Source organism: Typopeltis vanoorti, chromosome 9 (assembly GCF_054136105.1).
Source record: "Typopeltis vanoorti isolate ZY-2024b chromosome 9, IOZ_Tvanoo_1.0, whole genome shotgun sequence".
NCBI lineage: Eukaryota > Metazoa > Arthropoda > Arachnida > Uropygi > Thelyphonidae > Typopeltis > Typopeltis vanoorti.
This window is the reverse complement of record NC_143557.1, coordinates 125529243-125673421: the sequence shown is the minus strand read 5'-3', so window position 1 is coordinate 125673421 and position 144179 is coordinate 125529243. Positions and strand designations below refer to the sequence as shown.

Sequence of the window (144179 nt, the reverse complement as noted above, 5' to 3'; positions counted from 1 at the left end):
TACAATTTGTAAATATTTTACTCAAATAAATGTGTAAATTTAAATGAACAAATAGGTGTCATTGATGTGTTATGCAATTTAAGTAAGACAATATATATATATATATATATATGTATGGGCTTACTTAAATTTTTTTCTTGTGAAATTTCTTGCTACACACTAACCAGACTTTTTTTTTTTTTTGAAAATCAACTTAGTGAATTAAAAGTCTTATTTTTTCATGAAAGCCCTCAATATTTCACGAAACTGTGTCAACTTTTCCAATCAAAAGGAATCGGGTATTAAATTAATAGCCAGAATTTTTAAATGAGAAGATTTCAGCTGAAAAGTGACTATTTTGTTAGATTATCAGTAGATAACTCCACCACACTAGAAAAAAACAGTCGTACCAAATTCTAACAACATGACTGTTAGAATTTGATTATTTTACAGATATATTATCCCCTCACGTTACTTAAAATCTTAAAAAGATTTCTGTAGAAAATAAAAAGGTATCGTAGTGTGCAGATAACAAGTGAATCAACATGCAAATATCAACTATTGCTTGCCATAGGAAGAGAAAAATCAAAAGCATTATGTCCTTAACAGTCAGACCCATTCTTCATTTAAATGATACCAAATGATTAAAACAATATGGCTATGAATTTCAAAACTTTGAAAAGCTGACAATTACTAGCTTGCTGTGATCATAAATATTTATTTGAAGGCAAACCTTTTATTTTTCTTTCCTATTTTTCTTTATTTTTTTATTTTTTTTTCATGGTTGACATTGTTGCATATTGTTTTCAAGAAATATGTTCCGTGCGGTTAGCCTAGTGGCTTTGCGCTTTGCAACCATATGCATGGGGAAGGAGTGTCCTAGGTTCAATTCCCGTCGGAGACATGAGGAGCTGAAGGATCTTCCTCAGCCATCGCCAAGTTAGCCGGGCGTGGGCAGTAGGGTTTTTCCGCAAGTTTATCTGGTGTTTTTCATCCCGAAAGCAGGCAAACCGGCCCCGTGAACACACAGTGATACAGCCAAGAATACCTTGAGGCATAGGAGTGACCATTCTATCCAAGCATGCTTTGAAGGTGGCGGGCGTTAAAGGCCTGTTAAAGCCATTGGGATAGGTACTTACAGACAAAATATATATATATAGATTTCCCTACTGTGGAATAAATGTCGGGCTGAGACGACAACAGTCAATTAATACTAACGGATATGAGTCAAACATGGAATTGATGGTAAATTGTTGCCTCTCCTGTAAAAAAACCATAGTTCAACTTGTTTGTAAATGTCACATGGAGAAAAATGGGAACTTTAGACACATACTGTCTAAAGTTCCCATAGTCTGAAAGAGGACTGACAAAAACTAAGCAAGCGGAATTTAATGAATAATCTTCAAGAAACACTAATGAAAAAATCTGCAAAAAAAAAATTCACACACATTTATTTATTTATTGTTCAGGTATTCTTTAAAAATCAGTTAACTACATATTCTAGAAAATGTAGTTAACTGATTTTTAAAGTAAAATAGAGAAAAAAAAATTATGAGTACTAATACCAAACTACCAGAATTCCAAAAATAGGAAGTCGCACGTAGCTTCAACACTATGATGTCATTGGGGGACAGATAGCTTGGGAAAACATAGCATGAGCACCGTGCAAAGGAATTAACAAAGACTACCAAATGGACGGAAATCTAAAGGATGTAGTCAACTAGATTTTCTGGTTATTTACAGAAATATCGTTCTTTCAACTCATATGTTTTGTGTGTGTGTTGTGCTGTGGATATCAAATTCAACTATTTTGGAATATCTATTTGCATTAAGAATACCCATTCTGGAAAGATTGCAAGTAATTTAAATTATCATTAGAATTTATAGACTACATACCAAAGTTGTTGTAATCCATTTAAGTCTCTATTTATTTGAATTAATTTTTTTAAATGCCGTTTGCTTTTTCTCTTGACTGTAAACAAAAAAATACCAGTAGCCAAACATTTTGTAAAAAAAGATAACCTTAATTAGGAAAATTACTTATTGTGCTGCTACTATACTCTAAGAATTCCCATAGTCTTTAACAGGAAAGAAATACCCCAAACTATATTGGAAAATTAGTATGGCCATCTATAGACAACCAAATACAAAACTTGATGACAATCATGGATGTTTGTCACCCTGGATAATTCCAAGATATCTTACTCCAAACATCTTCCAAAATTCCATAGGCAAACGAAAACACCACATCATGTCACAGAGACATATGCTCCCCGAAATGTCCAAAGTCACAATTCCTTATCTTTAAACACACCCACACTGCCCTAATGTGAACCAAACACACCACGTGATGTCCCTGACAGAAGGGACACCAAGTGAAATTCCAAACTTTATCTTATCACCATCCACCACAATTCCATATGCAAACCATTTACTTACCTACATCTCATAACACACACACGACACTGACGTTGCTTCTCCCATTCACCCTACCTGTATTTGGTTTAAAGTATCCCATCAATCATGGTAAGAATCCATATCCACTAATATATCTTCCTATTCCATTCAAATCAATAACATCATTTATTTATAGCTAACAAATTACGTCACTTATCATCACCTGATAACAACACACATCCATGACACGGATTTCACTTCCCCATGCACCCTACTCCTATTATGTTCATAGTGTCCCATGAATCCTTATCAACTAATATATCTTCCTTTTCCACTCACAACAATAACGTCACTTATTTACAACTAACAAATTGTCACTTATCTACATCTGATAACAACACACATCCGCGACACTGATGTTGCTTCTCCCATTCACCCCACCAATCACTACACGATTCCTTATCTCCAAACATCACCCACAATTCCATACGCAAACAACGTGATATCACCCACAATGTTCCCCAGAAAAATCCTAAACATTCCAAACTCATGATGTCAAACACACAATGACGTCATCGGCTGAACAACCAATCACGTCACGATTCCTTATCTTATCTTGATCTTGATCTGGTTAGAAGTGACCGGTATACTGCTATCATAATTGTGTTACAAGAAAATCTAAGGAAGCTTCCATTGCTTAGGATCTTCACGAAGTGTAACAAAATGCAAGGCATAAGCAAAATAGTGCTCCATGCCAGAAAGATCTTAGCATGATATTGTAAGTTGATATGACTTAGCGATTCCCTGGGAAGCTTCTGGTATTAACACCACATTTTAAGTTTTTAACAGAGTATAGTTTATTTTCATTAAAAATTTAACTGCCATGGACCTAGGATACGACATGCACGCGTGATGTCACATAACATGACAGCAACGGCTTGCAGTGTTCTACAACGAATGGTGTAATGTATTTAACGTTTTCATTCTGGTTACCTATTTCTATTTATCAACTGTTAAGTTCTGATAACATCTACTATGTGTAATTAATTGTTTCTAGTCCTTTGCTGTGTATACTTTTTAATAGTACCACTGACGATGTAAGTCTGGCGAAATACACAACTCGTAAGGTTTAATTGATTATTATTATTATTATTTTATCAAAGTCGTTATTTAACTTAAAATGTAGTCTCAATACCAGAAACTTCCCAGAGAATTGCTAAGCCATAGAACTTATAATTTTAAGCTAAGCTCTTTCTGGCATGGTGCACTATCTTGCTGGAAGTATCCATTTCACAATAGGTACATGGTAGCCATGAATAAGTGAACTGATCGGCAAGCATGTTAAAATAGGATGAGGCATTCACGCGATGTTCTACTGGTACAGCGAACCCAATCTCTGTCAAAAAACACTTGCCCACTATTACACCCTCGTTACCAGCCTGGGCGGGAAGGCTACATGGCCTAAACGTTTTAAGATAAATATTGAAAATAAAACTGCATAAACAGCATGAGTGGGTATACACCGCTTATTTTTAGCAACAAAACTAACAGTAAAGTATGATGCCAAAGGAATAAAGCATTTGAAATCCTCTTCTGAGGCTTATCAACAAACCGTGTTTCCGTAGGAAAGGTTAAATTCCGGGAAAAAAAACCGCTTAGTGCAAATAACTAAATCGCACAAGATGCAAAGAGAAGAGAAATTGTTACGTGAGACTCGAAAAATGTATTTAACACGTTTATGGCTTAATCTCGGTGCGAACCAAATCTGACGAGCTGCTATTCGTCTTGTTTCCCAAATGACATATCAATAAGTTGTAGATTACATAATCCTAATGTAATAACTATCGGTACTCAACTTTCCTGGAGTTACACAAATTAATATTTTTATATTATTTTCATTCCATCTTTCTTCTACCACTCTAAGTAGGCAAACATATAACGCTTTGAGATGACTTCATCAGATTCTACAGCCTCCATCACGGGCTGATTTCATATTCTTTTCGTTGTACCTTTCTTATATTGCAAAACAATTGACGGTGAATCTATCATAATATGCAACTGCTGTCAGAGGTGCGTGGACAAGAAACTACAGTTTGCGAAATATATGCAATCGTAAGATGCAATAACAGTAGTCTATAGGTTTGTGTTAATGATAAAAACTGAATCGTTCAACAACAAATATAGGTGACATTATCTGCCGATGGGCATACGAGTGCACAAAAAGAATGCGGAAAATAATCAAACGAGGATGTGGGTTGAGAGAAGTTCAAGTTTCACAGACTGAGTTTCTATGGAAGGACAGATCTGCATATATATACCAGTTATATCGTAATCATTTATACCTTCAGTGTACGTGTGAAAAATAAATGAACAAGGATACGGATTCAGTATGTAAAGTGTTGAACTGCGTGCTTGAGCATGCACACCAATAAAGAAATGTTTCGTTGCCACTTTCAATGACTGGTTATCACAATAATAATATAATAATACAAACAAGATAACATCGTACTACTTTTCAGAAAAAACTATGTTAACTATCAAGAGGGATCAAAAATTAATTAAAATAAATAAATTAATAAATAAATTCAGAACTTAAATTAAATTTTGCCTAATGCGCTAAAACTACTCGTCGGATTGCTAATGACAAGAGTGAATTCTTACTTTCGCGGCAGTTTGGAATGATATTCATCGTCATGGATGAATTTCAGAGTGTAATTTTATTTACTGAATATTGATCGAATAGGTGAAATGGTGGAATTATATACATTTTTTTTTCAATTATAAACGTAAATCACATCTAAATTATATAAAAGACATTCGGTGAGTTAGCATAACAGCGGTTTATCTGAAATATTTACATAATGAAACAATGAATCAATTCAAACACACAAACACATTTTAAGTGCATTAAAAACTTAAAATTTTCTTAGTTAATGATTTGAATGTGTTTGCAATCTGTCGCTTTGTGTTACATTCTTTTACATTCGTCAAGTTACATAATTCTTTCTTCAGTTTGATATTTCATATATTTTCCTTGATGGCTTATAATTATGGTTTTGTTTCTGGAATTTATTTGAATTTTGTACTTTGTGTAAGGAAATATACTGATTATCAACGATATTAACGATAATTGGGAAATACCATAGATCGCGTAGTTTGTAGAAAAATAGAAAATAATGCAGACGAATCCAACTAGAATATCGAATAAAACCAGAGGAATAAGCAATGGGATACATTGACATAATAGAGGTCTGGTCGGACGAGAAGTTAGTTAATTCTCTCTCAGAAACACATGCCGCCATATACATGGCTTGAATCGTACGAACATCAAGATATTCGTATGACTCGTTGTATGTTTAGATTGGAGATAATTTAATTTCCAGGTTTATGACCAACGCACAGCTATTAAATAAATGAATTGGCTTCAAAGTTTATGTGTTGTGTGATCTCTCAAGTACCATTACCGATCATTTAATAAAACAATAAAAATATAAAAAGTTCTAATATTTGACTTTCAGAAATTCCATACTTATTTATATCTTCATTTGGCAGAGTTCAATAAAGTGACATATTATATCTTCATTCAAGAAAACTGTTACAGTGTTCAAATAGAACTGAAATATTTCATAATTTTCAACTAAACAAGAATACATTTCTTTATTGCGTAATTCATTAAACCTCTAGAGAAAAACTGGTTCCTTCAAATATTATTAATAATGATGACACACCCTTTTTCATCGCATTCTCGGAAGATATGTACGATTTATTCAATGAGAAATAATCAACGAGTCGTGATTTGGAGTATCACGAATTGATTAATCTGTTCCCAACCTATAAAAGATGAGGATATCTTCTATGCTGTATCGGTTTTACTGATTTTTATTATTCTAACACCATAAAAATACGTTTGTAACAGAAGTTAGAAAACTAATTCTTATATTATGCAATTTTCATATTTAACTGTTTTTCATAACAAAATGAAAGAATATAATAGTTAGTTACATCTTCCCTAGACCGTGTTTGTTTTATACTAGCACTGAATACCAGGAATTTCTGAAAGAGGTAGGCTCAATGCGTTCCTAGTGTAAGTTAGTTGGGTTCTTGTGTTTTAAAGTGTTTAGATTAGTGTTGGTAACTTCACTGTCTTAGATAGCACGTCTTTTATTGCAAATTGTTACACATGTCCTCGTTTACTATGGATTTGTTAGGGCTCGTATATTTGCTTTTGCGAAGGACCATAATCTGCTTTCAGATAATTCGACGTTTTTAAGAGAGAGCGTATTCTGCAACTCCTACCTTCTCGGGAAGTAAGGAATTGCATGTAATGAACTGGGACCTTAACTATTTCTTAAAAGGATAATGCTGTTAATTTAGATTTATATGATCATTTCTCAGTATTTGGTAGCATATGCTGTGTACTGATATCTTATCCTATTTTAAAATCCTCAAGATCCCTTTATGCCACAGTATATACACTTAACTGTAAATATAAATATATTAGCTTATGATATATTTATCATAAGCTAATATATTCTGATAAGTATATGATAAAATATACTTATCAGTATATTTCTTTCTAATGTTGAATATGCACATTGAAGGATAAATTAAATCGCTATGATCGACACCTGCAGAAATAGAGGATGTAAGTTTGTTAATAATAGATTACACATATTAAAGTTAGCGAACATTTACTCTTATTACAGGTAGACGCTGGAGACAAGACGCATTGCAGGCGAACCACATTTTCTGACATTCACACAACTACCAAATTTTGCATTTTCTTAATTTATTGTCAAGGCACTCGCAATTGTCTATCGCAATCCTGTCATTTATTACTCTCCAGAAGCAAAAATTCTTACACAGCTTCAGAGGTAAAACTAAATTCTTTATCGATATCGCCTTTTTCCCTACTAATAACCACCCTATTCAAATCAGCTTGACCGTATCTTCATAGGGGGACAGACGAGAAACTTGTCACCAGATTAGTCACTTGTCCTCAGATCCGCTTTACCACTTTCCAATCTCGAACAGCAGATGATTAAAATATGAGCTCAGTCAAGGTGTTCGGCTAAATCGGAGTCGAATTTGCATTACATTCTATTAGTAATTTTATATGGAGTCCAAAGATATTGCAGTATTCACTTTCTTCTACACTACAATCTTCTCTCAGTTTGTAGTTTTTTCAACATTAGTAATACCGTCAAGAATACGGCAAAAATACAATTCATGTAATTATAAATTTAGAAATTACTGAAATAGTTTTCATGTTGAAAATTCAGTACTACACACTTTTCCAAGTGTATCTACTTGATAACACATATTTAATTTATCAGTTAGCTTAATGCACTGAGATGTTTTAATTTCTATAAAATACCTTAAAGAAATTCCTAAAATATAAATAGTAGACGTCCATTGAAAAATGTTACTTGACTAAATTGATTAAATCAAATATTTAAAATATCCATATATGAAACAGAGCCAAAGGAAGAGAAACATTTACAAATTTTATCTTTAATCCAAACAAAAACCGTTCATAGAACATTACAGAATATTTCACAGAACATCAAGATGTACGGATGTACTTTTCTATTTCGCTGAGGGATACCTCAACGAAAAGATCTTTCCTCAGTATGGGCTATAAGTGCTGGTCTGCAATGATATCAAATATTTTTCATAAACTTTACAACTAAAAATATGATTTCGACTATAAATCCTTAAATGTGAAGGAAGTAATTACAGGAAAGGTTTCTTTGCAGGGTCATTCTTTTGACGAAACTGCTGATTGTGAATCACGAAACATACAAAGAAAAAATACAAGCATACACAGATGTAAATCTCCAACATTTCGCCTAAATTTTTTCTTAGAATACGTTCACTTCTTTTCTTAAATTTTACGAGAAGTGAATGCTAAGCGTACATTTACAGCAAAATGTCCGAATTAGTTCGATATAAAATTCTTTGGTGGGATTTAAGATCCACATTATATTTTAAAATATATCATTTTTAAGATGTGACAAGTGAAGACCCTTCACACGTGCGAATCCTTATGTGCCTCATAAGATTACAATTTCTAAAATTTTTCACAGACTTCCCAATGAGAACCGCTTCACACATATATGAAACTTCAAGTGCTTTTTGAGATTGCATCTTGTTGGAACACTTAACGTAATAGTCTGGTTAATATTGTTAATAAAATCTGTTAACATCAGATCATGCTGTATTAAGGGTGTTCACATAAAACGTGATTACGGATAGAATTATCAGTTTAATAATTTATGGAAATGTTATATTTACATAAATATTTTTCATTTCAATTGAGTGCGTTGGGTGACAATCCTAGTGTAGATGATCAACGTGTCAAACATGTAGACAACATGTTCACATAGCAGCTATTTCACAATATAAAATCGATGTAGATAGTGATAAATTTTCGATGTCCGTGATTAAACGCGTAGACAGATGGCGTCCACTTTCAGCCGTACTATTTCAGATACTTAGTAAAACTCCTTTTATTATTGATTAAATTTTAGATGATATAGAACACATATGGGCAACCCGCGGGCCGGATCCGGTCCTCTACTTCTTTTGATCTGGCCCTAATCTATTTCAGCGAAGTTCGTCTGATTCATGGTGGGAGAAAACATGGTGTGTTCTACTAACTCACATTAAGCTGCGTCATATGACTTGTGCAAAACACACTATGTTTTCTCCAACCAAGGTCTCTTTCTCACTTTGATTAGCGGCGTGTGTGAACGTGTTACAACGTGTCAGTTCGGTACTTGCGTTGGTGTTGTGCTTCGTTCAGCGCTTGCATTGATGTTATGTTCTGTTCGGTGCCTGGTTGATGGTGTGTTCTGTTTAGTGCCTGCGGTGTAGAAGACAGTTTTGTTTGACATTTCTGAATATCGCTTATAAATTTGGGACAATGTCAGGGGTTATTGCAAAAAAAAAGAAAAGTAGATGCAGAGAATCGTCAATTTCAAGACAACTGGACGGAGGATTATTATTTTATTCTGAATAAAGGTTTGCCTGTATGTTTGCTGTGCAACGAATCCGTATCCGTCAACAAAGAATATAACTTGAAGAGACACTTTACTTCGAGACATGCGGATCACCCAAAAAGTGATGGACAACCACGAAAAGATGAAATATAGAAGTTGAAGAACTTGGATGCCCAGCAGCAAATGTTCAACAAGCAAAGAACGCAGCACCACAGCATTGTCAAAGCCAGCTTTGTGGTAAGCGAAAAAATCGCTAAGCATTCTACGTCATTTGGTGAAGGAGAATTTATCAAAGAATGTCTGCTGGATGTTGCAAGTATAATATGTCCTGGAAAGAAAAAAGACTTCGAGAATATTCGTTTGTCGAGACGCACTCTTGTCCGACGGATAGAAATTATGGCTGATGATATCAAAAAAAAGTTGAAAAGAGAAGATTGCTAGATTGGAAGCATTTTCAATTGCTTTGGATGACAGTACCGATGCCTCCGATACAGCACAACTAGTAATATTTATTCGAGGAGTTGATGCGGATTTCAACATCACAGAAGAATTATTGGTGCGTCGGTCGTTAAAAGGAACAACTACCGGTGAAGATATATTTGAAACAGTCAACACGGTCTTCAAGAGATTTGGACTTAAATGGAGTTCACTATCGGGCATATGCATCGATGGAGCCCTTGCAATTGATTGGTGCACAGAAGGGATTTACTGGAATAGTTCATGAAAGAGCAATAGAACTACTGATCCATCCTGAAAATTTAACATGTTTTCACTGCATTATCCACCAACAAAATCTGCGTGCAAAATCGATTAAATTCACAAACGTTATGGAAGTTGTAAGAGCAAGTATTAACTTTATTAAGTCACGTGCACTTAATCAACGCCAATTTAAGGAATGTTTGGCAGACCTATTTTCGGATTATGAAGATGTGTCTTATTATTGTGAAGTGATGTGGTTGAGTAAAGGTAAATGTTAAAACGATTTTATGATCTGAGACAAGGCATTGCAGATTTTATGGACATAAAAGGAAATATAATTAACCAAGTAAAAGATGATGACTGGGTGCGTGATTTAGCATTCCTTGTAGATGTCACCGGATACCTAAACGAACTGAATCTTAAATTGCAAAAACAAGGACAATTGGTTCATGAACTGCATGGACATGTCAAAGCTTTTTGAAATAAACTAAGATTGTTGGAAAGTCAGATAAGAGCTCAAAATTGTTATCATTTTCCTACTCTAGCAACTCAAAAATATCCCGTATAATTGTTATCGAGATGAACTGAAGGCACTGATAGAGCAATTTGATATAAGGTTTGCCGACTTCAAAAACAAAGACTGCGCATTCGCTATATTTGCTCGTCCGATGGATGCTGATGTAAATAATGCGCCAGAAAACTTACAGATGGAACGTATTCAGCTTCAGGCGGATGTAGTGCTAAAATCACAATTTAACAACATTGCTTTGACGGATTTTTATAAATTTTATTTGGTGGAAGAAAAATATACAAATTTATGCGCCTTTTCAAGAAAAATCATTTGTCTTTTCGGCAGCACATATATGTGTGAACAGTTTTTTTCGAGGATGAAATACAATAAATCAAAAATTCAGACAAGAATAACGGACGAAAATCTCGAATATTCTATGCGATTATCCTTAAGTAATATTAACGTCAATATTGATAGTCTCGTAGTTGAAGTGCGAGGCCAATCTTCACATTAAATTTTTATGTCGTTCATTATATTATAAAATTTATGTAGAGCTTTATACCAAAGCATTATATTATAAATAAACGAAATATGAAGTAACAACTTGTTTTAATTCATTTAATATTATTTATTTTATTTAATAATTTGGTCCGGCCCTTGACTTGGAGACAGAATGATAATTTGGCTCCCGAACTAGGAAAGGTTGCCTACGCCTGATTTAGAACATCGGTTCCCAACCAATCGTACGCGTTCACCCGGGGATAAGTGCTGGGCCGTTTAGGGGTACACGAAAACGAAACAGTAATGGCGGAAAAACAAGTAAAGTAAACAAAATGCAAAACGTTAGTTATGGAACAATAAATGTTAAGTTTGAATGACCGCTAATGGAAACACTTCAAAACTAGCTCACATTAGCGAATGATGATTGGTGAGGAAGTGGCTATGAACCCCTTCCCTAAACCACTCTTCTACCAATCATTACGCAAGTTCATGCGTCATTTTTGTCACATATCCTCTTTTACAGAACAATCGCGTGTTACAAAAAAATGACCTTTGCGATAACGAACCTTCCACTGACTTCCATTTGCGACGTTTCTGGAACTTCTCCAAAAACATAAATACATCAGTAGCCAGACTGTTTAATCAGTTCAGTTCTTGAATGAATATAAGTGCGTTGTCTTTAATTGTGATTCTTTTCAAGTATTTTTTTATTTAATGTTTAACGTATTTTCAGTTGTTATTGTCAGTGATTTTTAAGCGTGTGAGTTATGGATCAGTGATTGAAAACGGGAACGGTTAAAAACCTAAATCTTGATGTGGATTATAATCCTTCGCCAAGTACTTCTCACCATGTGTCCGAAGCTACGACGAGTACACCCACACTAGGAGAGAGTAAAAATGCGCGTGGCTGAGATACTACACAGAAGAAAAGGAAATACCGTGAAGAGTATATTAAATATGGGTTTTCATTTGTAGGGGATAATGACTGTTGTGGGGGGGGGGGGGGGTGGGGGGGGGGGGGGGTGGGGGGGGGGGGGGGTGGGGGGGGGGGGGGGTGGGGGGGGGGGGGGGTGGGGGGGGGGGGGGGTGGGGGGGGGGGGGGGTGGGGGGGGGGGGGGGTGGGGGGGGGGGGGGGTGGGGGGGGGGGGGGGTGGGGGGGGGGGGGGGTGGGGGGGGGGGGGGGTGGGGGGGGGGGGGGGTGGGGGGGGGGGGGGGTGGGGGGGGGGGGGGGTGGGGGGGGGGGGGGGTGGGGGGGGGGGGGGGTGGGGGGGGGGGGGGGTGGGGGGGGGGGGGGGTGGGGGGGGGGGGGGGTGGGGGGGGGGGGGGGTGGGGGGGGGGGGGGGTGGGGGGGGGGGGGGGTGGGGGGGGGGGGGGGTGGGGGGGGGGGGGGGTGGGGGGGGGGGGGGGTGGGGGGGGGGGGGGGTGGGGGGGGGGGGGGGTGGGGGGGGGGGGGGGTGGGGGGGGGGGGGGGTGGGGGGGGGGGGGGGTGAATCATACTTTGCTATGAACTCATTCACAGTGATGACACCCACAACAGACTCTGGCAACCCATTCTACTCATTCACCACTCACAAGCAAAAACTCTAGTCCTAACATCCCTGTTAACTACACTCATGGCTAGTTTCCATAAATGGCTACTCTGCTCCTCTTCTGAAAAATTTCCTTTGTATTAATCTTGTAAAACTCCTTTAGTAATTTGTATCTCTCAGTCATATCACACACCTTTAATTTAATAAGGTAATGAGCAACACGCTCCTGCCCCTGCACTGCACTCTCAAAAATAAACCTAGTCTTTGCCAAATTGTAATTTTACATCATCTGTATTAACTAATGCTTTACCCAATTTTGCATCATTGGCAAACAATTGAATACTTCCTCTTAAATCCTTTCCAGTATCATTAATGTAAAAATTAAATAGTAGCGGCCCAAGTGCATTTTAATTTGTTTTCCTCAGTCATTAGTCACAGGCCATCTCCTGGATTCTACTTCTAAATAAATTACTTTCTGATATCTCTTCACTAACCAACCTCTTATCCATTTCACTAACTTTACATTAATCCCCATGTGTTGCAATTTATTGATTAGAATTCCAATGGTGGATTACCCAATAGGCACACTAGGCCCGCGACTAAGGCCTCGTCGTCTCTAGGGGCCTGAAAAATTACACAGCAAAAGAAAATATGCCTCTAAAAAATGAGTGAACGTTTATATTTCTTATTTATTTATTTTATAATATATTTTTAGATAGCTAATATTTATTTTCTATATTTTTCGGTCTTAAAAAGAATAAAAATTATTTAAGAAATAATAATAGGCCTTATAACAAAATTGCGCCTAGGGCCTCAAAGGAACATAATCCGCTCCTGAATTCCATGCGGTATCTTCTCAGAAGGTTTTGTAAAGTCCAGCAATATCACCGTAAGCCAATAACCTTATCCAACGCAGCTCTTGCAGTATTATAAAACGTGAGGAAATTACCGAGTGAAGGGAGTTTTGTGAAGCGAGTGAAGCAAGTTTTGTGAAGAGTAGGCCTTCACAAAACCATGTTGCCGTCCATACAGTATCCCATTTCTGTCTATCCATTGCAGTACTGGGGCTTTGACCAACCTATGCAGTACCAAGGCAATGACTTCTAATATGTTGATTCGGCAGGTATTTGCTACATCAGTCTTTTAAGCATTCTTTATGCAATGTACCAATTTTCTCTTCTTTCAAGCCCTCTCCCTCACCTTGGGACTAACACAGAGCTGACACTTGGATTAAATGACAAGATTAAGGCAATGCCAATTCCCTAGCGCTTTCTCGTAAAGCTGGTATACTATCTAATTTCATAAGTTAATTTACATCAAGTTTCTGTAATAGGTTATGCACCTCCAGATTTATCTCATTTTCCATATAAGTCTTTACCTCTCTCGTTATTGCAATATTTCCACCTGGATAATATTCTCTTGCGAAGTGTTCCCTTTGTAAATCAACTATTTCAACTGAATCAGTTATTTCAATAAATGCCGATGGTAATTCCCATACTTACCATCGGCATTCATTAAAATCATTCTGCTATAAGCTTTCTTCTTTTAACTTGAAACATACCGACAGAACTCTTTACGATTATCTTTGGCCTGCACTTTTGAAAGGAAATTAGCAGTGCATGCTAATTTCCTTTCAAACTCTGCTTTTGCCGTTCTTACCACACTCTTTACACTTCTGGCCTGTGCTGTCATCTTTCTCCTTAAATTTACTAAACAAAGTTATCTTCTTTGTTTTTTTTTTTTTTGTTTTTTTGTAGCTCCAGCTTAATGATATTTATTCATTTAACTCCCACTTCATTCATTTTTCTGAGTCTACTAAGTATGCAATTTGCTTACTTCCCTTAAACACTCCTTAACCGCTTCCCACGCAATATCAACATCCAACCCCCTTCAGTATCATATGCAACGGCTCTTATCTAACAATCTCAGCTTGTCATGCTTACCAGCCCTGTAATTACACATATACATAATTCCACAACATCCAACCCCCACCCCCTCTTAACTGAAAATTCCATACATTTAGCCACCTCTCAGGTCGAGACCATATTATCACTCACCAACTGGTGGCAATGTGGTCATACTGTACTGGTTATAGTTAAATTCTTTGGCGCAATTACTAGATGCAGCACTCTCAAATCCCCCATCCCCAGTACATTCCACTGCATGCTGTCTCAGGTAATTATTCTTTAGTAACTGCATAAATTGCATTTCCTTCCTTCTTCCCATCTATGTTCCCATAATACAAATGCCCTATAATAAAGTTTACCTGCGCTGTGAATTTCTTCCAATACTAATTTAATACATACTGTGGACGAAAACTAGAATACTTGACCACATTTCCCACGAAGTGCAGATCACAAGCGTAATGACAACTTAGCTGAAATGCAAATATCAACATATGGTATTCTGATTTATTTCTTCTGATCAACGTGTTTTATTTTGAAATGATAACTTGAGCTTAATCTAGACAATTAGCTGCATAATTTGTTCCTTGGAGGTGTCACGTAATAATAACAATCTTTTTTTTTTCAAAGTTTAAAAAAATGCGATCATACAGAGTATGTACCTGAGTTCGGACCTGCCTGGGAGAGACAGAAAGTTTTCCAGTGATAGTTGGCTTGCATCAAGGGTCAGCATTAAGTCCGTTCCTGTTTAATATTGTGATGGAGGTAGTGACGGAGGAGGTGAGAGAAGACGCGCCTTGGACTATGTTGTATGCAGATGACATCGTGCTGTGTGCAGAATCAAGAGAAGAAGTGGCAGCTAAATTGAAAAGTTCTGGAAGAGAGGTATGAGACTGAGCAGAAGTAAGATAGAGTATATGTGTTGCAAAGTGGATGGCAGCCAGGAAACAGATTTGGAGCTGGAATGATATGTCATCAGGAAGGTCAGTGTCTTTAGATACTTAGGTTCAACAATGAAAGAGGATAGTGAGGCTGAGAAGGAAGTGGGATGCAGGATACAAGCAAGATGGAGGAACTGGAGAGATATGGCTGGAGTGCTGTGCAATAAGAGGGTGCCGATCAATCTAAAAGGTAAAATCTACAGGACAGTAGTGAAATTAGCTATGATGTATGCTATGGAAACTGTGGCCCTGAGGAAAAATAACATCAGCAGGATGGAGGTAGAGGAGATGAGAATGCTTAGGTGGATGTGCGGTGTGACCAGAAAGGACCATCTGAGAAATGACTATGTAAGGGGAACGGTGAAAACTAAGAATTTAGGAGCAAAGATACAGGAGGCAAGGTTGAGATGGTTTGGTCATGTGATGAGGAGGGAGGAAGAGTATGTGGGAAGAAAGGTCATGCAGATGGATGTGCAGGGGAGGAGGAAGCACGGGCAGTCAAAGAAGAGATGGCGGAGGAAGACTTGGATGTGGCTACAGCCCAAGACAGGAGGTTGTGGAAGAGATTCACTACAAACAGTGACCCTACTTAAGTGGGGTCACTGTTTGTAGTGAATTTGTAGACTGTTTGTAGACAAGCTGTAGAAGAAGAAGATACAAAGTATGTACAATTAACACACCGTATTTTCTGTTTAGTACAAACATATAGAATATAAAAAAAAAAAAAATCAGCTAACGCCTTTTTATTCCCGTATATACGGGAGTAGGCGAGGCCATTTAGCCCTATCTAACTTTTGGAGACTGAGTGGGCAGTTCAATCTCCACTGGTACCCAATCAGAGACAGATGGCCCAGGGCTATCACTAATTAAGCGGTACGCAGTGAAGAGAGACGGCTCAAATGTGCCGCCATCTCGTGGTCTCTAACCCTAACACAATATATTTAATGTCTGAAATAATGTAGGTTCTACGGTCGATTTTCTTGAGTTTACAGGACGAAAAACCCGAGTTTCCGGGAGGAAAAACCTGCTTGCCCGTGCCAGAGATCGACTAACTCGGGAACCGGTCGAAAAAAGGCTTAGAAAAATAATTGTTTTTAATATTTTTAAATATTTATTTATAACACAAATAATTGCATATGAGCATAACTGAGTTGAATTCCAACATCTTTTTTTAATCTGTAACGAAGTGCTGCACATATTTTCTATTTTCAACAATGATTGTAATTTTTCATTCACATAATTATATTGTTTTCTTATTTATTTTTATTTATTTAATTAAGTAAATAATTTTATTAATAATCAAGGAACATTATTCACGTTATCATAAGATAATTTCGTAAGAGAATTTAAAGATAATTAAAAAACGAAGAAAAAACTTGTGTTATATTATTTTTAAAGTGTAAATGACAAGGTTTATATCAGAGATAATATTTACATATATACATGAAACACATTAGATTTTTTGTATACAGTAGAAAGATTCAGTTGAAAATGTAGAATACATTAATTTTTTTATAAGTATGAATATGAAAATTTTTAACTAGCTAAATATTTGTCCATAGTATTTAATTTAACATGGATAAACAGAAATGTGCATTCAATACAATATACCATACAGAAATACACAATAGTCCAATACACAATTCGATAATAATATTTATTTATTTTTATATATACACCTATATACATATACACAATTTATAATAATAATACTAAAATAATAAGTGTTTCCTCTGTTTCTTTGGGAGGTATTTCTGATTTCTTCCTTGAAGCTTTGCAGAGCTTATCTGAGGAAGATAATAGATGGCAGTGGTTCCATGGTTGTTTCTATACTGGTCATAAGCCAGGTGTTGATTTTACTGTTTGTTGGTACGTGCTTGGGATACTTCAACTGCTATTACACATTTTTACTTTTTTTTACAAATAGGGTTGGATTTAAACATGGTGTGTTTGTTTGTGTCCTTGTAGTGGTGTTTTTTGAGAGGGGTTTGTCATAGGTTGTGTGTCTGTGTGGTGAGGGAGAGAGAGAGAGAGAGAAAGAGGGTAACAGGGATTTCTCTAATTTTCATTCTCGCTATAATATTTATATAGCACTTGTTTCAGCTCTCTTTATGTCCCTATGTTTCTGTCGTCAAACAGCAGTTTGTTTATCATGTCAGGTACATAGAAATGTCGGGTGGCTGTCGTTGTGATTGTTGTATTTATATGTAGTTTGTTGACTGTGGTCTTTTTCTCGACTGCTTTTTCTCCACTTAAAAACCAAAACACCTACTTAGCATTAGTGGAGAAGACAAGAAAATTGGTGCGATTGCTAAGATTCCATTCACATTCAGATAACTTTTATTACAGCATGTTGTTATAATTATTCTATTTTATTATTAGTTATTGTTGTTAATCTCTTATTATGTCTAATTTATAAATTAAACTTTAAATTAAATCATAGCAAAAAACAGCATATATTGGGTTCGGTACTATCTGCAGAGTGTCTTGGAATGCATACCTGACGTATAATGGAGGGGGGGGGATTACTGTATAACCGAAGTGCTCATATATACACCTCGGTTGTTTTCCCTAGAAAATCGATTTTTTCATCTCGCGTACAGGAAATTCAGTCATGAGAACACATACAATTTACAGACAAAAACAAACAAAAAAAAACTGTTATTGTTGGTGGTGGACGGTAGATAGTGTTCATTGTAGTAGTGGTATTGTGTGTAGTTGGAGAATTAAGTAGGAGAGAAGATGGTGAGATGTGTGTAGCACAGTAAGTTGAGTTCCCTCCCACAACCAGTACTTAGACCCATTGCAGGTATCACCTAATAATAATCTCATTGTACAAGCGTGGTACAAAGACTGATGTATCTAATAATTGACATATCTGTATCTCTGAAGTGATGGAGAAAATTTTGAAAATGTTAAGAGATCATATACAGAAACAGGTTTAGAGAAAGATTTTCAGCTCTGCAATGAACGACATGGGTTTACTAAGGGAAGGTCAGGTTTGAGTAATTTTCTCACATTATATAACAATGGCATGGTTTGGTTAGACTAGGCAACTGGTTACACCATGAGAACTTTTGACTTTGCTCAAGTTTTGGATAGAATTAAACAGCTGCTGCAGAAGTGGACCATATGGAATTGGAATGCAAGCTACTATTTGGATTTGAATGAGGATGGCTGCGTGACTGATATCAAAAAGAGGTCTAAAGGAGGGATGCGAGTCTATAAGATTTTAGGTTACTAGCGTTGTCCCTGGGAGACAATGCTGGTAATGTAAAATCTTTGGTCTATTGTTAATCAGTCTTTCTATTAATAATATTTTTTCCTTAATATAAAAATGATATTCATTGTATTGACACAAATAAATTAATATATTTAAAAATTTATCATGGATTAGGCCTACTGGTTATACCATGTTAAAAAAAGTGCACCTGGTACTCTTCCTCTGAAGTAGTGTCGAAAAGAGTACACTTTTATCCTTTTTCTTTTCTAACAATTCCTCTTAAAATAACTATGTCAACATTCTTCAGATATTCTTTACTGGCTGCTTGTTTTATGCATAATCAAAATAGTTAACTATCAACCTTTGCTCCAATTAACAGCTAATAACCTTCTTTTACAAGTGGGTGGTTATACGTCAGGATTCCTATGATTTCTAAATAGTTGAAAAATTGTGGGAATATAACAAAGATCAGTGTTTAAGTTTTGAGACCTGCAAAAGGCATATGACAAGATGGCAAGAGAAAAGCTGTTCAAAACACTAGTTACATCAATAGGACATTATATCAAACAATACTTTGTCTTTATTTGAGTTGTAAGTTAGCAGTCAGAACTGAAGTAGAGGAAGATGGTTTGATGTCAAATCTGGTGTAAGAAAAGAATGTACATTATCCCCTCTGTTATTCATTATCTATATGGATCACATTATGAAGGAAAGTTAAACCTGATATCAAAATTGGAGATATTAATCTCAGCTCTTTACTTTATGCAGATGATGTTATACTTTTAAACAAATCCAGTACAGGTCTGCAAGATTCACTGACTAAATCGAATAACTGTTGTAATAAATTTGGTCTGAAAATTAGCAATAACAAGACAAAATCAAAAAAAAAAAAAAAAAAAATCAGCTAACGCCTTTTTGTTCCCGTAAAGGGAGTAGGCGAGGCCGTTTACCCTATCTAACACTTGGAGACTGAGTGGGCAGTTCAGTCTCCAATGGCAGCCAATCAGAGATAGCTGGCCCAAGGCTATCACTAATTAAGCGGCACGCAGTGTAGAGAGACGGCACAAGTGCCGCCATCTCGTGGTCCCTAACCCTAACGCAATATATTTAATGTCTGAAATAATGTGGGGTTTCTACGGTCGATTTTCTTGAGTTTACGGGACGAAAATAGGCAGAAACATTGTGTTCAACGTTTCTACCTATTTGTTATTAGTTGTTATGATGTATCCTGAATGGTGAACCTATAGAACAAGTTAAACATTTCAGAAACTTAGGAACAATTTTTAGCGAAGATAGTAAATTAAATATGGAAATAGACAACAGAATCAACAATGTCGGTTTGGTAGGAAGTCAACCGAATAAATGTACATGGAATAAAAGAGAAATTAGTCAAAACACTAAATTAGCTGTATACATGGCAGTGTTCAAACCAATTTTAATTTATGGATCTGAGAGATGGGGTAGAAATAAAAACTTGATCAAAGACTGGAGGCCTCTGATAGTGGAGTGAGCAGATGGTATCAATGGCAGTATCATATTCAAAATAATGATATTAGGAAAGAACTTTGCATTGTTAGCATCCAGAAATGTGTTAACAGAACTAATCTCAACTGGTATGGTCACTCAAATAAAATAGGAGAGGAAAGATTAGTAAAAGAATAGGTTTCTGCCAGGTTGGCAGGAAGACCAAGATATAGGTGAATTGATACAGTAAAAATTGTCTTACAAGACAGAAATATAAGATCTGATAATGTTGAAGTCTTGACAGAAAATCGATGATTTGGATAAAAATTTTAGAGAAGTTAGTGTTGATGCAAATTCTTCATGTAGTACTATCAATAATATCCTGTACACTGCTTGAAGGTACATGTCAGGAATTTGATGTTGATGGAAATAAAACTTCCAGTTCTGAAAAATCCTTAATTTAAAACTAGCGTTCCCTCTTAAAAAGTTATAAAATCACTTGAAATTTAAAAGTTGCCAGTTTTCTCTGTCATAACGTAAACCAATCAACTTCACCATCTTCTATCCTTTTATCCCCAAAATTTATGGTTCAGAACTTTATCTTTCTATATGAGACTAATAAAGAGTGGTCATTAAAAACCTAACCTGCAATATCTTCTTCCCCAACAGTTCTCCTATCATCAATATCATAAGATAATAATTGATAACTTTTAAGCATTTTTTCCCTTTCTATAATAATAACACTATAATAATATAATAAGAAAAGGGTCAAAGCTGTATAACTGAGAGACCTTCAAATAGCCTTTAACAGAATGTAGAGAACTGATCAGGGCTTCTGACCTGATGTCCAATCCTCACCTTCTCGTGGTGCACACTGTTGAGTATCTACCTGGATACTGAACGAACGAGGATGGGCTAGCAATTTGGGATTTAACTGACCAAATTGTAATTCTTATTGACTTAAACCAAATTACAAAACGATGGTATAACATGTCAAAATTTCATGAAGGCTAGGGCATCGCACGGTTAAACATTGCCCCCCGTTGTTTTCACCAAAAGAACCAGGGTGAACAGCAAAAGATCCGCTACTGGAACAAATCTGAAAAAACACCCCAACTCAACATCACCAGAGTTAAACATCGGTACTATCAACATAAGAAGCATGAATGGCAAAGAAATCAAGCTAGCTGAGGAATTAGATAAGTACCAGATCGACATAATAGGGTGACTGAAACAAAGACAAAAACTGGTGAGATCTTTCTGAGCAATAAATACAAAATGTTATATTCAGGCAATGACAATCAAGAAAAAGAAGGAGTAGCCATAGTATTCAACACAAAATACGAGGCTAATCTTCTTGAATGGCAGGCAGTCTCAAGTAGAGTAATGTGGGCAAATATGAGAATGGGGAACTGGACAATGAGACATATTTGTGCCTATGGTCCCACAGAAGGTTCTACTAAGATAGAAGTGGAGGAATTTTTTGATGCTTTAGAAAAAGCAAACTGATACAATGAAAAAGTAAAAGTTGGTCCTTGTTGGGATCTAATTAGCAGAGTAAGAAATGATTGTATGATAATGGTAAATACCTGTTGGATTTCTGCTCAGGACATGGACTGGTTATTACTAACACTATGTTCCAACATAAAAATGTGCACAAATTCACATGGAGAGAAGAGTCAAGGAATAAGAAAAGTATCATTGACTATGCTATTGTTGATAGTGATGTTTTCTCCCTGATGCTGTACACCAGTGTGATGAACAGATGACAATATATTAAAAACGAGGATATTAAGAAAGACCTTGAAATTGTCAGCATCCAGGAATGCATTAGCAGAGCTAATCTCAGGTGGTATGGTCACTTAAACAGAATGGGAGAGGAAGGATTAGCAAAACAAGTGTTCTCTGCCCAGTTGGCAGGAAAGAGACCCAGAGGAAGACCAAGATATAGGTGGATTGATACAGTAAAAAGTGCCTTAGAAGATAGAAATATAAAATCTGATAATGTTGGAGTCCTGACAGGTAAGACTGATTTGGAGGAAAATTGTAGATAGGAAGTTAGTAATGATATAAATTTTTAATGTAGTACTATCGGGGTGCTTAAGGGTCAAAGCTGTATAACTGAGAGGAGATCTCCACATAGCCTTTAAAGGAATGCGGAGAACCGACCAGGGCTTCTGACCTAATGTCCAATCCTCACCTTCTCGTGGTGCACCCTGTTGGGTATCTACTTTGATACTGAACGAATGAGGATGGGCTGGCAATTTGGGATTTAGCCGACCAAATTGTATTCTTATTGGTTAAACCAAAATAAAAAATGATGGTACAACATGACAAAATTTCATGCCGGCTGGGGCGTCGCCCGGTTAAACAAGGCCCCCGTTGTTTTCGCCAGGGAACCAGGGCGAACAGCGAAAAGTCAGCTACTGGAACAAATCTGAAAACAAACCCCAACTCAACATCACCAGAGTTAAAGATCGGTACTATCAACGTAAGAAGCCTGAATGGCAAAGAAATGGAGCTAGCTGAGGAATTAGATAAGTACCAGATCGACATAATAGGGATGACTGAAACAAAAAAGACCAAAACTGGTGAGATCTTTCTGAGCAATAAATACAAAATGTTATATTCAGGCAATGACAATCAAGGAAAAGAAGGAGTAGCCATAGTATTCAACACAAAATACGAGGCTAATCTTCTTGAATGGCAGTCAGTCTCAAGTAGAGTAATGTGGGCAAATATGAGAATGGGGAACTGGACAATGAGACTTATTTGTGCCTATGGTCCCACAGAAGGTTCTACTAAGGTAGAAGTGGAGGAATTTTTTGAGGCTTTAGAAAAAGCAACTGACACAATGAAAAAGGAAAAGTTGGTCCTTGTTGGGGATCTAAATAGTAGAGTAGGAAATGATTGTGAGACATACAAAAATATTTTGGGAAAATTTGGAGAAAAGAGCAAAGCTAATAATAATGGCAAATATCTGTTGGATTTCTGCTCAGGACATGGACTGGTTATTACTAACACCATGTTCCAACATAAAAATGTGCACAAATTCACAAGAAAAGTCTCATTGACTATGTTATTGTTGATAGTGATGTTTTCTCCCTGGTGCAGGACACCAGAGTGTACAGAGGATTTGAAATTGGAAGTGATCACTATTTAGTCTTGAGCAGGATAAAATTGAATTTCATATTGAAAAGAATAACATGTAAGAAAGTTTTAAAGCGAATAAAAGTTGAGCAGCTCTCAGATGTAAACTGTAGACAAAAATACAGAAATATTATTGAAAAGAAAATGAAAGAGTTTGAGAACAGGAATCAAACCTTGGAGATTCAGTGGCAAACTCTGAAGGAAACATTGATTGATTCTGCCAGAGAGGCATGTGGTGAGGTTGTGTGCAAAGATAAAAAAATCAGAACTCCCTGGTGGACACAGGAAGTTAAAGAGGCAGTGAAGGAAAAGAAGAAAGCATATAAAAAGTTCCTGTCAAATAAGTCAGCTTTTACTCTTACAGAATACAGAGACAAATGTAAGAAAACTAAATAGTGTGTAAAACTAGCTAAACAAAAGTCATGGGAGGACTTTGGCAAGAATATAGAAAATAAATATCAAGAAGGTGGCAAAATATTCTGGAGGTTGTTGAAGAAGCTTAGGAATGGAGGAAAGAGTGCTGTAAAAGGAATTAGAGATGATAAAGGTGAAATGAAAACAGGAGAAAAAGATATCCTTGAAGTATGGAGTAATTACTTTGAAAAACTGCTAAATGAAACAAGCAGTGATGACAGCACAGTGATAAAAAACACTGACCAGGCATGCAGTCAGGAATACATATCCATACTTGAAGTAGAAAAAGCCATCAAAGGCTTGAAATGTGGAAAGGCAGCAGGAGTAGATGATATTCGACCAGAAATGCTGAAGTATGGTGGTATAAGAGTCTTACAGTGGCTGCACTGCATAGTTCAGAAAGCCTGGACAGAGGGACAAATTCCCGATGATTGGAGTAGAGCTCTCATAGTACCCATATATAAAAAGGGAAATAAAACTGAATGTGAGAATTACAGAGGTATTTCCCTACTGAGTGTTCCTGGCAAGATCTATGCAAGTATACTTGAGAAACGGTTGAGAAGAATTGTGGAAGAAAAGCTTGGTGAAGAACAAGCTGGATTCAGGCCAAATAGAGGCTGTCAGGATCAGATCTTCACTTTACGACAAATAGTCGAGAAAGCATGGGAATATAACAAAGATCTGTATTTAAGTTTTGTCGATTTGGAAAAGGCATATGACAAGGTGCCAAGAGAGAAGCAATTCAATACGCTGCAGTTATATGGTGTCAATGGGGCATTATATCAAGCAATACTTAGTCTTTATTTGAGTTGTGAGTCAGCAGTTAGAATTGAGGAAGTACAGGAAGATGGTTTAATGTTAAATCTGGTGTGAGACAAGGATGTACATTATCCCCTCTGTTATTCATTATCTATATGGATCACATTATGAAGGAATGTGGTATTAAACCTGATATCAAAATTGGAGATGTTAATGTCAGCTCTTTGCTTTATGCGGATGATGTTATACTTCTAAATAAATCCGCTACAAGTCTGCAAGATTCTCTGACTAAATTGAATAGCTGTTGTAATAGATATGGTATGAAGGTCAGCAATAAAAAGACAAAGACAATGAAAATAGGCAGAATCATTGAAAATGTCAACTGTGTTGTGAATGGAGAACCTGTGGAACAAGTAAAACATTTCAGCTACTTAGGCACAATTTTTACTGAAGATGGTAAACTAAATATAGAAATAGACAACAGAATCAGCAAAGCTGGTATCGTGGGAAGTCAATTGAATAAATTCATATGGAATAAGAAAGAAATTAGTCGGAACACTAAATTAGCTGTATACAAGACTGTGTTCAAACCAATTTTAACTTATGGATCTGAGAGCTGGGTCAGAAGTAAAACACTTGACCAAAGACTAGAGTCCGCAGATATGAGAGTCCTGAGAAAGATTAGAGGCGTGAACAGATGGCATCAATGGCAATATCATATTAAAAATGAGGATATTAGGAAAGAACTTGACATTGTCAGCATCCAGGAATGCGTTAGCAGAGCTAATCTCAGATGGTATGGTGACTTAAATAGAATGGGAGAGGAAAGATTAGCAAAACAAGTGTTCTCTGCCAGGTTGGCAGGAAAACGACCCAGAGGAAGACCAAGATATAGGTGGATTGATATGGTACAAAGTGCCTTAGACGATAGAAATAAGATCTGATAATATTGGAGTCTTGAGAAGTAACAAACTGATTTGGAGGAAAATTGTAGATAGGAAGTTAGTAATGATGTAATTTTTTCATGTAGTACTGTCATATCCTGTACACCCCTTGAGGGTACATAGCAGGAATCTGATGATGATGATGATGTTGATACTATCATCTCCTGTACACTCCTTGAGGGTATTTATCAGGAAATTCATGATGACCATTTTTACAACAATTGGTGTGCTTAAGGGTCAAAGCTGTATAATTGAGAGGAGACGTCACATAGCCTTTAAAGGAATGCTGAGAACCGACCAGGGCTTCTGACCTAATGTCCAATCCTCACCTTCTCGTGGTGCACCCTGTTGGGTATCTACCTGGATATTGAACGAATGAGGATGGGTTGCCAATTTGGGATTTAGCCTCATATTTTGAGAAATTCTATTTTTATTGGCATAAACCAATATACAAATGATGGTACAACATGGCAAAATTTCATGCCGGCTGGGTCATAGCCTAGTTAAACAAGGGGCCCCTGTTGATTTCACCAAAAGAACTAGGGTGAACAGCAAAAAGTAAGCTACTGGAACAGATCTGAAAAAACACTCCAACTCAACATCACCAGAGTTAAACATCGGTACCGTCAACATAAGAAGCCTGAATGGCAAAGAAATGGAGCTAGCTGAAGAATTAGATAAGCACCAGATCGACATAATAGGGGTGACTGAAACAAAAAAGGCAAAAACTGGTGAGATATATCTGAGCAATAAATACAAGATGTTATATTCAGGCAATGACAATAACAGAAAAGGAGTAGCCATAGTATTCAACACAAAATATGAGGCTAATCTTCTTGAATGGCAGGCAGTCTCAAGTAGAGTGATGTGTGCTAATATCAGAATGGGAAATTGGACAATGAGATTTATTTGTGCCTATGGCCCAACAGAAGGTTCTACTAAGGTAGAAGTGGAGGAATTTTTTGATGCTTTAGAGAAAGCAACTGACACAATGCAAAAGGAAAGTTGGTCCTTGTTGGTGATCTAAATAGCAGAGTAGGAAATGATTGTCAGGCATACAAAAATATTTTGGGAAAATTTGGAGAAAAGAGCAAAGCTAATAATAATGGCAAATACCTGTTGGATTTCTGCTCAGGACATGGACTGGTTATTACTAACACCATGTTCCAACATAAAAATGTGCACAAATTCACATGGAGAGAAGAGGCAAGGAATAAGAAAAGTCTCATTGACTATGTTATTGTTGATAGTGATGTTTTCTCCCTGGTGCAGGACACCAGAGTGTACAGAGGATTTGAAATTGGAAGTGATCACTATTTAGTCTTGAGCAGGATAAAATTGAATTTCATATTGAAAAGAATAACATGTAAGAAAGTTTTAAAGCGAATAAAAGTTGAGCAGCTCTCAGATGTAAACTGTAGACAAAAATACAGAAATATTATTGAAAAGAAAATGAAAGAGTTTGAGAACAGGAATCAAACCTTGGAGATTCAGTGGCAAACTCTGAAGGAAACATTGATTGATTCTGCCAGAGAGGCATGTGGCGAGGTTGTGTGCAAAGATAAAAAAATCAGAACTCCCTGGTGGACACAGGAAGTTAAAGAGGCAGTGAAGGAAAAGAAGAAAGCATATCAAAAGTTCCTGTCAAATAAGTCAGCTTTTACTCTTACAGAATACAGAGACAAATGTAAGAAAGCTAAATAGTGTGTAAAACTAGCTAAACAAAAGTCATGGGAGGACTTTGGCAAGAATATAGAAAATAAATATCAAGAAGGTGGCAAAATATTCTGGAGGTTGTTGAAGAAGCTTAGGAATGGAGGAAAGAGTGCTGTAAAAGGAATTAGAGATGATAAAGGTGAAATGAAAACAGGAGAAAAAGATATCCTTGAAGTATGGAGTAATTACTTTGAAAAACTGCTAAATGAAACAAGCAGTGATGACAGCACAGTGATAAAAAACACTGACCAGGCATGCAGTCAGGAATACATATCCATACTTGAAGTAGAAAAAGCCATCAAAGGCTTGAAATGTGGAAAGGCAGCAGGAGTAGATGATATTCGACCAGAAATGCTGAAGTATGGTGGTATAAGAGTCTTACAGTGGCTGCACTGCATAGTTCAGAAAGCCTGGACAGAGGGACAAATTCCCGATGATTGGAGTAGAGCTCTCATAGTACCCATATATAAAAAGGGAAATAAAACTGAATGTGAGAATTACAGAGGTATTTCCCTACTGAGTGTTCCTGGCAAGATCTATGCAAGTATACTTGAGAAACGGTTGAGAAGAATTGTGGAAGAAAAGCTTGGTGAAGAACAAGCTGGATTCAGGCCAAATAGAGGCTGTCAGGATCAGATCTTCACTTTACGACAAATAGTCGAGAAAGCATGGGAATATAACAAAGATCTGTATTTAAGTTTTGTCGATTTGGAAAAGGCATATGACAAGGTGCCAAGAGAGAAGCAATTCAATACGCTGCAGTTATATGGTGTCAATGGGGCATTATATCAAGCAATACTTAGTCTTTATTTGAGTTGTGAGTCAGCAGTTAGAATTGAGGAAGTACAGGAAGATGGTTTAATGTTAAATCTGGTGTGAGACAAGGATGTACATTATCCCCTCTGTTATTCATTATCTATATGGATCACATTATGAAGGAATGTGGTATTAAACCTGATATCAAAATTGGAGATGTTAATGTCAGCTCTTTGCTTTATGCGGATGATGTTATACTTCTAAATAAATCCGCTACAAGTCTGCAAGATTCTCTGACTAAATTGAATAGCTGTTGTAATAGATATGGTATGAAGGTCAGCAATAAAAAGACAAAGACAATGAAAATAGGCAGAATCATTGAAAATGTCAACTGTGTTGTGAATGGAGAACCTGTGGAACAAGTAAAACATTTCAGCTACTTAGGCACAATTTTTACTGAAGATGGTAAACTAAATATAGAAATAGACAACAGAATCAGCAAAGCTGGTATCGTGGGAAGTCAATTGAATAAATTCATATGGAATAAGAAAGAAATTAGTCGGAACACTAAATTAGCTGTATACAAGACTGTGTTCAAACCAATTTTAACTTATGGATCTGAGAGCTGGGTCAGAAGTAAAACACTTGACCAAAGACTAGAGTCCGCAGATATGAGAGTCCTGAGAAAGATTAGAGGCGTGAACAGATGGCATCAATGGCAATATCATATTAAAAATGAGGATATTAGGAAAGAACTTGACATTGTCAGCATCCAGGAATGCGTTAGCAGAGCTAATCTCAGATGGTATGGTGACTTAAATAGAATGGGAGAGGAAAGATTAGCAAAACAAGTGTTCTCTGCCAGGTTGGCAGGAAAACGACCCAGAGGAAGACCAAGATATAGGTGGATTGATATGGTACAAAGTGCCTTAGACGATAGAAATAAGATCTGATAATATTGGAGTCTTGAGAAGTAACAGACTGATTTGGAGGAAAATTATAGATAGGAAGTTAGTAATGATGTAATTTTTTCATGTAGTACTGTCATATCCTGTACACCCCTTGAGGGTACATAGCAGGAATCTGATGATGATGATGATGTTGATACTATCATCTCCTGTACACTCCTTGAGGGTATTTATCAGGAAATTCATGATGACCATTTTTACAACAATTGGTGTGCTTAAGGGTCAAAGCTGTATAATTGAGAGGAGACGTCACATAGCCTTTAAAGGAATGCTGAGAACCGACCAGGGCTTCTGACCTAATGTCCAATCCTCACCTTCTCGTGGTGCACCCTGTTGGGTATCTACCTGGATATTGAACGAATGAGGATGGGTTGCCAATTTGGGATTTAGCCTCATATTTTGAGAAATTCTATTTTTATTGGCATAAACCAATATACAAATGATGGTACAACATGGCAAAATTTCATGCCGGCTGGGTCATAGCCTAGTTAAACAAGGGGCCCCTGTTGATTTCACCAAAAGAACTAGGGTGAACAGCAAAAAGTAAGCTACTGGAACAGATCTGAAAAAACACTCCAACTCAACATCACCAGAGTTAAACATCGGTACCGTCAACATAAGAAGCCTGAATGGCAAAGAAATGGAGCTAGCTGAAGAATTAGATAAGCACCAGATCGACATAATAGGGGTGACTGAAACAAAAAAGGCAGAAACTGGTGAGATATATCTGAGCAATAAATACAAGATGTTATATTCAGGCAATGACAATAACAGAAAAGGAGTAGCCATAGTATTCAACACAAAATATGAGGCTAATCTTCTTGAATGGCAGGCAGTCTCAAGTAGAGTGATGTGTGCTAATATCAGAATGGGAAATTGGACAATGAGATTTATTTGTGCCTATGGCCCAACAGAAGGTTCTACTAAGGTAGAAGTGGAGGAATTTTTTGATGCTTTAGAGAAAGCAACTGACACAATGCAAAAGGAAAGTTGGTCCTTGTTGGTGATCTAAATAGCAGAGTAGGAAATGATTGTCAGGCATACAAAAATATTTTGGGAAAATTTGGAGAAAAGAGCAAAGCTAATAATAATGGCAAATACCTGTTGGATTTCTGCTCAGGACATGGACTGGTTATTACTAACACCATGTTCCAACATAAAAATGTGCACAAATTCACATGGAGAGAAGAGGCAAGGAATAAGAAAAGTCTCATTGACTATGTTATTGTTTATAGTGATGTTTTTCCATTAATGCAGGACACCAGAATTTACAGAGGATTTGAAATTCGAAGTGATCACTATTTAGTCTTGAACAGGATAAAATTGAATTTCATATTGAAAAGAATACGGCTAAATGGCCTCGCCTACTCCCATATACGGGAATAAAAAGGCGTTAGCTGATATTTTTTTTTATATAAGAATAACATGTAAGAAAGTTTTAAAGCGAATAAAAGTTGAGCACCTCTCAGATGTGAACTGTAGACTAAAATACACAAAGATTATTGAAGAATAAATGAAAGAGTTTGAGAACAGGAACCAAACCTTGGAGATTCAGTGCCTTGAAGAAAACCCTGATTGATCAGACAGAGAGGCATGTGGTGAGGTTGTCTGCAAGGAGAGAAAAATCAGAACTCGATAGTGGACACAGGAACTTAAAGAGACAGTGAAAGAAAAGAAGAACGCATATCAAAAGTTCCTAGCAAATAAGTCAGTTTGTGCTCTTAGAGAATATAGAAACAAATGTAAGAAAGCAAAACACTGTTGTGAAACTAGCTAAACAAAAGTCATGGGAGAACTTTGGCAAGGACATAGAAAATAAATATCAAGAAGGTGGCAAAATATTCTGGAGGTTGTTCAAGAAGCTTAAAAATGGAGGAAAGTGCTGTAAATGGAATTAGAGATGATAAAGGTGACATGAAAGGAGAAAAGGATATCCTTGAAGTATGGAGTAATTACTTTGAAAAATTGCTAACCGAAACAAGCAGTGATAGCACAGTGCTAAAAAACACTCAACCTGCATACAGGCAGGAATAATATCCATACTTTTTGAAGTAGAAAAAGCCATCAAAGGCTTAAAATGTGGAAAGGCAGCAGGAGTAGATGATATTCGACCAAAAATGCTGAAGTATGGTGGTATAAAAGTCTTACAGTGGCTGCACTGTATAGTTTAGAAAGCCTGGACAAAGGGACGAATTCCCGATGATTGGAGTAGAGCTCTAATAGCACCCATATATAAAAAAGGAAATAAAACTGAATGTGAGAATTACAGAGGTGTTTCCCTACTGAGTGTTCCAGGCAAGATCTATGCATACTTGAGAAACGTTTGAGAAGAATTGTGGAAGAAAAGCTTGGTGAAGAACAAGCTGGATTCAGGCCAAATAGATGCTGTCAGGATCAGATCTTCACTTTACGACAAATAGTTGAGAAAGCATGGGAATATAACAAAGATCTGTATTTAAGTTTTGTCAATCTGGAAAAGGCATATGACAAGGTGTCAAGAGAGAAGCTATTCAATATGCTACAGTTATATGCTGTAAATGGGGCATTATATCAAGCAATTCTTAGTCTTCATTTGAGTTGTAAATCAGCAGTTAGAATTGAAGTACAGGAAGATGGTTTAATGTTAAATCTGGTGTGAGGCAAGGATGTACATTATCCCCTCTATTATTCATTATCTATATGGATCACATTATGAAGGAAAGTGGTATTAAACATATCAAAATTGGAGATGTTAATGTCAGCTCTTTGCTTTATGCGGATGATGTTATACTTCTAAATAAATCCACTACAAGTTTGCAAGATACCCTGACTAAATTGAATAACTGTTGTAATAAGTATGGTATGAAGGTCAGCAATAAAAAGACAAAGACAATGAAAATAGGTAGAATCGTTGAAAATGTGAACTGTGTTGTGAATGGAGAACCTGTGGAACAAGTAAAACATTTCAGCTACTTAGGCACGATTTTTAGTGAAGACGGTAAATTAAATATGGAAATAGACAACAGAATCAACAAAGCTGGCATGGCAGGAAGTCAACTGAATAAATTTATGTGGAATAAGCGAGAAATTAGTCGGAACACTAAATTAGCTGTATACAAGACAGTGTACAAACCAGTTTTAACTTATGGATCTGAAAGCTGGGTAAGAAGTAAAATACTTGACCAAAGACTAGAGACTGCAGATATGAGAGTCCTGAGAAAGATTAGAGGAGTGAACAGATGGCATCAATGGCAATATCATATTAAAAACGAGGATATTAGGAAAGAACTTGACATTGTCAGCATCCAGGAATGCTTTTACAGAGCTAAGTGGTATGGTCATTTAAACAGAATGGGCGATGAAAGATTAGCAAAACAAGTGTTCTCTGCCAGGTTAGCAGGAAAACGATCCAGAGGAAGACCAAGAAATAGGTGGATTGATATGGTACAAAGTGCCTTAGACGATAGAAATAAGATCTGATAATATTGGAGTCTTGAGAAGTAACAGACTGATTTGGAGGAAAATTGTAGATAGGAAGTTATTAATGATGTAAATTTTTCATGTAGTACTATCATATCCTGTACACCCCTTGAGGGTACAAATCAGGAATATGATGATGAATAAATACTGTAAATTCAATAATAACTACAATAATCTACTAAAAATACACCAATCAGTCTAAGAAAATCACAAAATCACCAATATTATAGGAGCTTGAGATTCCAGAAAATATTAGGTAATTGATTATGAGTTAGTTACACGAAGTCAATACAACTAAACATATAATATATTTCTGTGTGGATTTTTACATATTTGAGTTTTTATCTTACCTGCTACAGGAATTGTAACTTTTTTCTATTCACTAAATAATTCACTACGGTTCATTATGCAATGCTTCCTTATATTTAACTCACAAACAATTAAAAAAAAACAGTACAGATGATACTTTTTCACTGTGTTAAGAACTATTGAGTTAGGGACATTCAAATCTTGCAGCACTTGTTCAATGTGTGAGGCTAATGACCTCGCATTAATTGCCTTAGTATCACATAATACAAAGCACACATCCTTTTGGGTGTGTATAATGCTAACCATTATGGTAACTTTCAACAACTAGTTCTGATCCATTGTATTTTAATAATGTGTGCCACCTTTTCACTACTGGCATATGGGAAATATATGACTTCTACAACCTTGGTATCACTTCTTGGTCTGGCTCTACTGATGAGACCTTAATAAATGTGGAAACCAGCCTGGATAATTGCCCTTCCCATAATGCTTAGCATTATGTACACCTGAAAGGATATGTGCTTTGCATTATGGGATCCAAAGCAATTTATGTCATCATTAGCCTCTTTATACAAACAGCTTAGTTTGTGAAAATACTTCACGTGCAAACATGGTTTACACTTGGATAAAGGATAAACCAATAATATAATTTCTCAGAATTATTAGTTTAATTTATAACCAGGTGAAAAAACTTTCAACAAATTTTATCAAGTTTATTCCTTATTGATCAATGGAGAGTCTGTGTTGTATTGTTGCTATGTCATTTAAATTTGAAGTCGAGTATGCTCCTAGGTAATTAACATGTTCGCTGCCAACTACGAGTATACTCATAGTTGGTAAATGAGCATCATAAGCCAACTATGAATATACTTGTATGACGCTTACCACCGGCAACAAGATTACCCGTACTGACCTTGAAGAAGTGAAAATGCTTGGCATGCGGAGCTAGCAGCGAAAGTGTGTATACTTGTAGATGGTATATGAGCCTCACAAGCCAACTACGAATGTACTCGTATGAGACATACTGCCGGCAACGAGATTACCCGTATTGACCTTGAAGAAGTGAAAATGCTTGGCGTACAGTAACAAACTATGTCCAAGTAGCGTGGCAGCGAACGTGTTAAAACGATGAACGTGTTCTACTATTTTCTATATGTATATCTTCTGGGTGTCTTCCAACTTTTGTTATCTTTGTTTTATTTGAATGTATAATATAATTTCTGCAGGTTTTTTGAAAATTTGCAAGCTGGTATTGGAGATTTCATAGGGGTACTATTCAATGTTATAAAAAATATGCTAATCTAATAATAAACTGAAACTATTCTCTTATAACTGTTTTTTTAATATCTCTTTGTAATATAATAGCAATATACAAAAGTTAAATACAAAATTTAGTGTTTAATTTGAAATTTTCTTCACACTTCTTTTCAATTCGGAAATGAAAGGAAATCATCCAGATGAGGTCCATGTCTTCCTAGAGGATCTTGTGGAACCATAAAGATGTCACCAACAAAGCAAAACATCAGTAACCTATTTAAGAGAGAAAATATTTCTTAATTTCTAACTACTTTTTTTTTAGTAACACACACACACACACACACACACACACACACACACACACACACACACACACACACACTCTCATTTCTGGAATACTCTTAAAATACTGATAATAAACACTAAAACCACAGACTCTTTCTCATTAAAAGGAAATTTCATTAATTCAAAACTAATAATTTTAAAAAATGAAATCTGAATTATTAGTGTACTAAACAAGCCAGGTTCAAGATAAGTAGGGGTTGCCAAGACCAGATTTTTATTTTACGACAGTTGATAAATCTGTGATATATAAAGGATCTGTACATTTTATAGATCTTCTGGAAAAGATGCAAATAAATAGAAAAGCTGTTAAAAATGTAAGTACTGCTCAAATTATAATTCCATTTCATAACATGATTTTATATGATAAATGTTTTCTATGCCCATCCTCCTCCCCCCCAATACAATACACACTTTTGCAATAATAGAGACTTTTTAGTGGTAGCAAGGTCAGTGAAGAATACTGAGTGGGATGAATGTGAAATAGTTGTTAATTTCCTAATACATAGACCTCCAGATAGCCTTTAAAGGATTGAGAAGAACCGAGCGGGGCTTCTGACCTCATGTCCAATCCTCACCTTCTCGTGGTGAGGATTGGATTTTCAATTTCAATATGAAAATTGAATTTCATATTGAAAAGAATAACATGTAAGAAAGTTTTAAAGCGAATAAAAGTTGAGCACCTCTCAGATGTGAACTGTAGACTAAAATACACAAAGATTATTGAAGAATAAATGAAAGAGTTTGAGAACAGGAACCAAACCTTGGAGATTCAGTGGCAAGCCTTGAAGAAAACCCTGATTGATTCAGCTAGAGATGCATATGATGAGGTTGTCTGCAAGGATAGAAAAATCAGAACTCTATGGTGGACACAGGAAGTTAAAGAGGCGGTGAAGGAAAAGAAGAAAGCATATCAAAAGTTCCTGGCAAATAAGTCAGCTTTTGCTCTTAGAGAATATAAAGACAAATTTAAGAAAGTGAAACACTGTGTAAAACCAGCTAAACAAAAGTCATGGGAGGACTTTGGCAAGAACATAGAAAATAAATATCAAGAAGGTGGCAAAATATTCTGGAGGTTGTTCAAGAAGCTTAGAAATGGAGAAAAGAGTGCTGTAAAAGGAGTTTGAGATGATAAAGGTGATATGAAAATGGGAGAAAAAGATATTCTTGAAGTATGGAGTAATTACTTTGAAAAACTGCTAAGTGAAACAAGCAGTGACAGCACAGTAGTAAACACTCAACCTGCATACAGTCAGGAATACATATCGATACTTGAAGTAGAAAAAGTCACCAAAGGCTTGAAATGTGGAAAGGCAGCAGGAGTAGATGATATTTGACCAGAAATGCTGAAGTATGGTGGTATAAAGGTCTTACAGTGGCTGCACTGCATAATTCAGAGAGCCTAGACAGAGGGACGATTTCACGATGATTGGAGTAGAGCTCTCATAGTACCCATATATAAAAAGGGAAATAAAACTGAATGTGAGAATTACAAAGGTATTTTCCTACTGAGTGTTCCTGGCAAGATCTATGAAGTATACTTGAGAAAAGGTTGAGAAGAATTGTGGAAGAAAAGGTGAGTGAAGAACAAGCTGGATTCAGGCCAAATAGAGACTGTCAGGATCAGATCTTCACTTGACGACAAATAGTGGAGAAAGCATGGGAATATAACAAAGATCTGTATTTAAGTTTTGTCGATTTGGAAAAGGCATTTCCAAATCGACAAAAATGCCAGGGATGTTATACTTCTAAATAAATCTGCCACAAGTTTGAAAGATTCCCTGACTAAATTGAATAACTGTTGTAATAGATATGGTATGAAGATCAGCCTTAAAAAGACAAAGACAATGAAAACAGGTAGAATTGTTGAAAATGTCAACTGTGTTGTGAATGGGGAACCTGTGGAACAAATAAAACATTTCAGCTATTTAGGCACGACTTTTAGTGAAGATGTTAAATTAGATATGGAAATAGACAATAGAATCAACAAAGCTGTTTATGTATTATGTATATTTATGCATTACATGGTTAAAAATGACTGTTCTTAAAAGTTTTTTTTATGTTCATAAGTTAAACATGTTGAGCCTGTGTAGCTCAGTGGATGTGGCGTTTGCACACCACGGTGCTAGGCCGCACGAAGGAAGACTCGGTTTCGAGTCTAGTCGGTGACTAGAGGAAATTTTTCTAAGCCTTTTTTCGACCAGTTTCCGAGTTAGTCGATCTCTGGCAGAGGCAAGCGGGTTTTTCCTCCTGAAAACTTGGGTTTTTCGTCATGTAAACTCAAGAAAATCGACCGTAGAACCCACATTATTTCAGACATTAAATATATTGCGTTAGGGTTAGGGACCACGAGATGGCGGCACAGTTGAGCCATCTCTCTTCACTGTGTACCGCTTAATTAGTGATAGCCTTGGGCCATCTATCTCTGATTAGGTACCAGTGGAGATTGAACTGCCCACTCAGTCTCCAAAAGTTAGGGCTAAATGGCCTCACCTACTCCTCATACGAGAATAAAAAAAGCGTTAGCCGATTTTTTTTTTTTTTTTTTGATTTAACATGTTTGCTGCAATCAAGTATGCATATACCACATAAGTGGTCTAGTCTAAAATATACATTTCCCTTATTCATTACAACGTTACCATAATACTGGGATAGTTGAAATTTACTTGTTATACATTGTGTTTGTTTCTAGAGAATGTTCAAAAGTTTCCTTAGTACAATTACTAAGGAACTTAGTAACCGTGTCATATTTATCACAAATATGAGTGATAAATATGACATACAGAAATCTATCATTTATCCAACCTTCAAAAACAATGATCCTTCAATTACCAACCCCTGTATGTCAACCAACTTCTGGTACAGTACCGTGTAATTGTACCTTCACTTAACTCATCTTTCAACTATCCCAGAATGGCATGCTGTTTTCTTACTGTGGTCAGATAAATGGTAGACCTACTATTACTGCAAGTTAAAAAGGTTCAAAAAAGGGGAGCAAAGGAATGCTTCTGATAATGAATCGGAAAGAATTGATATAATTTATAACTATGCAGCCAGTGCTAACTTCTGTTTGGAACATTTTTCTTTTAATGAAAATTGTAAATATTCAAAAAATAACTGACACACATGTAGCATTATAAAAATAATTTTATGGTATTAAATCATACAATGTATACAGGTATCCCTTGGTTAACGTGGATTTGATTATCGCAGCAAAATTAATTGCGGCAATCCCTTGATATGCGCAGCAAGTTTTGATTAACGTACCTTTAAATTTACCACGCAAAATCATGCTCATGCCACAAGGCTGCTAGCCTCGTGGTCATCCAAATTCTCTTAATGATCTGTGTGAGAATGTGAAAGTTTTATTTTTCCCACCAAATACAACATCATTGTTACAATCTATGGACATGGGAGTCATTACAACTTTCAAAGCCTATTTTCTTAAAAAGACATTCTCAAAGGCAGTTGAAACAACAACAGGTGAAAATGCGATTACTTCAAAATTATTTCAAATGACTTAGGTTGTTTTCAAAATCCTGTTAACATGGTCAAAGAAATCGTTGCAATTATTGAAGACCTTGGTTTTGATGGTGTTGATGCAGAAGATGTTAAAGAATTATTGGATTCAAATTCAAAAGATTTCAGTGACAACGATCTTCTTGAAATTGAACAACACACATATGAAGACAACGAACAAATGAAATGAGAAGATGAGGTTCCAAAGGAAATAACAGTCAAAGAATTGGATGGAATATTTCGCAATTTAGAATCGCTTGAGCAGCAAGTAATGAATATGGATCCAGATGTTAATCGAAGAATGTTTACTGAGGTCTGGAGAGTCATTTTGCTTGTTATCATAAATTTATGCTGATAAGAAAAAAACTAAAACTGTTCAAATGACTCTTTATAACTTCTTTTGATTAAAAAAAAATTGCAGTAACTAATGTAGGTACAAGCATTTATTAAACATTTACTTTGCATTCATTTTTTATCTTTCCTAAAAGAGTACCATATAAATCAAATTATTAATACAGTAATCGATCAGGAATGAATTGTACTTTTTACCGTTGATTATTAGATTTGATTAACGTGATTTTGACATACACGGTAACATCGAGGGATACCTGGAATTTTTATATATGTATAAAACTTGAATTAAATTTAATTTTTTAGCATTTTAACATCAGAATTAAATTGTAACTTAGTGTTACAATTAAATAAAACTTCTCAAAGGTAAGAATTTTGAACATCATATTCATTGTGAAAAATGTACCTGTTTTCAATGGTTTTTTTCCAGTCTTCATTTTCTTGTTGCAAATCTCGAAAATTATCATTAGAAACAATGACTCCCTCATTCCGACATGCTAAATCAATAATGAATCTGAAAGTAATATATTTATTTTGTAATAGCTGAGAAACACAACATACTGTATATATGAAGAATACTTTCTCTCTCTCTCTCACACACACCATTAAAGGAAAATATCAGAAAACTTAAATGTACATGACATTTACCAACACTAGTCATGTTATCAAAAATGTCTCTTAAGCAGAGGAAATTAATTATTACCACACTCTTTAATAAATGGACAATAATCTGTTCAAATGTCAAGGGTTTTGCAACTTTCTTAAAAGGTTTTCACAGCATATATCTGAGTATCAACTGTTGGAGCACTGCAAAAGCATGCCTGAACTTTACATGATGTACTTTGAAGTATAAGTCATGCATATGTCACCTCGTGGTTCAATTTTGTTAATGGTCATTAACACTTAAATAACAGTACTAATAAACAAACTACAGTGGTACCTTGGTTAACCAAAACTGTCGTTATCCAAGGCACGATTTCCCATAAGATTTAATTGAAAATCAATTAAATGTTCCGGCTCCTCTCCACAACCATAATACATATTAAAAATGCAGATAAAACTCATTTAAAATGAGTCTTGATGAATCCATTCCAATAATAGGATAGGGCATTTATTTATTATTATACGTACGAAAATTAGCTTTTCTTTCATGAAAATTCTAGTTTTTTTAAAGTGGTAACTATTTTGCTAGTACAACAGTTGGAAAATTTTACGTATAAAGTACGTGATTTCGCATGTTGGAATCAACATTGACAAAGTGAAGTGAGAAAAGAATAAGGTGATGTACTATTTGTACATCACCTAACTCCTTTCTCCCCTTCAAAATGAATTGACTCTTCTTGGTGCTGTGCCAGGCAGCTTAATGGTCAGACAGTATATATAAATTATATATCATTTATAAACAAGTTAAACAGCAGGGGCCCAAGAACACAACCTTGGGGTGCACCACTAGTTACCCTACTTTTTTTTTTTTTTAGAGACATTGTCCTCATCATACACAACTTTAAGGTACTGTTCAGAGAGAGAGAGAATTTCTGATCCATCTAACCAATATACTATCCATTTCCATCCTCTGCAGCTTGTACATCAGCTTATAATGTGGTAATCGATCAAAAGCTTTTGCAAATTCCAAGAAATCACTCTATACGATTCTCCGTTATGTAACACACTCTTTACCCTGTCATAAAATGCAAGTATATCGATAAAACAAGACCTACCCTTTACAAACCCTATCATAAAGAATACTATGTCCATCAATCTAATCTTGTATTCCTAACCAATCTCTCCAACACCTTGTATCTGCTGAAAACTTTACAACTGCAATTATAGTCTGGGTCTATAACTGGAAACTTCTGTCCTAGAACCATGTTTGTGGAGTGGTACTATTTTGCCTTCTTTCCAATCCTTAGGAACCTTACCCTCAAGGGCATAAGCTAACTTTTTGCGCATTCCTTAAAAATATGTGGTGATATATCATCTATTCCCATAGTCTTGTTAACATCTAACCCAATTAACACCTAACAGACCTCCAATTCTCCTAATACTTGTATAATATGTAATATATATATATATATATATATATATATATATATATATATGTATAATACAGGTATAATATGTACAGGCACAACAAAATAGTCAGGTGCTAATATGCACAAAAAAAAGACCAAAATCCAGATCATGTGAGGTATCCAGGTTACAGAAAAGTGGCCCCTCGCATTTCACCCCCTGTAGATAATGAGTAGGTTACAAAAATGTAAATGCAGTCAACTCTCGATAACTCGAATTTTTATTGAAGTCCCAGCCCCTTTAGTGGAGATTCAATGTTAAACTCTCTCGATTACTCGAACTGAACTTCCGATAACTCTAAACTTTTCCTAACAATCTTTTCAAAATTACATTCAAAAATTTGAAATTCAAAATTTCAAATTTACCGAGCAATCTCCAGGACCTGATAATTCCACAAAATTATCAAGAAATTATTATCGATGGCAATGTACAACAGTTTTTGATGTATGATTCTCAGGATAAACTGCTCCCAGGTGGCATGCTTATATTTTCCACTAGTAATCTTCAGTTATTGGCGTGTAGCCAGGAGTGGTTTTCTGATGGAACTTTTAGCACAGTACCCATGCATTTCCAGCAGCTTTATACAATTCATGTGGTTCAATTCAATGCAGTTATTCCAGTGGTCTACGCGCTTCTGCCAAACAAAACTCGTGCCACATATGTCAAGTTGCTTCAAGAAGTTAAAAATCTACAACCGGATCTCCAATTCCAGCAACTTATGACAGATTTCGAACAAAGTGCCATGCAAGCCTTCCAACAAGAATTTCCTGGTATTGTAAATACCGGTTGTTTTTTTCATCTTTCCCAAAGCGTTTGAAGAAAGGTACAGAATGAAGGTTTAAAAACCCGATACGAACAAGACCATGAATTTGCTCGTTGGATCCGAATGATTCCGGCATTGGCATTTATTCCCCCTGCTAATGTTATTCAAGCATTTGAAGATTTAGTTAAAGCTGATGACTTCTGATGATTTAGCTATGGTGATTGCCAACTACTTTGAAGATACAAAGTAGTTTATATTGGAAGAAGACAAAGGAGCCAGCAATTACCCATTTTTGCCATCGAATTGTGGAATGTTTACATACGAACACTGAACGATCAGCAACATACCAACAACGGCGTGGAGGGGTGGCACAGGGGATTTCAGGAAACTTGTGCTACTTCATTCACAAATATTTATCGATTCTTTAAAGAAACAACAAGGGCTGCACAATTTCAAAATTGCACAACTAACTGCTGGTATTTCAGGCAATCAAAGAAACAAAAAGTATGCTGCAATTTCTGCTAGAATCAAAAGAAGAGCCCAAGATTTTCAAAATCGCAATGTGATTGATTACCTTAGAGGCATTGCATACAACTTCGAGTTTTAAACAATAATAATGTGCATTTATTCTATTGAAACAAAATAAATTAGAATCATTAAAAAATTAGGTGTATTATTTACATTTTTGTAGCCTACTCATTATCAACAGGGGATGAAATGCGAGTGGCCACTTTTTCTGGATCCCGAGGTATCCAATCAGTGAGACAGCTGATTATTTGCAATAGGTTATTAATGAATTACTGCAAAGGAAACTAAGGATGTTTTCACAAGATCAGTATATTATGTCTGTTTTGAAAGAGGAAAACTAAGTTTCCACAAGGAAACCTGTGTCATGTCCATACGATTTTATTCTTATTGTTAGTGCAAGAATAATAGTTTGCAGACTAAAACCAGTTGACTCAGAGTTTCATAAATGCATGTGTGTTTGTATGTATTATTCTGGATATTTAGCATAGTACATCACTATTCTCATGATGCTAAGAACAAGTCTGATGAATACTGGTATAGTCATATATACATTCAACATGGAACACAGCAAGACATGAAAATGATAATAAATGCAGAAGCTTATAGAACATTGTGAAGTCACTGACATAAAGAGCATTATATATATAATATTATATAATACAATATATTACTAATATAACACTATTATGAATAAAATCACAAAACATTAATTTCATTTTAATTTCAATTCATTGTAATGTGGAATGAGGAGTTGGGTGAAAATATGTAGTAGGTTAAATAGGTTGGTGTGAGGATGAATGAAGAGGCTAAGCATGTAATACAGAGGAAGAAGATGTCATGGAGACACATAAGATGAGTGATAATAATCAGTTCAGTGAGGAGTACAAAAACAGGATAACTGAGTTGTTAAGGGTTAGCTAATGAAGCCAAAAACACCCTGGGGGGGGGGGGGTTCTTTCAATATGTAGCCAGTAGAAAAAAAGAATGATTATGGTGGGATGACATTGATTGGAGAAAATTGTACAAGGATAACTTTGCAGAATATGTAGTCGAAATATTAAAGCAGATTTGACTGTTTTTTTTTTGTTTTTTTTTGACACTGCTTGCTGTGACAGTAAGCAGTATCACACTCACATTACTTACACCTACCAAGAAAAACACAAGACATACAAATGGTAGTAACAAAAACCCAGCTACTGAAACAACAGCACATGTCCCACAATATAACAACTCTAGCTGTTGAACAGACCACTGTTATTAATTTTCAAAACAATGAAATTAGCTACTTCTCAGAAACTCTTGCAATTAGGACAGATAACAGTGCAATAAATTCTCCTACAGTATACATACTTTTGCCAATCTGGCTCCTAGAAACAACAACATACTGGTCCCTTATTTTTCATCTAATCAAAACCAAACTTGATATTGCATATATATGGGTGCAGTGTGTATGCACAGCAAAACTATGCTTCCTATGAAATGATCACTACTGAAACAGCCATTATACTATAATGGAGTCTTTCGTTCTCAGGTTTGTAAGTTTTATCCATTTGATATTAATGCATTCTTTCTCAATTTTCTTCTTAGTTTCAGCAATTCTATTTTACTTACCATATTTCTAAGGTTCCATGTCAATAAAAAAATCTTTTCACTTACTAAAAGAATTTTGTATTTACAATGAAATTTTGAAGTTTCATGCCTGAAAAAATAAAGCTTTCTGCAGTTTGAAATAAAAGAATTACACTCCCATTCTAACAATGTGCTTCTGAGTTACAGCAATGATTATTACAAAATTTCCACATTTCAGCAAAAGGTATCACGTAATGTATACTTCTTTAACATTATTTTTTCATCTGATGCTAATGAGGGCTAGACAATATACAAGTCAGTCCAAGAATTTAAATTTTGCTAATGTTATGTCTATATAAGTGATGTGCAGTGATATACAGGTTTATACAAGTGAAGTTTCTTGATTATAAAAGGACATTAGACATCTTCCATTTTTCCAGAATGATACAATCTCTTGTTTCAAGAGTTTAGGGTTGCTCATATAAGGAGCATATAATAAAAGGCATGAAAACAGCAAGGGAATTCATTACAAAAAAAATAACAGCACACTGTTATATCATGGTGTTACATCCTGATTAAGTACACAGAATGAGATGCTGTATCTTTGGTGAATATTTTTAAAGAAAGATATGATGGCTATTTCAACAGCTAGCCTGGTTTGCCAAGTGGCTAGCATATCTGTTCTTCAACCAACAGGCTGCATGTTCAAATCAAACAGTGAACCTGAATGTTTATAGTCTTTTTTAGGTGAGAAATGAATTCATCACTGGGTGTGAGACAACAGCCAAACTTACAGGAAGCCTGAAATGGCTTGAAAAAAAAGTTCCATGTTTGGTCTCTAGAGCAGGGTTTCCAAGGCCAGCAAAAATAAATTTAAAAGTATGAAAAATTGCATAAAATAGGGGGGAAAAAAATCCTTGGCCTACTCATTGCCATAGGTTTACAAAAGCTTTTCATGCATAAAAAAAAGGTGGAGTGACCTAGAAGAGCCTCCCTTGAGCCCTTGACTCTCTAGAGAAGTCTGCATAATATATTAGTAATAATAAATAAATAATGCATAATAAATAATTTTACCTGTCATCATAACTACTTATACATTTAACCCCAACTTTCCTAGAAGGGGTAAAAACTACACGCTGCTTCTGATTTAATTCCTCAAGCAAATGTTGATTTGTAATGTCATGTGACTGGCATCGCCGATATTGTGGCACAAAAGCTGTGACATCTTTGTGCCCTCTTTCCAAAAAATACTCAATACAAAGAGCAATACCACGACATGAAAATACCTTTAAGGGTTGACCATGCCTAGAAAAAAATAATAATAAAACTATAAATCAATATACTTTAACTTCAAAATAAACTAAAAAATGCAAACAAAATTTTCACTAATCTTACAAAGTCGATAAAAATCTTGCATAAATGTGTGTAATGTTGATATATACAGATATATATATATATATATATATATAGATGCAAACAAATCAAAGTCAGTTAATTAAGGAAAGATAAACATATAAATGAAAATTTACTTAATTTAAAGAAATGAATCACAAGTGAATGTGTTTTATATCCTCTGTAGCAGAATTACATTTGATGTAAAGGTCAAGCTCAAGTGACTATTCAGAAAATCAAATGATCCCCTTTAGATGACTACCTGAATAATTTTATATATGTAAATTATTAAAATGTAATGAATAAAGCAAATCTGTGTGATTTTTTTAAACACAAAGGAAAGAAAATTTGAAGTACAGCATTATAAAAAGAAATAATTAATTTTTTGTAAGAACTGATTATAAATAAACGTTTTTTAAATTATTAAAAATTTTAATCAAATATTTCATATTTTAATTTCAATTTTTGGATTGTGAATGAAACAGATGACTAAGCTGTCCCGTTAAACTGTGAAAAGTTTTAAATACATAGAATTAAAAGGTTATGTTCCTTGATTTTTTTTAATATATTCATAAATCTTTAATCTGGTGATCCACCTTTGGTTAAGGTATATTTATTGGTTTATCAACTTACTTAAACCCACAGATATACCTAAACCTTTTGTTTCAAATTAAAAGTGTGTTACTTAAAAGACAAAAAAACATTTTTTATTCATTATTGCTTCCATTTTGGTATTTCACTCATATCTCATGAATGAGTATCTGTAAATCTTCATTAAGTGCCAGGTATTGAGAGAGAAGTACTTCTTGAAAGTAATAAGAACATATTCAATTTCATCATGTCAATGAAAATTCCTTAGTAAACTCTCATACTAACTCAACTGTGTTCAAAACAGTCTGTTCCCTCAAACTGAATAGGAAAAATATTCTTAGCATCTCATCCCTGTGGCATGCAACAAATATTTACTTATGAGAAAGGAAAAAATTCGTTAGGAAACGGAATGCAGATTAATATGAAAATTTTCCAATATTCACTTATGTGTTTGATATTAAAATATACTAAATACTATATTAATCAATGGAAGTCAGTGTTTACTTATATTATTAAGAGCATAGTTTGGGGGAAGGTGGGGAAGAGTAAGCTATCATAAGGAAAGTCAAAAATAACATTTGTTAAAGTAACTTTATTTATCTGAATACCAGGTTAGACAAATTTATCTAACTAGTAATACTTTTAACATCATGTTAAAAGAATTACAAGACTCTAATAATGTATTGCTCTTTAAAACATTTAATATTATAAAGTTAGATCTTTAAACTTTCTTCAAAAAAATCAACTAAATTTTCAGGAAAAAGAAAAACAAATTTTAAGTTAACTTTCAATGAGTTTTAATTCCATTAATCTTCAGAGAAATTACCCCCCCCCCTTAAAAACAGCAAAATATTATATATATGAAGTTCTGATTAAGACATCTCTGGTGACCAGTAATAAAATAACATTTTGATCAATGAGATTTCTGTTGCTTTTAACTGGGTAATTCACTGTATGTCAGATTTTACAATATTAGAACAAGTTAAAAACATTTAAAAGTGCTGATAATCAAAGAGAAACATGCAAATATACTATTAAGCACCTACACATGCTTATTTCTTTGAAGAAATCAACAGTAGTTTTCCATTCTATCTCCATTATGGTATCTTGTGAAACTGTTAATTTACAGGTCTATCATTTAACAAGGGCTTTCAGGAAAGAAGTCCAGGTGAGAATGAAAGAAGTGAATTTTCAGTGAGATTCTGGCTAATCTTGTGGTAATATAAGTCCATCAATTTATACAGAAAAGTTGAACAATAATCTCTGAACAATGTCTGAGCAAACAGTTCTATTTCAAAACTATTCTATTTGAGACTTCAAATTCTTCATCTTTTAATACCTTCTTAATCTGAATCCAATAAATACATGTTCCTTCAGTTTGGCTTTTGAAATTTTTGGAAATCTTATAGCTAGGTCCTACAGATTGCTTGGGATCAATAAAGAGATGTTTTATGTTCTCTCTTTTTGTGTAAAATAGGAAAGGGGAAAAATTAAGTTATAAATATGAAATACAAAAGACAGCCTATATATGAGGTGGCAAAGTACTCAATATATAGCTTCCCCATAACATCCTAATCAGCTGTCTTGGACTGTAAGGTTATTTTACCACAGATGTTCCAGTCTTCCTTTCAAAAAACTAAAATTCATTTCTGGTAGTATAGTATGCATAAGTTAGACAGAATGCAAAAATTGAGCAATTATGAAGTTTATGCTATCTTAAACCTAGAAATTTATTCAAAACGTACCCACAAAAGATTGTACACTTATTGTGCATTAGAACTGTGATTAAACTAAGAATTACATGTTATAAAGAAATGGCGAGGACAAGGAAAGAAGAATGAAAACAGCATTCAATCAAACATCAAGACAAACTTCTTGATTGGAAGGAAATTTCAAGTCAAGTTATGTGGGCAAATTTCAAAATAAGGAAAAGGAAAAAAATTCATTTGTGCCTATGGTACCACAGAAGGTTCTCCTAAGGAAGAAGTGGAGCAATTTTTTAAGTAATTACAGAAAGCAGCTGACAAAGAAAGTGATCCTTGTTGGAGAACAAAACAGAGTAAGAACTGAATCCCACCAGGCATACAGAAACATGTTGTAAAAATTTGGAAGAAAAGGAAAGGCAAATAATAAGATCAGCTAGATTTCTGCTCAGGATATAGACTAGTCATTACTAACACCAAGTTCCAACATAAAGATGTACACAAGTTCAAGTGGAGAGAAGACAAGAAATAAGAAAAGACTCACTGATTATGATAACAGTTGTTGATAACATCTTCAATACTATTTCAGGATATAAGAATGCACAGAGGATTTGAAATTGGAAGTAACAATCACTTAGTTAAGTACGATAAAAATGAATATCACATTCAAAAGAATAGTGTGTAAGAAATTTTTAAAAACAATTAAAATTCAGCAGTTTTACGGGTAAACTGCAGACTCAAATATTTAAACACTACTGAAGATAAAATAAAACAGTTCGGAAAACAAAAACCAAATCTTGGAGTCTCAATGGAAACTCTAGAGAAAACACTGATTTTCTTCAATGGCATGTAGTGAAGTTGTCTGCATGAATAGAAAACAAACTAAGAACACCATGCTGGACACAATAAGTTAAAGAAGCAGTCCTGGAAAAGAAGAAAGCATACCAAAAGTTCCTTGCATATAAGCCAACAGATGTGCTAAAACAATATAGAGAAAAATGTAAGAGCTAAGCTACATGTAAAAGTAGCTAAACAAAATCATGGGAAGAAATAAATATCAGGAAAGTGTCAAAATGTGGTGGAGGCTATTGAAAGGGCTTGATAATGGATTAAAAAAGAATGTAAAAGTCAAAGATGATAAAGATGGCATGAAAACTGAAGAATATCCTAGATGTCTGGCATAATTACTTTGAAAAACTGTTAAACGAAACAAGCAGTGACAGAACAGCAGTAGAAAATTTTCAAGAAGAATGTAAAGAGGAGTATATATATATCAATACTTGAGATACAAAAACACATCAAAAACTTGCTTGAAATATGGAAAGGCAGCTGAAATAGATGATATTTGATAGAAATGCCAATATATGAAGATTGCAGTGATTACTCTGTATAACTCAGAAGGTCTAGTCAGGAGATTGAATTCCAGATGATTGGAGTAGAGCTCTCCTAGTTCCCATCACATTCAGCTCTGTTCCCTTAATCAGGAAATAAAGCTGAATGTGAGAATTATAGAAGAATTTCTCTACTAAGTGTTCCAGATAAGTTTCATGCAAGCATTCTTTAAAGGAGGTTGAGAAAAATTGTGAAAGAGAAACTTGGAGAAATGTGAAGAACAAGCTGAGTTCAAGCCAAATAGAAGTTGTTAAGATCAAATTTTCACTTTACAACAAACAGTTGAGAAATCACAAGAACACAACAAGGATCTATACTTAAATTTTGTAATCTAGAAAAACATGTGACAAGGTGCCCAGAGAAAAGCTTTTGAAAACACTGAAATTATATGGGGTAAATAGAACATTATACAGAGCAATACATAGTCTATAGAGCCTCTGCAGTATAGACTAAGCCCTTTGGTTGGAAAGACTGGGTTAGATTCCCATCCAAGATATGAGGATCTTGTATCTAGTCTCTTTCAACTAAAGGTGAGTTAGCCAGTCTTACACAAAGGTGGGGGAGTTCTCCTGGAAACTCAGATGTTTCATCCCTCAAAATAGGCAAACTGGCCCCGTAAACACACGCTTCTGAAGACAAAAATACCTCTCCCCTAACGGTCTGCAACAAGTCAGTTGGGATCACGCACATAAGGTCACATCATGTAAAAAGGCTGACCCCAAATAGATGGGATAAGGCACAAGAGGAAGAATATAAAAATATGGGATAAGACAAGTATAACATCATCGCCACTTTTAATCATCATGTATATGGATCACATTATGAAAGAAATGGCATTGACATTAGAATGGCATTGACATTAGGCCTGACATTAGAATGGGAGATATCAAACTTAGCTCTTTGCTTTATGCATTTGATGTTCTACTCCTAAACACAGTAAGTACCCAGGATTGTCTAACAAAATTGAATAAAGCTATAACAAATTTGACATGAAAACCAACAATAAAAAGACTAAAACTATGAAAATAGGCAGGAACAGAAAACTTTAGCTGTATTTTCAATGGAAAATCTATAGAACAAGTAAAATATTTCAGCCATTTAGGTTTTTAGTGAAGTTGGCAAATTAAACCTGGAAATAGACAATAGAGTAAACAAAGCTGGTATAGTAGGAAGTCAAGTGAATAAATTTCATCATCAAATTCCTGACATGTACCCTCAAATATGCGTAAAGGATATGATAGTACTACATGAAAAATTTACATCATTACTAACTTCCTATCTACAATTTTGCTCTAAATCAATCTGTTACTTGTCAAGACTCCAACATTGTCAGATTCAGATCTTATATTTCTATATTCCAAGGCACTTTTTATCATATCAATCCACCTATATCTTGGTCTTCCTCTGGATCTTTTTCCTGCCAAGAACACTTGTTTTGTTAATCTTTCCTCTCCCATTCTGTTTAAGTGCCACATCACACTAGCAGTAAACAGGACCATGTTCAAAACAGTTTTAAATTATGGATCTGAAACTTGAGCTAGAAGATTAACCTCCCAACCGGCCGGTGTGGATGAAATATTCAATCCTCCCTAGCTTTTTTCATGGATCAAAACTTCGTCGGCATTCTACCTTTTATCATGCCATTACCTTCCTCCGCCGTTAATCTCGTTACAGCTATTCTATAGCATTAGTGGATTAACTGTTGCTGAGTGACCTTTGTGTCCCCTCCCCCTGTCTTTACGTCTATTGTGTTGCTTAGAATTTCATTTACTGTCCTAATTATTTGACCTTTCTTGCCTCTAAAATGATTTATTGTGTCTCTTCCCAAAAATTGAAACCAATTTCACATATGCGAAAAAAAAATCAATCCTGAAATGCCCACTGATCAGCTTTTGCAATGAATCTATTTAGTGATAGTGAATTTGGTGTATTTTATTCTACAAATCAGTGCGCCGGAAGAGTTGCACTGATTGTTCTTTCACTTTACGTATAATAATTGAATAATTTTTTTTCGAATTTTAAAATTTTCAAATATTTGCTTTGAAAATATTATGTCAAATATTTATATTTTTAAATAATATTTATTGAAATAAATATGTCCTTTTTCTTTCGTTTCTAGCGAAATAGAAACGAAATAAATAGAAACATTATATGGATCATCACATTTCAGATTTAGAAACGATTTTTTGTTTCATAAAGACAAATTCATATTCATAAAGACAAAATAAAAAAAAATGTTAAACTGCTAAATTGCCTTACTCGGTTTCCGATTGTGTCTTTTTGGTATCAAAAATTTATATCCAATGATATTTTAGCAGTGATTCTTCCCCTTCGTCATTTATTTATTTATTTGTATTATGCATATTACGATAATATCTAGTGCATAACCTCGTAGATATGTTGAAAATATAATGTGAAAAATATCATATACGGAATGATTCAACATTTTTGCTCATTTTGAAGATTTTCTAATGCTTCTCCCCCCTCCTTATTCTCTCCTGGCACTGAATTGCATAACTACTCTAAATTTCTATACAGGTTTGAAAGCTTTTCTAGACAGCATTCAAAATCAATTACTTCATTTTACCATTTTGGCAAAAGCTATACGGCAATCAGATTGTATCGTGAAGCTTCTAAATCTGTTCTATTTATTTGCAATCTAAAACCAGCTGTTCTACTGCCCGCTGAAATTATGTGAAATTTTAGAAATAATATGCTATATTTTCACCATGCAAAATTGTTTATATGCATACCACACAAAAGAAAGTTCAGTAGTATTATTTGTGTTTGTTTTTCTTTTAAAAAAATCTAAATATTACTTCTTCTGCTGCTGGAAGCTATTTCTGAAATAATCTGTCTTATAAATACTTGGTAATTCTACAAATCAGTGCACCGGAAGAGTTGCACTGATTGATCTTTCACTTTACGTATAATAATTGAATAATTTTTTTTCGAATACAGAATTTTCAAATGTTTGCTTTGAAAATATTATGTCAAATATTTATATTTTTAAACAATATTTATTGAAATAAATATGTCCTTTTTCTTTCGTTTCTAGCGAAATAGCATTATATGGATCATCACATTTCAGTTTTAGAAACGATTTTTTGTTATTCATAAAGACAAAATAAAAAAAAATGTTAAAATGCTACATTGCATTACTCGGTTTCCGATTGTGTGTCTTTTTGGTATCAAAAATTTATATCCAATGATATTTTAGCAGTGATTCTTCGCCTTCGTCATTTATTTATTTGTATTATGCATATTACGATAATATCTAGTGCACATCCTCGTAGATATGTTGAAAATATAATGGGAAAAATATCATATACGGAATGATTCAAAATTCTTTTTCATTTTGAAGATTTTCTAATGCTTTCCCCCCCCCCCCTCCTTATCCTCTCCTAGAACTCACAGGTTTGAAAGCTTTTCTAGACAGCATTCAAAATCAATTACTTCATTTTACCATTTTGACAAAAGATATACGGCAATCAGATTGTATTGTGAAACTTCTAATTCTGTTCTATTTATTTGCAATCTAAAACCAGCTGTTCTACTGCCCGCTGAAATTATGTGAAATTTTAGAAATAATATGCTATATTTTCACCATGCAAAATTGTTTATATGCATACCACACAAAAGAAAGTTCAGTAGTATTATTTTTGTTTGTTTTTCATTAAAAAAATCTAAATATTACTTCTGCTGCTGGAAGCTATTTCTGAAATAATCTACGTCTTCTAAAGACGTAGATTATTTCAGAAAAGCTAAGAGGATATTACTTGGTAATATCCTCTTAGCTGGAGGAAAAGTTGAAGGCTTATTACTCTCAGTGCTATTGAGAAGAAAGGGGAGAACACTAAAGTGCCCCAGGCTGTAGTGCAGAATATGTCAAGAATGTCATGTTTCTTTTTCGATTGTTGATTACCTATATTCTAACAGAAATACTGATATTTCGTTTACATGCTTATACATTATTTATGCCAAAATAATTGCTTAATTTATAATGATCAGTTTCACTCTTATTATCAAAAATTAGAAATTAAATCATACAATTATCTTGAAAAAGAGGATTTGAATTATTTTCAAAGAAAAGGTGCATATTCGTTTCATAATCTTCTTTTTTTTGGGGGGGGGGGATATAGACCTAAGCAATCTGTGGATATTTCAGATAATTTATTTCATAAATCGTTCGCAAGACAGCTGTTACAAACGTAAATCACTTGGGGAACATACCCATTCATTTTAGTGTAAAATAGTAGCAAAGGTTCAGTTACTTTAGATATCTAATCTAGAAGAAAATGTTATGTCTGCTGAGATTAGAATCATACGTGAATAATTTTTCTGACATGATTTCTCTATTCTTTATAATGTAACCAATTTCCAGATTTTTTTCCCTCCTGCAGACTTCATGTTATATGCAGTGATTTCTTCTTTGAACTATAAGAAAAAAAATCAGATAACAGGAGAAAAATATGTAGTATTTTCTTTTCCACTGGCTGAATTTACAATGTTCTTTCTTTGTGTTTTGAAGAGAAACTGCCAATGACTTTTTTCTTACTATTTTTGCCATTATAACATCTCATATAATTATAAGAGTGACATTTTACCGTTTTTCTCCCACACGAGAAACAGAAATAAGGTGGTAATAATATTGTTGATTCTGCCAAACTTCATTGTAGCAGAAATTTTTATTACAAAACTTTGTAACATATATATATATACAGGGTGTTCGGGATAAATTTGACAGTTTCGTAAGGAAAAAGAAAATCTTCTTTGTATCTATTAAATTTAATGAATTGACAAAAAAACATTACAGGCAGAGTTAATTACAATACTATCAACAAGATTTACTCAAAATAACCACCATTAGCATCAATCACAGCTTCAATTCTGCTTCGGAACCTCGAACAAGCTGATGCTACAGTCTCCCTGGGAAGGGCTGCAAAAACTGTTTTAATTTTATCCATTAACTGGGCTTTTGTATTACTGGAAGTGCGATTGGTGTCTTTTTCAACTGCACCCCATACAAAATAATCCATGGGGTTAAGGTCTGGGGAGTTTGGAGGCCAAACATTTGGACTGGTGAAGTCGTAGAAATTTTCAGACAACCATTTTTGACTTTTCCCAGAGGTGTGGCAAGGGGCCGAATCCTGCTGCCATACATACGGCCTACCATTGGCTACCCTTGTTATCCAGGGCTTGACTACAGTTAGCAACTCCACGAACAAAGCCCGAATTCCAATGCCAGGGTTCTTCAACACCTGTTCCTGCAGATTTGCGAGGAATTCTGCTGTACGAACGCAATCAGATCGTCTGCTAGGGATCTTTCTTCTTGCTACATCCTCGTAGTCACCATTGCAAGTCTCTAGTTCATGCCTGATTGTTTTTACTGTATTCAGGGAGCATTGGGCAGCAGTCGTAATATCCTTATTTTGATGGCGGGCACGAATCATCATGATACAAGTTATTCTCTTTCATGATTCAAGTGGGTTCCAGCTATCCATCCTTTCTGACATCTTGTATATGAATGAAGAAGGGTCCAAACTTTTAAATGAAGAGAAGTGTGTGTTAATACATGTAACTTACGGAAAAATATAATTAATTATAAATATGTCAAATTTATCCCGAACACCCTGTATATATATATATATATATATATATATCTCCGAAACAAGAAATTTGGAACCCATATCACATCAATGTTGAGTGTTGGAAGGTGAAAATGTTCCCGTTATTATTTATATATTTCATTTATTAACTAGGGGGGCTATGCCCAACCCCCCGTGTTCCGGTATGGTAGACCAGTTCTCCTTCAATTGTGATAACTCGAAAGGGGGTTCAGCCCCTGAATTCTGATGACTCGAATTTTGAAGACTCGACACTCAGGGTAGCCCCTGAGTTTCAAAACGTTTCGATAAACATGACATAAAAAAGCTTATCATTTTATATATATATAGGGTAGATTTTATTTCATTATTTTTTATTGTTTAGATGAAATACTTTACCTGGAATACTCTTTCTAGTTTCTCTGTGTCATAAAAAGAACTTAAAAATTAGCCTTCAAGATGAAAAAGAAACAGTGCATTCGGGTATCCCTCTATCAATATTTGTAGTCCTGAAAAGGACTGTTTTGATGGCCTTGAAAGCAAACATTTTTTATTTCATACTGTTCAGAATTTAAAATTCTTGAACAGCGTGGAACACCTTGAAGCAAGGGTAAACACACAAAGCAGTTTTACACTCAGGGCACCAGATTTTTGTTTCCTTTCTGATATTTTTTTTATTACATACATAATATTTGCGTGGAGGTTTTTTTTTTATTAGCCGTTGGTGGTAGATTTTCGGGATAATGGTTGGAGTTAGCAGCGTTCAACCTCAGATGTCTGACAGGATTTCCTGTTTTTCTGCTTGCTGAAGAAGGTGCATGTGCATGCAGCAATGCTTTCGCAATTTCTATTCTGTATTCTAGATATGTTATGGTAGACAAACATTTTTTCTTGTACAGGAGGAAACTGTTCCAAGTAACAAAATCCAAACACTTCAAAATTCAAATAACATGTCCAAACACTTTTTTGTAATATTTTTTATGCTGTTTCCTCATTACAGAGTAGAATGATAGCTGCTGATCGCACCTGTCGACTCAACCCATAGTGTCGTTGTATGCACACACAGCAATGGGTTTTTCTTTCTTCAAACCATGCTTCTCCACGGATTCCGCTGATGGATTGTGCAGGGAAGATAGCAGAAAAACATCTTTTTTGTCTTTCCAACGTAGTGCAAAGACTTTCCCTCGCTGATAAGTTCGGATTTCCCCCTTCGATAGCTTTCCTGAAGCCAGATCTGGAGGCATATCTCGCCTTTTTGCATTTACAGTACCATAACTATCTGTAAGATGCTGTAAAAGCAAATCAGCGAGTTCAGGACACATATATAGTAATTATCCATTATAATGCAGTAACCTTTCCCCAGTAAAGGGTCTAGTAACTGCATTACTGCACGCATCGACAAGGGGAGATCCGAACATTTATCGTGCTCGATTACAGTTTGCTTTCCCGTATAAGGTTTGAAATCCCAAAGATATCCACTTTCCGATTCGCAAAGCATAAAAAATTTTACTCCATACTTCGCTTTCTTTTTGGGAATATACTGCTTACATTTCAGTCCACCTTTGAATGGCATAAGGCTTTCATCGATACTCAAGTCTCTCTCAGGAATGTAGAGTGATCTACATTTTTGACGGATTTTCATCAGAAAATCATAAATTTTGTTGAGGACTGGGCAAGGATGTGTTGCCTGATCGTATTCTTCATTATTCTGAAAATGCAAATACTTCATGATGAGACTGAATTGTTTTTCAGTCATAACATCACGAAACATTGGCGTGTTCAGAATCCAGTCTGTAGACCAATACATTTCGAGAGCGGGCTTTCGAAATGTATTTCGAAACTTCGGGTTTTTCACTTTCTTTATTCTGATATTGCATTTGAAGGATGACAGTGATTTTAAATATTAATTTCACCTGTATCCGAATATCACATAATTTCCTGATTTATAATAATCAGGAAATATGTATATTGTCTGATTTATAATTTGCTAATTTATAATAATCACCACATAGTTTCAGTATCGAAAAATTAAAGTTATGTGGAACAATTACTAGAGAAAAATAACGAATTAAATAAAAACTGTACCTATGTTTCATAACAGTTTTCGGGTGTGTGATAGTAATGCAACGGGGGGGGGGGGGGTTAAACTATCAGAGGCGAAATAAAGTTCAATTCTATTGTAAAAATATGGAAATGAAATTTCACATTTGATATACATATTTTGAATGATAAAAATAAGCAAATGTATCGCTTACTTTAAAAATTGGAGAATAAAATATCTGAATTATGCAGAAAATATAAATTTAAATCATAACTGTTAATTTCATTTTGTAATGACCAATTATACAAGGAAACCAAGAAAGTGAAAGTACAGATTACTATACAACATGAAGAAAAAATTTAGTAATATGATTAAAGAATTTCATGTTATTCTCTATAAAGCAAAGTTGCTCAAGCGTGTCCTAAAGGAAATCTGTTAAGTATTATTCGATTTCGATGGTTTTGTACAAAAATAAAATTAATATAACTTGGAACGTCGGCAGCCGGTTTTCTTTTCTTTTTTTAAAAGAATATTCCAAATAATTATCGTGAATTAATTTCTTCGAGAACAAAGAAAAATCTTTTGTCTAGTAGCGATTAGAAAAAAATTAGCGCAAAAAAATAAAAAATTAAATTGGTTAAGTGAAGAAATTATGCAAGACCTTTATTTTGTCCAGAAATTAAAATTGTATTGTAGAATAAAAAGAGAAAACAAAAATATAAATAATTTCTCTATTTTTAGTCTATCATATATAACTAAAATCCAGTTCACCAGCATGGAACAAGAAAGTCCGTTTCTTGTTATAGGCAACTGAGAGGCAGCTACGAACGGGAGATAATCCGATTAACCTTTCTCTTCAGCGTGAGGGTTTATCACACCTTCTAATGGACATGACAGTCAAATTGCACTTCTTATCCAGGTTCTTTAAACAGGTGGGCTGAATCTTATCCAGATTTAGTTGGACGTCTATAGACGTCCTAGCCGGTAGGAAGGTTAAGTAAAGCACTTAATCAAAGATTAGAGATATGAATTCCCATGGATGAACAGATGTCATCCATGGCAGAATCAATTTAAAAATGAAAACATTAGGAAGGAACTTGATATTGTTTTTATTCAAGAATGTGTGAGCAGAGCTAATCTAAGATGGTATGGTCATTTAAACAAAATGGGAGAAGAAATATTAGTAAAACAGGTGTTTGACATCAAGATGAGAGGAAAAAACTCCAAGGAAAACCAAGGTCTAGGTAGACTGATTCAATCAGAGATAAGACAATATTGGAGTGCTGACAAATAATAGACTAATTTGGAGGAAAATTGTTGATAGGAGATTAATAATAATGTAAACACAGTCATAGCAACTGGAACACTCCTCAAAGGTACACTGATGATGAAGAATGAAATAATATGGTAAGAATAAGATAGAAAGCCAATAAAATTAACAATAATAACAACACAAAGAAATGCTCACAAGCAATCTTTTTGTTATATTACTAATGTAATTATCTTAAAAAATTTACATTTTATCCTGAAATCTGAAGCTGTGTTTTGGCATATGTAACTACAGATATAATTCTGTCATTAAAATAGTCTCAATGATATAACTTCAGAAAGTTTAACAGATTCTAAATACTAAATGTTTCACTCAAATCAATCTAATGTTATTAGATTAAAAATTAAAAATTAGATTAATTAAAAAAAAAAACTTTAGTCAACCAATCTTCAGCACATGAAAACTGAAAATCAGTTTTTTTTTTTTTTTTTTTTTTAATTGTATGACTATAAAACCTACACAAGTATTAGGGAACTTTTATTAATTACTGCATAATACACAAGAGATTAATCAAAACAGACTAGTTTTGCACAAACACTCCTATCTGTGACTTCATCAAGGCTTTTTATTGAAGAAATGAAGAAAGCAGCTGATATTTAAAAAATAAATATGACTACAATGAGGCATGGCACATGTCATCTGTCTCTCTCTCTGTGTGTGTGTGTGTGTGTGTGTGTGTGTGTGTGTGTGTGTGTGTGTGTGTGTGTGTGTGTGTGTGTGTGTGTGTGTGTGTGTGTGTGTGTGTGCGCATGTGTGTGTGTGCGCGTGTGTGTGTGTGCGCGTGTGTGCGTGTGTGTGTGTAGAATTCCTAGTATGTCAAAAGATCTAATTAGTGACTTCCAGACATTATTTAGAATAAACCTTTATTGAGGTGACCATATGAATGAATTACTGTCAGACTCTTTGATTCTAAGAAAAAAAAAAAAGGTTTCTTCTAAATTGTACATTGTGGATGTATTCCAGTCAATAGCTTGTTTTGTAGAACATGGTGAGCTAACTCCAAACTTTTCTTTCCTTTTGTACTCTACATCACCGACATGTTTTCTTTCTCACCTAAAAACTTTGGCCTGTCTTATCTATATAACATGACTGCAGGAAAACATTATATCTGCTAAATACCCGATGCTTGTAGAAGGGAATACATTCTTTGGAAATCTGAGGAGGCTACAATTGGTTTGGACTGATTTGAAAGATACTTAAATATGTTCTTTGAGAAGAGAAGAAATCTTGATTGACACATTATCAATATACTGGATGGAAATCGAGTCCCTGTATTGGGTATTCTGGTTCTGAAGAAGAGAAAGATTTTCTGAAAATATTCTGTTCAGTGTATTTTTTGAATGTCCAATAAGAATCAAAAAATTGAAAAGGGGCTGAAGTTGCTTTTTTTTTTTAGTTATGATTCTGCAAAAATCAGATTTAAAACTGTTGGCCTTCTCCTTTCTTCTTCAACACCTAGACTTAATATTATGAGTTCAGACAAGGCACTTTACTTTTTGAACAAAAAAAAATATATATATTATTATACTCAAAGTTGATAAGGGAGATGTAAGTTATTATAAACATGACTGATTAGAGTTCCAAAATATTGTTCATGCTTGAAGATTCCTCTACTTACTTAAATGTTCACCACGATCTTACCAGAACCACACATGAGAAAACAAATGGAATTACTCCATAACTTGCAAACTGATTTGATATGCAAACTTAATTGTAATTAAAGGTCTCTTCATTCCCTAATTCCAAAGCTATAAGGGTCTCTTAAGATCCAGAAGAATAATATTCCATTAAGACCAAATGTGAATGGTATCAGCTGACTGATTTATATCTGAACATCTGGCTGGTTTCTGTTATGGAATCACATCAAGAACTCTGACTCTTATATCAAACATTGAAGCCTATTTTATTCAGAAGTTGTCAAATATTGATAAATTACCATCAGACATTCTTGCCAGCCTGGAGTGAGTTTCTCTGTTTACCAACATTCCAACTGATGTTGTGTTAGATCTAATTAAAGATCTTTCCTCACCAGACATCACTAAACTGAAAATTGCTTCTAGCCTGGCTTCTTTTAGTAGAAGAACAACACAGCAGCTTTTATAGACAGTTTGGACTGGCAATGGGTAATTCTTCATCTGCCAATCTATTCACAGAAAAAATGTTTGTGACATTTTCTGGCTCAAATACGCTGAAACCTTGACACTGGTAGGAGCTTCCACTAAAACTGGTAGGAGGCATTTCGTTAGAATGTTTGTGTAAAAAAGGCTGTTTATGAGTAAAAGTTGCAGTAAAAGTTGTGTGCTTGCAGCATTTCTAGTGTGTGGGCTTGTTAATTTAAGTTTTTTTTATGAAGGCAGCAGCTTTGTCTTTGCATGAATTTAATTTTGATGTGAAATGCGAGGTGTGCTATATATATTCGTTCGATTATGTAGATAAATTATGGATATTTAAGGCAAATAGGAGGAGGATATGAGCAAAGTGTAATCTGAATGAGTGGTAAGGTATTGGTAAATGAAAGTGCTAGTAGCGAGAATGCCACGAGGAAGATGAGCGATCACATCTGATAGAAAAAAGTGTAAAAGAGCAGCTAAAGAATGATAAAAAAAGTTTTGAAAAAAGCAAATGAGTGATCTGATGAATTTAATAATCAATGATAAGAAAGATGAAAGTGATATGAATGTAGCGAAAGTTGATAAACAGAGTGCAATTAAAGGAAGGTGGTGAGCAGCATTGACAGCAAACAACTGTGTATGGCTGGCAATAAAATTGAGAGAGTGAATGAGAGCAAAAATGTGACAGAAGATTTGAAAGTTGAATCGGTTAAGATGAGGAAAGAGATGAGATGGATGCAGAGTGAAATCAAGACAATTTGAATATTTGTAATGAAAGATCTGTGAGTGGCGTTGTATGGGGATTCAATTATTAGAGGTGTGGTGAAAGAGAAGATGCATAAGGTTTGTTTTCCAAGAGGTAAAATGAATAGAGTGAGTGACTGAGGCATTGGATATGAGGAGTAAGTGAGCAAAAGAGTTGGTAATGGTAATAGGCACAAATGACTTGACTGGGAACAAGAACCACGTTTAGATCGTGTGATAGGAAAGGTAGTTAGATTGTGCGATAATAGTGTGATAGGAAAGGATAATAGTGTGATAGTGTATTACCCAAGTATGATAGTGATGAAATGAGATGGAGAGCGAAGATTGTGAATGGTATATGTAAGGGGAAATGTGTGAGAAGAAAGGAGTGCAGTTTGTTAATGTGTGGAATGAGTTTGAAAGATGGATTGAACTCTTATAAGAGTGAGGGACTGCTGTGGAAGGTGGAGAAATTAGTACAGAGAATGAGTCTGATCAAGTAAGAAGCAATGTGAATGAGAAGGAGAGCAAGAAAGGAGAGATTGAAGTGGCAGAAGTGAAGAAGTGGGTAGCATGAGTATAGAGAATGAGAGAACAAAGTGCAAGACAAACAGGGAAACGGGGAGACTCAGGGCGGAGAGGGTAACCCAGCGTGAGAAAGGTTGATGCCACACACACACATGCACACAAATGAAGATGTGAATGTATGTGTGTATGTAGACAAAAAGGGAAAGGGATGGGATCAAAGGAAAATAGTTGGATTTGGAGAAGATTCTAAGGAAGAATAAGGAGAAAAAGAAATGGCTCAAGTATGGAGAAGTCAGATCTAATAAGTGTATCAGTAAAACTTGCTATAGATCCAGGAATGCGCTGTTATGTTTATATACAAATGCTAGAAGTGTAAGAAACAGGTAAATGAAATGGTTGCATTAATTGAATCTGTTCATGCAAGAATTGTTGAAACATGGCTGGATAAGTATGACATCCTGATAGGAATAGAGATGGAGGGGTACGATATGTTTTGTGAAGACAGAAAGAGTAAAAATGGGAGGTAAAGTGCTATGATGATAGAGAAAGAGTTATGTCAAACAAAATAGAGATGTGGTTTTGAGGCAGTATGGCATGAGATAGAGGCAGTATGAAATATATAGAATGAAATACTTAGATGCTGTTATAGACCTGGTAATGGTGATATGATCGTGGTAGTGACTATGAAATGTATAATCAAATTCTTCTGGTTCCCATCTGCCATACGGCCGCGGGAGGGTAGCTAAATGCTACCATTCTAGGGAGAGATGATTATGAGCAAGGTGGTTTCTCATTGCCTTCCTTGCCGTAAGTATTTATGACTGTAACCTGTGTGTTCACAGGGCCGGTTTGCCTGCTTGCGGGATGAAAAACCCCAGATAAACTGGCGGAAAAAACCCTGCTGCCCACGCCCAAGACTGGCTAACTTGGCTATGGCTGAGGAAGATCCTTAAGCTCCTCACGTCGTGGACGGGAATCGAACCTAGGACACTCCTTCCCCAGGCATATGGTTGCGAAGCGCAAAGCCACTAGGCTAACTGTGCGGATTAGTCAAGCAAATAAGGAAAGGGTGATCATTATGGGCAATTTTAATGGAGCAATATCCAGAAAGAGGAAAGTCACTAGTAGTGTGCCTCGGGGGTCTGTTTTAAGGCCATTGCTGTTTGACCTATATGTTAATATTGGGGAAGATTTGGATGGAAATATTCAGTTGTTTGCAGATGATGCAAAGTTAGTACAAACTATGAGGAGTAGAGCAGATGTGGCCCTACAAGAAGACTTGAATAGATTGAGATGGGTGCAGGAGTGGGGATGCCAGTTCAATGTTGCAAAATGTACGGTTTTAAAATTTGGGAAACAAAGATGAGATGTAGAATTTACGTTTAGTGGAAATACAGTTGGAGGTGAAGGAAATAGATGGGGTGATAGTAGATAATGATCTAAAATTTAGAGGACACAGTGCCAAAATTGTGAAGACAACACAACGAATTCTGGGAATCATGCAGAGGAAACTGACATGTAGAAGTAAGAAGATTCTTGTTCCATTGTATAAGGCATATAAAACAACCTCATGGCCTTATATAAACTGTATTACTTATTCCTTGAGTTTTTTCATGTTAATTTAAACCTTTCATGGCACAAGTATCTCTTAAATAACAAACACTTCAATTCACTGGAAGATAGTTTGATATTAAATCAGGTGTGAGGTAAGGGTGTGCAATATCTCCATTGTTATTCATCATCAATATGGATCACATTATGAAGGAAAAGTAATATTAAACCTGACATCAAAATTGGAGATATTAATCTCAACACTCTATACAGATGTTATACTTCTAAATAAATCCAGTACAAGTGTGTGGGATTCGCTGGCTAGATTAAATAACTATTGTGATAAATTTGGTATGAAAATAAGCAATAAAAAAGATAATGCAAACAGGGAGAAACATTGAAAACTTCACCTTCATTCTGAGTGGAAAACCTAGAACAAGTAAAACATTTCAGCTATTTAAGCACACTTTTTAGTGAAGATGGAAAATTAAATATATAAATAAACTAGCTATATATATAAGACAGTCGTCAAACAAATTTTAACCTGTGTATCTGAGAAATGGGTTATAAATAAAACACTTGATCAAAGGCTGAAGATCACAAATCTGACAGTTCTGAGAAAGATTAAGGGAGTGAACACATGGCATCAATGGCAGTGTCATTTAGAAATGAGGATATTAGGGAAAAAAAAAAAAAACTTGACACAATTAGCATACAGGTTCAATACAATTAGCAAAACAAGTGTTCTTTACCAGGATGGTAGGAAAAATACTCCAGAGGAAGACCAAAATCTAGATGGACTAATATAGTAAAAAGTGCCTTAGAAGAGTGAAATATAAGATACAATGTTATTGGAGTCTTGACAGTTTGCAGATTAATTTGGATGGAAATTGTCGATAGAAAGTTAGTAATTATGTATCTTTTTCATGTAGTACTGGATTTGTATAAGAGAGACAGCCTATACCTGAATGCATTTGGTATATCAGGAGTCCAGAAAAACTAATAACTGGTATGGGACCTAACACAGAGAGTCAGGAAAACTAAATTATAAAGGGAAGAATGGTGTGAATGTGAGTGTAACAGCGACAATGTTATATAACTGTGTTAATGATGCAAATGGACTTTGTCATGGAAATGTTGACAAGGATTTCAGGTTTGTGTTTGTCCGGTTCAGACCCTTCAAATGTGTGCAAAGATGTCTACATGTGTAAGGCATTACAGGTGAAGAGAGCTCTGCAAGTTGTCCAACAGACTGCAGACAAGACAATACAAAAGAACAAACAGGGAGATTGTTATGTCTGTACATGAATGCTAGGAGTATCAGAAACAAAGGGATAGAGTATGTTGCCTTATTCAATATGTTGCGACCTCAGATTGTAGGTATTAGTGAGATCTGGCTAGCAGAATCATACCTACTAACTGGAATCGAGTGTCAAGGGTACAGTATTTTTAGGAAGGATAGAGAGGAGACGTGCTGCTAATGATATCAAATGACTTGAATCCAGTTAGAGTTGAGACCTATGATTGTAGTACTACTAGTACTAATAATATTTCATGTGGCAGTGGGTTTCACGCCATCTGGTGTAAGGTGGAATCTAACAAGTTCAATTACATAGTGCAGTGTTGTTACAGACCTGGTGGATCGGTTGCTAGTGATGAAGTAATGCATCACCAAATAGAAAAGAGGAGCATGGAAAGAGTAATCATAATGGGAGACTAATTATCCAAATATTGATTGGGTAGCAGTAGAATCTCATGAGAAGAATGAAAATGCATTTATTCAGTTGATGCGGAACAACTTCCTCAAGCAGCATGTATTAGAAGGAACTCAAGGGCAAAGAGTGTTAGATTTGATTATAGTGTCAGAGGGAGTTCCAGTTAAAGACTTAAATATTCTGCCTCCGGTTGGTGACAGTTATCATGCCGTACTCACTTGGGAAGTGACTGAGTTTATGAATGTTCCATTCAGAAATGGTTACATGCTGAACTACAAAGCAAGAAATTATGACCAACTGAGGAGTATATATATATACTGAGTTCAGTGGAATGGAATCAGTTGCTGGATGGAAAGAATATCGACAGTGCATAGGAAGCATTTAAACAATACTTAAATTATGCGATATCAGAATGTGTCCCAAGAGAAGAATAAATAAAGTAGGAGTCAAATGGATGTGTAATCTTATAAAGTAAGAGATTCGTAAGAAAAGGATGATGTAGAAGGAATACCGTTTGCATAAGGATGATGTCAGTTATGAACGTTATAAGCAGCAGGCTAGAATAGTCACAACTGTTGTACGGAAATCATGTTGGAGGCTTAATGGATTTTTTTACAACACTCAAAAAGAATTAAAATAGAATTTAATACTTCCTATATTTCGTCCTAGTCACTAGGACATCTACGGGATTACAAAAACAATTAATGTAACATATACACAAATAACAAACAATACTAAGCCCAACCACGTGGGTGACACTAAAGTCCTATCTAGGTAGAGCGCCCTCTAAGGGCAGTAGTAGGTGGCCTGGAATGTAAGGTGTGAACTCTGGTGATGAGTGTTTCTCATCACCAGAGTGTTTATTGAGATTTGGTTGGTTTTTGAGAGCTGCTGCTGCTTCTAAGAAAAGTCTCTCTTTCTTGAATTTGCTGTGTTGGAGCATGGTGGTTTTCTTCCATGATACCCTGCGGGTGGTGTCCAAAACATGGTCAGCCAAGCCTGAATGGCCATAGTTGTGTTTGAAGATGTAAGACTTGTGTTCCTCTAGACGGATGGATGCTGATCTGCCTGTCTGTCCAAAGTACGCCAGCTTACAGGAACAGGGTACTTTGTAAACTCCAGGCAGAGAGTGAGGAGGGAGCTGATCTTTCGTAGAACGGATAAGGGTAGCAAGTTTGCAGTGGGGCTTATATGCTGTGTGTAGGTTGTACTGTTTTAGTATCTTGGCTATTTTTTCGGATGTGCCACGGATGTAGGGTATGGTGATAGCATTTTTAAAATCTTGTTGACGAGAAGGACGGGGGAATGGGGGAGGAGTTGATTATTTTTTTGATACTGTGATCACTGTAGCCATTGGAGAGGAAAGTTCTGTGTGTGTGGTTAAGCTCAGTAGTGAGGGCGGTTCCACTGGAACAAAGATTGTGGGCTCTCTTGGTAAGAGTTTTAATAATGCCATATTGTTGAGAGGGGTGGTGGTGGGAGAGTTTGAGAATGTATCTGCCTGTGTGTGTGGGTTTTCTGTATACGGTGAAGGTAAGTGTATCATTAGGCAGGCGTGTGACTAAGGTGTCTAGGAAGGGTAAACAATTGTTCTTTTCCTTTTCCATAGTGAACTGGATTCTTGGATGTAGACTATTGAGATGACTGAGGACGGAGTCTAACGTGTCTGGGCCATGAGGCCAAATAGAGAACACATCATCTACATATCTTAGCCAGATAGAAGGTTTGAGTGGGGCTGAATCTATGGCTCATTTTTCAAAATCTTCCATATAGAAATTGGCAAGGGGAGGTGAGAGGGGGGAACGCATGGCAGTTCCCTCTATCTGCTTGTAGATTTTTTTATTCCAAGAGAAATACCCAGAATTAATGGCAAAGGAAAAGAGATCTAAGATGTCAGAGGAAAAAACGTTTTCTAAGAGAGATACGGTGTCAATTAAGGGAATATTGGTAAACAAAGAGGAGATCAAAGCTTACCAATATGTCTGTCTTATTCAAGGTTAAATTTTCTGTGAGGACTTTAAAGTGAGTAGAGTTTTTTATATAGGAAGGGGACCTTCCGGTGAGGGGGGATCAGAGAGTTGGCCAGCTGTTTAGATAGTCTATAGCAAGGTGCATTGGTGGCATCTACTATAGGCCTGAGTGGGAAATTGGGTTTGTGGATTTTTGGTAAACCGTATATTCGGGGGGGACGGGAGCGGAAAGGTTTAAATTTTTTCGTGATGTCAGGGGGCCAGGAAGATACTTTTTTGAGTAAGATTTTTAGTTTCTTAACTTGTGTATTTGTGGGGTCGTGTTCTAGTGGGATATAGGTAGCGCGATCACAGAGGATAATGTTCATTTTACGATTGTATTCACTGGTATTAAGAATGACTGTGGCATTACCCTTATCCGCTCTGGTGATGATGATACTTTTTTCTTTATGTAGTTTCAGGAGAGCCGTGCGTAGGGCATATGGTAAATTACTTTTTGGCAGCAAAGAATGCACGAGGATGTTGGCTACGTCAAGTCTGATGTTGTTAGCTATCTCCGACGGTAAGCGACCGACTCCACGTTTGATGTTCACCATTATGTCAAGCACCGGCACTTCCTTCGGAGCGACGGCAAAATTACGGCCGAGGCAAAGGGCGTGATGGCATCGTCGTTGAGCCTTTTGGAAGAGAGGTTTATTACTGTCTGGAGCGGTTGAATTTGTGGTTGTGGTTTGTTTTTCACAAGGTTGCTATATTTCTTGATGTGTTTATTTTTTATTTTTTGGAATTCTCTCTGTGCGGAAGTTTCCGAAATGCCAGAGAGAATCGACCAAAGTTCAGGGTTAAGAACGGTGGAGAGCTCTGAATGTAAGAAGAAATGGCGGCGTTCGTCACTGCGAGGGTAGCACGTGTAGAGGCGATTAATGCCCGGAGTAATGCGGAGTAATGCCCGGCTGGCACGGTTATATATACGAAGTGCTTTTTTGGAATGGAAATTGATCTTCATTTTAATGCAGTTTGGTATCACTCTTGTGTCCCGACATTGTTTTAGAAAGGTCAGCCTATTTAGTTGCCTAGATAGTCGTAGTTTTGACTTACCGTATTGCTTGGATTTGCGTGCTAATTCTTCTCCATGGATGATTAGAATACGTGTGTAGAGGCTTAAGTGCTGTGAGGACATCGTGTTGGAGGCTTAATGGATTTTTTTACAACACTCAAAAAGAATTAAAATAGAATTTAATACTTCCTATATTTCGTCCTAGTCACTAGGACATCTACGGGGATTACAAAAACAATTAATGTAACATATACACAAATAACAAACAATACAATACAAACAATACTTTAGTGTCACCCACGTGGTTGGGCTTAGTATTGTTTGTTATTTGTGTATATGTTACATTAATTGATTTTGTAATCCCCGTAGATGTCCTAGTGACTAGGATGAAATATAGGAAGTATTAAATTCTATTTTAATTCTTTTTGAGTGTTGTAAAAAAATCCATTAAGCCTCCAACATGATGTCCTCACAGCACTTAAGCCGCACACGTGTTGTACGGAAAGCAAAGTCTGAGTATGAAAAGAAACTGGGTCTGTGTGCTAAAGACAACCCACAAGAATTCTATCGATATGCTGCAAGTAAAATAAAGAATGAAAATGAAGAAATAACTCTTCTAAATCCTGATGGTGTGAGGGGTACAGATGCAGAAGAGGTTCAGTTAATGAGTGCCCATTCTGTTAAAGCTATCAACCTGGTTAATGCAACATTGAGCTCACTGTTACCTCTTCACTAGATGAAGAAACACAGGTGTGTGAGGACGAGATATTACAACTGTTGCACAAACTGAATAAGAATTCAGCAATAGCGACTGATGGAATATCAGCATGTGTGCTAAAAGAGTGTTCAGCTGAACTGCCATTCCTTTGACCAGGCTGTTTAATATCAGTCTCGGAACAGGGATGATTCTGCAGGAATGGACGAAATGTATCCAACTCTCAACCAATTAGTATCTCAGGAGTGGTGGTGAAGATTTTGGAAAAACTAGTTAGGACTCACATTCAGAAATGGGTTGACAGTGAATCTCTACAATGCATTGAACAACATGGGTTTACTAAAGGAAGGTCATATTTTAGCAACTTGCTCACATTCTATAATAATGTTACCACTGAACTAGAAAAGGGGAATGGATACACCATGATACTTTTGGATTATGCTAAGGCTTTTGACAGAATACAGCATGGTACACTGTTGAATAAATTGGAGAAAACGGTTTTGGTTATACAGTATTAGCATGGATACTCGGTACTGTCCCGAATGGAGAGGGCTATCCATTCAGCAGTCAGATCATGGCTCTGACTGCCGCCTGATACTCCTACTACATATTTCCATGCGAGGGTGAAGGATGGTGGGCTTAGGATTCCATCATTTAGATGGCTGACCCCACGCCTGCGGCTATCAAGAATCACGCAGTTAGAACTATCTTCTTTCCTCATCTGCAAAGAGGCTTTCTATAGCCCATTAATACAAGAAGACTTTAGGTGGGCTAAAGGCTGGTCCTATTACCAAGGTACACTAATCGAGTCAGCACCCACAGAACACGAGATGGGCACCTCTATTGCACTGTTCTGTAGATGGTGCTCCTTTAAAAGAGTCATATATGGTGCCTCCCCAGCATGATTGGGTAAGGGATGGCACCAGCCTCCTCCCTGAGTTCGAGTATATTGACCTTATCAGGATGAGGATCAATGCCCTACCTACTCGAGCCCGCAGAGCTCGATGGGGTAGTGATGACTCCGACTGTAGGGCTGGCTGCCACTACAGTGAGACATTGTCTCCTATAGCCCAGGGTTGCTTCCGCACCCATGGGATCTGCGTGAGGAAGCACGATGCGTGGTCTCCATTCTGATCAACCGCTTTAAGAACAAAGGTTGGGAGACTGCAGTGGAACCACATTATAGGATCTCCGCAGGTCTGTGTAAGCCAGACTTAGTGATTAAAAGAGGTAGTGACGTTTGGGTAGTTGATACCCAGGTGGTGGGAACAGGGTGCCCATTAGCCTATAGCCATAATAATAATAAAGTAAATTATTATAAAAATAACCCAGATCTAGTTAGTAAGATACAGGAGGAGCAGGGGCAACTCCGAGGTTTACCAGCGCCACCATCTCTTTACATGGCGTATGGAGTGCAGATAATTATATGGACTTAAAACAGCTTGGGCTTATGCAAAAGGATATAAAAGTTCTTTCCTTGAGGGTCCTACAGGGCACACTGGTGGCATGGCATTGTCACCAGAGAATGACTACTATGATAACTCAAACAGGCATAGGGTGAAACACTTGTAAAGACTTAGGCCTATATCAAGTCTGGACGTGATGTAAGGGTAGTACTTCCCATAAATAGTACAAAGATTAATAAAATAAATAAATAAAAATAAAAATAAAAAAAATAACAAGTGGTGTACCACAAAGATCAGTGCTTGGTCTACTGTTATTCAATCTGTACATTAAAAATATTAGGAAGGATTTGACAAGCGACATATAGCTATTTGATAATGAATCCTGATAAGACTAGGAATCTTGGAGGTAATGGATAAGAAGTTGAAGTTCTGGGGCCATGTGCAAAAAATTGCAAATGCAACTCAAAAGATAATTGTATTGCTAAAATGAACATTTGCATGTAAAGATAAGGATGTTATTTTGCCTCTTTACAAGGCCTTGATAAGACCTCACTTGGATCATTGTGCACAGGTCTGGTCTCCTGGTTTCCGTTGTGATTCTGACATATTGGAGAAAGTACAAAGGAGAGTGTTAAAAATGATATCAGGATTGTGAAATACTGATTATGAAGACAGATTGATAATTCGTAGACTGCAGACACTAGCAAACAGGAGAAAACGGGTTGATATGATTGAGAAAAACTTCTGAAAGGGTCATACAGGATTTCAATTAATGGAATTTTTCAATTCATGGAGGGTGGGAAAAGGACAAGAGGTCATCCTTGGAAGCTGAGAATGAAGGCTGCCAAGAAAAGTGTGAGGACTAGATTTTTCTTTGATTTTTCTGACTAGATTTGTGAGTGCAAGCAGTGTGAATGAATTCAAGAATAAGTATGATAGCTGGTGTGTGTAGTATGTTGTCTCCCTCAATGAGTCTGACTCCCTGGAGGTCTCTCTTAATAATAATAACAACAACATCATCATCTTGTATCCCCCTCTTGAGGTTACATGTCAGAAATATGATGACCATGATGGTGTAATGCTAAATTTTCAAATAAAATGTAATGTAAGCCCTACATTAATTAGATAACATTTAAATTTCATACTCTGAGATTAAATCCAAGTACCATCAGACAGCCATGTGCTAGCACATCACACATTGCTACTGTTGTTTAGTAATACAGCAAAACAAAGAGGCTGTGAGCTATAATTATATTTGGCAAATGTGTGTTCTCTGGCTAGGTTGTTTTGCAGAAGGAAAACTTGGGTTTCGTATTCCACTTCTCTGACCTAAATACCATTAAAATGGGAATATGTTTTTCCTACACAGGAAAGAGTACAGAATGACAGGATTTAAAAATATGAAGTAATATCAGGATCGACACAGAGAACTATTTAGGTTATGTATTTCCAACTACAATATACCAAATATTTTAGGTAACAATGAGAAAGAAAACCAAATATTTCAGCTAAAAACAGAAAGGATACTCACGCCATAGCAACATTGCTACCATCAATAACTACTGGTCGCAGTCGCCTATTTTGCAGTCTCTTAGCACTTGATGCTAATGCCTTAAGCTGATCACAAGGAGAAAGAAACAATTTACCCCTAAAATGAAAAGATGACTGACAATCTTTCAGTTTCTTATTGACAGCAGGAAATGATCCTGTATCACTTATTCCATTATGCTTTACCTCGGTAAGAACTTCAATATCTGGACCAGAAAAACAATTGCCACAGGCAGACACTGAATTGGGTAAAGTATTGAGGGAATTTGAAGATTCACTTGTAAAAGGAATAAAATTAGCTTCATTTTGATTCTGGCATCTATTATTACAATCTTGATGCTGAACAGTTTGCTCACTTTTTGCATTTTGGGGTTTGTCCTCAGCATCTGAGTCTAGGATAATTATAGACACATCGGAGTTGGACTGCTTCTGGATATTATAATCCTCAGTTAAGCATATAACACTGTTATTTCCTGTTTCCCCAAATGACTTTTCCTCATGTTCTCCATAAGCCTTTAGCAACCATGAGAGTAAAAGCTGCTTTACATAAGGATGCAAAGTAGAAAACTCCGAATTAGATTCAGTCTTTAGCTGGGTATGTTTAGATAACATTTCTTTTATTAAATCATCTATATTTTCTTCCATAACTTCCATTTTTACATCATTAGAATCAGGATTACTATTTGATAATTTGTGCATATCTACAAGTTCTTGCATCTGTTCCACTGTCAGTGCAACTGCTGATTCTGAGCCAGAAACTGTCAACTCACAATCTACATTGTCCCTAGAAATGCAAACAGCATATGCCCTTTCTAAGCATTCAATCCATGTCCAACACTCGAATACTGTTTGCATAACTGGCTCGTAAGCAAATATCTGAATAATTTCTGGATGTAATAGAGCTTTAATGTGGTCCTGGAAAAAATTCAAAAATATATTTCAATAACATTCATGCAAAGGCATAAAAACAAAACTTTTGTTCATGTAATATTCAATATATAATATAATAAAAAAATAATTTTATCTACACTTATGCAAGTGATTATAAGAACGGGCTTACACAAAAGGATATAAATTTTCTTGCCCTGCTAATGAATTAGTAGCAGAGCAAGAAAATGTTAAAAATGGGAGGCAGGCTTAAATTCCAGGTGTCAGGATTATAAATATTTTGCTCATGTTATTATTCTTTTGTTCATACCTATAGATGTCATCTTATTTCAGTTCAGAATAACACAAAATAGAAACTAGGACTATGTCTAACAGTCAAAACCTCCATGCACAGAATTCACCCCACATTTTTTTTTTTTTTTTTTTTTTTTTATCCTTAAGTCTGCCACTACCATAAACAATGATGAATATCTCGTGATTATGCAAAAAAAAAATCTATTACAATTCAGTACATGTAATACAGTGTTTAATATTTAATATTAAAAGTTTTAAAAATGAAACTTGCAGCGACAGATATCCAAGGAAAGACAAGAGATCAACTTGCAAAAGAAACTTCTTCAGTATTCCATTAAAAACAAAAAAAGATTATATATACAGTTTTCAATACATTGCAGAGTGAAACAGACAAAAATCATAAGTTACTCCCCTTCAACAAGTCAAAACAAAAGGTCTCTGCTTTCAGTCCGAGATTTTTCTTTGTACAGGTATACTGTGCAAATTAGAGTCTCCATACATTACTTTATAATGACTGATATCCTTGGTTGGAATGAATTCAAATTCCACCAAGGAATCAAAGAACTTTTATAAATGCTTTTAAACTGAAGATGAGTTAGCAATTCATAAAGAGGTGGCAGAGTTTTATCTAGTGCAAACTTGGGTTTTTCATCCTGCATGAAAGACAAAACTGCTAGAGGATAGTACATTCATACTGTGAGTGGCCTAAGGATTCTTTCTATTTTTAATTAATTGTAGTGAAAGCTCACTTAAAAATTAAATTTTCTTTCTTTCTTTCTTGCAAATTGGAGCGGATGAATACTTTTAAACAAAATCTGAGTAATTCATAAAAAACAAACAGTGAGTAATCTAAGTATAAAAATTAATACATGCAATATACAGGCATATCAGACTATGCAAACAGGATTAACCACCTTATCAGAATATTAATTAGGTTTCTACAAAGCCAAATCACTTGACTACTGAGCCTAATATGTAATGGGAAGGTGAATGAGAGTCAAAATTTTGTTGTATAAAGAACTATCAGTTGTATAAAAAAAAAAAAAACTATTTGTGATCATCTGGGTTATCAGTAATACAGAACAGAAATCTCAATAATCAAAACATTAATTCTATAACTGGATGCCAAAGCATAACTCTACAAGTTTTTTTTTTTTCTGTAAGAAACAACAAAAGTTTTTATGTGGCTCCCACCCATGAAAAGTTTTCTTAAACCTATAGTACATTCTTATTGTGAGTGGGATAACAATTTTTTTCTATTTTTATTTAAGTATGTTGAAAGCTCACATAAAAATTAAATTTTCTTACAAATTAAAGTGGCTGAATACTTTTTAACAAAAGTGAGTAATCAAAAATTAAACTTGCCATCAACAAATGGCAGTACCCATACTGAGATATCACTGAAAAGGTTCTAGCCCACCATCAACAGCAAGTTTGTCATTTAGTGAATCAATGCTAACCTCCTCCTCCCACATACACAAGTGTGGATACATTTAATTGTATAACAACATTTTTAAGCAGTCATGTGATAAAGCATTTTTCACATCAGATACACAAAAGAAAAATTTTGAATAATTTTTGCAAATGGAAAAGTTATTCTGAATAGCTTGGCTTAAGAGTACATGCCAACCAGTTTGATCATCGATCAGTGATGGCGAACCCTTTTATCTAGGTGTGTCAAACAGCTTTTTTTTTTAAATATTGACGTTGTTGATGTGCAATTTGCATACATGCATTATAAATTTAACTACATAATCACAGATGGTAACTTATACATATCTTATTAGGCTATTTATTTAATAGGACACTGATATAAAATCTATCAATTCATATTATACAATTAATAAACTGAAATTACAAACTTACATTACATTTAATGACTTTTCTGTTGCTGAGTGCTGGTAGAAAGTTGCTTTATAGAAGGGCTATAGTGTGTACATTTTAATGCTACATAGGCAGCGCTCAAATCATTGCTCAATCTATTTTTCCCTTTCGATTTGATATTATTTAAGGCAGAAAATAGGGTTTCACAAGAGTATGTAGAAGAGCTTTAGCAAAGATTTTAAGAGCATGAAAGTTTTCAGGAAGGCTATTCCACACGCTTAGAATTTCACAATCTGAATTTTTATATGCGGTATCATGCAGACATTCCCGCTCAAGTTCTTCTAATTCATTTCTAAGAGCAATAAACTTTCTTTTCCAGATAGGATTACACTGGAAGTCGGCTAGTTGCATTTCTAGATCTTTTAAATCCAACTACTCAAAGCCATCTAATTTAAGATCCATGAATTCTGTTTCATCAGGATGCTTTATGAATTGGATTGTTTGTTCCAATATTCGAAATTGCTCAAATCTAGAAGAAAACTGCTTAGTTACTGACTTTAGAACTTAGGTAAATTGGCTGATATGTTGTTCACGATTTTTGGGGATGGTTTCATTAAAAAAAAATTTTCACTCTTGGGAAATACTTAAAATTGTTACTTTCTAAATCACGTTGAAATATTTTGAGTTTATTCTCAAAGCCAAAACCTATCTTCACCTTAACTGAGAGCAATCTTACACGATTTATCACAGTTTTTTAATCAGAATACCAATATTTTTCAACATCCAAGGTGTGTCACCTGAAATCCAGTGTGTCAGTGCTGACACATGTATCATAGGTTCGCCATCACTTATCTACACCATTAAAAAGGTTTTCCATTTCAATAATAAGACTGTCTATTTACAGATAATTAGTGTGGTACTTTTCACTTCACTAAGAATTTGTTTTTGTTTGGGTAAGTTATAAACAAAATAAGTTATAAATAGTTTACAATTCACAACAAAAGACAAACAGACACAGAGAGAGAGAGAGAGAGAAAAAAAGATGAAGTGAAGTGAGCAACAATGTTGTAAACAAACAGTTCATGAAAACTGGGCATCGGTTGATTCATGGAAGCATAACGTTGCTAAAATCATTGTATGAATGTATCATTATAAAGCAAAGTGTCATGGGGGCAACACATATTTCTCTCACAACACTAACATTATTTTAATAGATCCCATGCTATTTTAATTCAAAACTTTTCTTTTCTGCTTTAAAATCAACTGTTTTAAATGCTATTCTGATTAGAAACATGTTATTAAAAAAGTATAACTGTTTTTAATACAATTAACAATTTTAATACCATTTTTAATACTCTTCTGACAATTTGTGCTCAATGCTAGGCTACAAATTCACAAATCGACCAGCACACATGAATGTATAAACATTCCACAAGCAAAGTTAATGGTAGTACTTAAAAATAATTATAATTATCTAATTATTTAACATGGAAAAGCTTTAGAAGCCAGTTACACATATAACTTTGCTTTAATAAATGTTGTGGTTTTTCTTAATGTTTAGCTTTGATTTTGATCTTTCAAATAATTACCAAAAATAATATAAGTAGGCTGTTTAAGATTTTTATTGGATGCAATCCTGTCTGCTGCATCATTTGGGAATTACTATTTGATTTCAAGGGTGGTGCAAAGACCTAGGTATCCAACTATCGACCACTGTATCTCAGAAGTGGTGGTGAAGATTTTGGAAAAGTTGGTTAGGGCTTGCATTTAGAAATGTGTTGACAGAGAATCTCTACTTTGCAACCAACAGCATGGGTTTACTAAGGGAAGGTTATATTTTAGCAATTTACTTACATTCTATAATAATGTTACCACTAAGTTACACAAGAGGAATGGATACACCAATACTTTTGAATTTTGCTTTTGTATTTTGACAGAATACAGCAGGGAAGACTGTTGCATAAATGGAGAATATGGCACTGGATTATAAACTATTGGCATAGATAAAAGGATGAGTAACAGACAAATATAAAAAAATATGGGGGGGTGAATATGCAAGATTCAAGGTAATTAGTGGTGTGCTTCGAGGATCAGCCCTTGATCGATTGTTATTCAATCTGTACATTAATGACATTGATAAGTATTTAACATGTGACATACAGCTATTTCCTGATGATGATGATGCAAAGATCTGTATGATAATCAGGAGTGTTGCCGGTATGATGATGAATGATATGAATAGATTGAAATTGTGGGCATGTGAAAATGGCTATCAGATCAATGTTAATAAATGCAAGGTCATCCAGGTTGGTGTAATTAGATATCCAACATCATATTATATTGGTGATTATGCCAGAAGAAACTGATCACGCTAGGGATCTTGGAGTTTTAGTAGACAGAAAGTTGAAGTTTATGGTCATATAGTAAAGATTGTAAATACAACTCAGAGAATAATTACAATGCTGAAACCTTGACATGTAAATACATAAAGATAAGGAAGTAATTTTGCTTCTTTACAAGGGCTTGATAAGACCTCACTTGGATTATTGCAAGCACCTCTCACGACGAGTCTTAACTCCATGGAGGCCTGAATAATAATAATAATGTCTGATCTCCTGGTTTCCGTGGTGATTCTGATACAGCAGAAAGGAGAGTGTCAAAAATGATATGAGGATCATGGAATCCTGATTATGAAGACAGATTGAGAATTTTGTAAACTGAAGATACTAGCAAACAGGAGAATGATTGAGACTTACAAACTTCTGAAAGGTTATACAGAATTTCAGTAGATAGAATTTTTCATTTTATGGACACTGGGGAACAGTAGCGCACTCAGGATTTAGTCTTGGGGGGAGAGCGAGTTCAGTAGACGATTTGAGAATACACACTATGCATCGCATATGACCTATGACTGAGCATCTGCAATGATCGCTAATTCATAAGTAGTATAGAAATAGAAGACACGACAACATAAATAATAATAAATGAATTTTAATTAGGAAAAGATTTTTGGAAACTTTTCTAGTGTTTTTTTCCTTTTTCTTTGCAGGGGACCAAGGCCCCTTGCACCCCCCCCCTCACCCCTCTGGGTGCGCCACTGCTGGGGAAACGATGTGCAGGCATCCTTGGAAGTTGAGAATGAATGCTGTCAAGAAGTGTAAGGGCTAGATTTTTCTCTCATAGAGTGGTGCATAAATGGAATGGTTGGATGTTGTGTGTGCAAGTAGTATGAATGAATTCAAGAACAGGTATGAGAGCTGGTGTAAAGCATTTTGCTTTGTCAGCATGGGATACAAGTGCATCAATGCAAAGCATATCTTGGATTTCTTGTTGATAGGCTGAGGTGTAGGATATTATTCATAACTTATTTTAATGGTATCAGAACATCAAAAACAACACTAAATTATAAAATGATGTTTATTAACTAGCTTATATTTTGCTGGATTTCAACCCAGTATCTTCAGAGCAAAACAACATGTTACAGTTTATAGAGAAACAATTAAAATTGTAACAGACACAAAATCTAAAGTTCTGATGTGGAATTCACCCCTGATGTTGTATAAATGAAGTTATTTTAATTATGTAGGAACTGATTTATGACCATTTCCCAAATTTTTGATATAGTAATGCAGCCATGCTTGTTAAGGTTATGTAAATATTTCATAGCTATTGCTGATCTAAAAAGAATCTCTCTGATGTAACAACTTCTATATAGAACCTTGGTTTCTTATCCTGGTGAAGGGATGTCCAAGGCATGGTCTGCCAATCCTAAGCTGATTTGCAATAATAATGGGAGCGAATGTATTTCTTATGTTCTCCAAGACGAATGTTAAATAATCTTCCTATCAAGTAGGCAAATTCACAGTCACAAAAAACTTATATTCACTCCTGGATATGCTAGTGGATGGAGTTTACTCTGAGGAGAGCACTTCATGGTTGCTAATATGATGTGTAATTTGAATGTGGTGTGAAGGTTATATTTTAGTAGTATTTTGGCTATCTTTTCAGATATATTCTAGATACATAGAATAGGAATGGTGGTATTTTTTTCTTGTGTGTTTGGCAGGAGAGGGAAATGGGGGGAGGGCATAGTATTTTAACCATGTAGGAGCTGTAGTCATTGGCCAAGAAAGTATTGTGTAGAAAGTTTTGTGGAAACTGTTGCTCAGGTGAGAAAAGTTCCACTTTCAAAAACGTAAAAATACCTGAAATAGCTGCTTTAATGCTCACTGAAATCACAGTTTCTGAAGAATTTCTGAAAATATAAGTCTGCTTTCGATGGAAGTTTTTAGAGCCATCCATCAAGTTCAAGAATTAGGATTTTGGTCTTCCATCAAGTTTTGAGAACAAATTCATCCAACAGACTCAGTGTTAACACTTTCTTTCTTCAAAATACAATGTAATCTTTATTATCCAGACTAAAAAAGGGGAGATGGATAACTGAAAAACATGAATAAGCATAACTTTTATTTTATTGCCTGTTACAAATATAACCTATTCTAACTACAGTCATCCCTCGACTTGCATCCGTTTGAGTTACGTCCTTTCAAAGATATGTCCATGATCCCATAAGGGAATAAATAACATTTTCGGCTATACTTTCGAACAAGATGCAAGCGAGTGTGAGCATGCACAGTAGCAACCTCCCTCGGCAGTCGGCACATGTCTTCAACAGTTCCTCTGTTGATTTTCTGTTTGAGAAATGGGTTATTTGTGTATTTATCGTTAAATATTTCTATGTTTTGTGCAACACTGCCCCTACATGCACAATCAAAAAAAATCTAGTGAAGAATCACAGAAAAAGAGGCGAGCAATTGATCTTGAAACGAAGTTGAAGTTATAAAGCAACATGAAGCTGGTAAACCTGCTAGTGTGATCGCACATGACTTCGGATGGTTTCATGGTTTCATTCCACAGTGACGACCATTTTGAAAATTAAGGATAAAATCGTAGAAGCTGTGAAAGGATCTGCTTCCATTAAATCGATGATAGTGACGAAGCAACAACAACAAGGTCCTATGGGTGATATGGAAAAGCTACTTGCATCATGGATAGAGGACCTGAACCAAAAACGAATACCCCCTTAGCACTGTGACTATAACCGCTAAGGCACTAAGTCTCTTCAACATGTTGAAGGAGAAAGCAGAACCCGATTATGACTGCGAATTCAACGCTTCTTCTGGTTGGTTCATGAGATTCAAACAGCGTTTTGTGCTGCATAGTGTGAAAATGTATGGGAATCTGCATGTGCTGAGAAGGCTGCCAAGGAGTTTGTGGAAAAATTGGATAAAATTATTACGAAGGAAAATTTAATATGGATGAGACGTCCTTATTTCGGAAAAAAAATGCCCAAGCGGACATTCATCCACAAAAAGCTAAAATCTATGCCTAGTTTCAAAGCTCTTAATGCCATTTTGCGATTCCGTTATGGGTGTGGCTGGATATAAACTGAAACCATTCGTGATATGGCACAATGAGAATCCACAAATCTTCAAAAACATTAGGAAGCATACTCCCAGTTCATTATCAGAGCAATAAGAAGTTGTGGATGACTCAAAAATTGTTTGAGGACTTAATCAACTGTTATGCGAGTGAAATAAAAAGCTATTGTGTGAAAGAAAATGTAGAATTTAAAATTTTATTAATTCTGTATAATGCTCCAGATCATCCGTTTTGTGCGTCTTATAGTGGTGATCTTCGCCAAGTTCAAGGTCATGTTTCTCCCTCCAAACACTACTTCATTGATCTAACCGATGGATTAGGGAGTTCTTGTAGTGTTTAAGGTTTATTTTCTATGGAGAACTTTTTCACAAGCCATTTCTGCTACTGAAGGAAATGACCAGACTCTAATGCAATTCTGAAAAACATTCAATATTTATCATGCTATTAAAAATATTTATCATGCTATTATTAGAGGTCACTTCGTCCCAAGCTGTGGCTTGGGACGAAGTGACCTCTCAATGTATGAGTGGCATATGGAAAAACACATTAAAAAGGTTTGTGCATGATTTTGGAAGTTTGTAATAGTGGGCCTAGCAAACAATCTGAATCTTGAAGTGAATGATGACGACATAATTCAACTCGGAGAGAGTTCTCCTGAAGAGCTGACAAATGAAAAATTGGTCGAACTGGAGGAACAACTGTTGCAGAACAGGAAAAACGAGAAAAGGAAGAGGTAGCTAAACAATTTACAGTGAAGGGTCTTTAGATAATCAAAAAAAAAAATTAATAAATATCTACATGTGAATAATCAAGAGTATGCCATATTTCATAGGAGATCAAGTTGCACCAACTAATGAACAATGCATAAATAATCCTGACTCTGAGTCAGATACTTCCAAAACAACAAACCTTCATCTATATAACAGATGTCTGAAATTTGAGCTAACTCTGGAACAAATTTCTCCAATATGAAATGAAAAATGTCACCCAAGTATACCAAACACCTCAAGAAGAACATGAGAGAAGATTAATGCTGTAGTATGAATAGGCTGTGGTTTCAGGAAACAAGTCCATGCACCAACACAATTGTTTTGCAATATCCTTATCTGATGAGGTAATGATGACTACTTTATCAAATTACATAAATAAATTCTTGTACTAAAGCAAGTAGTAAAAGTGTCTCCAAAATACTTTCAGGCATGCATGTTGCAGGAGAGTGAAAAACATCTCTTAAAATATAAGGCAACATTTTATTAACTTTTCAATACTAAACATGAAGATAATTTTCTTAAATGGTAGACAATTTCAAGTAGAGTGACGTAGGCAATCATAAAATGGGGAAACTGGACAATGAGACTTGTGTGAATAGAAAAATTCCTCCACTTCTTCCTTAGTAGAATGTTCTGTGGGTCCATAGCATAAAGGAAAAACAAAAAAGGTTGATCCTTGTTTGCGATCTCAACAGCAGAAGAGAAAATGAATACCAGACATACAAATATTTTGGGAAAGTCTGGAGTAAAGCTAATAATAATAATGGTAAGTACCTGCTAGGTTTCTGTTTAGGACATAGGCAACCATTACTAATATAATTGTTCAACATAAACATGCATAAATTCACATAGAGAATCCCATGAAGAGTCTCTGACTCCATGGGGATCACATGTTAATAATAATAAAAAAAATAAGAAAAGGCTTATGAACGATGTTATTTTTGGAAAAATTAATCAGTTCTGATAGCATTGCGCTAATTCTTAACATGGCTACAATCTCCCCCAAAATATTAAAACACTGTAACTGCAACCTCTCCTTCGCCTCTCTTTTAGAACAGAGATTACTCAAAATATATCACCATTATATATATATACTCAAAATATATCAAAAAAAATAAATAAATAAATAAATATATATATTCTTTTTAAAGAATTGAATGACTAGAACCGAGATTTAAGTAAAAAGGTTTTAATATTAAAACACTACTAGTTTCGCCTTGTAACAGCCTTCTTCAGGTGACATTATAAAAATATCGATATAAAGAAAGCCAACGCATACCAACAGATATCTACATAGTCAGTCCCATCACTTCCCTCCTCATAAGCTTCGAATAATTTCCACCTTGGGACATAGAGCCCGTTCTCTTCTGGATAACCCAAATGAACTTCTTATAGAAATAAACCATCTCAAAACTTCTTTCAAAGTTAATGGATATTCCAAGAGAATCATTGAAAAAGTCCTTCTTAATCCTCCTAGACATCGCTCAGAAGAAACAAATAGATTCAAAGGCAATATATCTATTCCTTACATAAGTACAGTTTCACATAAATTAGCCAAAGTTCTAAGAAAATACAATATCAGAACCTTGTTCACTCCACTTCCAAAAATCCGTTTCTTAATAAGCCACACAAAATCTTTTCTTCATCATCTAAAATACCCTGGTGTATATAAAAATATTGTGTGATTGTGATATTCCTTATTTTGGGCAGACAGACAAATCTATAGAATTGAGTATGGAAGAACACATGAGGGACATTACTTACAAGAGACAGTGAGCCAGTGCATTATCAAGTCATATCCTTTTCTCGGGCTAGGCAATTTGGGATTTTTGCCAACCAAACTGTATTCTTATTGGCTTAAACCACAATATAAAATGACGGTACAACATGACAGAATTTCATGCTAGTTGGGGCGTTGCCTGGTTAAACAACCATCAGTTGTTTTTGCCAGGGAACCAGGGTGAACAGCAAAAAGTCAGTTACTGGAGCAAATAATGAAACACATCCCAACTCAACATCACCAGAGTTCAAGATCGGTAATATTAACATAAGAAGTCTGAATGCCAAAGAAATGGAGCTGGCCGAAGAATCGGATAAGTACCAGATCAACATAACAGGAGTATAATCCGACCACAGTAGGGAGAGCTCTCATTGGCAGACTGCCAAGAAGGGTCAATTCATGTTGAAGAGGAGAAAGAAATAAGGCGATGAATGAATCGTCAACAACATGCAAAGTCACGTGCTTTATAGGTAAAATTTTCCAACTGTTATACAAGCAAAATAATTACCACTTTAAAAACTACAATGATCATAAAAGAGAAGTTAATTTTTCGACGTGTAATAATAAACAACTCATCCTACAATACGGATTGATTACCCTATTATCGGAATGGATTCACCTTTTGTTGACATGTGCAGAAGTGTCAAAGGGTCTCGTATCTGTGGGTGTACTATAACTGAAACAAAAAACACAAAAACTGGTGAGATCTTTCTGAGAAATAAATACAAAATTTTATATTCGGGCAATAACAATCAGGGAAAAGGAGTAGCAGCTATAATATTCAACACTAAATACGAGCCTAATATTCCTGAATGGCAGGCAATATCAAGTAGAGTGATGTGGGCAAATATCAGAATGGGGAACTGGACAATGAGACTTATTTGTGCCTATGGTCCCACAGAAGGTTCTACTAAAGTAGAAGTGGAGGAATTTTTTGAGGCGTTAGAAAAAGCAACTGACACAATGAAAAAGGAAAAGTTGGTCCTTGTTGGGGATCTAAATAGCAGAGTAGGAAATGATTGCGAGACATACAAAAATATTTTGGGAAAATTTGGAGAAATGAGCAAAGCTAATAACAATGGCAAATACCAGTTGGATTTCTGCTCAGGATATGGACTGGTTATTACTAACACAATGTTCTGACATAAAAATGGTGGCAAGATTTCTGCAAGTATACTTGAGAAACAATTGAGATGGATTGCAGAAGGGAAGCTTGGTGAAGAACAAGCTGCATTCAGGCCAAATTCACATTCTCATTAACTATGCTATTGTTGAGAATAATGTTTTCCACTAGTGCAGGACACTAGAGTGTACAGAGGATTTTAAATTGGAAGTGATCACCGTTTAGTCTTGAGCAGGATAAAATTGAATGTCATATTGAAAAGAAGAACCTGCAAAAAAGTTTTAAAGCAAATAAAAGTTTGAACAGCTCTCAGATGTGAACGAGACACTAAAATACAAAAACAGTATTCAAGAAAAAAATGAAAGAGTTTGAGAACAGCAACCAAACCTTGATGAATCATTAGCAAGCCCTGAAGAAAACATTGACTGATTCAGCCAGAGAGGCACATGTGATGAGGTTATCTGCAAGGATAGAAAAATCAGAACTCCATGATTAACACAGGAAGCTAAAGAAGCAATGAATGAAAAGAAGAAAGCATTTTAAACATGCCTAGTGAATAAGTCTGCTTATTCATCAGGCACTTTTGATATGCTTTCTTCATTTCCTTTACTATTTCTTTAACTACTTCCTGTGTCCATTATTGAGTTCTGATTTTAATTTCTGATTAAATTCCAAGATCATACGTTAGAAAGATAAAAACTGTGTAAAACTATTTAAACAAAAGTCATGGGAAGACTTTGGTAAGAACATAGAAAATAAATACCAGGAAGGTGGCAAAATATTCTGGAGGCTGTTGAAAAAGCACAGAAATGGAGGAAAGAGTGCTGTAAAAGGAGTTTGAGATGATAAAGGTGACATAAAAACTGGAGAAAAAGATATCCTTGAAGTGTGGAGTAATTACTTCAAAAAATTGCTAAATGAAACAATCAGTGACAGCTCAGTAGTAAAAATACTCAAGAGGAATGCAATCAAGAATACATATCCATACCAGAAAAAAAAAGCCATCATAAGCCTGAAATGTGGAAAGGCAGCTGGAGTAGATGATAGTCGACCAGAAATAATCAAGTATGGAGACATAAAAGTCTTACAGTGGCTTCACTCCATAGTTCAGAAGGTCAGGACAGACGGATGAATTCCAGATGATTGAAAAACAGCTCTCATAGCACACATATATAAAAAGGAAAATAAAACTGAATGTGAGAATTACAGAGGTATTTCTCTACTGAGTGTTCCTAGTAAGATTTATGCACATATACTCGAGAAACTGTTGAGAAGGATTATGGAAGCTTGGTGAAGAACAAGCTGGATTCAGGCCAAATATAGGCTATCAGGATCAGATTTTCACTTTATGACAAATAGATATATAATAAAAATAATAATAAATAATTAAAATATAATAAAAAATAAAAATAAATAATTAAATATATATAAATAAATTTTATATTTATATATATATATATATATATATATATATTTTGCATTCTATAACAATGTTACCATTGAATTAGAGAAGGGAAATGGTACTTTTGGTACCATTATGATACTTTTGGATTTTGCCAAGACTTTTGACAGAATACAGCATGGTAAACTGCTGCATAAACTGGAAAATATGGGTTTATATTATAGAATATTAGTGTCGATAAGAAGATGGCTGACTGACAGATATCAAAAAGTGGTATACACGGGGAGATGCGAGTCTGCAAGTTTTAAGGTAACCAGTGATGTACCCCAAGGATCTGTGCTTGGTCCACTGTTATTCAATCTGTACATTAATGATATTGGGAAGGATTTGACAAGAGATATACAGCTATTTGCTGATGATGCAAAGATAGGCAAGATAATCAGGAATGCTGTGGATATGCAGTACTTGCAGAATGGCTTGAATATTCTGGAATTGTTGCCATGGGAAAATGGATGTCAGTAAATGTAAAGTCATTCACTTTGGCATGATTATGCTAGAAGAAACTGATGAGGCTAGGGATCTTGGAATGTTAGTAGATAGGAAGTTGAAGTTCATGGGCCATGTAGCAAAGACCCAGCAAAGGTTGGTCGATTGGTAGAGCCTCTGCTACTAATGGCTCAGCAAAAAGTTAAGCAAGTTTGAGTCTGGTTAGTAGTTGGAATGGATCATCATTTGACACTCTCCCTCGATGAGTCTTTGGACTCCCTGGAGGCGTTATTATGTGATGTCTCCAGGAGTCCAAAGACTCATCGAGGAAGTGTCGAATGATGAACCCTTCCAACTACTAACCAGACTCAAACTTGCTTACCTTTTTGCTGAGCCATTAGTAGCAGAGGCTCTACCAATCGACCAACCTTTACTGGGTCTTTGCTACATGGCCCCCTGAACTTCAACTTCCTATCTACTAACATTCCAGGATCCCTAGCCTCATTATTATAATAATATATTTATTTATTCGTATGGCATCAATAACAAAACATGCAGTACAATACACTGTCACTTTAAAAACATATAAAATTAAATGGTCACATCCATATTGGTCAAATAGTTCATAGCTTCGAGTGTAGCACTTAAAAAGTCCAATTTGTCTCCCGAATATGCTCTGAGATGACACTGAGTCACAATATGGTCCACAGTTTGTCTTTAAGCCCCAAATCACAATGCAGGGATGGTCATTTACCCCATTTAAAAAGCATGTCCGCACATACACCATGACCAGTTCGTATTCTATTAAGCTGAGTCCAGAATTTTCATGCGAGGTGCCAGCAAGCATCAAAACTTTCTTGTAATTCTTTGAGAGAAAATTTTGTAATGTCATCTGTCTGGCTCTCATATTGTTCTTGCCACTTTTGTTTCAGGTCAAAATTAGATTGTAGTAGTAGTTGGGCTAATTGTAGTTGTAAATGTCTTGATCTCAATCGTCTTACACTGAAGTCTGGGAGTTCTAAATGTATTGGTAGGGCTGTGTTTTCCAAGATTTTCTTATACGCCTGTAAGGGAGCCTTAGCCCTGCGCAGATTCGGTGGAACAATGTTGCTAAGAGCTGGAAGCCAGTGTGTGGGCACTGATTTAATTGTGCCAGAAATCAGTGTCATTGTATTATTTAGTTGGTTATCAACAAGTTTAACACGTGCTATTTAGCCATACTGGTGAACAATATTCGGCAACAGAGAAAACTAGGCCAAGAGCTCTAATCCGCAGATTATCAGCTGTTACTCTCCATGTCGTGCCTATTAGTTTTTGTATTATGTTGTTACGGGTTCTTAACTTAGCAGAAACATTTGTTAGGTGTTGCTTGTAAGAGAGCATGCAGTCCAGGGTCACGTCCAAGTACTTTGGAAACTTATTGTGTCATAGTAAACATCCATCAAAGAGGATGTGTAAAGTGACATCTGGGGTGTAATCTAGCTCGCCTCCTCGTGGTGCACCCTGGGTAAAACTAATTGAGCTAGAGCAATTTGGCAGCCAGTCTAACACTTAGTTCTCCTGGCTAAAGTATGCAATCAAACAATACTACTAATAATATAAATACAATTCAATGGATAATTACAATGCTGAAACAATCGTTCACATGTAAATATAAGGATGTCATTTTCCTCTTTACCAGGCCATGATAAGAGCTTACTTGGACTATTTCGTGCAGGTCTGGTATCATGGTTTCAGTTGTGATTCTGATGATGCAAAGGAGTGAGTGTGTTAAAAATGATATCAGGATTGTATAATACCAATTATGAAGACAGATTGAGAATTTGTAGACTACAGACACTAGCAAACAGGAGAAAGAGGGATAATATGATTGAGACTTACAAACTTCTGAAACAGTCATACAGGTTTCCGTAAATTGAGAAATTCCATCAGTTGAAGTAATTTCTTAATTTATGGAAGGTTGGAAAAGGATAAGAAGTCATCCTTAGAAGCTGAGAATGAATGTTGCTAAGAATGGGCTATATTTTTCTCTCATAGGGTGGTGCACAATTGGAATGGATTGCCATTGAATGTTATGAGTGCATGAAGCATGAATGAATTCAAGAATATGGATGATAGCTGTGGCATGTAGTATGTGGCTTCCCTAGATGAGTCCCTGACTCCCTGGAAGTCTCTCTTAATAATATATGGATCACATTATGAAAGAAAGCGGTATTATACCAGAAATCCAATTTGGTGGTTAATCTCTGCTCTATACTTTATGTTGATGATGGTATACTTTTAAATAAATTCGGTATAAGTCATCCAGATTCACTGACTAAACTGCACAAGTGTTGCAATGGATTTGGTGTGAATGTCAGCAATAACAAGACAACCATCAAATTCCTGATATATATACCCTCAGGGGATGTAAAGGATATGATAGTACTACGTGAAAAATTCACATCATTACTAACTTCCTATCTACAATTTTCCTCCAAATCAGTCTGTTAATTGTTAAGACTCCAATATTATCAGGTCTCATATTTCTATCGTCTAAGGCACTTTGTACCATATCAATCCACCTATATCTTGGTCTTCCTCTGGGTCTTTTTCCTACCAACCTGACAGAGAGCACTTGTTTTGCTAATCTTTCCTCTCCTATTCTGCTTAAGTGATCATACCACCTGAGATTAGCTCTGCTAATGTGCATTCCTGGATGCTAACAATATCAAATTCTTCCCTAATATCCTCATTTTTAATATGATATTGCCATTCATACCATCTGTTCATACTCCTAATCTTCCTCAGGACTCTCATATTTGCAGTCTCTAGTCTTTGGTCAAGTGTTTTACTTCTAACCCAGCTCTCAGATCCATAAGTTAAATTTGGTTTAAACACTGTCATGTATACAGCTAATTTAGTGTTTTAGCTAATTTCTCTTATTCCATATAAATTTATTCAGTTGACTTCCTACCATACCAGCTTTGTTGATTCTGTTGTCTATTTCCATATTTAAATTACCATCTTCACTATAAATTGTGTCTAAGTAGCTGAAATGTTTTACTTGTTCTATAAGTTCTCCATTCACCATGCAGATGATATTTTCAATGTTTCTACCTATTTACATTGTCTTTGTCTTTTTAATGCTCACCTTCATACCATATCTATTACAACAGTTATCGAATTTAGTCAGGGAATCTTGAATAGCGGATTTATTTAGAAGTATAACATCATCCGCATAAAGCAAAGAGCTGACATTAACACCTCCAATTTTGATATCAGGTTTAATACCACTTTCCGTCATAATGGGATCCATATAGACAATGAATAAGAGAGGGGATAATGTACATCCTTGTCTAACACTAGATCTAACATTAAACCATCTTCCTGTACTATGTATATATTTTCTGCTAGAAAATATATACATAGCAATTTACTTCATAAGCATTTAATTCAATTTGTAATGAGCGATTCCGGGAAAGCAAGAAAGTTTAAGTGCAACAAACTGCAAATTACATTATAAAGATCAATTATGTTATAAAGATACTAAAAATAATAATATTCATTTTGTAATATGATTAAAGATATAGTTCTCTATAAAGCAAAATCATCAAAGTACACATGTAATCTGTGAAGTATTCTTCGAACTACAATTATGAATAAAAAAAATAAAACAAAGCATAATTCTGGAACTTATGAAGCCCTTTTTTTTTTTTTTTTTTTTCAAGATTTGGATATTAATTAATTTATAACATATTGTTTGACAAAAATAATTATCTTGAATCAAGTCTTTGAGAACAGATAAAATGTGTTGTTAACTAAGGGAATAGACCCAGTTAGCACAAAAAAAATTGATAATGGCATTCATTTTCCAAGGTGATACAATATTTAAGTAAAGAAAGTATGAAAGAATCTCTTATTTTGTCCTGACATTAAAAACTATAATTATATGATAAAAAAGTAGAATAAAAATAACTTCAAAGTATTTAGTCTACGTAATATACCTAAGATTCCAGTTACTCAACATACAGCAAGGAACTGCATTTCATGCAACAGGTAACAGACGCAGCTATGAATGCAAGTTAATCTGGTTAAGTGTTATCAATCATGAAGGATTATCACACCTTGTAATGGATGTCAGCTGATTTGCACTTCTTATCCATGTTCTTTCAACAGATTGTATGCAATGTATCCAGGTTTTGCTCGATATATATATATAAAAACACACACACATACACATAACACATCCTGGCCATCTCCTCCCCCTCCTCCAGATTAGAGAATTAAAGGCACTTTTAATGCAGTTAGCACTTGCCATTCCTCTAGGGCAGTGATTTTCAAAACACGGCACACCTAGACTAATTATTAAAATTCTGCGGCACACTAAAAATATATTCTTTTAATTTTTTTGATGATCTGGCAAAAAATAGGCATAATTTTGATTGATTTACACACACAAGAAAATGAAAGACCAGACACTAATAAATAAATGCACAAATTACGACATTATTTCTTTCAATTAATTTGCTTTCATAAATCTCGCAGCACACCTGAAGACCTCTCGCGGCACACCGGTTGAAAATCGCTGCTCTAGGGTATACTTTGAGGCATAGTGTGTTGCCCGTAAGCTGTGTGTTCACAGAGCTTGTTTGCCTAGTTACCAGAGTAAAAATATCAATTAATCCCAGAAGGAAAAACCTCTACCACCTTCATATGACACCAACTAACTTACTTTCAGCTGATAAAGTCCTAGGATGGGATTCAAATACAAGTCTACCAAACTGATTTAAAAACAGGTCATTATCAACTTTCATTATCAATTTATACACTTTTAAATATGTACAGATGCTTAAATTTTGTACACTGGTACTATGCCAGTATACAAATTTTCGAAACATATATATAAAATATCTTTATTTAAAAAAAAAAAACATTGTGGAAACAATACTATTTTTAATTGTCCACTTAAGCTATGTCTTAAAAATAAATTATCGTGCACTTAATTCTATAACAAAGAAAGAAAACAACAAGATACTAAAAATAATATTGCAAAACCAGAAAAAGTAATGAAACTATACCTTTGCCATTCTAACATTGTTAGCCTGACCAGAGATTTTGCATATAAACATTTTCTTATTTGTGCTTTTATCAACAGGCTGCATCTTGGTTCTTGCTTTAGATAACCTGGATGAAGAAGCTTTATCAATCCAGAAGACAGAACTTGTAAAATCAGTATGCTGATTATAGGAAAGTGTAGTTTGTGTGATCCTCATAGTAACTCTAAAGAGATTTTCTATTTTTTTTCTTCTGAGGAATACTGTCTTATACTGTGAGTAGTTAAAACACATTTTTTCTACTTCCATGATGTCATTAAAACCACTTGAAATTTATCATCAGAGAAAATAATTAAAAACCTATATTAAAAATCAAATTAATAATTGTAATTATAAAAAATAACACAATTATGATTAGTAAACATTTGTTTTAGCTGGATCAATTTAGTATGATACAGTAATAAGCATGCTAACTAGAGATATGTCATCTGATCAAAAACATCCAGATGCCTGTTCATCCGACTCCCATTCTAATATGAAAAGCATTAATATGAAGTTGGTTTATTCCTTGCTGCTATAGCAAGACCAACTTTCAATCTTCTGGGAAGGTTTTCCACTAGATTTTTGTATATTTCTGAGGTAATTCCTTCCCATTCTTCCAGAACAGCATTAGTGGGTCGATCACTGATCTTGGGCAATTTGACCTGGCTTGCAAACAGCATTCTAATTCATTTCACAGGTGTGTTTGATAGGGTCGAGATAAGATCTGTGAAGTTTAACACTCATCTCATCAAACTATTATTGTACAGACCTCACTTTGTGAACAAGTGGCACTGTAAAGTTGATATAATAAAGGGCCTTCACTGAACTCTTGCCATAGAATTGGAAGCACCGAATTGCCTAATGTCATTATAGGCAGCATTAAGATTCCCCATCACTGGAACTAAGGGGTAGTCTGTCTGAACTGTGAAAAACAGCCCACACCACAATGATGACTCCTCCTCCAAACTTTACAGCTGGTACAACACTCAAGAAGGTAGCATTCTCCTGACATCTGCCAAATCCACCCTCATCTGTTGAACTTCCAGACAGCAAAATGCAATTCACTGCTCCAGAGAATTCATTTCCACTGCTCTAGAATCCAAAAGCAGCAAACTTTATACCACTCTATCAGACATTTGGCATTGCCCTTGTTGATGTTAGGCTTGTGTGTGGCTTTATGGCCATGGAAACAGTGTTGTTCAGCTTCTGATGAACAGCTGTGGTGCTGTTCATCGGGAGTGTACCACTCACTACTGAGGAGTGGTACACTCCTCAGTAGTGAGTGTATCACTACCAAGGACAATATTTTTGCGCCACATGCTTCAGCACTTGGCAGTCCCGCTCTGTGATTTTATGTGACCCAACAGTTTGTGCCTATCTTGATTGTACTGTTATTACTCCTAGATGTTTTCGCTTCACAACAAATAACACCAATTATAGTTGATCAAGGCAGAAGCAGCAGGGCAGAAATTTCCTGAACTCAGTTGTCACAATGGTAATATCCTATGATAGTACAATGTCAAAAGTCACTGAGCTTTTCAGCACAGCCAATTTTACTGGTAATGTTTGTATATGAAGCCTGCAAGACCATGAGCTTCCTTTTATACCTATATGAGCCAAAGCTGTGATGTACGGCATAGAATAATATCCACTACTAGGAAGAGTTCTGTGGATATTTTTGATCAGATATAAGAGCTATCACTTGTTAATCCTATATCAGAACTCTATAAAAGAGACATAATCACCTACTGCATTAAGCATGTTTTTAAATGAAGTCCATGCACATTATAGAGACACGATGTTAGAAAGTAGGAGTAGAATATTTTAATATACACAAATTTTCAAAAGGTACTTTGTGACACGGTGAAGGTTGCTCTTATACAGAGACACAGGAATATGTATAAAATTAATAAAACTTTATTTGACAAACAGCATAGAAGACTCCAATTTCTTATATTTCATGTATTTCCAATTACCAATCTCAAAAATCTTCAAGAAATAAAATCTAATAACCACTTTTTCCTGTCAATAAACTCTCTCCCTGGTCGACTTCCTCTAAGGATAAATGATCTCCTCTTTCCCTTCCAGGCATGTACGAAACACTGATGGCCTCTTTTGTTCTGGACAAACAAGGCATTAGGTGGAAAAAAGATTGCAAGAAAACTAATCTTATATCACCCATAAGAAATCTCAGAAATCTGGTTTAGCACAGAACTGAACTGACCATAGAATCTTTTGATAGAGAACCTGCCTGCTTCACTGATGCCACTTCCAGTTTGCATGCTCGAGGAGAATGCCTAAGCCCTACTACAGTGTGGCGAAATTTAAATTGCTCTACAAGGCACTGATACGACCACACCTGGATTACTGTACACAGATTTGGTCTCCTGGGTGCCAAAGAGATAAAGAATACATGGAAAGGTGCAAAGAAGAGTTATAACAATGATATCAGGATTATGGAATGTAGATTATGAGGATAGTGTATGTGGCTATCAGACACTGGTAAACAGAGAAAGAGAAGTGATATAGGGGTCTATAAGTTTTTGAGAGGATCATTATAGGATATCAGGGCATATCCTATAATGGTCATTATAGGATATGCAGGGTTTCTAAATTATCTGACCCTTTAGTCCACCCATGGTACTAAAATGTACTAAAGGTTTATAACTCCTTATGGGTAGGATTTGCATTTAAAAAAAAAAACATGGACATACATTCATTCAAACAGACAATATCATAATCAATAAAATACATAGGAATTGCATTCAGAATATCTAGAGCATCATGAATGTGACAGTGAACCATTTTCTAACTGGTGCCATTCTGAAGGTTAAAATAAACAGTAAATATTTTTCAGCACATGCAAATCAACTGAGATACAATATTAACAAACTAGTTAAAACTAAAGAGAGAGAAAATATGAGTGTGAATTAAAACAGAAATTGAAAAATATGTAGCTGTAAGAGAATTAATATAATGAAACATCTGGGTTCATATCAAGGATAGCATAAAAAGTAGCAGAGAAAATTCAATTTGGAATTCAAAGTAAACTACAGCATAAAAAGTAGTTTAATGAAAAATACAAACTGGCAGTAAAGAAAAGAGAAGCATTTGACTTAATCATCAAACTGACGTGCATGCTGCTCAGAGATACAAAGAGAGCAGCAAGGAAGCCAATAAAATAATACCATCACCATCAAATTCCTTATATGTACCCTCAGGGAGTATACAACATAATTATGATAGTACTACATGAAAAAAGTTCCATTCATCATTTACAATGAACAATTTTCCTCTGAATTAATCTGTTATCTGTCAAGATTCCAATATTATCAGGTCTTATATTTCTGTCTTTCGAGGCACTTTTTACTGTATCAATCCATCTACATCCCCTGGTCTTTTCCCTGCCAATACGGCAAAGAACACTTGTTTTGCTAATCCTTCTTCTTCCATTCTGTTTAAGTGACCATACCACCTGAGATCAGCTCTACTAACACATTCCTGAATGCTAACACAATGGCAAGTTCTTTTCTAATAATCTTATTTTTAATATGATACTGCAATTGACCATCTATTCACTCCACTAATCTTTCTCAGAGCTCTCATATCAGACGTCTCCAGTCTTTGACCAAGTTTTTATTTCTAACCGAGCTCACAGATCCATAAGTTAAAATTGGTTTGAACACCATCATGCATATATCTAATTTAGTGTTTTGATTAATTTCTTTCTTATTCCATATAAATTTATTCAGCTGACTTCCTACCATACCAGCTTTACTAATTCTGTTGTCTATTTCCATTTAATTAATTTAATTAAATGGAAATAGACTATTTAATTTACCATCCTCACTCAAAATTGTGACTAAATAGCTGAAATGTTTTACTTGTTCTATAGGTTCACCATTCAGGATACACAGTTGATGTTTTCAATGTTTCTGCCTGTTTTCATTGTCTTTTTATTGCTGATTTTCATACCAAATTTATCAACAGTTATTCAATTTTGTCAGGAAATCTTAGAATCTTACAGACTGGTGCGGGGTTTATTCAGAAATATAACATCATCTGCACAAAATAAAAAGAAAGATTAACATCCCAGTTTTGATATCAGATTTAATACCACTTTCCTTCATAACTTGATCCATATAGATAATGAATAACTGAGGAGATAATATGCACCCTTGTTGCACTCCTCATTTAACATCAAACCATCTTCTTGTACCTCCTTCAATTCTAACTGCTGACTTGTGCTTAAATAGAGACTATGTATTGTTTAATATAATGACCCATTTACACCATATAACTGTAGCATTTTGAAGAGCTTTCCTCTTGGCATCTTGTCATATGCCTCTTCCAGAGCAACAAAACTTAAGTACAAAGCCTTCTTATATTCCCAAAATTTCTCAACTTTTTGTCTTAAAATGAAAATCTGATCTGACAACCTCTATTTGGCCTCAATCTAGCTTATTCTTCACCAAGTTTCCCTTCCACAATTTTTCTTAGCCATTACTCAAGCATACTTAGTCAGAGGTCAGAGAGTGCTTGACCTAGTAATTACATCCGAGGATTTGGCTGTAACAAATATGACCACATTGCCACCAATCGGTGACAGTGATCATAGGGTCATGACTTGGGAGGTGGCTAAAGGTGTAGATTTTCAATTAAGACAGGGTACATGTGGAATTATCGGGCTGGAAAGTATGACAAGCTTAGGAGTTTGATAGGCTCAGTGCCATGGCATGTACAACTGCAAGGACTAGAAGTTGATAGTGCATGGGAGGTAGTTAAGAAGTGCTTGCATGAAGCAATGGCTGACTGTATACCTAGAGTCCGAATAATAAATCAAGTAGGGGTTAAATGGATGAATAACACCATTAAGCTTGAGCTGCAAAAAAAGAAACAACTATGGAGGGAATTTAAGGAGAAAGGTGACCGGCAGGCACACGAACGGTATAAAGCAGGCCAGAAGGGTGACGAGTTTGGTAAGAAAAGCAAAAAAGGATTACGAAAGAACATTGGCCATGCAGGCTAAAGAGAATCCTAAACAGTTTTTTAGATATGTAGCAAGTAAAAGGGAAAATGTACATGGCAGAATGATTTTAAAGAATGCCGATGGTAGGGAGGTAACTGAATCAGTTGAGATAGCTGAGTTACTGAGTGAGCACTTTGCAAGAATATATCATCCAGGTGGTGACATTGCAGAAACGAATAAACCAGTAGATTATATGGGAATTGTGGTGAATGAAGTGGAGGTGAGTAGTCTATTGCATAACCTCAATGTCAATACATCTGTGGGATTGGATGGTATACCAGCTCGTGTAGTACGAGAAGCAGCTAAAGAATTGTCAGTACCCTTGACCATTTTGTTTAATTTGAGTCTCGGGTCTGGGTTAGTCCCGAGCGGGTGGAAGGAGGGGAAAATAGTTCCACTGCATAAAGGTGGTTCCAAGACTGCTGTTGTAAAATACCGACCGATTAGCATATCAGGAATCATTGTCAAGGTCTTAGAGAAATTAGTCAAGAAAAGAATACAGGATTGGATAGATGAAAATGGGATATCGTATGGGGGACAACATGGTTTTGTGAAGGGTAGATCATGCCTCAGTAACTTGCTCACGTTTTATAACACAGTGACGGCTGAACTGGATAGGGGTAATGGGTTTACAGTGATACTACTGGACCTTACCAAGGCCTTTGACAGGATACCACATGGAACCCTAATCGGTAAACTGGAGCAGATGGGGATAGATATAGGGTTGGTAAGATGGATAGGAGGGTGGTTGAAGGAGAGATACCAGAGAGTGGTTTATTCAGGAGTGGAGTCAAAAAGACGTCTTGTGACTAGTGGAGTGCCGCAGGGCTCTATTCTGGGACCACTGCTTTTCAATTTGTTCATCAATGATATTGGAAAGGATCTGAGAGGAAGTGTTCACTTGTTTGCTGATGATGCAAAGTTGGGTAGAGCAATTGTGAGTGCACAGGATGTCAAAATTTTACAGGATGATTTGGATAGTTTGGAGGACTGGGCTAGGAAAAATGGATGTCAGTTTAATGTGGCAAAGTGTAAGGTTATGCACTTTGGGGTGAAAAGAACAGCAGCAGTATATCGCATTGGTGGAACCGTACTCCAGGAGATTGATGAGGCCAGGGATTTGGGAGTGCTGGTGGATAGGGAGTTGAAGTTTAGGGGGCACATTGCAAAAGTGACTAAAACAGCTCACCAAATCATTTGGCTTATGAAAAATACTTTAACATGCAGAGACAAACAAGTTGTTGTTCCTCTGTATCGAGCCTTGATAAGACCCCATCTGGACTTCTGTGCCCAGTTATGGGCACCAGGGTTTCTTCATGATGGGGAGGAAGTGGAGAGGGTCCAGAGACGAGTGACCAAGATGATAGCAGGTCTGTGGAATGAACCTTATGAGAATAGGTTGAGGATTTGTGGATTGCAGAAATTGGATGATAGGCGAAGGAGGGGTGATATGATTGAGACATTCAAATTACTGAAGGGTTTTTATATGATTGATCCAGAAGATATTTTTGAAAATATGACTGGTGGTGGGAGGACTTGGGGCCATGCATGGAAGCTGGGCAAGAGCGTGGTTGACAAGGGTGTTAGAGCTAGGTTTTTTACTTGGAGAGTGGTGAATGAGTGGAATAAGCTTCCAGAGTCTGTTGTGGGTGCTATGACCGTGAATGAGTTCAAGGCAAGATATGATAGATACTGTGTGAATGTTGAACAGTTGTTCCAGACATGATGTTAGGGCCTCCCTCGATGAGTCTGTCGACTCCTTGGAGTTTCCCGGAACAATAATAATACTTGCATAAATCTTACCATGAACACTCAGTAGGGAAATACCTCTGTAATTCTTGCATTCAGTTTTATTTCTTTTTTTATAGATTGGTACTGAGAGCTCTGTTCCAATCATCTGGAATTTGACCCACTGACCAGGCCTTCTGAATTATGCAATGCAACCATTGTAAAACTTTTATATTTCCATATAAAAGGGTAAGAGCTAAGTTTTTCTCCCAGAGAGCAGTGGGTGAGTGGTATAATTTGCCCCTAGTATAGTGATAGGTAGTGAGTGCATCTAGTGTAAATGAATTTAAGGGAAGGTATGATAGCTGGGTTGAGTAATTTACAGCCTCCCTCAATGAGTCCTCGACTCCCTGGAGGTCTCAGATAATAATAATAAGAATAATATTTGAGCATTTTTGGCTGGATTTCATCTACTCCAGCTGCCTTTCCACTTTCAGGTTTTTGATGACTTTTTTTTACTTTAAGTATGGATATATATTCTGAACTGCATTCCTGTTCAGTTTTCTATCCTCATGCTGACACTGCTTGTTTCATTTAACAGTCTTTCAAAGTAATTACACCTAGAATATCTTTATCATCTCTGATTCCATTTATAGTACTTGTTCCTCCATTTCTATAGCTTCCAGAATATTTTGCCACCTTCCTGATATTCAATTTCTATGTTCTTACCGAAGTCTTCCCATAACTTACGTTTAGCTAGTTTTACTTTGTTACATTTTTCTTTGTATTTTCTAAGAGCACAAGCTGAATTACTTGCCAGGAACTTTTGATATGCTTTGTTCTTTTCCTTCATTGACTGCCTCTAACTTCGAGAGTTCACCATGGAGTTCTGATTTTTCTATCGTTACAGTCAACCTCACCATTGCCTCTCTGACCAAATTAATCAATGTTTTCTTCAGGATTTGTCACTGAATCTCCAAGGCTTGGTTCTTGTTTTAAAACTTTCATTTTTTCTTCAATGATGTTTATATATTTCAGTCTACAGTTTACCTCTGAAAGCTACTCAACCTTGATGTGTTTTGAAACTTTCTTACACACTCTTCTATTCAATATGAAATTCAATTTTATCCTGCTTAAAACTAAACAGTGATCACTTCTTATTTCAAATCCTCTGTATACTCTTGTGTGCTGAACCAGTAAGAAAACATCACTATCAACTATAACAATCAATGAGACTTTTCTTATTTCTTGCATCCTCTCTCCATGTGAATTTGCGCACATTTTTATGTTGGAAGATGGTGTTAGTAACGATGAATCCATGTCCTGAACAGAAATACAACAGCCATGTAACATTATTATTAGCTTTGCACTTTTCTCAAAACACTCTGAAGTTTCATTGAGCCCATACACAAGAGGTTGATCAACCAACCTTTTGTGTATGGGCTCAACATAAAAAAACTTTTCCAATGAGCCAGATGCCTTTTCTAATGCCTGAAAAAATTCCTCCATTTCTTCCTTGGTAGAACCTTCTATGGGACCATAAGCACAAATAACTTTCATTGCCCAGTTCGTATTTTGATATTTGTCCACATCACCACTTGATACTGCCTGCCATTGAAGAGGATTATCCTCATATTTAGTGTTGAATACTAAAATAATAAGACAACAGAAAATTTTATGTGAACAGATTGAAGAAATCCAGAAATACGTGATGGTTAATCCTCTTCTTTTCGGCATTTTAGTTCCAGATAGTCCTGGGAACTGTGCTCAGACAATTTTCTTCCACTTATTTCAATCTTGGGCATCCCCCCTTTCTATTCCAAGTTCTTCCATATCCCTTTTGATGTTTTCCCACCATCTATTTCTTGGTTTTCATTTTTTTCTCTTACCCTTCACTTCCAATGTTATGACTCTTTGCAATGGGTGGTCTACTGGCCTTCTCCATACATGGCTGGCCCACCTCAATCTGCTTTCTTTCATTCTGTCACTAATATTTCTAAACCCCATCTCCTTCCTTATATCTTCATTCCTCCAGTGCTCTTTCTTTCATGTTCCATTTATTCATCTTAGCATCCTCATCTCTGTTCTTTCCAACTGTTCCTCCTGAATTCTCTTTGTTGCCCATGTCTCTGCTCCATATAACAAGGCCAGTCTAATGGCTGATTTATATATAGTTACACCCCGAGTTATGTAACACACGACTTATGTAAATTCGCAGTTACGTAATAAATCTACTAGTGCATATGAACATGTTTGCAGCTTGCACAGGTACATCTTTGACAGCCTTATTGCAGTACAGTAGTGGATGCCTCGCACTGTTAGTTCAGTCACTCGTTATCACTGCTAGTTTCATTGTTTTTTTTTACCCTTAAAATGGAATGCAAATGCAAAACCGAATGCACTGGTAATAAATCTAAAAAAACAAAGGTCTGCAATTACTCTAGAAGAAAAGTTGAAATAATTCGTATGTATGAAGGTGGGAAAATTCTATAAACAATAACTCGGGAAATAAATCAACCTATTTCGACAGTGAATACAATAGTGAAGGATAAAGTTCACATTGTTGAAAGCACGAAGGGTGCAGTAGCATTGAAGAGCACAATTATTACCAAGAAGAGGCTGGGCCCGATATCAGAGATGGAGAAATTGTTGTCTCACTGGATCAATGATCTGACACAGAGGGATACCGTTAAGTTTTACTGATTATCCAGGAGAAGGCTATGTCCTTATATAAGAATTTAAAAGAGCAGGCCAGCATCACAGACTCTCTGCATCCATGATGCTGGCCTGCTCATTACTGGACTACCACATCCTACATCCCATATAAAAAAATTAGACACAATTTTAAACCTTGATTGAAATTCTAACTTTAAATAATGCAGATATATTGGTAAGCTTTGACATCACCTCACTGTTCACAATATTCTCTTAAATGACATCTTAACACTCTTAAAAAACATTCTTTCTTCTCATATCTTAGATCTGTTTTCCTTTGCCATCAGTTATGGTTAGTTTTCTTGGAAGAACAAAATTTACAACCAGATAGGGAGAACCACTAATAGCCCCCCCCTCTCGTTCCTCTTGCCAATTTTTACATGGAATTTTTTTTTAAATGAGCATAGACTCAGCCTCTCTCAAACTTTCTATCTGGCTAAGATATGTAGGTGTTCTCTATTTGGCTTCATGGTCCCTACACATTAGGCTCCTTCCTCAGTCACCTCAGTCAACATCCAAGAATCCAGTTTACGATGGAAAAGGAAAACAACAATAGTTTACCCTTCCTAGACACCATCCTAATGGTAACCTTTCCTTCACTGTATAGAGAAAACCCACTCACACAGGAAGATACATTCACAAACTTTACCACCACCACCATTCCTCTCAACAATATGGCATTATTAAAACTAACCAATAGAGCCTATAATTTTTGTTCCAGTGGAACCTCTCTTTCAACAAAACTCAACCACATACACACCTTTCTTTCAAAGCCTACAGTAATTACAGAATTTTTTAAAAAAATAATAAAAATAAAAAATAAAAAATAAGTTCCTCCCCCATTCCTTAGCCATCACTTCAGAAGATTTTCAGAAATGCCATCACCATCCCCTACATCTGTGGCACATCAGAAAATGTAGCCAGGTCATTAAAAAAGTACAACCTCTGCACAGCTTTAAGTCCCGCTGGAAACTTGCTACCCTTATTCCAGGCACTGAGAGAAGAGGGAGCTGATCTTCTACCAAAGATCAGCTCCCTCTTCTCTCAGTGCCTGGAATATATAAAGTACCCTGTTCCTGCAAGCTAGCTTACTTTGTACAGACAGGCAGATCAGCAACCATCTGTTTAGAAGAACACAAATCATGCACCTGCAATCACGACTATGGTCAATCTGCCTTGCAAACCATGTACTGAATACAATTCACAGGATCTCATGGAAGAAAACCACCATGCTCCACCATGGTAAATTCAAAAAAAGGAAAGATCACTATTTTTAGAATCTGCAGTAGCACTCAGAAATCGACTGAATTTAAATAAATACGGATGCATAAAACTTCCCAAAATTTGGGAAACAATAACTGTCAGAGGTCCCACTTTACATCATAATCTACCTTACAAATGACCATAGAGGGCACACCACCTAGATAGAACTTTAGAGTTATCCACGTGTTTCATTTATTATTACTTGACACTTCAGGGAGTCCAAAGACTCATTGAATGAGGGTAGCACCTATTCCACAACTCTCTGTCTCCAGCACTCAATCGACGAACTACCATCATCATCATCTACACCGATGCCATCTACCACTCACCACCACCACCACTAGTATTTTCACAGACAATCACAAATATCCATGGCCACAGTAGGATTTGAACCCACAGCCGTCTGGCTGGAGAGTGGATACACTAACCACTTGGCCAACCAGGCTGGCATTTAGTATTGTGTTGTCTTTCTGTGTGTGTTACAAGTTGTTTGTAATCCCTGAAGATGTCTCAGTAAGTGAGATGAATATTGGAAGAATTAAAATTGGTTTTAATACTTTCCTAGTGCTATAAATATTCCATTAAACCTCCAACATGCTGTCCTCCCAGCACTTAAGCCTTGACACATAGATCGCATATTACAACTTTATGCTGTGTTATGTGTTCATATGGAAAAAAAAAAGAAAAACACTAAAAAAAAACCCGCTAACACCTTTTTATTCCCGTATAGGGAGTAGGCGAGGCCGATTATAGCCCTATCTAACTTTTGGAGACTGAGTGGGCAGTTCAATCTCCACTGGTACCCAATCAGAGATAGCTGGCCCAAGGCTATTACTAATGAAGCAGCACGCAGTGAAGAGAATGGCTCAACAAGTGCTGCCATCTCGTGGTCCCTAACCCTAACACAATATATTTAATGTTTGAAATAGTGTGGGTTCTATGGTCGATTTTCTTAGGTTTATGGGACGAAAAACCCGAGTTTCCGGGAGAAAAAACCCACTTGCCTGTGCCAGAGATCGACTAACTCAGGAACCGGTCAAAAAAAAGGCTTAGAAAAATTTCCTCTAGTCACTGACTAGACTCGAAATCAAGTCTTCCTTCGTGCGGCCAAGCGCCGTGGTGTGCAAACGACACATCCACTGAGCTACACATTGTCCTGCAATTTTTTAACAGATTTCTCTTTATTCCCTTTGTGAGAATATAGTCTGAGTCTTACTGTTTCTACTTTCATACATTATCAGGTGGTCCTCCTTCTTAAATAGGGTGTTGGCCACAGCAAAGCCCGAACTTTCTGCATATTGCAGTATTCTATGACCTTCCTCATTCCTTTCTCTGAAACCATGTCCTCAATGTATACCTTCAAATCCTTCTCCTCTCATGCCAACATGTCCATTTAGGTCTGTTCTTATTAATATAATTTCCTCCTTTCTCATGTTATTCACTGCAGCTTTTAGTACTTGTCAAAATTTTCCTGTTTGTGGTGCATATCCTGAAATAATATTTAGGATGTTTTCTTTCCCTACTGCCACTTTTAGTATCATAAGGTGATTGCTTATTCTTTTGATCTGTATTATCTTATCTTTTAAACTTTCCTCTACTATAATTCCAATTCCATTCTTTTTACTCTCCTTTCCATAATAATCTAGTTTATATCCTTCCCCCAGTTCTTTTCCTTTTACTCCCTTCAATTTTGTTTCTTGGATGCATGCTATTTATCTTCCTCCTCTTTAGGGCCTCCAATAATTCTCTAATTTTTCCAGTCAAAGTACCCACATTCCAAGTTCCTAATCTTAAAATCTCCACTATTTTTTTAACCACAGTTGTGAATTGTTCTGAGATACTTCTCATCCATTTCTCACAGCAATAGGGGATCTTGCTGTACATCATTGCCTGCAGGGAACACCCTAGCTTTTACGCTTATTTGCTTTGTCCAAGAATCATTTTTTATTACTTTTTTCTTTTTATATGGCTGGAGGATGTCTTTTTTGGCACCGATCACAGAGGGATGGTTCTGTGGACCCTTATTCTTGGTAGCTCCACTGGAGTGCCAAAGCCATTTGCATCCACTCTTCAGGAAATTTACACTGCTGAAGCTGGATCTTCTGCCCTTCTGACTGTTGGGGTCAATCATCTTATTATGGTATTTTTTTTTCAAAACTCTTTGTGCCATTTCTTTTCTGCTTTGCTATTCTATATATTACGGTTAATAACCCAAGAAAATGTTAATATGAAATTAAAAACCAAAAAAAGCACAGATAGAAAAACAACACTAACTGACAATAGCAATGGCCAAGCACTAGAAGCACTAGCCACTAGAGATGAAATAGCAAAGAGGTGAAGAGAGGGTATTTTAACAAACTCCTAAATTGTGATGAATCTGCTGAGTCTTTTAAACAGTATATTTATTACTTTTTACCCAAAATCATTTAAACTTTCACTAACTGAATAGAAGAAAGTATAAAGCAGCTCAAAGACAACACGGCACCAGGTACTGATGAAATAGTAGCCAAATTCACTGCCCCCATTAAATATGGGGACAGTGAATTATGGGAAAAAAGAAGAGATACCTACAGAATGGAAAGAATTGCTAATCCTTCCAATATATGAAAAAGGGAAACAAATTAATCTGAAAATCATAGGGGGTTATCATTGCTGTCAGCAGGCTACAAAATTTTATGTAACATTATACTAAAAAGAATCTTACCTTATGCTGAAGAAAATAAAAGTGAATATCAAGCAGGATTCCAAAAAAATTGACTGCCAGTTGACCAAATTTTAACACTTAGATACTGGGGGGGGGGATATAATCTGCAGGTCCATACTAATGTCTATAAATAATTACAATTATAATAACGGAATTAACTCACATAAAATTTTCTTTATTAGTAGAATTTTTGCCTGAGTATCACAGGCATCATCAGTACAAGTACAAAAGCTAATTAAGCAATAACTGACATATTCACAAGGCGCCACCTAATAGTAAATGATAACTAAAAAAGGCCATTAAATTTCCCTAAACTTATTTTTTTTTAAAAAACTATATATATGTGTTGTTTATTATTTTAACGGTATAATAGAACACAGAAACTAAGTAAATAATTAATTTATTGACTTGATGCTGATATTTCGCTGGTATTATAACCAGCATCTTCAGAGCACAAAAACACTGTTTGTCACAATACGCGAGACTAAAACAACATGGTGTACTTAACCAAAATTGTAGCAGCAACACAAAGACTAGAGTCCTGATTTTGGCGCCCTCTATCTGAAAAAAAAAAAAAAAAAAAAAAAAAAAAAAAAAAAAAACGCTATCATATATTACTAGAGTCCTAGAAAAGTGCTAGTTTTTTCTTAATATGACTGTCTCCCAGATCTTCGGCAAGTTAATACAGCCATATTTGTTGAGATTTGGAGTGTGTTTTAGGGCTTCTGTCGCCTCTAAGAACAATCTCTCTGATTTATATGGGTTTCTGTGTAGTACTTTTGTGTTTTTCCAGTTGATCCTGTGTGCAGGGGTATCCAGAGCATGGTCTGCTAGGCCCGACTTCCCATAATGATATTTCCGGACGTATCGTTTATGTTCGCTGATGCGGATATTCACAGTTCTTCCTGTTTGACCGTAGTAGGCTTGATTGCATGAGCAGGGTACTTGGTAGACTCCTGGATGTGATAAAGGAGGAATGCTGTCCTTGGGTGAGCGGATGAGGGTGGCTAATTTGCTACATGGTCTGAATGTGGTGCGTAATTTATGTTTATTGAGGATTCTTGAGATCTTTTCGGATGTGCCTTTAATGTAGGGGATGGTGACTGTTTTGTTGTAGTTCTCTGTGGTAGATGGTGGGAGGGGTTTCTTAGGAGTGTTTAGTATTTTGTTTATTTTTTGTGGATTGTAGCCGTTGGCCAAGAAGGTGTGGCGTAAGTGAGTCAGTTCAGCAGTCAGAGCCTTGTCATTTGAACAGATTGCTCTCGCTCTATGGGTTAGCGTTTTTAATATGCCATATTGTTGAGAAGGATGATGGTGTGATTGTTTGTGTAAGTATCTGCCTGTATGTGTGGGTTTTCTGAAAACTGAAAATGATAAGGAACCATCTGGGAGACGTGTGATGAGTGTATCCAGGAAGGGCAGACAGTTGTTGGCTTCCAGTTCCATAGTAAAGTGGATTTTTGGATGTTGGCTATTTAAATGTGCTAAGAATGTTTTCAATGTCTCAGGGCCATGTGACCAAATAGCAAGCACATCATCAACATAGCGTAGCCAAAGTGTTGGTTTGAGAGTGGCTGTATTGATTGCTTGTTTTTTCCAGGTGTTCTATGTAAAAGTTGGCTAGGGGGGGAGAAAGGGGGGAGCCCATGGCTGTCCCATCAATTTGTTTGTATATTTTCCCTTTCCATGTGAAATATCCTGCATGTATTGTGAATTTGAATAGTTCAAATATATCAGGGGGGAAGTGTGACTTCAGTAGATTGAGGGTTTCTATTAGTGGTACATTTGTGAATAGTGAAGTGATGTCAAAGCTTACTATTATGTCTGAGCTTTTTTTGGGTGAGGTGTTGTAAGATGCTTTTTAGGTGTGCTGAATTTTTGATAAAGGAGGGAGAATTGTTAGTGAGAGTGGCTAGTAGCTTCGCTAAATGTCTAGCCAGTTTGTATGTGGGACTATTTATACTGTCCACAATTGGGCGTAGGGGTGTGCCTGGTTTGTGAATTTTTTGGTGATCCATAGATCCTCGGTGTTTTAACATGGAAAGGTTTGAGTTTGTTAACTGTGTCTTTGGGCCAGGAAGTGACTTTTTTTTAATAATTTTCGTGCCTTATTCTTTTGTGTGTTGGTAGGATTGCGATCTATAATTTTGTATGTTGACTGATCTTGTAATAGTGTGTGCATTTTGTTTTCATATTCAGTTGTGTCCATCACCACGGTTGCATTTCCTTTGTCTGCTTTTGTTATGGTAATCTGGCTGTTGTTGTGTAGCTCTTTTATAGCAATGAATTCCTTATGTGGGATATTATTTTTTGGAAGCTTGGACTTGATTAGGATGTTGGCCACATCTAAACATATGTTGTTAGCTATTGTTGGAGGCAGGTCATAAATTCCTCGTTCGATGGACGCCATTATTTCGGCTTTTGGAACTTGCTTCGGAGTTATGGCAAAGTTGTGCCCTCGACAATATGGCATATTAAAAACGCTAACCCATAGAGCGAGAGCAATCTGTTCAAATGACAAGGCTCTGACTGCTGAACTGACTCACTTACGCCACACCTTCTTGGCCAACGGCTACAACCCACAAAAAATAAACAAAATACTAAACACTCCTAAGAAACCCCTCCCACCATCTACCACAGAGAACTACAACAAAACAGTCACCATCCCCTACATTAAAGGCACATCCGAAAAGATCTCAAGAATCCTCAATAAACATAAATTACGCACCACATTCAGACCATGTAGCAAATTAGCCACCCTCATCCGCTCACCCAAGGACAGCATTCCTCCTTTATCACATCCAGGAGTCTACCAAGTACCCTGCTCATGCAATCAAGCCTACTACGGTCAAACAGGAAGAACTGTGAATATCCGCATCAGCGAACATAAACGATACGTCCGGAAATATCATTATGGGAAGTCGGGCCTAGCAGACCATGCTCTGGATACCCCTGCACACAGGATCAACTGGAAAAACACAAAAGTACTACACAGAAACCCATATAAATCAGAGAGATTGTTCTTAGAGGCGACAGAAGCCCTAAAACACACTCCAAATCTCAACAAATATGGCTGTATTAACTTGCCGAAGATCTGGGAGACAGTCATATTAAGAAAAAACTAGCACTTTTCTAGGACTCTAGTAATATATGATAGCGTTTTTTTTTTTTTTTTTTTTTTTTTTTTTTCAGATAGAGGGCGCCAAAATCAGGACTCTAGTCTTTGTGTTGCTGCTACAATTTTGGTTAAGTACACCATGTTGTTTTAGTCTCGCGTATTGTGACAAACAGTGTTTTTGTGCTCTGAAGATGCTGGTTATAATACCAGCGAAATATCAGCATCAAGTCAATAAATTAATTATTTACTTAGTTTCTGTGTTCTATTATACCGTTAAAATAATAAACAACATGTTCGACGAACACATAAGTCTGTCCACACGTTTATATATGTGTGTGTGTGTGTGTGTGTGTGTGTGTGTGTGTGTGTGTGTGTAAGCACAATTACAAAAGTTAGGAAAGATTGGCTGATTTATAGAGTACTATCTCCCACAAAAGGGACAGACGTAGACTATCAGATCTGTTTAAGTCAGGGGAGTGAAGTAACATTTCACGTTTCTTTGTACAGCCATTCCACGAGGAGCCGACTTTTGTCTTATTCCAATGAACTCTATGTCTAGTGTTGATGGCATGCTCTGCAAGTCCAGACTGTTCACGTTCAAGGTACTGAATATACAACTTGTGTTCTTCTAACCAGATAAAAGCAGATCATCCTGTTTGTGTGAAATATGATAACCCACAAGAGCAGGGAATCTGGTAGACACCTGGATAGCTAAGACATGGAAGCTTGTCCTTTGGAGACGTGAGGAATGTGGAGATTTTTCTGATAGGTCAAAAGGCAACAAATATTTAGTGGTTTTAACACTTTAGCTATGCATTCGCTAACACCTTGCACATATGGGATAGGTATATGTGTTATTTCTTCTGTATTTGAAGGGGATGATGAAACACTCACTGTTCTTTTTATGAAGGAATTCTTATATCTATTAGATAAGGAAGAATAAATATATTGCAATTCTTTCCGTAATAGTTATTCTGAAGAACAAAAGGAAAGGGCTTGATGAACCAGTGTTTTTATAATGCCTGCCTTTTGACTGGGTTCGTGAAGTGATTCAGCATGGACGTAATGACCTGTATGAGCCTCCTTCCTATAGACTGTGAGTTGTAGGTTGCCATCTGGTTGGCAAAGAATTAAGAGATCTAGAAAGGCTAACTGTTTATTTACTTCTACTTTTAGGGTGAACTGGATCCTTGGATGAAGGGCATTTATTTTTGAGAGAAACTGTTGTAATTCTTCAGAAGTGCCCTTCCATATAGTAAAAATGTCATCCACATATCTGAATCAATGGTTAGGTCTAGGTAAAATGTTGTCAAAAATAAGTTGTTCAGAATCCGTGTGTAGAGGCTTAAGTGCTGTGAAGAATTCACGTTAGAGGTTTAATGGAATATTAACAGCACTGAAAAAGGATTAAAACTAATTTTAATACTTCCAATATTTCGTCTCCGTCACAGAGACATCTTCGGCGATTACAAAAACTTTTCGTTAACAATACACACACACACAAATGCAATACAAAGTGAAACTAAAGTCCTATCTACATGATGCGCCCTCTATGGGCATTTGCAGGTGGCCTGGGATGTAATGAGGGATCTCTGATAATTAAAGTTTCCCAAATTTTGGGAAGTTTAATGCAACTGTATTTGTTTAAATTAGGTTGATTTCTGAGTGCAGATGAAGATTCAAAGAATAGTCTTTCTTTTTTGAATTTACTATTGTGGAGCATGGTAGTTTTTTTCCAGGAGATCCTGTGGGATGTATCCAAAACATGGTCTGCAAGGCCAGACTGACCATAATCGTGTTTGCAGATGTAAGAACTGTGTTCTTCTAACCAGATGGATGCTGACCTGCCTGTTTGTCCAAAGTAGGCAAGTTTACAGGAACAAGGTACTCTATATACACCAGGCATTGAAAGAGGGAGCTGGTCTTTAGTGGAGCGGATAAGGGTAGCAAGTTTACGGTGGGGCTTAAAAGCTGTATGGAGGTTGTACTTTTTTAATGATCTCACTATTTTTTCTGAAGTACCACAGATATAAGGAATGGTAATGGCATTTCTGAAGTCCTTCTGAAGAGATGGTCGGGGAATGGAGAAGGACTTAATTATTTTTTTAATTCTGTAGTCATTATAGCCATTGGCAAGGAAGGTGTTGTGTATATGTTTGAGTTCGGTTGAAAGGGTAGTTTTACTGGAACAAAGATTGTGGGCCCTATTGGTCAGAGTTTTAATAATGCCATATTGCTGGGAGGGGTGGTAGTGGGAGAGTTTGTGAATATATCTGCCTGTATGAGTAGGTTTTCTATATACAGAGAAAGAAAGGTTACCATTAGGAATGCATGTTACTAAGGTGTCTAGGAAGGGTAAACTATTGTTATTTTCCTTTTCCATCATAAATAAACTGGATTCTTGGATGTAGACTACTGAGGTGACTGAGGAAGGAATCTAATGTGTCTGGGCCATGAGGCCAAATAGAGAACATATCATCTACATATCTTAGCCAGATAGAAGGTTTTGGAGGGGAAGAGTCAATGGCTCGTTTTTCAAAATTTTCCATTACAAAATTTCCATTTTGATATCAGAAGGAAAAACGTTAAACATTTTTCCTTCTGATATCAAACATGAATACGTTGTTCGAAGTGCTCCATGAAGAAGTTGGCATCAACACTAGGCATAGCGTTCATTGGAACAAGACAAAAGTCATTCACAAAAGTCGGTTCCTCATGGAATGGCTTTACAAAGAAACATGTGAAACGTTACTTCACTCCCCTAACTTAAACAGATCAGATGGTCTACGTCTATCCCATTTGTGGGAGATAGTCCTCTATTAATCAGCCAATCGTTCCTAACTTTTGTAATTGTACACACACACACACACACACACACAGTGTTTTTTTTTTTTTTTTAAATAAGTTTAGGAAATTTAGTGAACTTTTTTAGTTATCTTACATTAGCTACTTAGGTGGCACCTTGTGAATATGTCAGTTATTGTTTAATTAGCTTTTGTACTTGTACTGATGATGATGCCTGTGATACTCAGGCGAAAATTCTACTAATAAAGAATCTTTTACGCGAGTTAATTCCATTATTATAATTGTAAATAATATGTCTACTCAGAGTATTTCCTTACTGAAATTTATGATTATAAATAAATATTTTATTTATAGATATCAGAAAAGCATATGATAGCATTTATAAAGAAAGCCTTTGGGGAGTATTAGATGAACTAGGAATATGCCGTAAGATATGTTTAATCAAAACTGCTGACAACTGAAGCATGATATCAGCTAATGGAATTAGATCTGAACCTTTTGATATTAAGACAGGATTGAAGCAAGGAGATGCTTTTTGCCTGTTCTCTTTAATTTAGCCTTAGAAACATATATTTGAGAAACTGTAAAAGATAATACAAACAGAACAGTAATATTAGGATATGCAGATGATATACGCCTGGTTGGAGAAAATGCTGAAAACATTATAAAAACATTTAGAAAACTCAAAATTTCTGCTGAAAAACTAGGATTAGAAATCATCCAGGATAAAACTGAATACGAAAATTACAAAAGGTATCGTCCTACTGAAATTTAGGAGTGGACAGCATAGCTAAACAAGCATTCAAGATGAAGCCTGATGGAAAGTAACCTAGAGATGAACTGCAGATGCATTGGGAGGATAATATCCAAAAAAGACTTAGCCGAGATAGAAATTCAGAACTGGAATGAAAAAGTTCAGGACAGAAAGGAATGGAAGAAGTTGGTACATGCAGCAAAGATGCTGCATGTACCAACAAATGTTCAACAAACGAAGGTACATGCTCAGCAAACGATGCCAAACCTCAGAGGTTCAGCAAGCTGATGAAGAACAAGAAAAAAAAAAAAAAAAAAAAAAAAAAACCAGAAGTGTATTTTAATAACATCAGGGTTCACAAGGCTATATTGAACTACCGGAGAATGGCAAAGAGATATGTTCACAGGCATTGGTTATGGAAATACATAAATCTTGGAAAAATCATGGACCACAAGGTCTGTCAAATGAAGAAGAGCAATGAGGTGCACTGTAATCAGCAAAGCTAAGAAAGGATTTGTGTACAGAAAGTTACAGTACAACACCAGTAGGTAAGACATCCACCATGACATGTAGCAAAACACCATAAAAATTGGCAACTTCAGTGTAAAAAAGAAGGCAGACGAACCATAAAATTATGAGTAGATGAGCAGACCTCACTGCCAAATCAAATCAAATGTATGAAAATGCCAATAATGACCATGTGAGTTTTTCAAACCTCTCTATTGATATGGGATACAAGATGGACTATGAGTCGCCCAATCCATACTGCCAGTCACTAATTAGCTTTTTGTTTTCACCAGTTAGTAGGCTTCCAGATGATGAAAAGGGTGAACGTTCATCACCTCTGATATTTGGGAGAACTAAGGTGAGAACAAGATCACAGTTTGATGGCTGACTTTTATAATTTTTTTTATATAAAAAAACTGGACTGAATGTTGTAGGGTAGCAAATGTGAGCAAACACAGCAAAAATGTGCAACAAGAAAAATAAATAATACATAAAAATAAATAATAATAAATTAATAACAATTCCTATAAACAACAAATTACACAATAACACAGTAATTAACTTTAATGAAATGAAAGCACAGATATTTTGTACTGAAAATAACAGTGCATTAGTACATTCATGAATCTTGGAATAATCATGCACCACAAAGTTTGTCAAATGAAGAAGAGCAATGGGGTGCACTGTAATCAGCAAAACTAAGAAAGGATTTGTGTATAAAAAGAAGAACGCATGAGACTGCCCCAAATTTGGGAAGCTTGCATTTTAAGAACATCAGCCCAACAGCCAAGACAACCCAATTTCACCTGCTAGGGACACATTTAGAATTCTAGGACCGACTTCAGTTACCTTTCTTCAGCCTCATTTGCTTAGTGTTAGTGCCTGCATGAACATATTATTTTCTGATCCCTGAAGATGGCAATGTAACATTGTGAAATATAGGAAGGCATTGATTAAAGTTTTTAATTAATATTCTAGTATACGTTGTCATTTCCAGAAAAATTAAAAGCTATGTATAACCAACGTATAAGTTTATCTACAAGTAGTAGATCAGTGCATAGAAACAAGCAAATCAAAGAAATGGGAATACAAGTTCACTAAAGTTAATTACTATGGTAATTGTGTAATCTGTTGTTTATAGTTATGCCACAAGTACATTTAAAGATTAGACTTAATAACAATTCCTGTTTTTTGTTGTGCATTTGAAAGAAAATAATACATTCAGAATTTTGAAAAAATATATAATTAAGCATATAAAAATAATATTAAAAAGTTTTTAATATCATTTTAGTAATAATTTTGTTGAGTGTTTACAAATAATGTTCTATTTATAATCAGTTAAATTAGAGTAATAAGTTTTGAATAAAGTTTTACTTACAGTGAATATCAATGCAAAAAAAAACTTCCATAATTCAGTTAACTTCAGACGTTGGATACATTCTTACAAAACCAGTGGTAAGGTATTGATACAGTAAAACTTGTATAAGTTTGTCCTTTTTGGGGATCAACCATAAGTGGCCAGCTAACATATATTTTATTATAATTTACACTATTTTGAAATAAGTAGTTGAGCACCAGTTTCAGAATGAAGTCTGCTGTTAAGTATATTCCTATTTTTGCATGTGGCCTATGATGCTATATAAGGCAAACAGATTAAACTAAACAGCCACTTTATTAGGAACAGCACTTAATTATGAGTGGGATACCCCTTTACCTAAAGAAAAGCATGTACTCAATGTGGCATTGATTCAACAAGTGTCTAAAAAATGTTCCTCTGGTATGTTTCTTCATGCTGTCACAAAGGCATCCCCCAATTGTTGCAGACTGGATAGTGGCATGATGCTGCTGTGAACTGCTCATTCCATCTCAACCCAGAGATGCTCTATTGGGTTGGACTCTATAGACTGAGCTGGCCTCTGAAGTAAAGAAAACTCTGGCATGTTCCTCGAACAACTTCAAAATGCTTTGTGCCATGGCACATTGTCTTGCTGGAAGTGCCCATTTGACAATGCATACAAACTGAAGCCATGAATGGGTGAACATGATCAGCAGTTAAGACAGGATGTGATGTTCAGTCAGGTAGTGTTTAACTGGTATCAAGGGATCTAACATGTGGCAAAAAAACATTACATACACCATATACCCTTACCACATGAGCAGCTACTACTTGGCAGGAAGAATCCGTGGCCTCATGCTGGTGCTGCCATATACAGATTCTGCCATCAGCATGATGAAGTACAACCAAGTCTTGTCAGACCAGGTGACATTTTTTTCAGTCATCAGCTGTCCAGTGTTGGCAATCACATGCCACAACTTCCTGTTCTTAGTTGACAGCATTGGGAACAGGGATGGTTATTCTGCTCCTGCAACCCCAACATGTGCCAAGAAAACATTCCCCACACTATATACCTTTACCACCTGAGCAGCTGCTACTTGACAGGAAGGGTCCGTTGCTGCCATATATAGGTTCTGCCATCAGCATGATGAGTACAAACCAAGTCTTGTCAGACCAGGTGACATTTTTATCAGTCATCAGCTGTTCAGTGTTGGCAATCGCATGCCACAAGCCACATCTTCCTGTTTTTAGCTGACAGAATTGGGAACAGGGATGTCATTCTGACCTCCTGCACCCCAACTGTGAATGTGACAAACCAAGCGCTCTGAGATGTTCTGACCACCACTGTTGTACTGAGCTGTGATTTGCCTTGTTTTGGCCATCCTGTCATGTTTTACAACCCTTACTGTTCTTCTCTAACCTCATGCATCAATGAGCTGCTTTCACCCAGAGGACTGCCAATGACTTAAAGATGTCTGGTAATTAAACTAAACACTGTTGTGCATGAAAAGCCCAGAAGAACAGATGTTTGTGAGATACTGGCCCCAACACCAACTCCTCACATCATGCTCAAAAGTCACTTAAGTCACAACTTTTATCCATTCAGAAAACAGAATGGTTAGATGCCTATCTGACTGATTTATATAGCAAACTGCAGCTGTGTAACTCATCATCTTCTGGAACAGTATTTTCCTAAATGGGGAACTGTTCCTAATAAAGAAACCATTCAGTGTATACTTTGCATATAGATACACAATCTATTCGTCAATTGAAAGCTTAGGAACTTGGAAAGAGGTCATTACAGGATGGCATATCAGTGGCTTATTTGTTTGTGACATTGATTAAAAAAAAAAAAAAAATGAATCACCCAAAATCCACTGTAAGCAACACTGTAAGCTGATAGAAACATGAGGAGGGGGAAAACAGGAACAAAAGGAACAACTAATCATCATATCATATATAGTGGAGTGGAGAAACAAATACCTGCAAAAGCTGGTGTAGCGATTTGGATCCCTAAATCAATTCAAGTAACTCATACATACTGGAATGAAAGAATATTAGAAGTATGATTAAAATTAAACAAAGCAAATTTAGCAGTTGATGGAGGGTACGTCCCCAAAGAAGGAAAAGAAGAAAATGCTCACTTTTACAAACAGTAACAAGAAATCGGATGCCTAAATAGCGCAAGTGGAAGAAGAACTGAACACTGCGTCCTTCGACTGTAAAGACCTGGGTTTGATTCTTGTTATAACGAGAAGAATCCTACCATGGGCTTTTTCAATTGAAGGTGAGTTAGCCGATCTCATACTGAGGTAGCAGAGTTTTTACTCTCGGAAAGTCAGGTTTTTCATCCCATGTACAAGCAAATCAGCTTTCAGAACACACAATTTACAGACAAAGAAGTACAGTTGTTGGAGTTAAAGGGCAATAGATGGCGTTGATGGTAATATCGTAATAAAAGAATTAAGTAGTAGTGGAGAGGGTGAGATGTATTTAGCAAAGTAGAGTGTACTCCTGCAATCAGTCCTTAGACTCCCTGAAGGTGTCATATAATAATAAATACATGAAAAATTAAATAAAACAGACAATAAAATAAATTAAATTAATTAAAATAAAATAAATTAAATAAACAGACAAACAGAGAATGAGGGATGCATGTGAGCAATCGAGGAATATGGTGGTAAGAGGTGTAATGTATGGGGACTCAATGATCCATGCTGTTCAAGATAGGATGCATGAGGAGTGTTTGCCAAGAGGAACGAAAGAAAGTGTGGCTATGGCAATTAAGAGAGGTGAAAGGGTGGATGAGATGATTGTGATGGAGGGAACAAATGACTTGAGTGTTGGTGTAAATAGGGCAGCGAGAAATATGAGATTCTCGCTTGAGGCTGTACGAAAGAAGACAGAGAGAGGAAAGATAGTGTGTGTGTGTGTTGCCTAGATATGATAATGTCGAGCTGAGCAGAAAAGCGATGATATTGTATGCCATAATATTAAGCAAGAATTTGTCAAAAGAGAGGATTCGAATATGTGGATGCTTGGAGTACGTTTGAGAGCAGAGAGGAATTGTATGCAAGAGACCGCCTGCATTTGAATGAGGAAGGATGTAGGCATCTGGAGAGAGATTGCTGTTCTGAACGAGTCAGTGTGTCCCAGTGTGGATGGTAGCAGAGGTAGCCTCTTGTGGGAATGGGTACTTAGGAGAAGGGGGAAGACATCAGGTAACGCTGAGCCCAGTGGAGTCTAGAGGGGATAATGCTGGGTATAGAAACAATGGCATTTTTATGCTTTATACCAATACCAGCAGTATTCGGAACAAGGGAGAGGAATTGGTGGCACTGATAGCATCAGCCTGGCCAAAGATTATTGGGATCACAGAGACGTGGTTCACAGAAGAGGATATAATAACAGGAATAGAAGTTGCTGGGTACAGCATTTTTCGGCAGGATAGAAAGGGAAAGCATGGTGGTGGAGTACTGCTTATGATAAGTGATGACCTATGTCTTCTAAGAGTGGAGGCTTTGGAAGGCTGTGACACTAATGATTTTGAAAGCATATGCCGTGAGGTAGAGAAGACAGGAAATTTAGTGGGGTGTTGCTACAGACCAAGGAGCACAGAGGGTGGGGACCAGATGTTGAGAAAGTTGAGCGTGGCAAGTGCAAGAAGAACGATTGTTATGGGAGATTTTAACTACAGCAGTATAGATTGGGGAAAGGAAGATGCATGTAGCAATAAGGGAATGGAATTTCTAGAATTCTTGAGGGACAAATGTCTTAGGCAACATGTAACAGAGGGAACAAGAGGTTCAAGAGTTTTGGATTTGGTTATAGCATCAGAAGAGCTGATAATAACTGAGATGACATCTCTCCCACCAGTTGGAGAGAGCGACCATGTGGTTTTGACTTGAAAAATGAATAGACATGCAGGAGTATCAAAGAGACGGGAACTATGTGGAATTATAAAGCAGGTGATTATAATAGTCTTAGACATCAACTTGGGGAAGTTTCGTGGAGGGAGGAATTGGAATGCCGGGATATCATTAGTGTTTGGGAAATTGTGATGGAATATTTGTTAGTAGCAATGGTAAGCTGCGTTTCACGAGTGAAGAAGAGGACACAATTTGGAGTAAAGTGGATCACAAACAATATTAAACAGGAGCTACATGCAAAAAAGAGACTATGGAAGAGATATAAGGAGACAGGTGAAGAGAAGATGCATGAAGAATATGAGACACAGGCCAGAAGAGTGACTGGTATAGTAAGGAAGGTGAAACTGGAATATGAGAAAAGATTGGCCCTTAGATCGAAGGAAATAATCCTAGAGAATTTACTAGCTATGTGGCCAGTAGGAGGAGATATGACTGTGGAAGAATGACATTGTGCAATAAAAATGGGAATAGAGTGACTGATGCAGAGGACATAGTGGAATTGTTCAATGAACACTTTATTGGAGTATTTCATCCTGGAGGAGTCAATTTGAATATTAAAGGGATAGAGCAGGTTTGAGGTTTAGAGGTGCAGGAGGAGAGTGTGTTTCACATACTGAATACTCTGGATGTTAGTAAAGCTGTGGGACTGGATGGTATTTCACCACGAGTTTTGAGAGAATGTGCTAAGAAACTGACAGTGCCCTTGACCTGGCTTTTCAATGAAAGTCTGGCTGCGGGAAAGGTGCCCATGGAATGGAAGGAAGGTAAGATAGTGCCATTGCATAAGGGTGGTAGCAGACTGGAAATGTCTAATTATAAGCCAGTTTGTGTGTCATCAGTAGTTAGTAAGATCTTGGAGAAAGTAGTGAGGAAACATATACAGTATTGGGCAGATGAGGGTAATGTTATCAGTGAGAGTCAACATGGATTTGTGAAGGGGCGATCTTGTTTTAGCAATATGCTAGCTTTTATGATAAAGTTACAAGAGCATTAGATGAGGGAAAGGTATATACACTGCCATTTTCCTAGACTTAGCAAAGGCATTTGACAGGGTGCCACATGATAAGCTGATATTCAAGTTGCAGCACATTTGTCTGGATGTCAGATTGGTAAACTGGATTCAGGATTGGCTGTCCGATAGGTATCAGAGAGTTGTGTAGGTGGAGCAATATCAAAGAGGCAGAAGGTTACAACCGAGGTTCCACAGGGCTCAGTACTGGGACGTATACTGTTTAACCTTTATATCAGTGACATTGTCCATGGAATTGCAAGGGGATATTCGGTCGTTTGCAGATGATGCGAAGCTGGGAAGGGTTATTAGTAATAGTGTAGATGTGATAGCTATACAAGAGGATTTGAATAAGCTAGATAGATTGGCAAATGAATGGGGATGTCAGTTTAATGCAGCAAAATGTAAGGTCTTGAGGTTTGGGACACATCGATGAGAAGCTGCATACTCTATGGGAGGAGTTAAACTGGAGGAAGTAGGAGAGACAAGAGATCTGGGTTTGATAGAAACCTGAAATTTAGGGGACATATTGCAAAGGTAGTGAAGGTAATGCAGAAGATTGCTGCAATAATGAGAAGGGCACTGACCTGCAGAGATAAAATGGTTATCATTCCGTTGTATAAGACTCTGATCAGACCACACTTAGACTATTGTTCTCAGATCTGGTCCCAAGGATTTGAAGGGGATAAATTAACTGTGGAAAGGGTACAAAGGTAGATAACAAAGATGGTATCGGGACTGTACAATGTTAGTTATGAGGATCGGCTGAGGGAGTGTCGACTGCAGAGTTTGGTGGATAGAAGGAGGGGTGATATGATTGAGACTTTTAAACTGTGGAGAGGTGGTTACAGGGTTGACACTGGGGAGTTCTTTCGCTTGGTTGAACAGAGGGAAAGAGTTATGACAAGGCCATCCCTGGAAGTTACGAAAGGAATCTGTGAGAAAGAGGGTGAGGAGTGGTTTCTTTGCATGGAGGGTGGTTGAACCATGGAATGCATTGCCTGATGGAGTGGTGAGAGCGAGAACGGTCAATGTATTTAAGGAGTGGTATGACAGAATTTGTGCTTCCTAAGAGGGACCTCCCTCGATGAGTTTCGATAGACTTGTTTCTCTTAGAAAGGACCTCCCACGATGAGTCTTTTGACTCCATGGAGGCTTGAATAATAATAATAATATAATTATAGCCAGAAATCTTAATGCCAGAATAGGAATGAAAAAAATTTGGAGAACCAACAATAAACAAAAATGGAAAGCAAATCATTGATTATATAATATATAATAATTTAAAAATAATGAATACATTCTACAAACATAAAAATGTACATAAATATACATGGTGTGCAAGAGGAGAAAAATCAATAATAGACTACTTTATAGCAATCAAAAAGCAGCGAACCTCTTCCTAGATGTTCAAGTCAGAAGAGGGCTAGAAATAGACACAAATCACTATTTAGTGCAGGTAAAATTAAGGTTTCCACCAAATTGGTAACAATCAGCCTTAAAAAATGGTTAAGTAGCAAAAAACAAGAAGATGAAATTGAATATAAAAAAAGACGAGCAATAGCCAAAAGAGAAACCAGAAAGAAACAAAGCTGGGAGAAAGCAACTGTATCATATCTAGTTGTTGAAAGTTTTTCCACTTGGTTATACTATAAATTAAAGATACCAAGAATTTATATACTTGGTTTAATCCTTTATTCAAGTATAAGCAAACAAAGTTTGTGCCTGAAGTACTTTCAGTACTTGGACAACTCGTGGTAAGCCTGGCATGACTTCACATTACATGCCTTAATATCCCATGATGCAAAGCACATTTCCTTGCAGACATGTATAATGCTATGCATTATGGGAAGGGTCACTACCCAGACTGGTTTCAACTTTTATTGAGGTCTCATCAGTGGGAGCCAGACACTGAGGTGATACCAAGGTTGAAGTAATGCAGAAGTCGTATTTCATACAGGAGTAGCCAAAAGGTGTCACACCTTAATATTATAATACTGTGGATTAGAGATACTTAGATGAAAGTTTTTCAATTTGGTTATACTATAAATTAAAGATAGCAAGAAATTATATACTTGGTTTTATCCTTTATCCAAGTGTAAGCAAACAAAGTTTGCGCCTGAAGTATTTTCAGGACTGCGGCAACTCGTGGTAAATGTAATGCGACTTCTGCATTACTTCAACGTTGGTATCACCTGTGGGTCTGGCTCCCACTGATGAGACCTCAATAAAGGTCGAAACCGGTCTGGGTAGTGACCCTTACCATAATGCTATGCATTATGGGAAGCATTAAGGGTCTGAATAGTAAAACAAGTAAGGGTTAAATAGATGAATAACACCATTAAGCTTGAGATGTAAAAAAAGAAACAACTGTGGAGGGAATTTAAAGAGAAGGATGACCTGCAGGCACACGAAAGGTATAAAGCACAGGCCAGAAGGGGTAATGAGTGTGGTAAGAAAAGCAAAAGCGGATTATGAAAGGAAACTAGCTATGCAAGCTAAAGAGAATCCCAAACAGTTCTTTAAATATGCTGCAAGCTAAAAAAAAAAACTGTACACGGCAGAATGATTTTAAGGAATGCCGATGGTAAGGAGGTCACTGAATCAGTCGATATAGTGGAATTATTGAGTGATCACTTTTCAAGAGTATATCATCCAGGTGATGACATTGAAAGAATGAAGGAACAATTAGTTTATATGGGAATTGTGATGAATGAAGTGGAGGTGAATAGTCTATTGCAGAACCTTAATGTGAATACATCTGTGGGATTGGATGGTATACCGGCACGGGCTTTGCGTGAAGCGGCTAAGGAATTATCAGTGCCCTTGACCATGTTGTTTAATCTGAGTCTCGGGTGTGGTTTAGTCCCGAAGGTGTGGAAAGAGGGGAAAATAGTTCCACTGCATAAAGGAGGATCTAAGACTACTGTTGCAAATTACTGACCGATCAGCATAAGGAGTCATTGTCAAGGTCTGGGAGAAAGTAGTCAAGGGAAAAATACAGGAATGGATCGATGAAAATGAGATACTGTATGGGGAACAGCATGTTGAGTAATCTTTGTGAAGGCTAGATCATGCCTCAGTAACTAGCTCAAGTTTTATAACACAGTGACGGCTGAACTGGATAAGGATAATGGGTTTACAGTGATACTGCTGGACCTGGCTAAGGCCATTGACAGGATACCACATGGAAGTCTAATCCGTAAACTGCAACATATGGGAATGCATATAGGGTTGGTGAGATGGATAGGAGGGTGGTTAATGGAGAGATATCAGAGAGTAGTTTATTCAGGAGTAGAATCCAAAAGACAGCCTGTGACTAGTGGTGTGCCACAGGGTTCTGTTCTTGGACCACTGCTGTTTAATTTGCCATTAACGATACAGGGAAGGATCTAAGGGGAACGGTTCATTTGTTCGCTGATGATGAAAGTTGGGTAGGGTAATAGTGAATGCAGAAGATGTCAAAATCTTGCAGGATGATTTGGATAGATTGGAGTTCTGGGCTAAAGAGAATGGATGTCAATTTAATGTGACAAAATGAAGGTTATGCATTTTGGGGTGAAAAGATTAGCAGCAGTATACCACATTGGTGGAACTGTACTTCAGGAGATTGAAGAGGCCAGAGACTTGGGAGTGTTGGTGGATAGGGAGATGAAGTTTTAGGGACACATTGCAAAAGTGGCTAAATCAGCTCATCAAATCACTTGGTTGCTGAAAAATACTTTGACGAGCAGAGACAAGCAAGTTATTGTTCCTCTGTACCGAGCCTTGATAAGACCTCATCCCGACTACTGTGCCCAGATTTGATCACCTAGGTTTCTTCTTGATGGGGAGGAGGTGGAGAGGATCCAGAGGCGAGTGATTAAGATGATAGCAGGTCTATGGAATGAAACTTATGAGAACAGGTTGAAGATTTGTGGGTTGCAGAAGTTGGTTGATAGGCAGAAAAGGGAAGATATGATTGAGACATTCAAATTGCTGAAGGGTTTCTATAGGATTAATTCAGATGATATTTTTGAGATCAGGACTGCTGGTGGGAGAACTAGGGGACATATATGGAAGAGTGTGGTTAGCAAGGGTGTTAGAGCTGGGTTCTTTACTTTTAGAGTGGTAAATGAGTGGAATATGCTCTGCCAGAGTCTGTTGTGGGTATTATGACAGTGAATGAGTTCAAGGCAAGGTATGATAGATACTGTGAGAATGTCGAATAGTTGTGTGGACATGATGTTTAGGGCCTCCCTCGATGAGTCTAAGGACTCCCTGGAGTCGCCTGTAATAATAATAATAATAATTATTATTATTATACATATCTAGTAGGAGATGTGCTTTGCATTATGGGATACTAAAGCAAGTGCTGTGAAGACATACCACCTTTACCACGAGTTGCTCCAGTCCTGAAAATACTTATGACGCAAACTTTGTTTGCTTACACATGGATAAATACGGTATATGCTTGGATAAACCAAGCATATACCGTATTTTTCCATGTATAAGACGATACTTTTTTCTAAAATTTTTAGACCAAAAATTGGGGATCGTCTTATACATGGGGGGTAACTGGTTGAGAGACCCACGGTTGCCATGGCAAAACTGCTGGTACCTTGTCTCCTTGAATTGGCTTCCGCCAATCACTAGCCTTTGTTCAATCTGTTGATTGATGTCCTTAATGGCTGATTCTGAATAAACCAATCAAAACTCTGAAAGCATTCATATGTCTGCAACTCGTTGGCAGGGTAAGTTAAAGCATATACAGTAATTTCTTAGTATCTTTAACTTATGTATCATATCTAGAAAATGACATATAGAAAATAAGATCCAATGCATATAAAATACTAAAACACATTCATGTGTTTTAGTATTTTATATGCATTGGGTCTTATTTTCTATATGTCATTTTCTAGATATGATACATAAGTTAAAGATACTAAGAAATTACTGTATATGCTTTAACTTACCCTGCCAATGAGTTGCAGACATATGATATAAAAAAAACTGCAAATATAAATGCAAAATAGATTTTGAAGAATTCTTAGATTACTTTACAGATATTTGGGCAGATAATACTAACATCAAAAAAAAATTACACCAAATACTTACAAAATGCTTTAAATGATATAATAGCAATGAAAGAATTAAAGGACAACTGAAGTAAAATAAAAAAAAATGGTAAATCAGCAGGAGAAGATGGGATAAACTCTGAACTGTATAAATTTGTTGGAAAAAACTTCAATCAGAAATTATTATAATTTTTAAATAAAATACATACAAATGGACAAATGCCACAAGAATCGAATATAAGTATAGTAATACTTGTATTCGATTCTATTTTTAAAAAGGGGATAAAATAAAACCTGCTAATTACAGAGGTATTAGTTCATTGAATACATGCTACAAAATATATAATAGAATATTTAATGAAAAATTGAAAATATACAGTGAAAAAAAAAATTATCATTATGTCAAAATGGATTTAGAAAAGGACACTCCACACTTATAGAAAAAAGAAGAGTATTTAGAAACTCATCTTTTGTTTACAGATTATAAAAAAGCATTTGACAAAGTAAAAAGATATATATACTGTTTGATATATTACCAAAAATAAATATACCTAATATTTTACTACATGCAATATTAAATATATAGAAAGATAATGAAATAAAAAATAAATAAATGAAAAAATGTCTGAAAAGCAATCTATAAACCAAGGAGTAAGACAGGGATGCCCTCTGTCTCCAACACTTTTCAATATTTATATTAATGAAATATTAATACAGTGAAACACCTTACAATCCAGGTATAGAAATTTCCCAGAATAACAAAATAAATACGCTATTATTTGCAGATGATCAGGTAATAATATCAGATAAGGAAGACAATTTACAAAGAGCAATATAAAATTTAAACATTTCAAACAGTTCTACATTATAGTAGAACAGTTTGGAATGAAAATATCCATAAATAAAACTAAAACAATGGCATTTTGTGGACAAACTCCAGTTGGAAGTAAAATAGCTATTAATAATAAAATAATAGAACAGATAAATACTTTCAGTTATCTTGGATGTGAAATATCATATGAGGGAGAAAAAGACAAAATTAAAAGCTTCAAAATTTTTTACAGATTATAGGTCTGAAAAATAGAACAATCAATCCAAATATTGTACAAAATAAAAAAAAAACGCTCGAAAATATACAATACTTTAGCAGTACCTATATTATTATATGGCAGTGAAATTTGGGCAATAAACAAATAAGATAAACAAAGAATAAAGATAAGTGAAATGAGATTCAAAATACCCATTATTTGACCAAAAAAGGAACAAAAGATATTTTAAAAGAACAAAAATATAAAATCAAGAGAAGAAAAACCAAACAATTACAAACAAAACTGGATAGAACATGTAAACCAAATGGCCAACACCTGATATCCTAAACAAATAATAAAATATAGACCAACAGGAAAGAGAAGGCTGGATAGACCTCAAGAGGATATTAGATGGATAATAAGACCAGAACAGACCAATATGGTCTATATACGTAATTAGCATTACGATGATGATGATAAAATGTCAGGGTGCCATCTTGGCCAGCAAACAGAGAAAAAAACCAGGAAAGCAAACATCAAAGAACCAAAGAATTTGTGAGGTGAAGTGGAAATGATCAGACAGGAATTAATTTTATTATTATTTACAGAGTCTATATTCTCACTGACAGTATCTAAATGGCATAAGGTTAGCAATAAGACAAAGTAACAAACCAACTTTTGTGGAAACAAAAGGACAGACACACATAAAGTGAATTTCATATGCTGAATATCTGGGAAAGTGCATCACTCCAGCTGTGAAGTTTCACAATTAGCTAATGAGGCCAAAAAGAAATCCTACAGTTCTTTCACTAGGTGGCAAGTAAATGGAGGAATGACTATGGAAGGGCAACTTTAAAAAATGCTATTGGTGGGAATGTAACAGAAGCAAACTGAGCAGTAAATTACTGAGTGAGCATTTTGCCAGATGCCACACTGCTTGATGGGAAAATAGAGGTTAAAGAAATGGAGGTGTTTAAAATATTGCAGAATGTCAGTGCAAACAGAGCCATGGAATTAGATGGCATATCGGCCTATGAATTACGAGAATGTGCAAAGGAATTATCAGCTCCTGTGACTAAGCTGTTTAATTTAAGCCTTAGTACAGAGCAGGTGCAATGGAATGCAAAGTGAAAATAGCCCCCATGTATATAAAGGAGGCTCCAAGACAGAAGTAACAAATTATAGGCCAATCAGCATCTCAAAAATTGTAGTATAGGAGAAACTGATGAAAGAAATAATAAATCAATTTCTCCAATACCACACATCAATGCCAGCCTGGTTGGCCGAGTGGTTAGCATATCTGCTCTCCACCCAAAAGACTGCGGGTTCAAATCCCACTGTGGGCATGGATGTTTGTGATTGTCTGTGAAAATACTAATGGTGGTGGACGGTAAATAGCATTGGTGTAGTTGCGGTTCATTGTAGTTGGTGGAGAGAGAGAGAGCGGTAGAGTAGGTACCCTCCCTCGATGAGTCTTTGATAATCTAATGATAATGTTTTAGAAGATTTCCAGGCCAGTTAGCAAATTATCCTGCACAAAACTACTACAGGTGACTGGAGGGAGTGTGTGGGAGGGATGATGGCAAGGACGGATTTAAAGAGGAGATTACTGAGATCCTCCATATGATTGCACAGTATAGTAAGGAATTCATTAAGTTCATTAGTATATATTTCATTTCACTCCCAATTTCAACTCAAATAACCATGAAAATTCAAGTGAAGGAAAACAAATTACATGCAGATAAAGGCAAACCTAACAAAGCCTTCCAGATTCACTTCACAAATACATCTGGTCTTCATTTCAATCACAACATGTTTATTTCGATCTCCAGTCTGCAAAACCACACCTTGATAATCTATGACAGTGGCGGCGCACCTATGGCACGCCCGAGAATTTTGCTGGCATGTCAACAATTTACATATGATATCCTTTTATATGCTTATAAATTATTCCATCTTTTATTTTTAATTGTTATAATACGTATAAGTTAAATTTTGTTTTATAGGAGAGAGCAGCTATGAAGACATGAATTTGATTGGTGCGGTATTAACAAAAGATCACGTGACCCAAAGACAAATGGAACCGACAATTTTTGAGTTGAAATGCTAATTCTCTTCAACCAAATTCCATAACATCTGCAACTGTCATAACATTCACTATATATTTCTTAGTTTTAAGACATTCACGATGGGGTGTCATTTATCGTTCCGACAGAACTTCTCATCACCGGCAGGCTCAACTCACACAAAGTTTCAACCCTTGGTTGATTTTTATTGCTGCTTGTTTGCATTTGAGCTGGAAGGGGAACTCACACAAGCATTATATGGCATGTTTCAATTCATGGTAGAATTTTATTTGAAGTTAGCCTTTGTGATTTGTCATAATGACATTGAGAATTTAAAATGCAATCAAACAAACACTTATTTCATGTAATTGAAAAATTGGACAATGGTTTTAGTTAGATACTGTGTTTCCGGCGCAACATATGGTTTCTGTCAGAGGAGTACATGTGATTCATTAGTTAGCACCGTTTTTATTCCAGCTGTCTCTAATTGCACTATTTGTTGAGAAATATGTCACACAGACTGCAAAAGCCTCTGCACCTTATTCAGGGATACAATAAAACTATTTTTTCTCTTGCATCTACAGTATATAATGGCTGTTGGGGAGGGCGTGTTGTTTTTTGTGTGGGAGGTATATACGCAAAACCTTTTAATGTCTTTTTTCATAAAGTGAAATCAGGGGTGCCAGTTATACGGGAGGGCAAGTTATATTCAAAGGTAAGTGTTTGCCGACAAGTCGGCATCCTTCTGCTGCTTCCCCTGCTCCACTGACTTCTATGGTGAGTTATAATACATAAATATTTTTATGTATTATAATTGTGTATGTAAATAATGCATAAATATTTTTCTCACTACCATTTTTTTTTTTTTTTTCAAACCCAACATCATTAAAATCAATTTAATAATACAATAATCAATTTTATACTGAATAATATTATAAATTTTTGGTGATCAGAATGGGATATATCAATGAAACTTACCAGAATTTAATTTAATGATGTTGGCCTGACGAAACTACAATAGTGTAGCATTAGTCTTGTGATTGATAACTAATTTAAATGCATACTTTTATATTTGTCAAAATGCTACACCACATTAAGTGTATTAATACTCTTTATGATTATGCCACAATTAATTAATACTTATTTACTAAAATAAATAGCCAAAAGGCTTCACATCGGCGATACAAAATTATATAAATTAAGTGGATATTAAATCCAACATTATTTCAAAGCCGACTACAGAAACTATAGACGTTTCGTGCGAAATTTGACCAGAGATCTTACGGGAATACACTCGCCGCCATACTACGAGTTTCCCTAGCCGCTAGAGCAACTGGTACTATATTGATGGAACTGAACTGCAGGAAACTGATGAAATGAGGGACTCCAGGAGTGAGGGGAGGGGGATGACTGTGGACAGGCAGTTGAAGTTTAGAGAGCACATTTTGAAGGTAACAAAACCAGCACATCAAATTACATGGTTTTTGAAGAACATACTAACAAGTAGGGATAATGACGCTATTGTTCCCCTATACAAGGCTCTCATAAGCCACATCTGAACACCTGAATTCCACAGGAGATTAAGAAGGAAGTGGTCCAGAGGCAAGTCACAAAGATTATTGCAGGTCCAATGAGAATAGATTGGCTATTCTATGAGAATGAGGAGTCACCCATGGAAAGTGAGTAAGAATGTGGTTAGTAAGGGTGTCAAGGAGGGTGGTGAGTAAATGGAGTGTGTTGCCAGGGGTGGTTGTGAGTGCCTCATAAGTGAATAAGTTTAAGGAGAAGTATGATAGGCATTGTGTGAACAATGCCAATGGAATAATGGATCTCCCTTCTGACTCCATGGAGATACATGTACAATAATAATTACACTATGGCTTTTTCATCTCAAAAGCAGCATCTGAATGTACCATACTACCAGACTTTTCAACTTCAAATCTGCTCTTTATCTTCTTCTTTGTATGAAAATCTTTGACCCATTCTATTAAAAATTCACTGATGCCTCTACTGCTTTCATAATGCCAGAAATCATTCTAACGTTTTGATTTTCCTCTCTTGCAAATGTTGATTTTCTCAAGTCCAATTTTCCTACTAGTAATGTCATTATCTAAGGAGATTTTAATGTTCACCTTAAAATGGATTTCTCTTTCCAACCACACAGTTCAAGCAGTCAGATTCTTATTTAATATCACCTATGACCTAATACAAATAGTTCTCATGACTACCAGAATACCACATGACCACAACCATTACCCTAACACTAAATCCCTTCTGAACTGACTTTTCTAATCATGCATGTTTGTCTAGCAATACAGACCGAAATCTAGTGATTTTGGTCTTATTTCTTCTCCCATGGAGCAACCACCACACAGCCACTCTCATTCATGTGTTGTATAACATTATAAGAATTTTAAGTGGAATGATCGTCATGACCTCTAGGCATAATTTCCCTGGATGGAGTATCATTTATCATACTCACTAAACAAGTCATAGGAAGACGTTGGCAAGAACATAGAAAATAAATATCAAGAAGGTGGAAAAATATTCTGGAGGCTGTTGAAAAAGCTCAGAAATGGAGGAAAGAGTGCTATAAAAGGAATTAGAGATGATAAAGGTGACATAAAAACTGGAGAAAAAGATATCTTTGAAGTATGGAGTAATTACTTCAAAAAATTGCTAAACGAAACAGTCAGTGACAGCTCAGTAGTAAAAACCACTCAACAGGCATGCAGTCAGGAATACATATCCATACTTGAAGTAGAAAAAGCCATCAAAAGCCTGAAATGTGATAAGACAGCTGGGGTATATGCAGTGGTGAGCTATGGAAGTTTTAACAAAGGGCTCGCTTCATCGAGCAAAAAAAAAACAAGGCTTAACTTAGCCCTTATAATTGAGAGTGGTGAATGAGTGGAATAAACTGCCAGAATCTGTTGTGGGTGCCATGACTGTAAATGAGTTCAAGGCGAAGTATGATAGATACTGTGTGAATGTCGAATAGTTGTTCTTGACATGATATTAGGGCCTCCCTCGATGAGTCTATGGACTCCTTGGAGGTGCCCATAATAATAATAATTTTGCGACTTTGTAGAGCTTCTGACAGATATGATAATTCCTGTAGGATATCAATCATTAATGCTAGATCTTTTAAAAATTCCAAATTGAGAAATTGGTTTAAAAAGCCCTTATTTTTATCGTTCGATGCAAAATGCTTGCATAAAGCTGGGTAATTTCTCATCAGCAAACAAATGAATTGTTCCTCTTAGATCCTTCCCTATATCGTTAATGAACAGATTAAAACAGCAGTGGTCCAAGAACAGAACCCTGTGGCACACCACTAGTCACAGGCCGTCTTTTGGACTCTACTCCTGAATAAACTACTCTTTGATATCTCTCCACCATCAACCACCCTCCTATCCATCTCACCAACCCTATATCCATTCCCATTTGTTGTAGTTTACGGATTAGAATTCGATGTGGTATCCTGTCAAACGCCTTTGCTAGGTCCAGCAGTATCACTGTAAACCCATTACCCTTATCCAGTTCAGCCATCTTCCTGTTATAAAACTTGAGCAAGTTACTGAGGCATGATCTAGCCTTCACAAAGCCATACTGTCCCCCATACAATATCTCATTTTCATCAATCCATTCCTGTATTTTTCCCTTGACTACTTTCTCCCAGACCTTGACAATGACTCATGATATGCTGATCGGTCGGTAATTTGCAACCGTAATCTTGGATCCTCCTTTATGCAGTGAAACTATTTTCTCCTCTTTCCACACCTTCGGGACTAAACCACACCCGAGACTCAGATTAAACAACCTGGTCAAGGGCACTGATAATTCCTTAGCTGCTTCACGCAAGACCCGTGCCGGTATACCATCCAATCCCACAGATGTATTCACATTAAGGTTCTGTAATAGACTATTCACCTCCACTTCATTCATCACAATTCCCGTATAAACTAAATGTTCCTTCATTCTTTCAATGTCATCACCTGGATGATATACTCTTGCAAAGTGCTCACTCAATAATTCCACTATATCGACTGATTCAGTGAACTCCTTACCATCGGCATTCCTTAAAATCATTCTGCCGTGTACAGTTTTTTTTTAGCTTGCAGCATATTTAAAGAACTGTTTGGGATTCTCTTTAGCTTGCATAGCTAGTTTCCTTTCATAATCCGCTTTTGCTTTTCTTACCACACTCGTTACCCCTTCTGGCCTGTGCTTTATACCGTTCGTGTGCCTGCAGGTCATCCTTCTCTTTAAATCCCCTCCACAGTTGTTTCTTTTTTTTTCAGCTCAAGCTTAATGGTGTTATTCATCCATTTAACCCCTACTTGTTTTACTATTTGGATCCTAAGTATACAATCAGCCATAACCCCCTGTAAATGCTCCTTGACCACTTCTGCTCTGTTGACGTCCAGCCCTTGCAGTTGTACATGCCACGGCACTGATCCAAGCAATCTCCTAAGCTTGTCATACTTGCCAGCACGGTAATTCCACATATACCCTGTCTTAATCTAAAATTTCACACCTTTAGCCACCTTATGATCACTCTCACCAATAGGTGGCAATATGGTCATATTCATTACAGTCAAATTCTGAGATGTGATTACCAGGTCAAGTACTCTCACACCCCTAGTATTTTCAATTACATGCTGTTTCAGATAGTTATCCCTTAATAACTGAGTAAAATCCATTTCCTTCCTCACATGTGTCCTCTCCTCCTTCCAATCAATGTTACCATAGTTGAAATCCCCCATAATAATTACTCTCCTTCCACTCATTTCATCAATTTCCCTATGCATACTATCTCCACCATCTATTCCATCACCTGGTCTATAGCAGCACCCAACTGTATATTTTATTCTGCAAGTCTCAATCTCACACCAAATAGCCTCAAATGAGCTCGTTTCACTATCCTGAGATACAACTTCAATTCTCCTTGGCTGCAGTTCATCAGCTATCATCAATAACACCCCTCCCCCCCTTTTTATTCTCTCTGTCCCTCCTAAACACACTATAACCTACATATTCTATCCCACTAACTATATCATCTTCCGTCAGCCATGTTTCATTAATGCCAATAACCTGTGGCCAGGAAGAGCCAATCAAGGCCAAAAATTCTTCCTTCTTGTTCCTAATACTCCTGGCATTAGTATACATGAAATGCAATGATCCCTTTGTCCCACCCCTATCTTGATGCGTTATTCTAAATATCCCATTTAGCAGAGCTAATCTCAGGTGGTATGGTCACTTAAACAGAATGGGCGAGGAAAGATTAGCAAAACAAGTGTTCTCTGCCAGATTGGCAGGAAAAAGACCCAGAGGAAAACCAAGATATATAGGTGGATTGATACGGTAAAAAGTGCCTTAGAAGATAGAAATATATGATAGGAAGATAGGAAGTTAGTAATGATGTAAATTTTCCATGTAGTACTATCATATCCTGTACCCCCCTTGAGAGTACATGTCAGGAATTTGATGATGATGGATTATCATTTTGAGTTTTGTCTTCCAATCCGAATTTCCTGAATATAGCAGTGAAGCAAACTTGATTGGTTCTGGAAATATTTATTCTCCATTCATAGTGCAATTATAAATTTAGTTTAATCCTTTACCCAAGTGTAGGCAAACAACGTTTGCACCTGAAGTTTTCCATTTCCTTCAAATGGAAAAGATGAATTCAATAATCACTGTGATGAGAAGAATATTTATATGTGGTGTTTAGAAAGGTTACTGTTGGCTAAGAAGGCACAGAATCAAAAAGCTAATGTAGTTATGATCAAAAAAGCACAACCAAATGGGTTGTACAAATAGGAGGAAGATGAATATAATATTGAAGATGTGGTTGCAGCAGCACTATGTGATGGAATGCATAAAGGTGAGGATGAGACAGGTATGAGTGGCAATAGGATCAGGAAAGCAGGAGTAGTCAGACCGAAGAGAGAGAGTTGTGGTATAGCAGTTAGAATAGAGAATGTTGGTGCTAGTAGAATAGCCTCAAAGACACAAGGATTGTTATGTTTGTATGCAAATGTAGGGAGTATTCAAAATAAGACAGCTGAATTTGTTGTAATGATCAAGTCAGTATGCTCACAGATAATTGATATAAGTGAAATGTGGTTGTGAGAGAATGATGTCAAGAATAGAAGGATATGCAATTTTCTGGAAGAATACAAATGAAAAAGGGGGGGGGGGAGAGTACTGTTAATGATTGTGGAGGAATTGTGTCCACAAAATGTGGAAGTTAATAGTACATGTGCAGATTTGAATCTGTGAGAAGTTGAAATAATAGGCTGGTATATCTGATAGGATACTATTATAGACCACGAAATGTTTAGGCAAATTTGCTGGACATGCAAAAAAAAAAAAAAAGGTGACTCTAATGGGAGACTAATTACAGGAATATAAAATGAGAGAAGATAGTGTACAGGAACAAGGAGAGCGAGTGTTGAAGTGATAAATATCTTAAGCAGCATGTGCTCTAGTGTTTTGGATTTGGTGATAACTTCACAAGCTGTAATTGTTAATTAAGCATTAACACTGCTGCCAGTTGGTGAGAGAGTGATCATGAGGTACTTGTTTGGTACGTGGGGAAGCAAGAAACGGTTGCTGCATAAAAAGGATATATGTGAAATTATAAAGTGCGTAAATATGGAAAGCTCTATAGTAACCTAGCATCAATATATCTGGAAGATTAGTTGTGCAGAAAAGATGTTGACAATGAATGTATGGAAATTCATAATAAAGCATCTGACACAAGCACCATATAACTGCATAGCAAGGATTAAGTACTTATTAGACACGTAGTCACAAGAATATACTAATTTTAAAATTTTATCATTATCAATTTCTGGATACATACCTACAAGGGGTGTTCAGGTAACTATAACAGCAATACATGATTAAGTTTACATTATTATTAATCTTCTATCCACAATTTTCTTCCAAATTAGTCTATTACTTATAAGCAATCCAATATTGTCATATCTAACATTTTGCTCTTCTATAGCACTTCTGACTGAATCAATCCACCTAGACCAGTGTTTCTCAACATGGGGCATACACCCCACAGGGGGGGGAGGGATTTGAATATTTTGGGGAGCAATTAGAAAATGTACATGCACATATTTATGTTATACTTTTTTAGAACTTGGCTGACTATTATGCTAGAGGGAGGGGGGGGGGCATCAAAATCTTTGAGATGTTAAGGTGGGGCATGATCCAAAAAAAGGTTAAGAGATACTGACCTAGACCTTGGTCTTCCTCTGGGTCTCTTTCCTGTCGTCTTGGCATCAAACACCTGTTTTGCTACCCTTTCCTCACCCTTTCTGTTCAAGTGGCCATTCACCTTAGATTATCTCTACTTACACATTCTTGAACATTAATAGTGTCGAGTTCCTTTCCAATATCTTTATTTTTAATATGATTCTGCCATTGACTCACTTCCCTAATTTTTCTCTGAACTCTCATATCTGTGGTCTCTAGTCTTTGATCAAGTGCTTCATTTCTAACCCAACTCTCAAATCCATAACACTGTTTTGAATACTGCTAGTTTGGTGTTTTGGCTAATTTCTCTCTTATTCCATATAAATTTATTCAGCTGGCTACCCACCATACCAGCTTTCCTTATTCTGTTGTCTATTTCCAGATTTAACGTGCCACCATCACTAAAAACTGTGTCTAAATAGCTGAAAGTTTTCTATGCACCTACTTTTTTCATAGTTTTGATTTTTTTTTATTGCTGATTTTCAAGCCAAATTTGTTACAGCTGTTATTCAATTTAGTCAGAGAATCCTGGAGACTTGCACTAGATGTGTTTAAGAGTACATCATCTGCATATAGAAAAGAGGTAAGTTTGTCATCTCCAATTCTAATGTTAGGCATAATGCCACTTTCTTTTGTAATGTGATCCATATATACATGACAAATAAGAGTGGAGATAATGTGAATCCTTGTCTTACCCCTGATTTTACATCAAACCATCTTTCTGTATTTCTATCAATTCTAACAGCTGACTGACCACTAAAATATAGACTATGTATTGCTCTGAATAATGTTTATTCATCCCATATATTGTACTGTTTTGAAAAGCTTTTCTCTGGGCACCTTGTCATATATCTTTTCCAGATCCACAAAACTTAAGTACAGATACTTGTCATACTCCCACATTTTCTCAACTATCTGTCTTAAAGGGAAAATCTGATCTTGATAACCTCTATCTCACCTGAACCCAGCTTGTTCTCCAAATTTCTCTTCCACAATCTTTCTCAACTTCTTTTTAAGTATGTTTGCAAAAATCTACTAGAGCACTCAGTAGAAAATTGCTCTGTAATTCTCACATTCAGCTTTATTTCCTTTTTTTACAGGTGGATACTATGAGAGCTCAATTCCAATTATTGAATTCAACCTTCTGTCCATGCCATGAATTATGCAGTGTAGGCACTGCAAAACTTTTATACTTTCACACTTAAGCATTTCTGGTCAAATATCATCTACACTAGCTGCATTTCTCATTTCAAGTTTTTGACAAATTTATCTACCTCAAGTATTGATGTCTACTTCTCTTTGCATTACTCTTGAAAATTTTTTATTATTAACATCTGACCTCCATAAAGTCAGAGACTCATCATGGGAGGCACACACTATTGCACACAATACTCATCCAACCGTGCTTTAAAATGATTCAATGTGTCTAGATCAGGGGTCGCCAAACTTCTTTGACCGTCAACCCCTTCAAGAGTTTCTTGATGTTTTATCGACCCCCTCTATTTTACTATTACGAAATTATAATAGGACAAGCGAAAAAGACGCTTATGTGAGTTTTTAGATTATTTATTTTATAGTTACAGTGTTTATTGTATGTATAATATAGTATATATTATTATATTACTACTACTATTACTATCACTAGTAATATCACTGGTATTACTAGTAATATTAATATACTGGTATTAATACCAGCCCTTCTCAATTCTTCAACATAGAGAAGTTTAGTTCATGAATGAATAACGATTGAATTGTAATATGTATGTTGATGAATTTTAGAACATTAACGCTCACATGTATGTCGATGGCAAAAATGAGGCTGGGATTGAATATGTGTAACTATAAGTAAATAAGCAACTGCACACCAGCCGGGCGAGAACCACAGACATCCATTTATTGGTAAATACGTCATTTTGGCCTACTTGATTGGCCTCCGTAACTATTTTCATGACCTTGATCCATCTTACAGGTCTTATTCATGTCACTGTTCCTACGATTCACTCTTAATTGCGTTGTCATTCAGGATGGAGGTAATCCAAGTTAGCCGAATTAAATATTACACATACAATGATGTCTTATATTTTTCTATCGACCCCCAATCGACCCCTACCAATGTTATATCAACCCCTGGGGGTCGATATCGACCACTGGTCTAGATTCACAACACACTCAGGCAATGCACTCCACTCACTAACCACTCTCTGTGTAAAGAATCTGCTCCTCACTCCTCTGCTCACACCCTCCTTATACAGTTTTCAGCAATGGCCTGTTGTTCTACCTGCCCATTCCCATTCTATGAAAAATCTCTTCCATGTCAACTTGATAACAACCCTTGACTAGCTTATATGTCTCAATCATATCCCCCCTCCTTCCTCCTATTCACAAGGCTCTGCAACTTACAGAGCCTTGTGAATAGGCTCTGCAACTTACATTCTCTCAATCTGTCCTCGTACTCCACATTCCAAAGACCACTAACCAACTTTGTGAATCTTCTCTGGGCTCTTTCCAGCATATCCTCGCCACCACGAAAACCTGACAACCAAATCTGTGCACAATAATCCATATAAGGCTTGATCAAGGCCTTATACAATGGCATCATAATCTTTCCATTTCTGTGTCAGGGTTCTCTGCTCCATTGCCATTATCCAACGTGATATCTTCACAACTTGTGCAATGTGCCCCTGAATTTCAGATCCCTGTCCACCATTCTTAGATCTCTCACCTCCTCTACTTCCTTTAAAGTTTCCCCACCAAGTGTATACTTTGCATCCCATCATTACTTACCAAATCTCAAAACCTTACACTTGGTGACATTGAACTGACAGTTCCACTTATTTGCCCATTCATTCAATCTATTCAAGTCCTCTTGTAAGGCATTAACATCAGCCTGCTAGTTGCATATCACTAGTGACATATTTAGCTAGTGATATGCAAACAGCTGCATATCACTAGCTAAACCCATCCCAATATCATTAACATACAAATTGAACAACAATGGTCCCGAAACTGATCCCTGTGGTACACTACTAGTGACCTTTCCTCTTTCGGGATACTGCAGCTCCATATACAACTTTCTGATACCTATCTGACAGCCAGTAACTGATCCAAATCAGAAGTCTGTTATCTAATCCCATCTGTTTCAATTTATATAAGAGCTTGTTGCATGGCAGTATCAAAAGCCTTTGCAAAATCTAAGTACATCACTGCATATGCATCTCACTTATCCAAGACATTTGTCACCTTGTTATACTACATAAGTAAGTTAGTGAAACATGATCTCCCCACCTTAACAAACCCATGCTGATAACCACAGAGAATACTGTTATCAACCCATTTCTGTATCCTACTTCTCACAAATCTCTCCAGCACTTTCACCACAACTACAGATATACAGACCAGCCTATAATTTGAAGCTACAGCCTTATCACCACCTTCATGCAGTGGAACAATTTTCTCTTTCCACTCCCTGTGCTGTCACAAGACTTTTATTAAACAGACATGCCAATGCCAATTCTCTGGAACATTACCTTAAGATGCATGGCGATATGTCATCAAATCCATTACCTTATTGACATCAGGTTTATTTCCACAAATACCTCCTGCTCACTCACAATTAAGTTATCCTCTCCTATGTTCTCTACACTTAAGTTCCTCATGATTCCACCCTGATCAGGATGAAACATCCTTATAAATTGATCACTGAATACCTGAATAATTCTTCTGCAGCAGTTATCATTCTACAACTTTTATCCATTAACATCGTCTTATCACAATCATTCTTCTTTCTACTTGCCACATATCTAAAAAAACTCTCTAGGGGGCTTTCTTTTGCCTGATTTGCCAATTTCTGTTTGTACTCTTTTGTTTTCCTTACTGAGTCACTCTTCTGGCTTGTTGCTTATATTCTTTATGTAACTGATTATTTCCATTATTCATCTTGTACTTCTTCCAAAGTACCTGCTTTTTCCAGATTTACACCTACCTTATTCAGCCTTTTGGCCTTCAGAATACATTCACACATTGATGCTGTTATGTATTTCTTTGTCAGTTTCTATGCAGCATTTATGTCCTTACCACTCAATTCCTCATTCCATGTTATAGCTCCAAGCGGTCTCCTAAGCTCATCATAATCACCAGCCTTTTAATTCCACATATATCCTTTCCTCACAAAAGTCTGCAAAAGTGATCACTTCATGATCACTTTCACCAATTGGAGAAATGTATGAAATCCCTCTCACAATTACATCCTCTGATGAAATGATCAGATCCAAATAGTATGGTTCTGTCACTGCTTGGTTCATTTAACTGTCTAATATTTTAACCAGAAACCACCCACTAGATGACATCCAGCACATGGCTCAACTATTAGGATTAACATTCTTTGTTCTAGCTTCACCTTGTGATTATGCCATACTGATGATGATGATGATCAGCTAGTTTCTGGTTGAAATAGTTTCAGTAATAAAATTATTATATTCTTGTGAATACATGTGTCTAATAAATGTTATTATGCCACAAATGTCCATTAAAAATTCGAAGGATTAAGCAAGTCAACAGAGTAGGAATGAAATGGATGAATAATGAAACTAAGCAAGCTGTGTTGAAAAAGAATGTTATGGTGTGGAATAAGACAATTGGTGGTAATCAAATCTATAAAGAGTATATATGAAGAGTGCAAGCTAAGATGGTGACAAGCATGGTAAAGAAAGAAAACATGCAGTATGATACGACATCAGACTGACCTTTGCAAACGGATATAGTGAAATTTTTGAATGTGTAGTTTATCAGCTTATACTGGTGTAAATTATGCCATGTAATATGAAGAAGGGAGATGAATATTAGGAAAATTGGAAGTGAAAGAAACAGGTGTATCAAGTGTTAACTGGATTAAATGTTAATAAGGCTTTGGAAATGAATGACATATCACCACGTATTTTTTAAGGAATATGCACAAAAGTTAGTTATGTCCTTGACCTGGTTATTTAATTGAAGCCTTGCAGTGACTAAGGTTCCTAAGGAATAGAAAAAAGGCAAAATAGTACCACTCCAAAAGCATGGTTCTAGGACAGAAGTTTCCAATTATAGACCCAGTCCATATCAGATTTAGTACCACTCCAAAAGCATGGTTCTAGGACAGACGTTTCCAATTATAGAGCCAGTCCATATCACGTTGGAGGCTCTACATCCAGTCCATATAATTGCAGTTATAGTCAAGATTGGATTGATGGACATAGTATTCTTTATGATGGTCAACATGGACCTGTAAAAAGTAGGTCATGTTATATCAATTTAATTGCATTTTATGATAAGGTAACGAATGTGTCAGATAAGAGAGAATCATACAGTGCTATTCTTGGACTTTGCAAAAGCATTTGGCAGATTACATGATGTAGTGTACAAGCTGTAGTAGAGTATGGGAATACATAATATATAGGCTAGATGGATGGCTGAATGATACCAACAAGTTGTGTATGATGGAGCATCATCATCATCATCAAATTCCTGCCATGTACCCTCAAGGGGTGTACAATGGTGGGGTGTACATGATGGAGCAGTGATTCAAAAAAAAAAGGAGGATAACCAATGGTGTGCCCCAGTATTCTGCTCTTAAGCTCCTGCTGTTTAACGTGTTTGTAAATGACATATCATGTGAACTGACTGGGGATCTTCAGTTGTTTACTGATGATGCAAAGTTGGGGAAAATTATAAGTAGCACTACTGATGTTAATTCCCTTCAGGATGATTTGAACATACTTTTGGCTTGGACAAAGGAGTGGAGTTGTAGTTCAAATATTAATAAGTGCAAGCAATTGCATTGTGGAGTGCAGAAATATAACGCTGTGTACTATATTGGCAGTGCTGTACTGCACAAAGTGGATGAGATTTGAGATTGATGTTGTCAGTAAACTGAAGTTTAGAGGGCATATCAGAAGCAATTCAAAGACTGCACATAATGTAGTGCCACCATGATAAGAAGTAGAATAATATGTACGGATAAGGTGGTTATGCCACTGTATAAAGCACTAGTCAGATTACACTTTGCCTACTATGCTCAGATTTGGTCATCTGGCTTTTCATTTGATGTGGAAACATTGGAGAGGGTACAGAGAAGAGTAACGGATATCAGGAATCTGGAATGCTGGCTATGGAGATTGAAGAAATGTGGACTGGAAAGTTTGGTGGACAGGAGGAAAAGAGGTTATATGTTAAAGATGTTTAAGTTAGCTGGAGGATTTTATTGGATTATTGCAGAGGAAGATAATAAAGAGTAAAAGGAAGAAGGGAAAGAACTAAAAGCCATCCCTGGAAGATATTGAGCATATCTTCCAGGTAAGAGCATAGTGAAGAGGGGGTGTGAGGAGTAATTTTTTTACATGGAGAATTGTGAGTGAATGGAACACCTTACCAGAATACGTTAACGTAGGGGGCATTAAAAATTTTACGATTCAGTACATTGTCAGTTGAACGAACCTTCCATGATGAGTCTGCCAATTCCATGGAGGGTGTAGTAGTAGTAATAATAATAATAATATATGCACTTTTTCAACTGGAGGTGACTTAACAGATCTCATGTGGCAGAGGTTTTCCTCCCAGAAAGATGGGTTTTGATCGTGCATACAGACATATCAGTCAACCAAGAACTTGAACAATTTACACATAAAAATACTATTAATGGGGAGTAGATGGTATTGTGCATAGATGATGGTTAGTACAACTTTGTGTAGTACCATTCAATAGTTTGTACTAACCATCATCTATACACAACTGAAGATCCCCAGTAAGTTCACATGATATGTCATTTACAAACAAGTTAAACAGCAGGAGCTTAAGAGCAGAACACTGGGGCACACCATTGGTTATCCTCCTTTTTTTGAGTCACTACTCCATCACACACAACTTGCTAGTATCATTCAGCCATCCATCTAACCTATATATTATGTATTCCCATCCTCTACAGCTTGTACATGACATCACGTAATCTGCAAAATGATTTTGCAAAGTCCAAGAACTTGTTGTGGGAGGGCGCTTCACTCCACATAAACCACTTTTCCATACATAATCCTAGCTGTCATGTGTAGATCTAGGATTATGTATGGAAAAAGTGGTTTGTGTTGAGTGAAGTGTCCTCCCAACAAGTTCTTGGACTGCTTTAAGGCATAATAATTCCATATCTAAACCAAAGGAATGCAAAGGTGGTACAGGAGAGAAACTGATCATATTAACTAGATTTCATTAAAATAATCTTCTTTTTCTGTTCATATCAAACCCAAAACAGCTGTAAGCAACCTACCAAATCTTAAACCTATTGAAAGGGCTAAAAGAAGGAAAATTTGTGTCCTGTTACACTTTCTGATCTCTTACATCATTGGCTACAATGTTAGTTCACCCCTGTTTCTACCTCATATACATTCAGGTGATTCCAATGAATTAATACTTGGGGGGGGGGGGAATCTAACTTCTTGGCTTCTTACTTTTCCTTTCCTCTAATCCTTATGTAGATGAGCTTGGTAAATGTCCTTCTACCATTCTAGGCAAAGATCAGAAGAATCTTTTCCCAAATGTGCTAATTGAGCTTCTTCAGAGCACAAATTGCAAATACTATAACACACACAGCATTCAGATCGTTGCTGACACCTTGATAAGACATTAGTTCCTTTCCAAATTGAAACTGGAAAGGAACTACTATCTTATCAAGGTGTCCTCTATAGACTGAATAAGAAACAAGTTAATTCTGCATAATGCAAGACAAAATACCTAAGACCTGGAAGATAGTCATTCTAAGACCACATTAAGCTTGACTTCTCTGAATTAATTTGTTCCTTATTCAGTCTATAGAGGGCAACTTGATAAGACATTAGTTCCTTTCCAGTTACAATTTCAATTATTTGTGCAACAATCTGAGTGCTGTGTGTGTTAAAGCAGTTGCGATTTCTGCTCTGAAGAAGATAATTTAAAATCCAAAAAACATTAGAAATTAAATGAATTATTTTTGTTCTTATTGTGTTATTTATACAATTAAAGCACTATTATAAATAAACACCAACACCCAATTCTATGGTTGGTTAGTCATAGAGAAGTGGCAGGTTTCCCTTCTCCCTGAAAGTGAATTTTCATCCCATAAAATGGGAAATTGGCTAAAAGAACACATGCAGCTTACACACAATGCACTGGCTTCATAGCCTTAGCTGATTTGGTTGTAATTCCACAAACAAATCAACAGCTATTTAATTGTCCTTAATAGTTCAACCCCAAAAACTCTAAGAACAAATTTTTCTTGCTGTTCATTCAGTTGTCCCCACCTGTCTTTTGGAACATCCTCCCTCTTTTCTATTCCATAAAGAATATGATTTATGGGACTTGAAATCTTTAATAAGTATCATCTTTTTCCTTGCCTATCTTCCCATTTACAACTAATGCATAATAGATTGCACAATCTCTTTTGTGGATGGGATATCATTAAAAAAAGAAAAAAAAAACCTCAATGTAGCAACAGCACCCTTCATGTACAGCACTTTCTTCTTCAAGTGTCATCCCCTAGAAGGAGGTTGGCAACCATGTCACGGAACCTTTTTCTTTCTTTTGCTGCTCTGGAACATTTAGTACAGCACTTTACACAGTTGTAATAAAGACATGATTCTGTCCCACAAACTACTACAACACTACAGGGATTGTATTGCTCAGAGATGGTGCATATCAGCATGAATTCTTCTAACACACTATAGTATGACTGTTAGAATGAACACAACAATAATAGCTATATAAAAAAAATAAAAAAATATCCATCAATGTTAAAAGAATGAATGTAACTCATGCATTTGCATTCATTCAATATTTGCTTTTATTATTAACTATGGTGCGAAATCGTTAGGTAAGTATTAATGAATCCCATTTTACATTTTCCATCTTCACAATAGTGGAAGGGCACAATATTTTTCTCTTCTTCTTTGGTGCATCAATCCGAAAATTGGTAAACATAGCAGCACATCACAACATCCTGTCTTGTGACTTCCTTTTTATCTCTTCATAACTCTTAGCGCCAGTTAGCATCATTATGTTATTTATATAGGAAATTCTTGGTCTGCTCGTGGCCTCTCTCCTTCTACAGGCCCTCCATTATTTCTGTAATCAGTCCATGCCTCAAATGGTGTCCAATTAGGCCTTTTTCTTCTCTTATTGATGTGTTTCATTAATGACCGCTCTTTATGAACAACATTTTTACTCTTATGTAAATAATGCAGTGCATGTGTTAATGCATATCTTAATTTAATCATCGTAACCACGAATATCTTTCTAACAGCACTGCAGTTTATAATATTTGAAAATACAGCAGAATGACAATCACAATAAGAAAGTGCAATTTAAACTTAAGTACAATGTAGTTATTCTCAAGTTCACCGCAAAAAGCTGGGGATGGAGGGAATGCACGTTTTAATACATCATCCTTACCTTACTGAGCTAAGCACCAGTTAAAACTATTACATGATAGACCTTATTTCAATAACTGCGAAATTTGTTGCATACAGTTTTGGTTTTTTAAATGTTCATTCCAATCGAAAAATTACATTAATACCCGCATTAGCTACTAATTCTTCCACTATTCTAAACTACCTACACGCAACACTTTCAAATCACCACACAAGAAATATACTTGCATACTACACAGTAATTCAAATTATTCAAAAAGAAAAAGAATAAACTATCGTTTTATAAATGCGTTTTTAAATATCAGAATTTTTTCCAAGATTTTCTGGAGATGCTATTTTTTAATTATCCTTAATATATAACAATTAATTTAATTAATTAATTAATTTAAAAAATTAACATTTTCGAAAACACATTAATATAAGACAAACGATATATATGTAGATGGGTGCGTACAAGTAAGAAAAGGAAGCACATGGTCTTGCAATCTTCAGAGATAACTATTAACAGTAAAATGGGCCCTAATGAAGAATTCAGGGCTTTAGCAGCGGATCTGTAATAAGTTGTTGTTGTTGTTGTTGTTGTTGTTTTGCGACAACTCAGTTGGACAAATTTCTGTCCTGCAGTACCTTCCCCAATCAACTGTAAGTAGTGTTAATGTAAGGTGGAAATGTCTAGCTTTGCTTTGTGATTATAACATATTACACTTGTAACATGTGATTGTAACATAATAGAGGGATTGGATGTGAACGGTATAGTATGTTCAGGGAAGACAGAATGGGGAAAGAGTACTTGCTGATGATAGCGGATGAATTGTTGCCAAAAGAATAGGAGATAGGTGGGAGGTGACTGTTCATTTGAAGCAGTCAGGTATGAGATCAAGCCAGTGAGACAAAATATACGTATGGTTGTTGTTATATGCCAGGGAGTTCCACGGATGATCTGGAAGACAAGCATCAGCAAATTAGTACAATGAGTATAGGTCGAGTGATTATTATTGAAGACTTCAACTATAGAGATATAAACTGGAAGGAAGAAAGGTCACGTGGCAAGAAGGAAATGAAATTTATACACCTACTAGTGAGAGATAATTACTCGAAGCAGCATGTGATGAAGAGGACTAGGAGTGTGAGAGTATTGGCTTGGTCATAAGATCAGAGGAACCATCCATAACCAAGGGGGCTACATGGACTCCGATTAGCAATAGTGACCATGAAGATTGTCTTGGAAGATTGTAGGAATATGAGAAAACATGAGGAATATTCTGTCGATATAGAATTTTTTGCATTTTGGGTACAGTTACGTACTCCAGGAAATAGATGTAGCTAGAGATTTTGTGGTTGTGGTAGCCAGAGAGTTAAAGTTTAGAGGACATATTCCTAAGGTAGCCATATTCTTAAGATTATTTACTTGGCTATTGAAGAACACATTAACATGTAGACATACGAAAGTTGTTATTCCTTAAGCAAAGTGGATATTAGATCCAGCATTATTTCAGAGCTGGATGTAGAAACTATGAAAGTTTCATAAGTTGACCAGAGAGCTGGAAGGAATACATTCCTCAGCATTCAAGAGTAGCCTTAGTGTGAACTAATTAAATGACATAGGCACCGCCCAAGTGTCTGTATATTAGCCTTTTATTAGTCCATTTTGATAAGGTATCACTGACCTGACAGCTCTTTCGAACTGGTTAATTCTCTTCAGAGACCCCTATATAAGTAGAAGGTCTGCTCCAAAAACGAGTGATCAGAAGGATCACTGAGGAAAACCACTCATATTCCAGGGAAAGTATTCACTAACACAGGCTCGATAGAGGCAAGACAAAAACACCAATCAACGGATACTCAAAATGCTCCTACTGTATAAGTAAAGAACCTCTCTAAAAATTAGGTGACATCCTCCCCCAAGACCACTCCCTACGAATGACCGAAGGATGGTCTAACTCAGTGACAGTCTCAACCTAACACTGAGCAGAACCGCTCATATTCCAGTAGAAAGCATTCACCGACATCGTCGCGATAGAGGCCACGCTGAAAAACATCAATCCTGGAGACTCGAATAGTTCTCCTAAGGAAAACCTTAAGAGAGCTAAAACTCTCGTTCTACTAAGGAACTTGAAATGTCAGGGAAATGTATTTTTCGTAAGTGAACACTCGGTCGGTGAGTAAAAGTAATTACTAAAGTAAAGAGCCAAAAGGATTCAGTTTTGCATGTTTTGCAGTTTTCCATTGCCAACTGAAACCGTTTGGCTCTTTATTTTAGTAATTACTTTTATGCACGGACAAAGAGTTCGATTAAAAAAATTACATTTTTCTGACATTTCAAGTTTCCTAGTACAAACGATGGTTTTTGCTCTCTTGGGTTTCTGCTGGTCTCTGAAGAGAACTAACCAGTTCGATACATCTGTCAGGCCTGTGAAACCTTACCAAACTAGACCTTTAAAAGGCGAATATACAGACCCTTGGGCAACTCCTATGTTGTTAAAGTAGTCCACACTAAGGCAACTCGTGAACACCGAATAATGTATTACCGCAAGCTCCATAGTCAATTCACGAAACTTTCATTTTTCTACATTCGGCTTTGAAGTAATGCTGGATCTAATATACACTTTGTTTAGGTAATTTTTGCATTGTGAGTTAAAGCCTTTTGGCTCTTTATATTAGTTATTGTTCCTATTTATAAGGCCTGCTTACGTCCACATATGGATTACTGCGCTCATGTCTGGTCTCGAGGGTTTTTAAGGATGAAAAAGCGGTGGAGAAGATTCATAGGCCAGTAAGTAAGATGGTGAGTGGTTTTTGAAATGTTCCGTATGAGGACAGATTGAGGGTGTGTGAATTGAAGAAGTTGGTCGATAGGAGAAAAAAGTGGGGATATGATAAAATAATTAAGATACTGAAAAGGTTTTATAGGATTC

At 36.1% G+C, this 144179-nt stretch overlaps 1 protein-coding gene across 5 annotated transcripts; it reads right to left on the bottom strand.

Moving 5' to 3' along the window:
- Positions 1-33948: 33948 nt before the first annotated feature.
- Positions 33949-141496, bottom strand: LOC150103507 (uncharacterized). 5 transcript variants are annotated; one of them, XM_090397611.1, is made up of 6 exons: positions 141287-141496; positions 89496-89831; positions 70410-71341; positions 44101-44331; positions 38503-38610; positions 33949-34157 (listed from the first exon to the last, which is right to left on the bottom strand). In XM_090397611.1, the coding sequence occupies exons 2-6, from the start codon at positions 89778-89780 to the stop codon at positions 34055-34057; spliced, it is 1659 nt and encodes a 552-aa protein (XP_090253737.1). In that variant the 5' UTR covers positions 89781-89831; positions 141287-141496; the 3' UTR covers positions 33949-34054. The 5 variants fall into 5 exon arrangements, with proteins under 5 accessions (XP_090253737.1, XP_090253739.1, XP_090253738.1 ...); XM_090397613.1 differs by lacking the exon at positions 141287-141496 and adding an exon at positions 131436-131527; XM_090397612.1 differs by lacking the exon at positions 141287-141496 and adding an exon at positions 125540-125685.
- Between the last annotated feature and the right edge of the window lie 2683 nt (positions 141497-144179).

What these genes read in the sequence shown, in the direction of transcription:
- LOC150103507 (XM_090397611.1), bottom strand. Translation starts at nt 89,780, where the DNA reads ATGGAAGTAGAAAAAATGTGTTTTAACTACTCACAGTATAAGACAGTA. An exon ending in GGTAGCAATGTTGCTATGGC is followed by an intron (nt 44,332 to 70,409) that starts GTGAGTATCCTT and finishes ATTTTTTTCTAG; the next exon opens with GCATGGTCAACCCTTAAAGG. An exon ending in AAAAAAACCATTGAAAACAG is followed by an intron (nt 34,158 to 38,502) that starts GTACATTTTTCA and finishes TCTCTTAAATAG; the next exon opens with GTTACTGATGTTTTGCTTTG.